This window comes from Balaenoptera ricei, chromosome 5, assembly GCF_028023285.1.
Source record: "Balaenoptera ricei isolate mBalRic1 chromosome 5, mBalRic1.hap2, whole genome shotgun sequence".
In the NCBI taxonomy this organism is placed as follows: Eukaryota; Metazoa; Chordata; class Mammalia; order Artiodactyla; family Balaenopteridae; genus Balaenoptera; species Balaenoptera ricei.
The window spans coordinates 138,074,769-138,218,947 of record NC_082643.1 but is presented as its reverse complement, the minus strand read 5'-3'; the positions used below and the strand labels follow the sequence as shown (position 1 = coordinate 138,218,947).

The following is a 144,179-nucleotide window of genomic DNA, read 5'->3' as shown; positions in this document are numbered from 1 at the left end:
CCTTGATTTAGGATTACTTAGGGCCAACAAACCTAGATGTTATAGATTTATAAGGCATGATTCCTGGAGAAGATCATGTTACCTATACAATTATCTGGGGATAAAATGGGGATGTTTCATAACCTAAAATCTCCTTGATGTGTGAGGTGACACATCAACCTCATCTAGAGACCCCCATATATTATTATTCTGTCCAGAGGGCATGTGTCTGATGTGGGAAGGAAGGACCGGGGCAGTCAATAGGACATCTCAGACATCACCCTGCTTTTGCCTATGCCTCCTGATTGCTTATATCCTTAAAATCACTAGTACAGCTTGATTTGGGGTAAAGTCTCAGATTTGTGTGAGTGTGATTTGACAACCTGATGCTTTAGGCTAGCTCACTGGGGTTGCTCACAAGAGATTATAGGCCATCCTAGCCTTCTGACCCAGTCACATGGTCCTGTGACCTCTAGCTCTGTATCTTTTTGTCGTGAGGTTGGTAGATGGAGTTTTTCGGGAATCCTACTGATGACTAGACACGGAGAGGACAAACAACTTCCCAGGTGGTACTGATATTGTTGTTCCGAGTTCCACATCTTGAGAACCACTAGTTTAAAACCACTGATTGGACCCTCTGGGTCCCAGTCCCATTTTGGGGTTTTGCTCTGATGACAGTCTGGGAGACTTTGAAACCTCACTTTCCAACTACTGCTTACGGTTGCTTCTGGGTCTTGCCTTTTAGTACTCAGGTATAAATCTATTAGATTCCACAGAACCACTGAATTACCAATTTTCTAGTCCCAGCCTCTCTCAATGTCTTTTAGCACAGTTTAAGCCAGAGACATTTAATTTCCAGGAGACCCACTTGGAACAAGCACTTGACAGACACTCAGCAAGCTTCTGCTGTTTAGAGACACTGATTATACCACAAGGCTGTTGAAGACACAGAGGACCCAAAAAATAGCACCTTTTTCCCTACAGCCCTGTTGTTCAGCACAGCATATTAGAGAATCTATAAGAAGAATTAATGATGCCAAGATCTAATAAAAAAAGGCCAACCACATAGAGATACCCCGAAGTGGATATAAAGTTTCTCCCATGATCAAATTCCTAGTAAGAAATTAAAATTCAGTAATCAAATCTTGAAATTTCAAGTCCAGATATGTTAAAAGTCCAAGGATATAAAATTAGAAATATATATTTTTTACCCTTGAGTTAAACATTCTGATGTTAAAGCCTCCAATTTCTTATTCTGCTGAGTCACTGGAACCTCCATCCCAACCCAGCACACATGTTAAGTACAATCCAGTTCAAGTAGCACCACATCTGCTGAGACCTCCTTCATGGGCCAGAGCCTCAGCTGAAGGCCAAGCGGACTAAACCTTTTGTAACTGAACAGGACTGTATGGGGCCTTCCCGTGGCAGACCCTTCCCCCATACCCTCTGCTGTAGCTCCTCTCAGAAGTACCTAGATAACAGTATCTGATGCCCATTTCCTGAGTTGTTTTACAGGTGCTAAAACCCTCACCAAATGGAAGAAATTAACTACTTGATGATCATGAGCCTGTAGCCCCCAGACCTACTGGCGCCTGAGGATTGATAATGTTAACCCCTGTGACGCCACCCTGTTACCTCACCATCAGCCAATCAGAGAACTGTGCACGAGCTGATCACATACCCTGGGACGCCCCTCCCTCACCTTGCCTTTAAAACTGCTTTGCTGAAACCGTTTGGGGAGTTTGGGGTTTTTGAGAACGAACCACAAGCCACCCTTTCTCCTCGTATTGGTGCCTTACAATAAACGCTGCACTTTCCTTTGCCACAGTAGATTGGCTTTACTGCACGCAGGTGAGTGGACCCAAGTTTGGTTTGGTAACACTTTTCCTAGTGGCTTATTTGCCTTGGCTAAAATCTGGGTGTCTTTGTGTAAGGTCAGAGTGGAGGAAACATTTGCTTGAAGCCATCATGCAGGCAGCCTTCCTTTCGTGGAAGCAGTCACTTGCCTAAGGATGAAGCCACCTTAACTGGCAGGAGGGGCAAAAAGCTTTCCCCATTAACACAGACCAGTGGGCTTTCATGTGGCTTCAGAGGCCCGCAGATCTAAGGTTCCATCTCTAGAGATTCCGATTGATTAAGGTTTGGGGCAGGGTCTAAGAACTGGTATTTCAACAAGCACCTCAGGTGATTCTGATGGAAGTTGTGTGTTGCATTTGGTTGCAAATTCCTGGAATGTATTCCCAGTTTATAGCGTAGCATCTGGAACTTATTAGGAGCTCAATGAATATTGTGTACTGAGTAAAACACTTTCTGAAAGGTGAGAAAGGATGGCAGGGGATCTGAGGAAGAATTTCATAAAACTGTACTGATCGTCCAGCTTTGTCAAGGCTAAGAGATTCTTCTTCTTAGAATGTATTTGTTAGTAGGTTCTTGGGTTTTAGGTTTTGACGGTGGTGGGACTGGGAAGGAGGGGAGGAGGGGACATTAGAAAGTCAATTCCTTCTAAAATTACTGGGACTGTATATGTATATCACATCATCATGTTGTACACTTAGAATATGCTACAATTTTATCTGTCAATTATGCCTCAATGAAACTGAAAAGAATTACTGGGACTGTAGGACCCAAGGGTATGTCAAGTTGTTTGTCAATGAATGTCACATTCTATACAGGCCAGTGCCATTAAATAGTCAGATAGAATCTGTCTTGGATGCAGAATGTCATTTATTGTCTCTATAATGCTTTATAATCCTAATGCTGTATAACTACTTCTGATTTTAATGCCACCTTGACTTCCAACTCTGTTCTGTTAGCTCTTATCACTTACACCCTGATTTTTAAAAACTCAGGTATTCTGCGCAAAATTCTTTTCTCCCTTGAAGTTCCTTCCTTCTTGTTATGCTTTACTTTTTCTCTCTGCATCTCTCCTGCACATCTCTAAACTAGACAGTTACATCTCTGCAGCCAATTTGATTCTCTGAGAAATCACTGAAAATCCTTTGGTTAAGGAATTTAGCCACCAGTAATCCATATAGAATGAATTTCCAACTTTTACGTGCTCATACTATATATTTTTCAGAAAGTCACAGATTTTGCTTAACTTGACCTAGCCAGGAGTCCTCAAACGTAGGCTAAGGCATGTTTTTCTACTGGTAGGAAAGCTGTCACCAGGCTTAACGAAGATAAGAAGTAGTTGTGCAGCAAAACGTGACCTGAGTTGCTTGGCCCTCGGGTGTCCTGGAGGTTGATAAGGTAATCCTATTGCCTGTGAGAGAGCGTGAGAGCATGTGGCCCCCCAGCTGCCATCTCAGGGGGATCAGGTGAGGCTCCCAAGCCCCCCAGCTTTGCATGCTTGGATACGTGCAGGTGAGGCTGGCTGCTTCCACGGTAGCGTGAGTCTCGGCGCGCTCAATCACTCTGTCCCTGCCTTTTATTTCGGAGTCTCCCATTGTGAAAAGAAAACTGGAATTCTAAGACGTTTTAGATACTGCATTCTTCGGAGGCATTCTAAATCTTTCAGACTAGCCTTCTTTCACCCGTGAAACAAAATCCCAGCACTAAAAATAACCCTGGGTGCTGACGGTGTCGTGTTAGGACACAATCCCTGTCTCCTTAGTTCCAGAGTAAACAGATGCATATCTTGTACCTTGGCCGATCACAGAAGTTGGGTCTCAGCCATTCTGCTATCTGCTCTCTCTGCTGGGCTCCTGCAAATCTGTGCAAACCCTAACCCAGGAATAGTTCATTTTCATCCAAAAATTTGTTTTCCGTCTTCCCTCTGTATTACCACTTTATTTGCCCAGAAACGATCTCACTCTGTCCCTTCACTAGTGGGTCTCAAACATTAGCCTACCTCAGAATCACCTGAAGTTCACTGAAACACAGCTGACTACACTCCACCCCCTGAGTTTCTGATTCAGTAGGTTTGGGTTGGGGGTCTGAGAATTTGCATTTCTAATAAGTCCCCAAGTGATCCTGATTCTCTTGCTGGTACAGGGACCACACTTTGAGAACCACTGCCCTAAACCAATTTTACTTATTCTGATTAACTACTGGACTGGGATAAATTTAAAATACCATCAGGTTAAGTTAAAGAGCATCAGGTGGAGATGATGTTTAATTAAATTCGATTAAATGAATAAATTAGATCAATTTTAAATGCCAGCAGATAAATTTAGATACCACTGGGTCAATTTAAAATACCATCACTCATCCCTGGTGGCACAGTGGTTCAGACTCCACGCTCCCAATGCAGGGGGCCCAGGTTCGATCCCTCATCGGGGAACTAGATCCCAAACGGATGCCACAACTAAGGAGCCCACATGCCGCAACTAAGGAGCTGGTGAGCCGCAACTAAGGAGCCCACCTGCTGCAACTAAGACCCGGTGCAACCAAATAAATAAATAAATATTAAAAAAAAAATACTATTAGTCAGAGATGATAGTTCACCCACAGGTCCTAAGAAAAGGGGCAAAAAAATCAAGAGTGAGTGAGCGTTTTGAGAACCTCTTGCTTCCATAAATTCTTCAAAAATATATGGGAAGAGATGGCAGTGAATTGTGCACCTTTGCATGTTGATACAAGTACACCAGAACATAAGGTTATGGTGCATTATTATATCAGCTCAGCTAAATTATGAGTTGGAACATAACCCTTACAGTGTGATATAGGGCCAAGATGCTGATGAGTCCTAGCTCTTAATTCAGAAAATGGTTATTGAGGTTCTATTATGTGCATGACACCAGATTAAACATAGGTGCAGAAGTTAGATGACAAGATACAGTTCTAAGAGCTTGCAATCCAGTAGGTAAGATTAGTCAGAACAATAGTACAAGGCATGGAAAGTGTCACGAGAGAAGTACCAATATATTATTTTGGATGTGCAGAGGAAGAAAGGATCACATGAAGCTGGGGTTGAGGAAGGGAGAATGAGAAAAAGTGTAAAAGAAGAGGGGGTCTTTTGAGGGGACAGTGGACATCTTAGGTCAGGGACTGGAGGCTCTTTGTGTATTTGAGGACACTACTATAGCACCTGGGCAGGTAGGTGGTCACGGCGTGTTTGTGGGTACACATCTTGAAGGATGAGTGTGACTTAGGTAGGTGGAAAAGGGTGAGAGTCTTCATCAAAAGAATGGGAATTTTTTTTTTTAATATTTATTTATTTGGTTGTGCCGGGTCTTAGTTGCGGTTCGAGGGCTCCTTAGTTGTGGCTTGCCGGCTCCTTAGTTGTGGCTTGCCAGCTCCTTAGTCGTGTCTTGCGAACCCCCAGCTGCAGCATGCATGTGGGATCCAGTTCCCTGACCAGGGACCAAACCCGGGCCCCCTGCATTGGGAACTTGGAGTGCCAACCACTGTGCCACCAAGGAAGTCCCAAGAATGGGAAATTTTGCGGGGGAAAAGTGAGAAAGCTGAAAGGTACAATTTCAGATGCGAAATGCCAGCTTGAGGAGTTTATTTCAAAGGCTTTGGGGGACTTGGGTGTTGTTTTTTGAACTGGGCAAACAATCTGGTAAATAAGAAGGATGAATTGTGGTTGGGTGGGTGTAACAGTTACATTCAATGAACGTTTGCTAATGTGCTAGGTTCTGTGCTAAGTACTTCAAGGGGACTACCTTTACTCCTCGTAACAACTGATGGATAAATACATCATTGTTCCCATTTTACAGATGAGGACATGGGGACATAGAAACCTAAAGGGAGTTGCCCAAGGTGTCATAACTAGTAAATGGTGGGGAAGTAATGAGAGCCTGAGGAAGGGTGACGGTGGCAGGAGTCCTCAGCAGGGGACGTGTTCTGGGGACATAACAGTAGGGCAGAGGTAATATCCACAGGGCTAGGCAATAACCATGGTGAGGGAGAGGGAGCAGGATAGGTCAAAGGTGATTCAAGTGTTGAGGCTGGACAGCTTGGGAAAAAAGCATTCCCATCCTGATAACATTAGCATTGTAAATGAAGCTTCGTTGTTTTTGAAAAGGAGAGTGGAAAACAACAAAGAAGAGAGATGCTTAGTTGAAAAGGCTGTGAGGAGAATGAGTGTTATTAGGTGAAGGGGGCCCCTGCTGTGTGTGTGAGGAACACAAATGTAGCGTGCACTTTGATCCCATTTACAGCCCCGGCAATGCTCCAGAATCTTCCCATTTCTCTGCCAGTATACCCTGTGGATTTACAACTGCAAGCGGTCACCAATTCTTTGCACCTTCTTCCTTAAAGATGTAGAGTCTATTTTCCCGTCCTTTGAAGTTGGGCTGTCCTTGACCATATTTAACGAGGTGTAAATGATGTGCAACTTCTAACCCTGCTCTTTGAGAGGGCTGCACACTTCCACTTGCTCTCTCTCTCTCTTTTTTTTTTTTTTTTGCAACTTTTAAAAAATTGGAGTATAGTTGCTTTACAATGTTGTGCTAGTTTCTGCTGTACAGCAAAGTGAATCAGCTATATGTATACATCTCTCCCCTCCTTTTTTGGATTTCCTTCCCATTTAGTTCATCACAGAGTGTTGAGTAGAGTTCCCTGAACTCTACCGCAGGTTCTCATGAGTTATCTATTTTATACATAGTAGTGTGTATATGTCAATCCCAATCCCCCCATGTCCACCTGTTCTCTTGACGTGAGCCAGGTCACAACAAAAATACCATCCAACCAAACTTCAGAATCGTGAGCAAATGAATGATTGTTGTTTCAAGCCACTGCATTTTGGGGTCATTCATTGAGAGGCAAAGTCTAACTGATTCACCATGTTACTTGATGGATCCCTTCAACAATATCCTCAACTGTGGATTTCCCCGCCATATACAGACCCAAAGGACTCAAGACTCAACGAGTTATTCTATCACCCCACTGTAAACGCTTGACTTTCCAGTCCTGGAGGGTTTAAATTCATTTCTTCATATGTTTAAAACAGAGCAGAAGAAGAGGTCTGACTTAGTTTGTCGACTCAATGATAGATCTGGGAAAAATTTCTCCTGGGTCCCATTTTTAAACAGCAACACCACTTTGACTTCTCTGGATAAGAAAATTCCCCATAAATGATAATTGTTGTTGTCTACATCGGCGATTTCCAATCTTGAATGAGCAGAATTATAACCTGAGTATTCTTGGGCTGCATTCTCAGCGATGTGATTCAGTAAGTCTGGGGAGGGGCTCAAGAGCCAATATTGATAATAAGGACCCAGGATGGTTATGAGGCGCAGGTACTTCGCTGGTCACACTTTGGAAATATTGGCCTAAACGTTGAAGACTGAATCTGAAATAGTCTATGTCTCCTCTCTGGCCTTGCTCTGTGATTTGCCCATAATTACAGGTAACTGGAAACAATTTCTGGAACAGGCCAACAGGTAAACAAGTATCAGGATACTGAGAATGCCAATCTCCCATACTTATGCCACGTAGATGCCAGATTTACTCATGTAATTCCCTCTGTTTTCTTTGACATTTTTCTTCTAAGTGAGGTATATTGAGGGAATTCATAGAATGAAGGTTCTGTTTTGTAGGCATCTTCTTTGACTTTCATTAATCATTGACATTCTTATTCCTACCTACCAAGGAGGCTTGAAAAGTTACGTACATAGCAAGCAGGGGGCAAAATTAATTGGTGTCTAGATCTCTTTAAGTCCGTCTCCCTTTTTCTAAGTGTCCTTCCTAAAAGTGTAGTTTGGATGAGAAGCTTCAAAATGTGTATAGAAGAGAGAGAAATACAGGGGTTAAGGGAGAAAATGAGGCGGAGGGAGAGAGAGATGGTTATGCTAGGTAAAAAAAAAAAGATAGGAGAGGGTTTGTAAAACTATGAAAAGGTAATGTTTACCACTATTAGTTTCTTTCAAATTTTCAAGTTTCAGGAAAATTCGTGCAGGGTAAGAAGAGGGAGTTAGCTGTTTCAGTCTAGTTTCTTACTTCCAGTATTCCTCATAAGTTTGAAAGTGAATTACGACTTGAGGAAGTGACCCTGTCCTTTGTCCAAGTTGACCTGGTGTCATTTTCCATGCTTCATGCCTGACCAATTTCACTGGATGACTCAATAGTCCCTGAAAGAAATAGCCATAGTAGAAGTGAGAAGAGAGTTAGGAATCTTTAGAAGAGCAACAAATTTTCCTCATGCCCAAGCAGGGCTATTTTAAATTCACCTTTTCACTTATTTCCCCACTTTGCTGGAATATAGAACTTTTTTTCCTTCCATTGATGACTTTTTAAGGTTTAACGGTCTCTGTTGTTTGAATGAAAAACACAAAAACAAGGAGTACATCTCATAGGGGAAATACCCTGATTTTTCTCTATGGTAGAGGGATCAAAATGTGTGGGTGAAAACAGGGAGGAACAACAGAGTAACTCACCTGAGTCCTGGGTTCTCCTACAATGTCAAATCACATTCGGACTGTTTCTAGAATAGTCTGGTTTCAGAATAACTTGTGACCTTCTTAATCCAAACATCCATTCAATTTAGTGAAACAAAAATCAATCCATCTGATTGTTTGATTGGGTTGGCCTGTCCATTTGACTGAAACCATGGTGTTTCAACCTGAGAAGTGGTGGGTTTGTGGGTTAGTAGGGAACTCCAAATCAGAATATACCAGGGAAATTGCTTTTTTTCTTTAAAATACACATGTTCAGGGCTTCCTTGGTGGCGCAGTGGTTAAGAATCCACCTGCCAATTCAGGGGACACAGGTTCGAGCCCTGGTCCAGGAAGATCCCACATGCTGCAGAGCAACTAAGCCCGCGAGCCACAACTACTGAGCCCGCGTGCCACAACTACTGAGCCCGCGTGCCTAGAGCCCGTGCTCCGCAACAAGAGAAGCCACCACAATGAGAAGCCACCGCAACGAAGAGTAGCCCCCGCTCGCCGCAACTAGAGAAAGCCTGCGCGCAGCAACGAAGACCCAACACAGCCAAAAATAAATAAATAAAATATATAAATTTATTAAAAAAAAATAAAATAAAATACACATGTTCAGGCTTCTTCCCTCAGTTTTGGATATGCCTTTGGGGTCCTCAAAAGTCACCGAGGTCATTCTGACAGGCCTCCCGACCCTTGTTGAGAGCCTTTGAGTTAAATAGCCATATTCTGGCAATTTGAAAGGCTTAAAAGATAGTTCCCTGCTCCAGGGGTTTTAATAAAAAAAGAGTGAACCGATGGTTGATTTTCTAAAAGAGAAAACATGGATAATCTTGCACTTATCCTAAATGACTGGAAGGCTAATTTCTTTTGGGGGGCTTAGGCGGCTGGTGCTTCAGCTCGCGTTTTAGGAAGGCATCGACGCTGACAGCACAAACATGAACCTTTGGTTCAACGGCATCCTCTACTTCTGCTCTGAACTTGGGCTGAAGCTGCTTTCAGGCCGGCTCTGACAGTGAGGGGCCTTCTCTTTTGAATGTTTGTTTTATGATCTAAAAACCAGCCTCACCCGCAGAACAGTAAGTCCCCTGTATGACAAGGCTGTGTGCCATCTGGGGATTTACGAACGGCTAAGCTGCATTATGAACAGAGATTTATGATCAACTTCCCAGTCAATTAAAATTCCAGATATGACTAAGGCAGACTTCAATTAAGGTTAATTGGGGCTTCTGAAAACTGCTTTTCCAAAGGGAAACCATGATGGGATTGTGATTCCTAGCGGGTTTCGATCAGTTTTAAATAACTTTACGTGCCTTTCTTTTCTTGGCAAAAGACGCCTCTTCTCCTTGCTGCCTCGCTCCTGCTATTATCATTCGATTTAGATGTTGATTTCTCTGTCATAAGTTATCAAGGTGACTTATTTGGTTTTGGCGTTGTCTTTTTCTTAAAAACAAAAAAACCTGGAAAAACAAAACAAAACTCCCAAGGCTTTCAGCAGACCAGAACCCTTCACAAAATCGCAACCTGCACTGGGGCGGAACCCACCGTGGTCTGACATGAAAGAAATATAGTCATTTGGAAGATTGTGACAACATTTCAGAAGTAATTCTCCAAACTGGAAAAATAACCCATTTCTTTTCCTTTGTCATTAAGGTGGATGAACAGCTTCTCAAACATTGTCAGCGATGAGGGGAAATGAAGCCGGGATGGGGTGGTGTGTGGAAAACAGGTGCGGGCTAGAATTACGATGCAAGTCAGGCTTTCCATTCTCCCCGAAATTTTATTTTCTTGTCGTCAAGGGCTATTGTGACAGTTCTTAGCACAGTTGATTGAGCTGGGAAAACACATGGGACGGGGCCTTAGTCACCGAATGCAGAACATGTATTCTGTAGCTCGCAGAGCCATGTGGAGCAAGGGGTGAATAGTAATTTCAGCAGTTTGTTTTCTCAGAGTTTCCAACCTATTGTTCATCACTGGAGATTAATAACACCGAGCTAAAGAGACATTTTCTTTCTGAAAAGAAGAAGTGGAAATGTGTGAGTGGGGGGGGGAGACATCGCAACCGCTCAGATGTTTCGTAGTTCGTGAATTCTTCCAACTAGCAGACCTGTGCATTTGCCACAGCAGCTAGGAGCCCGTCAGATGCCGCCTCCTTCTTGAACTAGCAACTCTTTCCAAGTTTCACACACCCATGCCTCCCCCTGTACAGCTGCTCGCCGGGGCACACATACTGGGGACAATTTTGTCTGGAGCGTGACTTTGGAAATGGCCTTGCTTAGGAGAGCAGAGGAAGGAGTTAGGTGAGGCCAGTAGTAAAGGCTGTTGATTTGTGTAATTTCCCTCTGTGCATTTCAGCTGATGGTCAAACAATGCTGTGGACAGGCTGTGACAGGTGGCAATGAACAGGTCTGTGTAGTGTCACCTGTTTTAAATGAGCTTCTTCCCAATGCCTCTTTTATTTGTATGTGAGGATAGTGTTCAGATTGCTTCTGCCCCCTTGCGGGAAGGACTCACATTGGAATTGTTTTCTAGGGATGGTCTCGTTGGCACAGTGTTCCAATGCACTGCTTTTCTCTACAGACGAAGCACAGCCTAGGAAGGAAGGTCCCTATTTACAACCTTATCTTTGCCAATTTCCTCTTCCCTTTCTTTTTCTTTTTTTAAAAACTAGTGTTATTGGAGTATACTTGCTTTACAGTGTTGTGTTAGTTTCTGCTTTATAACAAAGTGAATCAGCTATATGCATACGTATATCCCCATATCTCCTCCCTCTTGTGTCTTCCTCCCACCCTCCCTATCCCACCCCTCTAGGTGGTCTCAAAGCACCGAGCTGATCTCCCTGTGCTATGCGGCTGCTTCCCACTAACTATTTATTTTACTTTTGATAGTGTATATATGTCAATGCTACTCTCTCACTTCGTCCCAGCTTAACCTTCCCCCTCCCCGTGTCCTCAAGTCCATTCTCTACGTCTGTGTCTTTATTCCTGTCCTGCCCCTAGGTTCATCAGACCATTTTTTTTAGATTCCATATATATGTGTTAGCATACGGTATTTGTTTTTCTCTTTCTGACTTACTTCACTCTCTATGACAGTCTCTAGGTCCATCCGTGTCTCTACAAATGACCCAGTTTCGTTTCTTTTTATGGCTGAGTAATACTCCATTGTGTATATGTGCCACATCTTCTTTATCCATTCATCTGTCGATGGACACTTAGGTTGCTTCCATGTCCTGGCTATTGTAAATAGTGCTGCAATGAACGTTGTGGTACATGTATCTTTTTGAATTATGGTTTTCTCAGGGTATATGCCCAGTAGTGGGATTGCTGGGTCATATGGTAGTTCTATTTTTAGTTATTTAAGGAACCTCCATACTGTTCTCCATAGTGGCTGTATCAATTTACATTCCCACCAACAGTGCAAGAGGGTTCCCTTTTCTCCACATCCTCTCCAGCAGTTATTGTTTGTAGATTTTTTGATGATGGCCATTCTGACGGTGTGAGGTGATACCTCATTGTAGTTTTGATTTGCATTTCTCTAATGATTAGTGATGTTGAGCATCCTTTCATGTGTTTGTTGGTAATCTGTATACCTTCTTTGGAGAAATGTCTATTTAGGTCTTCTGCCCATTTTTGGATTGGGTTGTTTGTTTTTTTGATATTGAGCTGCATGAGCTGCTTGTATATTTTGGAGATTAATCCTTTGTCAGTTGCTTTGTTTGCAAATATTTTCTCCCATTCTGAGGGTCGTCTTTTTGTCTTTTTTATGGTTTCCTTTGCTGTGCAAAAGCTTTTAAGTTTCATTAGGTCCCATTTGTTTATTTTTGTTTTTATTTCCATTTCTCTAGGAGGTGGATCAAAAAGGATCTTGCTGTGATTTATGTCATAGAGTGTTCTGCCTATGTTTTCCTCTAAGAGTTTTATAGTGTCTGGCCTTACATTTAGGTCTTTAATCCATTTTGAGTTTATTTTGGTGTATGGTGTTAGGGAGTGTTCTAATTTCATTCTTTTACATGTAGCTGTCCAGTTTTCCCAGCACCACTTATTGAAGAGGGTGTCTTTTCTCCACTGTATACTCTTGCCCCCTTTATCAAAGATAAGGTGACCATACATGCAGTGGGTTTATCTCTGGGCTTTCTGTCCTGTTCCATTGATCTTCCCTTTCTTTTTAAAGGCAGACTGGAAAAACGAGAGGTTCTAAAATGGTAGAGAGGTTTAGGGGAAAAAGTTTCTGTAATCAGAAATCTGGGGTGTAATTATACAATCGCCAGAAGAAAGAAACATGAAACAAGTCTCCGGAGTAAGATTACTAATGAATTCTCTCTGTTCCTTATGGAAAAGAGCCACATTTGTAAAATTAAAAGTCAATGCCTCTTTGATGAGAGGATTTGCAGGCTCCGCTGTCCTGTTTTCAAATATCGTGTGCTTGGAAAGAGAGCGAGGCATCGAAACGTCTAGTCTAGGGCACTGGAGCAGAGCCGGCAGCTGCCCGCCCGCCCCCATCTCGGGGCTGTGGGAGCCTTTTTCACAAAGAACTTGATCGGTGCTACGTGCATGGATGTTTTGAGGAACGTGGCCTTGTCTAGACAACTTCAGAATCCCCAGTCAATTCAGAGGAGAAAAACACTTTTTTTTTTGAGTTTTATTTTTATTTATTAAAAAAACAATTTTTTTTATTGAAGTAGAGTTGATTTACAATGCTGTGCCAATGTCTGCTGTACAGCAAAGTGACTCAGTTATCCACATAGAGACAATCGTTTTTTCAAAATATTCTTTTCCATTATGGTTTATCACACTGTATTGAATATAGTTCCCTGTGCTCTATGTTAGGACCTTGTTGTTTATCTATTCTAAATGTAATAGTTTGCATCTACCAACCCCAAACTTCCACTCCATCCCTCTCCCTCCCCTCCTCCCCCTTGGCAACCACATGTCTGTTCTCTATGTCTGTGAGTCTGTTTCTGTTTCATAGATAGGTTCATTTGTGTCATATTTTAGGTTCCACATATAAGTGATATCATATGGTATTTGTCCTTCTCTTTCTGACATACTTTGCTTAGTAAGATAATCTCTAGGTCCATCCATGTTGCTGCAAATGGCAGTGTTTCATTCTTTTTCATGGCTGAGTAGTATTCCATTGTATATATGTACCACATCTTCTTTATCCGTTCCTCTGTTGATGGACATTTAGGTTGTTTCCATGTCTTGGCTATTGTGAACAGGGTTGCTATGAACATAGGGGTGCATGTATCTTTTTGAATTATAGTTTTGTCCGGGTATATTCCCAGGAGTGGGATTGCTGGATCATATGGTAGCTCTATTTTTAGTTTTCTGAGGAACCTCCATACTGTTCTCCATAGTGGCTGCACCAACTTACATTCCCACCAACAGTGTAGGAGGGTTCCCTCAGAGGAGAAAAGCATTTGAGCTATACTAGTCTTCTGACACGGTGCAGCCCAAACGAGTGGGTGACTGGATTTTTCAGTCACCCACTTTGGGGGCCACACTGGCTTTGTGGGTATTGTGAGTATGTGTTCCAGCTGACACGAAGTGCAGGGTCACCAGCCACCAAGTGTCACAGCGCAGGAGGCCGTTGTCCATCTGGCGGGAGGGTCTCCACTGAAAAACACTTAGAATTTGAGAGGAGGCCAAGAAACAGCTACTTCATAGACCTGCCAGGTTACCTGAAATTCATCCCTTCTAGCTCCTCTTTGGGGTCACATGATAAATGCCACCAATTAGCAGTCACCTTAGCAAAGCAGAAGGAGGGCGTGGGCGTGTTGGGGGGTTGGGGGCAGTTTGCTGCAGCCAGCGCCTACAGCCAGAGAGAGCCAGCTGTTCAGTTTTCTGGAAATTTGTGAGCTGGCTGTTAAACACAGGTGTCATTTATAAGAATTAAATTATATAAACGTATTTCAATAAATTATTATTAGAAACAAAGGTAATACTCAGTACTCACCCTTTCCTAGTTATTTTACTGCATTTAACAGTGGTCTGTGCCTCGAGGCTCTTTGCACCTGTTGCATCTGTGTGGTGGAGATGCCGGGTAACCATGTGCTGGTGTCCGTCTCTTTCAAACTAGCCCCCCCCCCCCCCCGCGCCGCCCCCGTTCAGTGACGTCATGTTGGTCGCTCAAAATGAGCCACGGTGGCAGAATTTACACCACTGAAAATGGCAAATCCGACAAATCAGGGTTTTTTTCTGTTTTAGAGAGTGGATTGATGAACAATTACTGGTACAGCACTCTGTGTGTGTGTGTGTGTGAGAGAGAGAGAGAGGGAGGGAGAGAGGGAGTTGGGGGCGGTGGTGGCATCAGGACTTGTGTGCTGGGTAAGCAAAATGTTCGTTTTTAAGTTGGGGGAGTGTGTTAGTCAGCTCTTGCTGCTGTAACAAGAATACCATAGGCAGAGTGGCTTAAACAACCTACTTATTTCTCATAGAAGTTCTGGGAAGTCCAAGATCATGGTGTCAGCATGGTCGGGTTCTGGGGAGGACTGTCTTCCTGGTTTCCTCACGTGGCAGGGGAGAGAATGAGAGAGAGAGAGAAAGAGAGAGAGAGAGAGAGAGAGGGAAAGAGAGAGGGAGAGGGAGGGAGGAGAGGGAAAGAGAGAGGGAGAGAGAGGAAAAGAGAGAGAGAGGGAAAGAGAGAGGGAGAGAGAGAGAGAGGGAGAGGGAGGGAGAAAGAGAGGGAGAGAGAGGGAAAGAGAGAGGGAGAGAGAGAGGGAGAGGGAGGGAGAGGGAAAGAGAGAGGGAGAGGGAGGGAGAAAGAGAGGGAGAGAGAGAGGGAAAGAGAGAGGGAGAGGGAGGGAGAGGGAGGGAGGGAGAGCACGCCCTCTAGTGTCTCTTCTTATAAGGGCACTGATGCCGTCACAAGGGCTCCACTTTCCTGACCTAATTCAAAGACCCCATCTCTAAATACCATCACACTGGGGGCTTGGGTTTCAATGTATAAATTTTGGGAGGACACAAATATTCAATCCATAACAGCAGGCAGGCAGGCTGAGATAGGCTTCCTGGAAGGAGAAGGAAAGCTATCCAGGAATAGTAGGCTTCCCGGAGAGAAATGGGAGGATCCAGGATGAACCCCCAGATTCTGCAGTTCTGTCTGGGGCAGGTGGGGTAAGAGGGGGCCTCCCAGACCTCTCCTCTGCTTTCTGCCCACCCCCCCACAAGCCCTCCGCCCCTCCCCAGGTCAGCGTCGGCCAGTGGTCTTTGCCCATACACAACTTCACTACTAGGGGAAACTTCTGATGGACCCTGGATCTGTGGTTCAGGTTATGTTACAGACTGAATGTTTATGTCCTCCCCAAACCCCAAACTCATATGTTGAAGCCCTAAAGCCCAATGTGTTGGCGTTGGGAGGTGGGACCTATGAGAGATTAGGTTTAAATGAGGTCATGAGGGTGGAGCCCCATGATGGGATTAGTGCCCTTAGAGGAAGTGGAAGAGGAGGGAGAGCTCCTTCCCCGAGGCTGCACTGAGGAAACAGCGCGTGAACTCACAGGGAAGAGGTGGCATCTCAAGCCGGGAAGCCAGCTCTCACCTGACACTGAATCTGCCAGCACCTTGATCTTGGATTTACCAGACTCCAGAACTAAGAGAAAGAAACATCTGTCATTTAAGCCATCCAGTCTGTGGTCTTTTGTTATAGCAGCCTGAGCTAAGACAGATGATAAGCTTAATTTAGTACAAATAGGTTGGGGTGATTTCAAGGTTATTTGTCCATACACAATGAAGGGAGCGTGTGAGGATTCTGGGGTGCTTTGCACACCCACTCGAGTTTCAGAAGGATAATGAGAGAGACGCTGTGCTGGGAACCAGGAGGCCCGGGCTTTAAAGGCAGGCGTTGCACTTCTAGCTGCGGAATGAATTTCGGGCAGGAAGAAAACAGCCTCTGTTCATTCCTATATGAAAAGGCATATGCTCATCACGGTGCTGTGAGGGTCAGAAGGAAGTTGGCTTGAAAATTTATAAACCTGTGCAAATGGAAGGTGTGAGTAGCCCAGGGGCAATTTTTAAATTCACAGGCCCAGTGCTAAAGGCGATTTTCTTAATCTTTGGAACCCACTTACCTCTTTCTCCTCGTAGCCTTCTCTTTCCCTAATATTTAATTTTCCTGCTTTAACTCTCTTATTTATTTTGACCTTCTCTCCGCCTTTCTTCCTCACTCTGTTTTTCTCTCCAAGCTTCTTCCCCTCTCTCTTATTTCTCTAAGAATATAATAGGATGACAGTATTTGAGGTTCATTCTCTTGTGTAAAAATATCCATACCGCCTTATATTTGCTCGCTGAAACCTCCCCCTCCTCCCGCAGTCAGGTGCGTGTTACTGTTGTGAGGCCCTGGGTGATTTTCTGACTTGAATGTCCCTCACCCTGGGAGTGGGGTGTGGAAATTGCTAGGGGATCTCCTCTGGGGACAGGCAGGCCGATGCCTGTAGCAGTGGCAGAGTCGAGGCTTAGAATCCTAGTTTTCCTTGAAGGAAGGATGGCAATTAACCTTGGCAGTGGAGCAGAACTTTCTTGAATTTGTACTTGTAAATCTGCTCCTCTCCTTAAGCAAATATGACGGGAAGAATCCAGATTTTCATCCAAAGTAAATTAAAAATGGAGTCTTCACCTTACGAAAGAATTCGCAGGGAGATTTCCTTAGCGAGCGGCCCTTCCTCCCCTGTATTTAAGGCGCGTTTTGATTCAGAGGAATTCATTACCGACAGGGCTTTTTCTAGCAGGAGAGCCCCTGAAAACGTGAGACACAACTGGCTTAAGCGACAGCCCGGCTCACAGCTTCACTTTTACCAGCCGTCATTGATCCTTACTTCTTTTAAGCCCAGGTGAACCTGTTGTTTTACTTCTGCCCACTGGGGCTTAAGACACTACCCGTTTATTTGGACTCGTGGCTCTGTTCTCTCTTCCCTTAGGCAGGGATTTTGGTTTCTGCGATGCGTGAGTGAGAAAGTAGGTCACTAATGAAATGCTTCATGCAACGGATAAATGCTCTGCCATCCGAACGGCACCCAAAGGATGTTTACCAAAGAGACAGTCCAGACGGAGAGCGAGAGGCACAGCCAGCCTAGGGTGCTTTCCAGGAATTGTCCAGAATGTCACTGCAGTGTGGACGTCGGATCTCTGAGCTGCAGGAACTCTGGCCTGGCGGCAAATTCACACAAAACGTCCCAAAGGCACCAGTGATGCTGGTGGATGCACCACCTCCTTTGGGGCAGAGTTTGCCAGAGGTTAGCTGGGTGCGAGTGGAGCCATTGAAGCTGTTTTTCCAACTTCGTGTTCATCTCTGGTACATCCTGCTACCCTCTGATGATCTGGAATGTTGGGCTCCAGGGAGGAGATGCAGATTGAAGTGAGTGATGGAGCCGGGTATGTCCTTTCTACGGAGACCATGATTCCCCTTGAAGATGTTCTCCGTTCATTGCAGTTCCCTTCCCCTCACTGTATTAGTCTGTATTAGTCTCCCACCGCTGCTCTAACAAATGACCGCAAACCAGGCAGCTTAAAACCGCAGAAATGTATTCTCTCACCATTCTGGAGGCCAGAAGTCTGCACTCGGTTTCACTGGACTGAGGTCAAGGTATCTGCAGGGCCTCGTTCCCTCCAGAGGCTCTGAGTGGGCATCTGTTAACTTGCCTCTAGCTTCTGATGGCTGCTCAAAGCGCCACACCGCCTGCTTTCTCTGCCTGTCTCTTATGAGGATACTGTGTTGGCATTTAGGGCCCACTGAGATAATCCGGGATAATCTCCCATCTCAAGACCCTGAACTTAATCACATCTGCAAAGTTTTTGCCAAGTAAGGTGACATTTACAAGTTCTAGGAATTAGGTCCTGACATCTTTGGGGCCATTCTTCAGCTTACTACACCACCTCTCAATTTTTCGGCAATTCTGTGCTTCAGTGTTAGCAGAACACCGATCGTCTGTAACTATTGAGTGGCATTGGAAAGCTCTTCCATGGACTTCCTGCCAACTAAGGACTCTCTGGCCTCATAGCACACAGGCACGTGTGTGTGAGTGTGTGTGTGCATGTGTGTGTGATTGTGTGATAAAATGCCCTGGCAAGGAGGGGCATTTTACCACAGACATTGCTTCCAATTGCCTTTGTGTGATGCTAATAACAAAACTGGGTCAGTTTTATTTTGGGTGGGCCCCTCCCCACCCCCACCGCTGCCACCTTGGTACATTACTGCTCTGTCAGCTTCCCAGTAAAGGAACCAGCTCCTACTTTATGGATCACGCTGGGCTCAGAGGGGTGAGAAGATCTGCCTACAGAGCCGAGACCAGCACTCATGGCTCCTCGCTCACAGCTCAGGGCCAAGTCCTTGCCCCCTTATGTCCCTCCTCAAGCCCCATGACTGGCTTCCACTTACTGAGCTCTGAAGGCTCCAGAGGTCCAGCTTGACCCTCATGCTCCTCTTCTGAGCTGTCATCTTCTGCTCTTTCTTGGGAGCTTTTCTCCTTCCCAATCTAAGTCTGGTTGCAGAGTGGGAGGTTCTTTCTCTACTTTGCTGTTTCCTGGGGCAGGTGGAACATCTGGTCCAAGGGCCTCCAGGCTGCTCACCAGGGGAAAAGAAACAGCCACAGAAACGTAGCAAAGATTCCAGGCATCTTATACCATTCTTACGGCCCTGAGTCACGATCCATAGTTCCATGTTGCTTCTCTTTAATTGTGTGGGAAGTCCCTCTGGGATGTTCTCACTTTACCTGGCCAGTTTTAGCTACCCAGGTCTGATTAGGCTGGAGGCTGCCTAAACCCTCAGACAGATGGGGCTGGCAGATCCTTCTAGCCTTCCTTCCTAATCTTTCTAGGTGTGGGACTCTTAGGCTGGCCCTCGGTTTCCTGGGATGGCTCCTGGGAACTTCTGTGCACAGTTGCTTTGCACAGGCTGTGTGTTCCTCTCGTGACCCCCCGAAATCATATGCACAGAGTCACGTAGAGGCCACTCTCCCTTGCTCTTTGGATTATACCCCAAGCCCCAAAGTAGTCGCTGACAAGCTGGGGTAAAATACTGACTCACTTTTCCCAGGCCAGAGACGGCCCCTGTGGCCTTTGACACCGAAGGAGGCCAGGTGGCCATCATGACTCATTTGCCCTTCTGTGTCCTCCTCTACCCCTAGCCTGGGCCATTCCTGGGGGGGGGACAGACCTCAGCAGGGAACACCCCCAGGCTGTCTTCACTCTAAGCTGTGCGCAAATCCAGAAAGAAACTACCCATATTTACTGCCCCTGACCCCGCTGAAAGCTCCAAGCTGTAGCCCCTGAGGCCCCATGAATATTTTAAACTTTGATTCATCCATGTGGACACTCCTCTTTGGAGAACATGGGGCGGAGCACACGCTACCTTGCAGCCCATCTTTCTGTACAGATGTCCAGGTACCTCTCCCCCTCCCTCCCTCCCTCCCTCGGTGACCTTGAGGGCTCTAGTCCTGATAACTCTCGCTTTCCTTTCTCCTCCGGAGAAGTGTGATATGTCCTAAATTGGCTCTTAAAACTCCTTTAAGATTTTATGTGGAATCTAGAAAAATGGTAGAGATGAACTTATCAGCCAAGCAGAAATGGAGACACACACATAGAGAACAATCTTATGGTTACCAAGGGGGAAGAGGGGGGTGGGAGGAATTGGGAGATTGGGATTGACATAGACACACTACTATGTATAAAAGAGATAACTAATGAGAACCTACCATTTAGCACAGGGAACCGAACTCAATGCTCTGTGTTGACCTAAATTGGAAGGAAATCCAAAGAAGAGTGGAAATATGTATACGTACGGCCGATTCACTTTACAGGAGAAACTAACACAACATTGTAAAGCAATTATACCCTAATAAAAATTTAATAAAGAAAAAAAAAAAGAGATTTTCTCGTTTAGCCTTCCAGAAAGACCCTGGCCCCTGGAAGGCCTCCTCTCTCCTGTTTTCTCCGCTCTCTTGTATTTGCCAGCTGTTCCTCACGGGCCAGTCCTTAAGGCTGATTTGACGTTGGTTGAATGCCAGCATCTTTTTCCGCTACTTTAAGCCCACGGTCCACCCTCTGACACAGCCCTGGGAGAACCCATCTTGCTTGACGGGAACCTGCATCCTTTAGGTCTTCTCCCTCCTTCCAGCTCCTGGGAGTTTCTCTTCACACCAATCTCCTGTGCTTCCCAGACGGGCCTCTGGTTCACAGCTCTGCGTGGAGCTGGGTGGAAGGATCCAGATCGCCCCAGCTCAGGTTATTGTGGGTCGGGGCCCCCTCTTGTGTTCCTTTCCCCTCCATTTTCTTCTCTCTCTGCTCCCCCCTTCCCCATGCCTTCAACGGAGCAGGCTTTTACAATCGCATCTTTAAAAAAGAAAATACTTCAAAATACGGAGACAATAAAAGACATAAAACCCACCGAGGGGCTAGGAGGTTATTTCCGCACATGCGTTTTCTGACAATTTTGGCAAAGCTTCCCAAACATCTGCATTAAACATTCCCCAACGCAGGTGTGTGCTTAATGACGTCTTGGAGTAAATGACACAGAATTGCAATCACCAGGCGGCTTGGGACTAGACAGGCCCTCTACCTGGGTTTACTTCTTGGGAATCCAGGGTGAAGGAGGTCCTGGGACCTGGGCCCCGGGACTGCACGGGGATAGACTTGCTTTTGCTCAGAAGCACTGAGGAGGCAGCCCGGCCTCAGGCCTTCGAAAGAGACAACACGAGCTTTTGAATAGCAGCGCAGCCCTGAATATCAACTCGCTCTTAATTTAGCCACTGTGCTGTCATTCTTCTCCACAGATGAGAAAAACGAGGCAGGGAGTAGTCAAAGTTTATCTCCTAAGCACCTCTGTCCCCTCGTCTTCGAGATGAAGAGGACGGACTCAAGTTTCTCCTTATTCTCAAATGGTCTGATTCTATGAAATCACTCCTTCCGAATGTATACACTCTTGCTGATGAGTGCGGCTGCCTCTCTAATTTCCGAGGGATGTGAAGGGTTCTCTAGCAATCTGCAGGCTGAACTGAATGCCTCTTTGTGCTTTCCATCACGGTCTAAAAGAAAATCTTTGGAATTGTAGCAGGAAAAAAACCCCCCACAAAACCATCTGAAAAAGTCTCAGTAAAAGAAAAGTGCCTTTACGGTAGCCTCTGTTGCACAAAAGGAAAAAGAGCTTGACGTTTTCCCAGGAGTGAATAAGCAGGTGCAGCGATTGTAAGGGTTAATGGAGAGGTTTCCCAAGAGCTCTGGGATAAGGGTGGGATCATGACTGAACTTCTCAATGAGCTTTTTAAGGGATGACGCACGGGCTGGAATCTAGGATGCCGTTGTGTTTCCCGGGTGAGGAACAAAAAGGCTGTTTTAATGCATCTCCTGTTCTACCCGCCTCTTCAGTAGCCTGTGGATCTACGTATGTACGTATCTCTCTCTGTCAATCCATATATGTACGTATATATCCATCCATCCATCGGTCTGTCCATCTATCCATCCATCTGCCTTTCTTTCCCTTGATCTCACCTGCTTGCTCTGACGGCCTCTTCTCATTTTTGTCTCGTCAGGCTGAAATTACTTGTCTTCCCAGGAAGGATGAATAATGAAGTAGTGTTTTCCCACCCGCAGTATGTCAGTCTTTCTCCTGAGTGGACTGTTCAGATAGTTTTCATCGAATTAAAATTCCAAGTCTGCCCTGAAAGTTGAAGCATCCATCTATAATGCTTCCTAAGGGTTTTCAGAAATTCCACTACAGCTAATCATAGCTGCTGATGGTGAGCTGCCTCGTCTCTGGAGGGTCCCCGAGGCCTTTTAGTATGATCATCAAGGAGGTGTCCCCAGGTCCCTGTTGGCAGGAAGGGTCCACATCTTCCCATTCAAATTCTCTTTGTCTCCCGAGGTGTGGATGGAATTTAGAGGCTGCAAAATCCCATGGAAGATGTGTTAATGCCGTCTCTTCCTTCAGGAGCTTGAGGTCTTGGAAAGAAGACACGCATTTCCTGAGAACAAACAGAGTCATGAAGTCTACAAAAAAGAATTTTCAAAGAGCAGATCACCTCTTCCAGGTCCTCGGCCCTGCTCATTTGACTTGCTGGAATGTAGTGACCATAGCTGGCATTGATTGAGAGCATAGACATTGTTACAAGTGTCGTACACGCATGAACACACTTAATTCCCACAATAACCCAACGGGGCAGATACTATTAATAGCCTTATTTTACAGGAAGGGGGTTAATGAGGTAACTGATATCTTTTGGATGGTGAGGCACACATTCTGTTTGGGGATTAAAGAGACAAGGGAATCCAAAAAGTGAATTTCTGTCCTACCCACATTTAAAATTCCCTACTGGCAGGCAAAAATAATTTTAAAATAATTTAAAAAATAGGGCAATAAGGATAAATAGGGCAGGGAAAAAATAGAGCAACTGCGGCTAGATTCCTGGTCTGCTGGGGTGGACGTGAGTAGGGATACAGGACATCATCTCGAGATCATCCTCGGCCCCTGGTCGGCTGTTGAGAACATCTGTAAGACAGGCGGGTCGCTTCAGCTCTGTGTCATGGCCATTCTGAGCCCCTCGGGGCTGACGATGCCTTTTCTCCATCTCTAGTCACGCTCTCCCCGCTGGGGGTGCAGACTCACCGGATGCAATAGAATCTGGGTTTCCATCTATGCCTGACTTGCGCTGCCCTTTACTCCGCAAGTTTCTTGGCTCCTGAGGGGTGGAGAGGGCAGAAGGAAAAGGGAGCTCTAAGGACCAGCTGCCCACGCCTCTGATCTGTTTGCCTCTGCGTCTGTTGGCAGGTGCAGGGTTGAGGAGGGGGCGGGGACCGAACCCAAGTCGCTCCTTCTGCAAGGCTGGTGGGGTCTCCGTCACATTCCATCAACACTGTAGGCGGCTAGTTGCCATCCTTCTGGACAGCACCATGAACTGCCTATGCTTTCCAAAAGGCTAAACTTGGCTTCTGTTTTTAAGCCTTTCTCCAGAGCGTGGAGAAAGCAGGTCTCTCCAGTGCAGGATATTGGCAGCTTGTATAAGTTTAGAGGCCATGCGGGGCGTGATTTTGCATATGTCCCTTCCTGATGCCAGTTGGCACCGCAGAACTCAGCACAAGCCCTGAGCATTTTCGTGCTGCTCCCTCGCTGTGCGCGCGCGTGTGCGCACACACACACACACACACACTCACACACACACTCTCACACACACACACACACACACACACACACACTCACACCCTGTGTGTTCCAGACAGGCTGCTTCAAGCAGGTGACTAAGAAGAGACAACAAAAGCATTGTACCAATTGCTTTGAAAATGGCTCCTTTCAAAATGCCCTTGAGATCTGGGTGCAACTCTCTCTCTGGAATCTATGGGGAAATGCCATGTACCCAGCACAGTGTTCTGAGGCACAACAGTTCCTGTGTCGGCCAACTCTGCCCTCTGCCAAGCCTGTTTAGAGTAAGAGCTTTGACTGCCAGAGCCTCTCACGCCTCTCAAATTCAGGACACAGCCACTAGATGGCGCTAAAGGTCTGTGAAACATTTTCTTGGTAGGCCCTTCAATCTGTAATTCCGCCCTTAGCTGAAGAATCCTTGTAGAAGAGAGAGACCTTGATCATAAATCCCACACGCAATAACAGGTTCATAATGCATCCTAGTGACTACGCGTTGTATTTCTTTTTCTTCCTGAGAAATAAAATTTCTCTTTCAATGGAGAAGGATGTTCCTTAACAACTAACATGTGCTAATGTTAAATCTCTTTCCTAGGAAGCCTGCAAACTAAGCCTTTAATGTGCGCTGACCAAGACATCTGGGCAATGTCTGCGGCAGGATGCCGATTGATAGCTTGAGGGACTGAGAACACATAAGCCACAGTCTTGGCAGCCTGGATAGAGAGAGTTATTTTTCCCCTAAAAAATGAACATTTGACTTGTCAGAAACGTTTTCTCATTGATCCACTGAGACAGAATCTGCAGGTTAGGGAGGCAAGTTTACGGAAAATCTCCTTCATCTTTTTTTTTTTTTTAATTTATTTATTTATTTATTTATTTTTGGGTGTGTTGGGTCTTTGTTTCTGTGCGAGGGCTTTCTCTAGTTGCGGCAAGTGGGGGCCACTCTTCATCGCGGTGCGCGGGCCTCTCACTATCGCGGCCTCTCTTGTTGCGGAGCACAGGCTCCAGACGCGCAGGCTCAGCAGTTGTGGCTCACGGGCCTAGTTGCTCCGCGGCATGTGGGATCTTCCCAGACCAGGGCTCGAACCCGTGTCCCCTGCATTGGCAGGCAGATTCTCAACCACTGCGCCACCAGGGAAACCCCAATCTCCTTCATCTTTGGAAGGGAAGTTAAGGGAAAAGAAGAGACTAATTTCTTCCGTTTAAAAAGTATTTACCTATTTGAGAGTGAGTTTAAGAATATAATATTGGTGGGACAGAAATACATTTCTTTTTTTTCCCTGACTCTTCCATCCCATGGCCTTCCACGTTACCTGGGTAAGAGGAATGACAGAACATTAAAAAAATGCCAAATGAGAGAATCAACAGCGGAATCTGTATGAAAACAGAGCACAATACATTCACCAACATCTCAGTTTATTCTTAATATTGGTCCTTTTGTTAGCAGTGCCATGCAGCGAAAAGGGCTGGAACTCCCTGATTATGATGCACCTTTTGGTAGCTTATTGGTGAAGCCTTTACGTGTCGATTGTTTGTCATGTGCACAATGTGAGATTAGGTAAAAACCAAAACCCAAACTGAAAAACCCACACACTTGAAACCAAATTTGGTGTTGCTTTGCAATTCCTTTGAAATCTCTACCTGTCATAGATTCCCAGTTAAGTCTCCAAATTGCTTTCTGGGGTCTGCACTAGACGGGCAGGTGCCTTGCGTCTCTCTTTCCTTCTTGCGTGCCCAGCACCTGGCCTCACATCTGGCACATGTGCGGGGTCTCAATCTACTTGCTCCGGGAAAGAAGGGCATGAAGGGCTGGCTGTGGGCCCAGCACGGAGAGAACATGTTAATTTCTATGTTTTGTATGTGTCCCATTCTGAAATCTGCCTATTTCAGACTGACCCTTCCAGAGGCAGAGACTTACCTAGAGACCTTGCAATCTTATGGTTGGAAAAAGTAAGATCAAAACTACCGCACTGGGACTTCCCTGGTGGCGCAGTGTTAAAGAATCCTCCTGCCGATGCACGGAACACAGGTTCGAGCCCTGGTCCCAGAAGATCCCACATGCCGCAGAGCAACTAAGCCCGTGTGCCACAACTACTGAGCCCACACCTGGAGCCCATGCTCTGCAACAAGAGAAGTCACTGCAATGAGAAGCCCGCGCACCGCAACGAAGAGTAGCCCCCGCTTGCCGCAACTAGAGAAAGCCCGCACGCGGCAACGAAGACCCAATGCAGCCAAAAATAAATAAATGGATAAATTATTAAAAAAAATAAAACCCACTGCACCTCCATGACAAAAATGGGGACAATCTGCTGCGTTTCAGAGAAATCAAACCAAGATTCTCACACTTGAATGTGGCACAGTTATTATTATTATTTTTACTGAAGTATAGTTGATTTACAATGTTGTGTTTCAGGTGTACATCAAAGTGATTCAGTTATATATATATATATATATATATATATATATATATATATATTCTTTTTCATATTCTTTTCCATTGTGGTTTATTATAGGATATTGAGTACAGTTCCCTGTGCTATACAATAGGACCTTGTTGTTTAAAAGTATGGAATGCTCCACGAATTTGCATGTCATCCTTGTGCAGGGACCGTGCTAATCTTGTCTGTATATGTGCTGCCGAAGCGAGCACTGGCATGATTATTTTTATCAGGTTTGTTTGTTTTTATTACTATGTGTCATAAATAAGAGGCATTTACTCTGTCAATGTTTTTCTTCTCCAGAGTTGGATGGTGTCTTCCTGGCTTCCACAATGCTAAATAGCCATCTAGCATTTAGTGCTGGCCCGTGTGGCCATTTGTAAAAGGGACGTCCACGGACAATAAGGCACATGTTCATTTAGACCCTGAGATAAACAAAACAGGAACTCTTCATGCGGTGAGTGAAGTGTTTCTTCTCCCGTTGACATGCTTTTTCGGTCAAACTTCATTTTCAGAAATAGAAAAATATGGGAAGCAGATGCATGTGTTCTAGGTTTTGAGTTTCTCTTCATGACTTCAGAAGACTTCTTGCCTCCCTCTCCACCTCTCCCCTCCCCTCCCCTCCTCCTCTCCCTTCTGTGCTCTCCTCCTCCAGACAAAGAGATAGGTCTCTTTCTTTCCCTTCAAGATGAGGTAAATCATGGTCTCTGATCTTCAAACGGGGAACAGTTGTGTCTCCTTGGGCTGCATCCCCCATTCAGTGATGGAGAATCACAGGTCAAGGCTGGGGGACATACCATCTACCTCCCAACAACTGGGCCCCAGAAGCTGGGATGTGACCACAGCAGGACCAGAAACTGCTACCTCTTCCCAGCTGCTGAGGCCACAGGCCCAGCAGTGAGGGGGCAGAACTGGCCCCCAGCTTTTCCCTTAGACAGACGGCTGGCTGTCACACTCAGGAGGCACACTGAATGCAGTGCAGATTGCATTTCAGCTGCTCCTCCCTCTGGGGGTTCCTTATTCTGCTCAGAATGTAAGGACGTAGCTTCAGGGAACGCTTTTCTTTGTGGTCCCTGAGGCCCCCTTCTGCTCTGGGGCAGCACCTCGCCTGTACCACAAGGGGTTTTGCTGGAGACTCAACGGCATAGCTCTCTCCAAAGTTATGGCCTTATAGATATCGTCATCCAAACCCCTCACAAAATTCTTGCTCCTTTTTGCCCTCTTTTCACATCCGTATCAGGATCCAGGGGCCAGGAGTTGTGAAAGGGGTTCTGGGATCATCTCCGTGAATTCTGCTGAGACAGGTCTGTCCCAATCATCTTGATATCAGATACCATTTTTTTTTTTTTTTTTTTTTTGGCACCTCAGTTGAAATGGAGGCAGAAAGAGTCTCTTTCTAATATCTCATTCCTTCAGGACTGAATGAGATCCCGTTAGTGAAAACCAAATGTGAAGAGATCTCTGTCAACTCTAACATTCTGTGCAAATGTCACTTCTGAGTATCGCCATTCTCTGCTAATCTGATAACGGAGTCTTCTTACAACCACTGCCAGGAAATAGGAAAAAACCCTTTCCGGCGTGACGGTGTACATTCTGGAAACAATGTTCAGCTTCCAGGGTAGTTAGTGAGTGATAATCTTTGGTAGGGGAGCCGTTAATTTCCAGTCCTGTATCCGAGGCAGTGGGCAGTGGCCATGTGCTGAGACTGCGGCGGATACTAACCGTCCCCAACAATTGCCCCGATTCAAGTGGGCTGAGGGCAAACAGTGGCACATCAAGCGATTGTAAAACAATGCTGTTCTTTTCAAGAGCCAAAGAGAGATTCAGTCAGCATTTAATATCTAAGGGAATGAAAGCGGGGGAGGGATGAGTATTCCAGGGAAGGGCATGCAAATGGAAAGGAGAGGGACTCCACGAGGCGTGTGTGTGTGTGTCTGTGTGTGTGTGTCGTGTGTGTGATTTGTGTGTGTGTGTAGTGTGTGGGTTGTGTGTGTATGTTTGTGTGTGTGATTTGTGTGTATGTGGTGTGTGTTGTGTATGTGGTGTGTGTGTGGCATGTGGGTTGTGTGTGTATATGTGTATGAGTGTGTGTTGTGTGAGTAGCGTGTGTGTTGTGATTTGTGTGTGTGTATGTGGTGTGTGTGTGGTGTGTGGGTTGTGTGTGTGATTTGTGTGTGTGTGTGGCGTGTTGGTTGTATGTGTATATGTGTATGACTGTGTGCTGTGTGGTGTGTGTGTGATTTGTGTGTGTGTATGTGGTGTGTGTGTGGCATGTGGGTTGTGTGTGTATATGTGTATGACTGTGTGCTGTGTGGTGTGTGTGTGATTTGTGTGTGTGTATGTGGTGTGTGTGTGGCGTGTGGGTTGTGTGTGTGATTTGTGTGTGGTGTGTGTGTAGCGTGTGTGTTGTGTGTGTGATTTGTGTGTGTGTGTGTGGCGTGTGGGTTGTGTGTGTATATGTGTATGAGTGTGTGCTGTGTATGTGTGTGTGTGGTGTGTGTATGTGCACACATGCTTGTGTACCTGTAGCTGGGGAAAGGTGCCTTCAGAGCATTAATTAGACACCTAATTGCCCTGTTAGAAAGTTGATGGAAGGAAGGTCTTAAGAGCTGATTTTGAGTTAAGGGTTGATAAATAGTGAATGTTGAGTCATGTTGAATTCTGGCATCATATAGATGCCAGGGGTTTTCCCCAGGAGGCGGTCGTGGGGCAGCGCTTGGTAGACTTGGGGGCGTGTCACCTCAAGGTGGACGCCACTGGGTGACAAACCACCCTTGGCCATGGGTAGACCTTACGGTGGGGCAAGGAGAAGAGAACTCAGCTATTGTCAGCCTCCTGAACTCCGGGGAACTTGCCAGACCGCCCCCCATGGGGCTGCAGCTTCTCCTTGTCACTGTCTGCATCTCTGGTCGTGTCTCTGCATCTTCCCCCTGGCCCCTGGAGCTTTTCCTCCCAGTCTCGCTCGGCCTTAAACCTTTGCTCTGTTAGCATGTGCCAGATCTTCCTGCCCTAAATCGATTACTTGCGACGTTCTTCTTGTTCTGTTGTGTGCGACTCACGCCAGGGTACCAGTGAAGGGTTTTGGTCAGTCTAGTTAGAGGGAGAAACATGCTGATTAATAACTTGAAATACCCTCACGTGGATAATTTAAGAGTGAAAGCCTTCACAATACCATGCCTTAGAGAAAACCCCTGTTTCCATCTGCCATGTATTCTTCCATATTATTCCAGGCACCTAAGGACATGGGCAAAGAAGACATGCAATCATGTCTGTGTTATTTACAAAAATGGGATCTTACTACATGGACTCTTCTGCGTCGTATTTTTTTCACTTAACACATCTTGGACATCTTTCCAAATTGTGAGCCGTAGATCAACCTCAGAATCTCTAGGGGGCGGACGAGGATGTTATTTTGGGAAAACTGCTGAGGCAGTCCTGGAGCTAAGCCTCCCCACCCCAGGCAGCTGCCCTGCGACCCCTCTGTGATGATGCCCTCACTCCTCTGCTTGGTGCCCACACAGGCTGCGCTTGGTGCCTTGTCAGCACTCTCATTGCCCCGTTTCTCATTTAAAAAGTGTCCTCTAACTTCTTTCAAAATCTCCCTTCCTTCCTCCCTCCCTCCCCCTTTCCTCCCTTCCTTCCCTCCCTCCCTCCATCCTTCCTCCCTCCCTCCCGCCCTCCCTCCTTCCTTCCTTCCTCCCTTCCTTCCTTCCCTCCCTCCCTCCTTCCTTCCTCCCTCCCTCCCTTCCTTCCTTCCCTCCTTCCCTCCTTCTTTCCTCCCTCCCTCCCTCCCTACTTTCCTTCCTTCGCTCCCTCCCTCCTTCCTTCCTCCCTCCCTCCCCCTTTCCTCCCTTCCTTCCCTCCCTCCCTCCTTCCTTCCTGCCTCCCTTCCTTCCCTCCCTCCCTCCCTCCTTCCTTCCTCCCTCCCTCCCTCCCTTCCTTCCCTCCCTCCCTCCTTCCTTCCTCCCTCCCTCCCCCTTTCTTCATTCCTTCCTCCCTCCCTCCCTCCTTCCTCCCTCCCTCCCCCTTTCCTTCATTCCTTCCTCCCTCCCTCCCTACTTTCCTTCCTTCCCTCCCTCCCTCCCTTTCTTTCTTTCCTTCTTTCTTTCCCCCCTCCCTCCCTACCTTCCTTCTTTCCTTCCCTCCCTCCCTCCTTCCTTCCTCCCTCCCTTCCTTCCTTCCCTCCCTCCCTCCTTCCTCCCTCCCTCCCTACTTTCCTTCCTTCCCTCTCTCCCTCCCTCCTTCCTCCCTCCCTCCCCCTTTCCTTCCTTCCTTCCTCCCTACTTTCCTTCCTTCCTTCCCTCCCTCCTCCCTCCCTTTCTTCCTTTCTTTCTTTCCTTCTCTCTTTACAATGAAAAAGCTAGTGAATATAACAGATATCATTAATGTGGAAAAGAACCACAGAAGGGCTGTTCTCTAGCTTTCCCTTCCTGCAGCTGGCACCCTAATGGGCTTTGCTCGCCCTGAGGGAGGAGGAGCCGTGTTAAAAATGCCCAGCGTCTGTGAATGCTGTTGTGCTGCCAGGCTGGGGGGAAGCCCGGGAGGGGGGCCACTGCAGGGCCCCTGGGGACGGAGCTGAGGCTCCTCTGATCCCTCGGAAAAGTAACATTTCTCTTCTGTCACTGCCATTAGCTTGCTCACAAGATGCACCCGTGCTTTTGTCGAAAAGCGTAGAAGGAGAGCAGACACACAGACCCGGAGCGCCTCCGCTTCGCCTGTGATTTCACCGCATCACGAATGCAGCTGGCGGGAGGGGAGCTAAGCTCCCACCTGGCTTCCCCGTCCTCCGCCAAGACCTGTTGCCTGACGGCTGGTAGTTTTGCCTTTAATCACCGGCCTTATAGTTCGAGGCTGGGGGTAGTGCCTCTAACTCCGCAACCTCCGTCCTCACGTGACATCTGTTACAATCCTCACGGTCAGGGGCGCCGTTAGAATTTCAGCTCTTCCCTGAAACGAGGGACCTAGTTCAGCAAATCGCTCTCTAACTTCAATATTATGTCTGTCTGATCAATAAGGAAACATTTTTGACAAGTTTGATGTTCAGTTTTGAGGAGGAAAATGACCTCCTTGAGCTGGGAGAGGAAAGATTTGTGTGCCAGGGCAAGAAGACCTTGGCTTTCACCCTGAGCTTGTGGAAGGAGATTTTAGGGTAATGCGCCCTTGGCTTCTTTTGTCTCTGACAACTTCTATCAGGACCTTTTTTTTTCCTTCTTAAGCTCAAGTATCAAAGCTAGTAGCAAACATTACAAACCATGACACCAGCAATCACAAAGAAGAAAAAAGAAGCTTCTTGGAAGGGTAAACGACATCCTTTGATTTTCTTAGGGACACGGTTAGATTATGAGGTTTCAGAAGGAGTTATTCTGACCCTTGAATGGGATTTCCATTCGGGAGAAGGTTAATTCCCTCTCTTACCTCCCTCTGTCCAGTATTTTACTCTGTGACTCTTTCTTCTCGTCTTACCCATGAGGAATTTGAGGTACCGATAGGCTTGGTAAGTCTCAAGGAGCAAGTGGCATTTGAAACCTTTGTTCAACTGCATATTAAGATAGAGTCTCTGTTAATCTCAATTTTCCTATTCCTACTGGGTTTGAGATCAGAAGATAGTGTAGATGCCCAGGAGAATTCCAGCACAGAGGCAGGAAACCCACCGAGGTTTGGGAGTGCTACCTTGCAGGGGCAGTGGGGCCTGGCCCTACCTTCACCTGGTAGTTCCTGGTACAGAGAACTCAGGTTTGATGCCCTGGATGGGCTGTCCTACTTTTTGCTCTTTTTTTTTTTTTTTTTTTTTCTTTTGGCCATGCTGCACGGCATGTGGGATCTTAGTTCCCCGACCAGGGATCGAACCCGGCCCGCTGCATTGGAAGGCGGAGTCTTAACCACTGGACCACCAGGGAAGTCCTCCTACTTCCTGCTCTCTAGGTGCTTGGGATGCAGAACAGCAAACCACGGTCAGATAGACTCTTAATTGTGGGCTTCCAATTAAATGGGATGCGCACAAAGCATTTTTTTCACTCCCAGAAGACATAGAAGGGAGTTTGGGAGGAATCCACATGTTGCTCAGAAGTCTACACTTCTGAGAGGTTTGGAGGAAGCGCCTTCTATCTTGGGGGCAGACCAATTCCAACTCTGAGGCAGATTTATTGAAATGATTGACCGGGAGAGTGGATACCTATTCAGGGTCTGAAAAAGAAAGACAGGGCTTAACAACTAAGAAACGAATTGAACCTTGTTAGAAATCAATGCATTAAATGGAATTGGTAGATGAAGCCCCAGCCAATCGGGGCCTGGGGTTTGGGCACCTTCGTTGATCAGCTCTGAGTTTAGCTTTGTTCAGTGATAGTCTGATAGCAGTTCTGCATGCTGATTGGCTGGGGGCGGTTCTCTTCTACAATGAGAAACTAATCAATCATGTTACAGGCTTTTGTCTTGGCGAAAGGTATTTAGATTTCAGCCAGCTGGTAAGCTGCCTCAAGGCCACCTGCTTGACTGAAAAATAAAGCATCAGTCTCTTTCCCCTTGCAAGGAGAGGGGAGGAAGTATTGACTTGTGTGATAATTTTAGGTGGATGATTAAATTTGGCCTCTTAGGCTCCAGCTGAAAATTCAATTCAGATGACTGGTTTTTCTTTTCATATACCGTTGAACAATCCTGTGTACTGCCATGGCTAATGTTCCTGGTGCTGTTGTCCTACAGAATCCCCGGCCACTCTCTATTTCACGTGGCTCCCGGCTACCAGAACACAATGAGGAAATGCGCTCTTACCACGTAAGTTAAGAATAAGACTCTCATGCAGGCATGCACAGAGAGGCTCTCCAAGTAACAAAATTGCTCTGTTGGAGGAAATCGGAACAGTGATGATTTCTCTGATGATAGTTTATAAAATATACCAGTTTCCTCTGGTGCATTTCAAATTTACAGGGCAATTGGTCATGCGTCTGGCGCCATTTGGCCAAAACATCACAATCTCAGATGCCAAAGGAGCGAACGGGTTCCACGTGTATGAGCTGGCCCCAAGTCGGAGGGACGTTCTTGACTCTCTCATTCCCCACATCAAATCCACCAGCAAATCCCGCCCTTCTATCTCCATAACATTTCTCCGAACTTGCTTCTCTGCATCTTCACAAAGTACCACCCAGTAAAAACCTCCATCATCTCTCACCTGGACTACCGCCATCACCTCCGAAGTGGTCCCCCTCCTTCCATTTTTGCCTTCCAAAATCCATTCCCCTCTCAACAGCTAGGGTACTCTTTTAAAAAAACAATTAGGTCATGAATCCCCCTTGACTAAAAACTTCTAATAGCTGCCCATCATACTTAGGTCAAAATGAAGCTCTCCAGTGGAGTCCTGAAGGCCTTAGGAGATCTGGCCTCTGCCCACCTGTCTGACCTCATCTCATACCTCTCTCTTCTCCCTTGCCCTGCTCTTGCTGTGTCTTGAAAACTTCAAGTTCCCTTCCATCTTAGGGCCTTTGCATTAGGTGTTTCCTGTGCCTGGAATGTTCTTCTCCTAGCCAAGATCTTCACGGAATGTCATCGTATTTATTCTGGCTTCAGCTTAGATGTCAACTCCTCAGAGTCTGTCTTGACTAATGCAAACTAAAGTAGTCTAGTCCTTTTGTATTACATTATCCTGTTTTATCTTTGAAATAGCACTAACCACTACCATACATGTTTTTCCTTGTGTATTTGTTTATTACCTGTGTAAGATCTATTACAATACTGACTGTTGTATTCAGTTTTGTAAATAGCAGGTGCCCAATAAATGGTTAGCTTGTAAATGAACGAGCAAAGCCTGGCAAAGAAGAAATTTTCCTAAGTGATACAGGAACAGGATGCTTTAGGTGTAGTCCTATCAAGAGTTAGGAGATGAGGCTCACTGGCTTTTTGCAGGTTTATTTTTGATCCATATTCTGAGCTTCCAAGTTATCAGATATTTTCTGAGACCCAATGTCTGTGATGCTGTTAAATGTACTCAAACAATGACAACCTCTTATCTTGAGGAGGTAAGAGATTGACCTCATTCTCAGCTGATCTGATCAACTGAAAAGCAAAATGTGCCATTAATTTTAGGATCCATTATACGTGACATTTTTGTCTTGCTAAAGGTTAGGGGCCAATAGGAGAATTGAAGAAGCTTGCTAACCAATGTATCTTTATTCACATTTGGAATTAGTCAGCCCTGGGGACAGTTTTGTACTCACCCTGAGTTGAGGTCTAGGTCTTATTTTTCCAGGAAGGGCTGGTGTCTATGCTGTGTCCTCAAGTGTCTAAAATATCTTATTCATGCGTAAACAAAGGGCAGGCATGATTCAGACAGGATGAATCCCTGAACCTCACAGACAGGAGAAAAATGTGGAGTCGTGATACTTAAAACATTTCTCAGCCTCTGTTGCCAGTGCTGGTACCCACTTCAGCACATTTCTGAAATGAACTCTGCTAAGGCTAGGTCAGTGACACCATAAAAAAGAATTTTGCAATTAAAAAGGCTTAGAGGGTTCACTGGCAAGATGGCTTTTTCTTTTCTTTTTTAAAAAACAAGTCACTTAAAGAAGTAAACTCCACAGAAGTATTTCCTTACATCAGTTTTACCATCAGTCAAAATGAAGGCATCCAGGCTGAGAAGAGCCACCATTTGAGAAACTCTAAAAGGAAGTTTTTTAGAACTCAGCCTTTGCTTGGGAAGCCATTTTTAATGTAATGAAGGCATCTGTATGGTGACTTCAGTGGTCCTTAAAGTTTGATAATCTATGGAGAAAGATAATAGGATTAGGAAATAAGATATAGATAAAACAGCTCATTGGAAAAGTCCTACCTTTTATGAACATCTATAAGCTTTACTATTTTAATTTACCAGATGGATGGAAGTGATTTAACATATTACAATAGAGGAAAATGATCACTTCCACCAAATCACATAATATTCAATGTACATTTACTACTTTTGACACATCTGGGTCTCAGGATTTAGATCTTACTAGCTGGTTTTTTTTTTTTTTTTTTTTAAAGGCAGGATTTCATTCATTTTTTTTTTTAACTTTTGGGTTTGTTTGTTTATTTATTTATTTATTTATTTATTTATTTATTTATGGCTGTGTTGGGTCTTCGTTTCTGTGCGTGGGCTTTCTCTAGTTGTGGCAAGCGGGGGCCACTCTTCATCGCGGTGCGCGGGCCTCTCACTATCGCGGCCTCTCTTGTTGCGGAGCACAGGCTCCAGATGCGCAGGCTCAGTAATTGTGGCTCACGGGCCTAGTCACTCCGCGGCATGTGGGATCTTCCCAGACCAGGGCTCGAACCCGTGTCCCCTGCATTGGCAGGCAGACTCTCAACCACTGTGCCACGAGGGAAGCCCCACTAGCTGTTTTTTTATTTTTTTATTTTTTTTTACTAGCTGTTTTTTTAAAAAAAATATTTATTTATTTGGCTTTGCTGGGTCTTACTTGCGGCATGTGAGGTCTTTAGTTGCAGCACGTGGGATCTTTAGTTGTGGCATGCGAACTCTTAGTTGTGGCTTGTGGGATCTAGTTCCCCAACCAGGGATCAAACCCGGGCCCCCTGCATTGGGAGTGCGGAGTCTTAGCCACTGGACCACCAAGGAAGTCCCACTAGCTGTTTAATAAATTAGCCAAAATACCCCAAATCAGCGACAATGAAATGAATGAAAAAGGAGCAAGAGGGTCATTCGTGTCTGGGGTCCTCTTGGTGCTCTAAGAGGAAGCAGCTATTTTCCTGAGCTACCCTGCGATGATAAGTGACCATAGGAGTTGACGTGAGTTCAGCCTCTCTCTTGAATGGAAAGCAATTAAGATCCGTGAGAGATTATCCCAAGGGAGGAGTTTTAAATCAGACAGTTGACGGGTTCTTTCTGATAGTTTGCCATTACCAGGACCACACACATACACACAGAGCAAAAATGACCACATAACTCTGTGAGGGGACAGAACGGGAAGTTTAGAGAGTATCTGAGCTGGAAGATCTCAGAGAGTGTCCAGCCTGAACTCCCTATTATGCCAACAAGGGAACTGGGACCTGAAAGGGTTAAACGATATGCAAAGTGCCACACAGATAATGACGAAGGGAGGGCTGGTACCTAAGTGTGGTGAACCATAGTCTTTCTAGACGGAATGGAAAATTAGAAAAAAGCCCCATTATTTCTAATGCTGATTATACTGTCTCTTCAATGTCCTTCTGCTACAAGGTGGCATATGTTTGAGCTATGACGTCTGCGTTTGAACACAGGATCTCTTACTCTTAGCTGTCTGAACTTAGGTAGATTACTTAACCACTCTGGGTTCCTGTTCCCTGATCTTTGGAAAGTACAAACATAGGCAGTGGTGAACTTTAAAAGCAGTATGTGCGAAAGCTAGTGTAGAGTAAGAAAGGTAGCTGTTCTTATTACATTAGAGGAAACGTTGTTTGCTAGTTGAGAGAGTGGGCACTGGGGTCAGGCTGACAGGCTTCGATTCTGCCTCCATTTCCTAGTTCTGGGACCTCCTTAGTTCTTTAAGCTTTGAGTCCTTTCACTTTTTTATTTTTATTTGGTTGTGCTGGGTCTTAGTTTCAGCAGGTGGGTCTTAGTTGCGGCAGGCGGGCTCCTTAGTTGCGGCACGTGGGATGTAGTTCCCTGACCAGGGATTGAACCCGGGCCCCCTGCGTTGGGAGCACGGAGACTTGACCCCTGCACCATCAGGGAAGTCCCAAGTCCTTCACTTTTATTTATTTATTTATTTATTTATTTTTTGGCTGTGTTGGGTCTTCGTTTCTGTGCGAGGGCTTCCTCTAGCTGCGGCGAGCGGAGGCCACTCTTCATCGCGGTGCGAGGGCCTCTCACTATCGCGGCCTCTCTTGTTGCGGAGCACAGGTTCCAGACGCGCAGGCTCAGTAGTTGTGGCTCACGGGCCCAGTTGCTCCGCGGCATGTGGGATCTTCCCAGACCAGGGCTCGAACCCATGTCCCCTGCATTGGCAGGCAGATTCTCAACCACTGCGCCACCAGGGAAGCCCCCTTCGCTTTTAAAATGGAGAAAACAAAATACTTACTTGATAGAACTGTTGTGGAGAATTAATAATATACTTCATGGTATGGTGTAACTGCATTGCACGTTGTAAAGTCTGATAAACATTGGCCATTATGATAATTATCTTAAATTTTGCCACACAGGATATAGGGCCAGAGTCAGTAGACTTTATAAAGGATCAAATAATTAATATTTTGGATTTTGCATGCCATTTAAGGACTCTGTTGCAAATACTCAACTCTGCCCTTTGTAGCAAGAAAGGAGCTGTAGACAACATGGAAATGAATATGCATGACTGTGTCCCAATAAAACTTTATTTACACAAACAGGCAGTGGGCTGGACTTGGCTTGTGGGCCATGCTTTGCTAACTCCTGATAAAGGGCAATTAAGAACTCCTGCTCTATGGCTTCCGGAAGAAGGCATCTGTTGATACAGGTAAAGGAGCAGATATAGTTTTTCATGGAAAGAAGAACTAAATAAGTCTCCTTTAGACACATGTTTCCTATCTTCAGACCCTGTTCGTGGCAGAATTTACAAATAGTAGGGCAAGAGTCTCTTTTTTTGCCCTCTGCCCGAAGCTTGCTTTCTCCCAGCAGACACGGGCAGTCAGGCTCATAAAGAGACAAAGAACCTAAGAATCACCTCACAGTCAGATCCACAATACACCCAGTTTTTATGCGGTCCTTAGATTTCATGTCATGATGTCAGCGTACAAGATGATGGATATTACTTGCAAATGCTGTGTGCTTCTGATATTGGCATGATTTGCACAGTTCACTAGGGGTTTTCAATTTTTCTTCCCCTGCTATTTGTGGAAGAGCAGGTGGTTTATGCTTTGCTTTGAGTCCTAGGACCCTTCATGAGAAGGTCTTCAGAGACAAGGTATTTTTGGCTTTGACACCATGCTGTGATCTTTCTCCTGTTGTTCCTGAACCCAGCAAGTGGAAGGTCAGTTGCTCCCTTTCTGGAGATGATTAAAGGTGGCACTTTGCTCCCGAGTGGAGGTGTAATCTTATTAATCTGGTACCAGAGAACATCTTTCAGGCAGAAAAAAGAGAAATTTAATCTTGGCTACTTTTATATGCAGTATCAAGACAATTTATTTCCTATCCACTGATCTAGGTTCTGGGACTGTAGGAAAGAAGCATCTTGGGCAGCTGCAAAAATTAGGGAATGAACTCTGCTAAATAAACATTCAGTGGCTTTATATAATACAAAGCACGGTGATTGTCAACAACAGTGTAAATAGTAGTGAGCTAATCATTAGAGTGAGGCTCCAAGACTTTCTCAATGATCCAGGGTTAAGTGTTCCCCACAGAGCATGTGTGCAAAGGAAGCTGTTTATAGGAAAAAGGATCAGGTCCTTGTGGTCTCAGCAGAAACCTGTGACCAATATTTCCTGGTTAGTGTTGGGGGAAGGCAGGTAAAAAAATACCACGACATTTAGGAGAAAAGGAAAGTTCTCTCATATTTCTTTTTTTTCTTTTCCATTATGGTTTATTACAGGATATTGAATGTAGTTCCCTGTGTTCTCTCATATTTCTTTAAAAAATTTTTTAAAAATAAATTTATTTATTTATTTTTGGCTGCATTGGGTCTTCGTTGCTGCGCACGGGCTTCCTCTAGTTGCGGCGAGCGGGGCTACTCTTCGTTGCGGTGCGTGGGCTTCTCATTGCGGTGGCTTCTCTTGTTGCGGAGCACAGGCTCTAGGCGCGGGCTTCAGTAGTTGTGGCACGCGGGCTCAGTAGTTGTGGCTTGCGGGCTCTAGAGTGCAGGCTCAGTAGTTGTGTCACACGGGATTAGTTGCTCCGCGGCATGTGGGATCTCCCCTGACCAGGGCTCGAACCTGTGTCTGCTGCATTGGTGGGCAGATTCTTTTTTTTTTAAAGGTAAAGCTGTTTTAATTTTTTTTTTTTATTTATTTGTTTATTTATTTATGGCTGTGTTGGGTCTTCGTTTCTGTACGAGGGCTTTCTCTAGTTGCGGCAAGCGGGGGCCACTCTTCATCGCGGTGCGCGGGCCTCTCACTATCGCGGCCTCTCTTGCTGCGGAGCACAGGCTCCAGACGTGCAGGCTCAGTAGTTGTGGCTCACGGGCCCAGTTGCTCCGTGGCATGTGGGATCTTCCCAGACCAGGGCTCGAACCCGTGTCTCCTGCATTGGCAGGCAGATTCTCAACCACTGCGCCACCAGGGAAGCCCCGGCGGGCAGATTCTTAACCACTGTGCCACCAGGGAAGCCCTCTCTCATATTTCTGACATTAAAACATATTATTTCAGGACCTTCATAGACAGATATTGATAATTAATTTTCCCAGAATCCTCCTTACTGTAGACCTTTGACTCTCTTGGGGGCGGGGCATCAAATTTGTCATCTGTAATCAGAGTTCTGGGGAGTTAGTAGGATATTACCTTGCCAGTTCTCAATTACGGAAATTTTTATATTGTTTTCATTATGTGACCAGTGTTTCTATAGGTAGTTTTTTAATTTTTAAATTTTTTATTTATTTGGTTGCGTCAGGTCTTACTTGTGGCAGGCAGGCTCCTTAGTTTTGGCTCACTGTTTCCTTAGTTGTGGCACACAGGCTCCTCAGTTGTGGCATGTGAACTCAGTTGTGACATGCACATGGGATCTAGTTCCCTGACCAGGGATTGAACCTGGGCCCCCTGCATTGGGAGCGTGGAGTCTTAACCACTGTGCCACCAGGGAAGTCCCTCTACAGGTATTAAAATATATTTTCTTGGACATGATTTTATTTTTTATTTTTTATTTTTAAAAAATTTTTATTTATTTATTTATTTATTCATTTATGGCTGTGTTGGGTCTTCGTTTCTGTGCGGGGGCTTTCTCCAGTTGCGGCAAGTGGGGGCCACTCTTCATCGCGGTACGCGGGCCTCTCACTATCGCAGCCTCTCTTGTTGCGGAGCACAGGCTCCAGACGCGCAGGCTCAGTAGTTGTGGCTCACGGGCCTAGTTGCTCCGCGGCCTGTGGGATCTTCCCAGACCAGGGCTCAAACCCGTGTCCCCTGCATTAGCAGGCAGATTCTCAACCACTGCGCCACCAAGGAAGCCCACATGATTTTATTTTTGTCTATCCAGACAACAGAGTTGTCATGCCTTCAAAATGGACTCATTTTATATTCTTCAATGTGCTTTCTGAATTCTGAGGGAATGTTTAATTATCTATTAAATTAATTTTGTATTAATGGTGATGAATTAATGTGCAATCTTTTCAAAAGACATTTACTCTTCAAACAGAGGATTCTGTGAGATATAGGTCTTTAACCCAGAGAGCTGACTCTTCAATCACATATTTGGTGTGGAGGAGATCTCTGTGTAGGGAGGTGCTGAGGACAGGGGTTGGAGAGCTCTCCCTCATCCTCTCTGAAGCCCTCAGGCATATTGCTGCTGCTCAGCCTTGAATAAAGCCAAGTGCAATGCAGACAGAGTTGAGGCAGAGGGGAACAGACAATGGTGGGGAGCTCAGAGAAAGGGTTTCCTCCATCACGTCAGACATATCCAGAAAGTCCAAAGGATTAGGAGTCCTTATAGACTATTAGACTTGGCGAAAAGGTTGGATTTGATGATCTTGAAGAGTCGTTTCAGTGGTGTGCTGGGTGGGAAAGCTGTCTTTTAGATGTTTGAAGCGAGAGTGTATGAAGGTAAGGGAGATTTGGCAGTTAAAGCCTGGATGAAAATAAGGCAATATTTACAGGCAGTAGCAAGACCAAGTCATGAAAACAGCATGAGGAGAAATGATGCTCCTGACAGCCGTGCTGGTGCCACCACAAGTTCATGGAAGAGCAGAGGCTGGAACCCACAGCACCTGATACCCAGCCTTGGGACGATTTTCCACAGAAGAGGAACATGAGCATGTTTGATGACAGAAGGAAAGGACCAGTGGAGGCTTGTTGAGGATGCTGGAGGGGCAGTGGTTTTTTTTTTTTTTTAAATAAATAAATAAATTTATTTATTTATTTATTTTTGGCTGTGTTGGGTCTTCGTTGCTGCGCACAAGCTTTCTTTAGTTGTGGTGAGCGGGGGCTACTCTTCGTTGTGGTGCGCAGGTTTCTCATTGTCATGGCTTCTCTTGTTGTGGAGCACAGGCTCTAGGCGCGTGGGCTTCAGTAGTTGTGGCACGTGGGCCCAGTAGTTGTGGCACGTGGGTTCAGTAGTTGTGGCACGTGGGCTCAGTAGTTGTGGCTGGCTGGCTGTAGAGCGCAGGCTCAGTAGTTGTGGCGCACGGGCTTAGTTGCTCCGCGGCATGTGGGATCTTCCTGGACCAGGGCTCGAACCCGTGTCCCCTGCATTGGCAGGTGGATTCTTAACCACTGAGCCACCAGGGAAGCCCCGGGGCAGTGGTTTTTGAGCAAAAGACACCTCTCCTCTCTGAAGGCTGAGAGGGAAGCCCAAAAGGTGGATAAAGAAACAAGGGAGGTGGATGGACGACCAATGCCAGGTGGTCATGCTCTTCAGAAGAATCCATATTAATGGTGAATGAAACCTCTCTCTCTTCACACACACACACACACACACACACACACACGCTAACAAATAGTGAACAATGGAAATTTAATGATTCTTACTTGGGCTGATTCTTCCCCTTTTCAAGGAGTAAATCTTCAAATGATTGCTATGACTCGCTATCGTGGATTTAGGTAGGGAGAGAAAATTGTTCCCATTTTCCTGTTTAAGTCTCTTTTAAATTAGGACTATTTTAATGCAATTCTTTGCCTACAGAATGTAGATTATGGTGGAGCTGGCTATAGTTCATGGAGACATGAGATCACCATCCTCCTTCCCTTCCTTTCTTTCTCTTACAAACTGATTTCTCAGTGTTGGCCACATGCCAAGACTAGGATCTATAAAATAGCCTTAACGATTTTACCAGACTAGTAACCATTGACAAGATACCTCTTGAAGGTAGGATAATACAAATAATAAAAAACCTACCAGCTCTATGCTAGAATCAAGCTTGGGGGCCCAGTGGACAGCATGTACACTTTGTAAATTTTCTTCCAATGCTATTTGGGTTTAGCTTGTTAGGAAATGCTAGGGGAAAAATAATGGGTGCTTTACAATCACCATAAAAAGACCCCGATTCCTTTAATTTCACATTTCTTGTGATGACAAGCCTTCATTCCTGCTCTACCTGCTGACTCCCATCTGCAGTTCAGGACCGAGAGCTAAGAGCTAAGATGATCCTCTCCCTGTATTTATAATCTCAGGATAAACCATAGATGCTAGAAATGAATGCGTCAGTTCATGTTTATCCAAAGCTCAAACATCCAGAGAGCTCATATTAGCAACGTGTATTTCTAAAAGTGCTGGGCAGTGATGAACAATTTTCATAATTGTCACCCAAGGCTTAGAATAATCCTGAGAGGCCGTCTGGATTATCAAAGAGAGGTGCCTTTTGGTTCAGTCTTAGCGTTCAATTTCTTTCATTTGATTTTCTAATTTGCTGAAAACAGAGGATGGTTTATTAAACCTCAGCCAGAATATTTGATTAGCGGGGGGGGGGGGGGGACACTGAACGTCTAGCCATTTTGTCTGAATGGGAACAAAGGGAAAGCAAATCCTGCCTTACTCTCTTCCCTGAAGAGGCCACAGGGATGGTGAGAAAGTCCCTTCTTTAAAGTAAAGCTGCTTGTGAAAAGAGAAAGGACTTGTCTCGCCTACCTTGCTAGCCACCTGTGTTCAATCACAAAAGGAGACATCACCCCACAAGGGTTAATTCCCAACACCTGACTGCTCCACGAGACACTGCCAGCGGGTCTAGCCAGCGAGTCTAGCCAGCTTCCCTGGTCTAATTACCCACTGAACGCTGGGGTGGGAGCCCGCTCGGCGGGAGGCCCTGCCCTACCTGCTTGAACGCTTAGGCTGGAACACGCCTGGTTTTTAATCCTATACACAGCTCAGTCCTCTGCTAGTTGTTATTTTCCTTCCTCACCTCTGGACACTTTGGCTCATTCACTGGCAGCGTCATCACAGGAGAACTCGGCTTTGACAGAAACCTCTTTGAAATGATTTTTTTCTCTTTTTCCTGTTCTGGCTTGCACTTGAATAATTCTCCATCAACAGCACGTCTGATTGACTTGGCATCTCAAACCCTTTTGTATGCTATTTTTTTTTTTTTTTCTTCAAGAAATATTAAAGTCTGAATACAATTGGAATAGCTGCCTGGTAATGATCTCATTATATATAAATACCAAAGTGCTCTCGGGGGACGTAAAGACTCCCAGGCTCAGGTAGGCGGCGAATACCTATTACCTTGCAGGTGTCCGCCCAGAGCAGCCCTCCTCCACACAGCCCCCCACGCATCCCTTTCAGCCTCAGGTTCAAGTTGCAGAGAACGAACGAATGGCTGATTGAAGATGGGAAGAGGGTTTTTTCCTTTTCCCCTTCGTGACATATGTTAGGAGATGAAAGGAACCCGGGCCGTGTGTTTACTTCTCATTTGGGAGTTTCACATGTTCTGATTGATCGGGAAGATGAAAAAGGGCAGAAGGAGAGACATTTGGTGCTGGCTGTGAAGCACATCCATTCTCAATGTGAAGTTGCCTCGTTTGGTGACGATAATTGTGATGAGGCAGGTACGGACGCTACTCAAAGATGGTTAATAAGCCCAGGCCTGCCACTCGTTTTGAGTTCTTATGTAGCAAAGAACACACACAGATGGCGGCAGTCGGAGTGGGGCGTGGGGTGGGAGAGACCCTCTTAATGTGGGAGTTTACTGGTGCTTAGCCCCAGTCCTGTTTTCTGGCTGCCAAGGCGTAAGCGCACGAGTTTAGCACATCACAGAGGGCCACGTGTAGGGGTCCGTGCCTGATATGGGCTGAGCAACCCTGGACAATTTTTACTCCCTGTGATTAGCAGCAAAAAAAGCAATTGGATAGGGGAGATGGTAGACCCCATTGCTCTCAACGTCCGTCTTAGGTTCTAAAGGGGCGTTCGTCCAAAGGAGGATTGCCACCTGCCATCTTAGATCAGAAAGAGAGGGGTGGTGGTAGAGGAGTACCAAGCTGTTTCCTCCGGCATGAGGTTATAAAGCTTATTTTTTCTTTCTGACGTCCATATTAGGAACTATCAAAAATGCAGAATAATACTATGAGCATAAGTCTTTGGCAAAAGGATGGCATGAATGGCAAAGATACTTTGCCCACAGTTAAAAGTCTTTCGTGCAACGTACATGGTATGTTGTAGAGCAGTGACAACAAATTCCTATTGACTGAGGGTTATGGCCATAAAATCTAAAGAAGGGAGTGTTAGGCAGATCAGACAGGGGCCTGTGTGGCCGGAGGGGAGCCCCTGGTATCGGGTGGGACCATTCTCACCGTACAGAGGATCGGGACAAACGTTCTCGGCCACAATTGGACCCATACTATACACATGCTGTTTGATACACTTCTAAGTTTTTCCCCAGTTCATTATGTGTTGACATTTGCAGTGTCTTAGCCTCAGGGAAAGAATCTTCCTTCTCTCCGTCCAGTGCCACAGCTACTGTTGGAATCTGAGAGAACGTTCCCCCACTTGTGCTCTGATTTCCTTGGGTGATGGCGATTGAGAGTGAATTCAATTGTTTGCAGAAGTTGAGCATTGGGACCCCAACTTCTCGTATTTTTCCTGTTACTTGTGGAAGGATCTAAGAGAAATAAATCCCCATTTCAGTAATTACATATCCCCTCCAATACCCAGGCATATCTCGGGATGCCTCCAGTTTGATGATGATGATGGTAAAGAAACGACCGTTCTTTGAGAGTTTAACACATGCCAAGCACGGTGCTGCCTGCTTTACACACTTTGTCTCATTTCTGGGAGGTGGATACTATTATGTCATTTGCAAGATGCTCTTACAGATAGTAGTTTGATGTGTAACGGGAGAAGGACTGGTTTGTGGCGACACATACTTGGAGGCTGTGGAGGCCTCCTGTGGAAGCAGGAGGGGAGATGGGTTACACAGAAGAGAAATCTCTCAAGGAATCCCTTGTTTTCTCAATCCCTTTGCATTTAGTTCACCAGTTTTCATGATGACTTCAGTATTCAGCCTCCATTGTTTGCGATACCACAGAAACACAAGGCCCAATCCCTGCCTACAGGGCACCTATAATCTAGTAGATGGATAAGAGGAGAATGTGAAAACACCACCACGTGGGACAGATTTGGGTTTGGCCTCTCATCTCCTATTAGCTAGCCTTTGTGGGCCTAAGCTGCTGCCGCTTCTTCCTTTTTTTTTTTTTTTTTTTGGTCATGCCATGCGGCTTGTGGTATTTTAGTTCCCTGACTCAGGATGGAACCCAGTCCCTGGCAAGTGAAAGAGCCAAGTCCTAACCACTGGACCGCCAGGGAATTCCTGACCTACGCTTCTTTTTAAAAACTAAATGATTGGACTAGATAAGAAGATTGCAAACTTTTTTTCTATAAAAGGCCAGATATAAATATTTTAGTCTCTTGGGGCCCTACAGTCTTTGTTTGACTACTGAACGCTGCCATCATAGCATGAAAGTGGCCGAGGACGGTATGTAACAAATAGGCATGACTGTATTCAAACAAAGTTTTATTTACAAGAACACCTGTAAATAAAAATCAGGTGGGCTGGATTTAGCCCACGGCCGACCCCTGGACCAGTTGATGGCTATCAGCCCTTTCTGGCTGGAAAATACAATCGTTTCTTCACCTTCCACATTGATTTCAGCCTTGGAGTGTGGAGACATTTCTTTGGCTTTTCTCTTCTTGAGGAAGAGTATATAAAAAATGGCAATAGAAGTGGTCCTGGAGAGGCACCAGGAGGGATTCCCAGCAATGTTTTGATTGAAATCGCAATGGGAGGAAGCCATTAAAAAAGGTGGGGAGAAAGGTCCCATTAATCAGAGATGGGCACTGCTATTTTATTTATTTATTTATTTATTTTTTTCACTGCTATTTTAGTTGGAGATCTGGCTATCAGCTCAGCAGGAAGACAAGGAAGACAAGGTGGGGTAGGCTGGAAAATTGGCTTTTCCAGAGGCAGAATGCTAAAGAATTCTTTTCAGAACAAAATTTTCATGCAATTCCTTATATAAGGCTTAGAATCCAAGGCATAGTCAATAATGAAATTTTGCTTGTGCTGGGAAACACAATCTATCATAGCGATGTAACCATCTTAACAAAGGTCTCTAACAATCCTCACAGTCTAACACAGTCTAAACGCAGATTTCATTTTTGTTGCAAATACCTGTGTATCTCCATTTGAAAACGCTCTCAGGTAGTTTTGCCATATATTTGAATAACTGGGGTTTCCAAGACATTTAAACAGATGCACAGTCATAGGACACTTCCTGTTGCAAGTGACGGAAACACCTTGTTCAATCTGACCTGAAAAATGGGATACGTGGTCTCAGAATACAGTGCAGTCCAGAGGGATGCTGGCTTCCTCTGGGGGAAGTGTCTGATCCAGAATGTGACACGAGGTCATTCATTTCTTGTCTCTTTCATTTCTTCTTTCCTTGTGTATCAGCCTCATCTTCAGGTGGACTCCTTTCTGGGTAATAGGATGCTATCCCAAGACTCACTTTCTTCTATGACCAAATACAGCAAAGGAACAAGAGCTTCTTTTTTGTCGAAAGCTATAGCACAGTCTCCTTGGCCCTGATTGGGCCATGTGCCCATTTCTAAACCAACTCCTGTGGCCTTAGCCAATTAGGGCCCACTACACAGTAAAGGGGAGGTTCCCCAAAGGAGAGTTGGATTACATCTATTGACAGAGGTGGATGATTTTGGGTAACCACCAGCAGATGTCCAGTGTAGTGATACATTATAACTTTCAAAACACTTTCATGGAAACTGTCTCATTTGATTTTACAACAGTTTCATGGGAATATGGTTGTCAGGTATTATTATTTCCATTTTCAGATAAGAACACTAGGGCTTAAATCACATGACTTGTTCAAAGTCACATAGGTGGTGAAAGATGTTGTATTACATTTTTTCCCTCATGTTGTGATGTTTGACCACTGAACAACAGAACTGTTACCTCTCTTGTTTTGGACTAGATACCTATTAACATCATCTAAAATAGAATTAGCATTTTGGGGCAGCCGTATCACACTGGCTTATACTGATTCTATAGCAAAGTAAGAATCTCACTGGTTTTTCCACATGATTGCTGGTAAAATGTACCTAAAATGGCTTTTTGAACCTGAGTGCAGGGTTACCTTTATTCCTGTGATATCTTATATTAAATTTCCCCCATTGCCAGCCTGGCAAGGATTTTTGAGTCATGTGGAATCCGAAATATTAACTGTCTCTTCCAGCTTTGTGCCATCTTCAAGTTTAACAAATAGCCACTTCTATTTCATCTTTTAAGTAATTGCTAAAAAGGTTGAACAAAAGGATATATGTAACGTTGACTAATGACTGACTTTAATCTGGAATGAAATCTCCAGGTGACACGTCACAGGACTCTACCTTTGGATTTGTTCAATATTTTTATAACTGATATGGCTGGAGGCTCAACTGATATGTTAAAAAGGTCAGTCATCTCACAAATGGAATGTATCTTCTCATTTGACCTCTTGTCCCATATTTCTATGAGTGACATTTTGATTGAGGACATCACCATTTGAAATGAAAAGACAAATGATTGACATGCAGTCAGTGGTAACTATGATTGCATGAAACCCCCGTATCATTCATTGTGGATAGAGTCAGGAAAATTGTGGCCAATCAGTTAATGTTACAATCCAGAAATGAAAATAAGAAGGTAATCGCAGTGGTGATCAAGCATCACCATCTGAGAAAATGTGGGAAGAAACAGACAGTACGTATTCCCCTAGTGACCTAATTTTCTTTTTTTCAGATTAGAAAATTGAAATTCTAGAACTCACATGGAAGTGATACCAAGAATTCGGCCAGAAATACTCTCTAGGACTCAGCTTCTCAAGCAGGCATGTGGCAGGTGGGTTGTAGGCTCATCTGGTGGTAGGAATGGCAGTGAGGCTTTTACCCAAACGTGCTCCCATCTTATAGCTTTGACTGGGGGTTAGTTCGAAGCACTTTGAAGGAGGATGAGAGATTTTTATGAATACTAGAAATAATTGTATCCATTATTATCATCATTTAAGCAAGTCTGAGATACATCACCGTGCAGCTTAATTTCTCTAAAAAGACCCCCTTTAGGATTGGTCTCAGCCCTGGAGCGGGAGGCGTGCTTCTTGATCCCCCCTCGGAAGGTTGGGGGGAGGTGCCCTCATCACTTTCGCCCTGGTCACTTTCTCCCCGAGGACCGATTCCACCGCCAAAAGCTTTGCAGCCCCTGTGTCCCAGCTGATGACCATCTTCTCCCAGACAGTGACTGGAACACAGCTGTTCCTGCTCTGCCTTACTTGTCCCATCTCTGCTCCCTCTTCCCCAACCCTGAGAGCTTGTAGAAACACCACCCTCACGTAGGTATTTCCTGGAGAAATTTTGCTTTCAAACTAACGGATGGGTTTCACGGAAGATGAACAAAAGCGATTCTCTTCTCTTCTTTCCCATTAAGTGATTAGCCTTGAGATCTGGAAAATACCGTTTCTGTTTAAAAGGAGAAATATTTAGAGAGCAAGCTTCACCTTTTCCCAGCGGCTCTCAGAAAACGAGAAAACAGTCTCTTGTTCAGGGCTCTGACCCGCCCTCTCCCCTCCCAGCGGCACCCCCTTCCCCATCACACACCTTCCTCAGCTACAAGCACAGGATATCGAGGTGCTAATAAGCTCGAAAATGTTCCAGCCTTGCGTTAAGCCTCAGCCACATTGCACTGCTTAAAAGAGGTTAAACGCTTGTGTGAACCTGTGTTTTCCACCCCCGGCCAGGCAGCCCTAAGCCGGGCTGATCGGGCCTCGCCTGGGCCTCTCTCCACAAGAGACTCGGGGCGCGGCGGGATGATTGAGGTGGCCCCAGCCTTCCCAGCAGCTGCTGACTTGCACTTGGAAGTTCAATCCCCTCAAGGTAATTCCTCAGCTTAGGAGAAACTGCCAGCAATGAATTCTGACTCTGATGCAGGGCGAAGGCAGGCTCCCTGGCTTCCACAGACGCCAGGCCTGGGATGGGCGAGGAGCGTTGTGTTATCAAAGCAGTTTCACAAGTAGGACTTTTGTGGTCTCATTAGGAGGTTTCTAGCAATTTCTAGAACACCATTCTGAATCTTCTTTCCCTTCGGAGGTTTTCTACGTCCCAAATGACTCGGGCCCGTCTGGCCACCCTATAGGCTATAAGGTGGCCTGGGTTCGAATGTCAGAGTAAAACTTATGCTTCTGTCTCTTCTCGGCTGGAGCATCTCTCACTGCTTAGAGTGGCACTAAGAGGAGGCCGAACTAACTGTAGAAGGAGATATGGGGGAACCATTTGCTATGGTACCTCGGTCACCTCCTGCAAGCTGGTGGACGTGGACATCTTGGCAAAAACAGATGGGGTACCAGGTTGGGAGAAATTCTCAATGCAGGGAAGTGGCCCAGAGATTCTGAAATAACCATCTGCTTTTAAGATTTTGGGGATCATTTTTCTCAGGCGGTAACAACTTCCCTTTCTTTTTCTTCCTCACTCCCCAAAGCTGCTCCTGTCCCCAAGAGCAGGAAGTCCCCAGTGACAGTCCTCTGCCTCCTCACGGGGACGGCTTTGTTGTGGGAAGATCTGAATGTCCTTGTTGTCCCCTAAAGCTTCAGCTCCGAGTTTCAGGATGTGATTTGGCAAGTGCCAAATCCAATCGTCACGTGCCAAATCCAATCGTCACTGAACCCTTGATCATCTTTTATGCCCCGTAGAAGTATGTTTTTATTCATCCATTTCTTCAGGAGGTAAGAAATGAAGCTGTTCCATTCTAGGCATGAATTAGCATTTATAACAATGCAGTGCAAAAAATGTAATTTAAATAGAACTGATTAGAATTTTGATAGGGCACCTAGGAACCTCTAAACAAATGCTGATCAGGTAATGAGCGGAACAAGTCATTTATTTCAGTGGTTCAGTTCTCCGTTCGATGATTGGGTCACAGTTTCCCAAACATCTACGGCCACTGTTCATTAATTATTCACTTCTCGCTCAGTAATTGTCCAATTTAACTACAAACCGTGAGCTTATAGGCAAAGCCACAGAAGACAGCAGAGGGAAAAAGGAACAACCTAGATAAAAGTATATTTTCTTTTTGTAATAACATTCGTTAATTCAAGGACTCAGAGAGAGGGTTAGCTATTGTTAGACTTTGGCCTTTGTCTCATCTACATGCAATGGACTAAATTGCTCACCATTTGTTAAGCGGGGACGTTTAAGCTCTAGAGTGCCGAGCTTTGCAAATGAGGCTGTACAAGTTGGCATTCAGCCTGTCTTTGTGGGTAGAGCCTCACCTTTGGGTCAGCGAGCAACGTGCCATAAGTGGGACAGAGAAGTTTCAGGATGCTATCATCCTGAATCACGTGTTTTTCTTCAGGTGCCTCATCTTGGAAAATGTTCTGAATCAATCTGAAAGGTTCATTTGCAGGGGTTTTTCTCCTTTGATATTTTGGAGGTTTTTCTTTTATTAAGAAGATGAAAATGTTTCCCTCTTATTTCATGAGTTCGACTCACATTCAGGAAATTCTGGGTTCGGTGGCTTCCCCAGTATATCATTACATTCCATGTTCTGCTTTACTTATTATCTTCACTGGTAGTTAAAATTAGTTTATCAGCCCTCTTGTCTTGATATAATCTTGGTATTAGTAGGATGTCATTTGCTAGAATGCAGGTTAGAAATGAAATCCCAAGAAAGGCAATAAGTTAAACAATTGTTTCCCCCCCCAAGTCAGAACAAAGCGTTGTTTTAAAGGAAGAATCATCAGTTTATTATAGTTTAAAAAAAAAAGTTTATTTATTATTTGGCTGTATAGGGTCTTAGCTGCAGCACGCGGGATCTTCATTGCAGCATGCAGGCTACTCTGTAGTTGTGGCGCGCGGGCTCTCGAGCGTGTGGGCTCAGTAGTTGCGGCACGCGGGCTCTAGAGTGTGCAGGCTTAGCTGCCCCGTGGCATGCGGGATCTCAGTTCCACGACCAGGGATCGAACCGGCGTCCCCTACATTGGAAGGCGGATTCTTAACCGCTGGACCACCAGGGAAGTCCCTTTATTATAGTTTTAATGTTGCCCTCCTTGTCCTGGGTGTCTCGTGGGTGAAGAACCTCCAGGCATGAGGCTCTACAAAGTGGAGCGTGCTTTGAATGAGCACCTGATAACTGGGGCAGGTGGGAGATCAGGGCTAGCGTGGTCCTATGGTCTGGCGGGTTAATGGTTGGCATTGCGATTTGTGTGAGTGGCACTTGTCTTTCTTCCTGCTGCAGCCTGAAAAGAGAATGTCTTCCTTCCTTTGGGTCATGACCGGGTACAAAGCAAGCATCTAAGGTGGTAGCCAGTGGAGAAGGCATCTACACTGTTCACGTTACAGAGTTAATAAAGCTGGGGTCTAGGTGAAACCCACATGCTGGCCGTGGAGTGACAAGCATGTGTAGAGAATTTCTGTTGATGAAAACAACAGTAAATATCTCAGGGACAGAGTCTTTGTTGCCCAAACTTACTGTATCCTTGGGGAAGAAAAAGTAAAAGTTTGTTATTGCCGGAAGAATTTGTAGCAGCCTGGCTCTATGTTTGCAGAATTCAACCATCCTCTGAATACCTGTTTCTTCGAATAGGCGTCGGGCATTTTACAGCCGAGTAAACTAAGGCAAAGAGAGGTGAAGAGATTTGCCATACTCACAAAATAATTCTGAGGCCTAGGAGAAATGAGAACCAATGGTCCACCACAAAGCGATTTAAAACCACCTAGGCCTATGTGTATCCCTGTGCTTTTCCTTTAAAATAAAGTAAAAAGGAATTAGGTGTACTGTTAGAGATGGCTGGTACTGTTTTCGGCAGTGATGATTTTGGTTCTCATGAACTTTGCTATTTAGAGATATGCTAAGAGAACTTACTACCTTGGAACAAGCAAATGGCAAACAGATAAAATATTGTGTTTGGGGTAATTTATTTTCTCTGGCTTTGTTAACTGAGCAATTAACTAGATTATTTCCCTAATGTGAACAAGGACTCTATTCATATTAAAACAATTAATTAGACAATTGTTGTCGGGTGAACATTTACTCTCTTATTTTTTTCTCCTCCTCCTGTCACCTCTCCCTCCCCACATGTCTGGCTCTCTCAGAGAGAGCAGTTTCAACCGCATAATATCTATGTGAAGATTGGAAGCTCTCAAAAATCATAGCAAGGAACTATAGCCACACATTTATTCTCAGCAGATCTTTGCATATCTTTGGATTTTTATGTTTTGCTTACTTTCCAATGACTGAGTTCCATGCTATAACATCTCCGTCACTTTGGTGGGTGGATTAGAGCTTATTGTCTCTCACAGCAGCCTTCGGCCGCCCTGGGTGAGACCTCCACAGCTTGCTTACCTTATCATAATATTGGAAAGCAATTTCTCTTGACTGCTGTGAACCGACACTAGAATTCCGAAATGCTGCCACAGTCATTAAGTGATTTCCAATTAGTTAATTGGTTTCACTGCTGCTGCTTTCTAAACCGTACCTTAAATGAAAAGCAGAACCATCTATTTTTGAAAGGGAAAATAATCCTGGGGCCTTTGGCTTTTAAGATCCTAAAACGAAGCATACTTTGGAAGAAACGTCACTGAAAACACCAGTCCTGCAGAACAGAAAATATTATTATTACAGAAAAGAACGGACCGTCTCTCCTGGCTTTGCCAAATGGTCGAGGGTTTATTTTGCCCACTTTCACTTTGAATCAAACGAAGTGAGGTAGATTATCAGAGAGCAGCACAGAACATGGAGAGTTTCGAGATCAACATGGATTCTTCTCTAGGGAAGCTTCCTGGGCCTCTGTGTTGGGTCTTCAGGGCGATATTGGCCCGGCTGCTCTGGGTTGCTACGAACCCTCACTGAGCGGTAGGGCAAAGTCCTTGCAAATGGTTCATCAAGAAGCTGCTTTTTGGAAAGGGAACTGTATATGGTTAGGTATGTGGACTGACAAAAGGAATGGAGTGAAAGAAGGTGAGAGGTTTACGTAGAATCTCTCTAGTCAACACGTGTTGTTAACGGTGGGGGCCATAAACAGGATTTTTGAGCAATAACTGATTTGCACAGTAGAATAAATATTTATTCAATAGGGTAAATACGGTAATAATTACCCACTAGGGTAAATCACTCATCTATTTTCCCTGATAGAGAAAACTTGGCTTTAATAGTAGATAGAATGCATAAAATATGAATGCAAAATTTCCTCTCTGTTAATTAGACAAAAACGCAGTCAATCAAATAAGAAGCATCAGAGTCTAGCGGTTAAAAGCATGGACTCTGGAGACAGACTATCTGGGTGGAAATCCTGGTAGTCACTTTCTAGTTGTGTGACTTGGGGCAAGTTGCCTGACCTCTCTCTGCTTGTCTCCTGGGAAATGGAGGAGAGGTGTAATACCATCCTCACGGCGTTGTTATGAAGGGTGAACATAAAGGGTTAAAATTCATCAATCCCTTAGAATCGGGTTTGAAACATAGTTCGTTAAAGAAACCAAATGTTATCGTACGCCGTGTTTTGAAAGTTCCATCTTTTGATTTCTCCATTGAAAAAACCCTCTCTTCTTCTGGATAATCACCCATGAGAACCAGTACGCAAAGGAGGGCAAGAGCTGAGATGCTGGCGGTCCCTTGGGTTGGTCAGTCCATCTGTCGGTCAGCTATGTTCCCTGCCATTAGCTCTTTAAGACAATTTCTCTCCCCGAGATCAGTCAGCCTGAGCTTTTTGTTAAAGAAGAATGTTTATGTTAGAGAAGTAGATTAAATTGGAATAGCAAAGGGGTCAGTGACTGCAATACCGGGTCAGAAAGAGACAAAGAACTTCCGTGTGTGAAAGTGTATATGTGTGTGTGTGCGCGCGTGTGTGTCTGTGTGAAAGACAGAGACAGAGAGACATGGTGTCAGAGAAAGACAGAGAGGGACACACAGACACATTCACACAGACAGACAGACACAGAGACACAGACAGAGACAGAGAGAACGTGCGGAGAGCAACAGAAAATCTTGGGTGAGTGGGAGACCATGCACAGGGAAAGTCAGCACTTTGCTGAGAAGGAATTGAGAGACGTGAGGAATACTGAAGGCCAAGAAGGGAGCTGAGGACAGAAAGCCCTGACTGGTGATCGTGCCTTTCTGTCTGCTTTAGAAGCAGTTGGTTCATCATTTCAGCAGCCTGGAGTCCTTTAGTAATGACTTTATGGATTAAAATTTAAAACCAAATTAGACCTGTTTACAAAACAGCACTCACACTGAATTGATAGCAAGCTGCTGAAGGTGGGCTCACAATTATCCCAGAGCCTGGGGTGTGCTGTTCTGGTAGACGGTCCTGGTGCTTGTTGAAGTGGGTAAGACCACAGCCCCCCTTTCTTCTGTGTCACTTCCCGCCCTGCCTAAAGATAGCACTTTCAGGTGATATGCTGGCAGGCACGAGTAACACACTTACAGGCACATGTTGCCTGGCCTTGATAGTAACCCTGGTAGAAACTTGTCTGCTTTTTTAAAAATTTATTTTTAAGCTTCCTCGTGCAGCCTGTTCATTCCAGTCGAAACGATGGTTTGAGAAATACTAAGTCCAGAATCTCATAATAATACAGGAGTTTTGAGACCGTGTGTTTTTTTTTTTTTAATTTAATTTTATTTATTTTTTTATACAGCAGGTTCTTATTAGTCATCCATTTAATACACATCAGTGTATACATGTCAATCCCAATCGCCCAATTCATCCCACCACCATCCCCACCCCCCCACAGCTTCCCCCCCTTGGTGTCCATACGTTTGTTCTCTACATCTGTGTCTCTATTTCTGCCCTGCAAACTGGTTCATCTGTACCATTTTTCTAGGTTCGACATGTATGCGTTAACATATGATATTTGTTTTTCTCTTTCAGACTTACTTCACTCTGTATGACAGTCTCTAGATCCATCCACGTCTTGACAAATGACCCAATTTCGTTCCTTTTTATGGCTGAGTAATATTCCATTGTATATATGTGCCACATCTTCTTTATCCATTTGTCTGTCGATGGGCATTTAGGTTGCTTCCATGACCTGGCTATTGTAAATAGTGCTGCAATGAACATTGGGGTGCATGTATCTTTTTGAATTATGGTTTTCTCTGGGTATATGCCCAGTAGTGGGATTGCTGGATCATATGGTAATTCTATTTTTAGTTTTTTAAGGAACCTCCATACTGTTCTCCATAGTGGTTGTGTCAATTTACATTCCCACCAACAGTGCAAGAGGGTTCCCTTTTCTCCACACCCTCTCCAGCATTCATTGTTTGTAGATTTTCTGATGATGCCCATTCTAACTGGTGTGAGGTGATACCTCATTGTAGTTTTGATTTGCATTTCTCTAATAACTAGTGATGTTGAGCAGCTTTTCATGGACTTCTTGGCCATCTGTATGTTTTCTTTGGAGAAATGTCTATTTAGGTCTTCTGCCCATTTTTGGATTGGGTTGTTTGTTTTTTTAATATTGAGCTGCATGAGCTGTTTATATATTCTGGAGATTAATCCTTTGTCTGTTGGTTTGTTTGCAAATATTTTCTCCCATTCTAAGGGTTGTCTTTTCGCCCTGTTTATGGTTTCCTTTGCCGTGCAAAAGCTTTGAAGTTTCATTAGGTCCCATTTATTTATTTTTGTTTTTATTTCCATTGCTCTAGGAGGTGGATCAAAAAAGATCTTGCTGTGATTTATGTCATAGAATGTTCTTCCTATGTTCTCCTCTAAGAGTTTTATAGTGTCCAGTCTTACATTTAGGTCTTTAATCCATTTTGAGTTTATTTTTGTGTATGGTGTTAGCAAGTGTTCTAATTTCATTCTTTTACATGTAGCTGTCCAGTTTTCCCAGCACCACTTATTGAAGAGACTGTCTTTTCTCCATTGTATATCTTTGCCTCCTTTGTCATAGATTAGCTGACCATAGGTGTGTGGGTTTATCTCTGGGCTTTCTATCTTGTTCCATTGATCTATATTTCTGTTTTTGTGCCAGTACCATATTGTCTTGACTACTGTAGCTTTGTAGTATAGTGTGAAGTTAGGGCGTCTGATTCCTCCAGCTCTGCTTTTTCCCCTCAAGACTGCTTTGGCTTTTCAGGGTCTTTTGTGTCTCCATAGAAATTTTAAGATTTTTTGTTCTAGTTCCGTAAAAAATGCCATTGGTAATTTGATAGGGATTGCATTGAATCAGTAGATTGTTTTGGGTAGTATAGTCATTTTCACAATACTGATTCTTCCAATCCAAGAACATGGGATATCTCTCCATCTGTTGGTATCATCTTTAATTTCTTTCATCAGTGTCTTATAGTTTTCTGCATACAGGTCTTTTGTCTCCCTAGGTAGGTTTATTCCTAGGTATTTTATTCTTTTTGTTGCAATGGTAAATGGGAGTGTTTCCTTAATTTCTCTTTCAGATTTTTCATCATTAGTATATAGGAATGCAAGAGATTTCTGTGCATTAATTTTGAATCCTGCAACTTTACCAAATTCATTGATTAGCTCTACTAATTTTCTGGTGGCATCTTTAGGATTCTCTATGTATAGTATCATGTCATCTGCAAACAGTGACAGTTTTACTTCTTCTATTCCAATTTGTATTCCTTTTATTTCTTTTTCTTCTCTGATTGCTGTGGCTAGAACTCCCAAAACTATGTTGAATAATAGTGGTGAGAGTGGACATCCTTGTCTTGTTCCTGATCTTAGAGGAAATGCTTTCAGTTTTTCACCATTGAGAATGATGTTTGCTGTGGGTTTGTCGTATATGGCCTTTATTATGTTGAGGTAGGTTCCCTCTATGCCCACTTTCTGGAGAGTTTTTATCATAAATGGGTGTTGAATTTTGTCAAAAGCTTTTTCTGCATCTATTGAGATGATCATATGGTTTTCCTTCTTCAATTTGTTAATATGGTGTATCACATTGATTGATTTGCATATATTGAAGAATCCTTGCATCCCTGGGATAAATCCCACTTGATCATGGTGTATGATTCCTTTAATGTGTTGTTGGATTCTGTTTGCTAGTATTTTGTTGAGGATTTTTGCATCTATATTCATCAGTGATATTGGCCTGTAAATTTCTTTTTTCGTAGTATCTTTGTCTGGTTTTGGTATCAGGGTGATGGTGGCCTCATAGAATGAGTTTGGGGAGTGTTCCTTCCTCCGCAATTTTTTGGAAGAGTTTGAGAAGGATGGGTGTTAGCTCTTCTCTAAATGTTTGATAGAATTTACCCGTGAAGCCATCTGGTCCTGGACTTTTGTTTGTTGAAAGATTTTTAATCACAGTTTCAATTTCATTACTTGTGATTGGTCTGTTCATATTTTCTATTTCTTCCTGGTTCAGTCTTGGAAGGTTATACCTCTCTAAGAATTTGTCCATTTCTTCCAGGTTGTCCATTTTATTTGCATAGAGTTGCTTGCAGTAGTCTCTTAGGATGCTTTGTGTTTCTGCGGTGTCTGTTGTAACTTCTCCTTTTTTATTTTTAATTTTATTGATTTGAGTCCTCTCCTTCTTTTTCTTGATGAGTCTGGCTAATGGTTTATCAATTTTGTTTATCTTCTCAAAGAACCAGCTTTTAGTTTTATTGATCTTTGCTATTGTTTTCTTTGTTTCTATTTCATTTATTTCTGCTCTGATCTTTATGATTTCTTTCCTTCTACTAACTTTGGGTTTTGTGTTTTTTCTTTCTCTAGTTCCTTTAGGTGTAAGGTTAGATTGTTTATTTGACATTTTTCTTGTTTCTTTTTTTTTTTTTTTTTGATTTTTAGAAATTTCATGTAATGTCTGAAACATTTGTATTAACATATTTCCATACATATTTCCATACAAATACAAATATGATTTTTAGAAATTTCATGTAATGTCTGAAACATTTATATTAACATATTTCCATACATATTTCCATACAAATACAAATATAAGATTTTTAGAAATTTCATGTAATGTCTGAAACATTTATATTAACATGTTTCCATACAAATAACCCAATGAAAGTTTAGTATTAGTTGTTTGTTTTTTTATACTGCAGGTTCTTATTAGGCATCAGTTTTATACACATCAGTGTATACATGTCAATCCCAATCGCCCAATTCAGCACACCACCATCCCCACCCCACCGCAGTTTTCCCCCCTTGGTGTCCATATGTCCATTCTCTACATCTGTGTCTCAACTTCTGCCCTGCAAACTGGCTCATCTGTACCATTTTTCTAGGTTCCGCATACATGCATTAATATACGATATTTGTTTTTCTCTTTCTGACTTACTTCACTCTGTATGACAGTCTCTAGATCCATCCACGTCTCAACAAATGACTCAATTTCGTTCCTTTTTATGGCTGAGTAATATTCCATTGTATATATGTACCACATCTTCTTTAGCCATTCGTCTGTTGATGGGCATTTAGGTTGCTTCCATGACCTGGCTATTGTAAATAGTGCTGCAATGAACATTCGGGTGCATGTGTCTTTTTGAATTACGGTTTTCTCTGGGTATATGCCCAGTAGTGGGATTGCTGGGTCATATGGTAATTCTATTTTTAGTTTTTTAAGGAACCTCCATATTGTTCTCCATAGTGGCTGTATCAATTTACATTCCCACCAACAGTGCAAGAGGGTTCCCTTTTCACCACACCCTCTCCAGCATTTGTTGTTTGCAGATTTTCTGATGATGCCCATTCTAACAGGAGTGAGGTGATACCTCATTGTAGTTTTGATTTGCATTTCTCTAATAATTAGTGATGTTGAGCATCTTTTCATGTGCTTCGTGGCCATCTGTATGTCTTCTTTGGAGAAATGTCTATTTAGGTCTTCTGCCCATTTTTGGATTGGGGTGTTTGTTTCTTTGATATTGAGCTGAATGAGCTGTTTATATATTTTGGAGATTAATCCTTTGTCCGTTGATTCATTTGCAAATATTTTCTCCCAATCTGAGGGTTGTCTTTTCGTCTTGTTTATGGTTTCCTTTGCTGTGCAAAAGCTTTGAAGTTTCATTAGGTCCCATTTGTTTATTTTTGTTTTTATTTCCATTACTCTAGGAGGTGGATCAAAAAAGATCTTGCTGTGATTTATGTCAAAGAGTGTTCTTCCTATGTTTTCCTCTAAGAGTTTTATAGTGTCCAGTCTTATATTTAGGTCTCTAATCCATTTTGAGTTTATTTTTGTGTATGGTGTTAGGGAGTATTCTAATTTCATTCTTTTACATGTAGCTGTCCAGTTTTCCCAGCACCACTTATTGAAGAGACTGTCTTTTCTCCATTGTATATCTTTGCCTCCTTTGTCATAGATTAGTTGACCATAGGTGCGTGGGTTAATCTCTGGGCTTTCTATCTTGTTCCATTGATCTATGTTTCTGTTTTTGTGCCAGTACCATATTGTCTTGATTACTGTAGCTTTGTAGTATAGTCTGAAGTCAGGGAGTCTGATTCCTCCAGCTCCATTTTTTTGCCTCAAGACTGCTTTGGCTATTCGGGGTCTTTTGTGTCTCCATACAAATTTTAAGATGATTTGTTCTAGCTCTGTAAAAAATGCCATTGGTAATTTGATAGGGATTGCATTGAATCTGTAGATTGCTTTGGGTAGTATACTCATTTTCACAATGTTGATTCTTCCAATCCAAGAACATGGTATATCTCTCCATCTGTTGGTATCATCTTTAATTTCTTTCATCAGTGTCTTATAGTTTTCTGCATACAGGTCTTTTGTCTCCCTAGGTAGGTTTATTCCTAGGTATTTTATTCTTTTTGTTGCAATGGTAAATGGGAGTGTTTCCATAATTTCTCTTTCAGATTTTTCATCATTAGTGTATAGGAATGCAAGAGATTTCTGTGCATTAATTTTGTATCCTGCAACTTTACCATATTCATTAATTAGCTCTAGCAGTTTTCTGGTGGCAGTTTTAGGATTCTCTATGTATAGTATCATGTCATCCGCAAACAGTGACAGTTTTACTTCTTCTTTTCCAATTTGTATTCCTTTTATTTCTTTTTCTTCTCTGATTGCCGTGGCTAGGACTTCCAAAACTATGTTGAATAATAGTGGTGAGAGTGGACATCCTTGTCTCGTTCCTGATCTTAGAGGAAATGCTTTCAGTTTTTCACCATTGAGAATGATGTTTGCTGTGGGTTTGTCATATATGGCCTTTATTATGTTGAGGTAGGTTCCCTCTATGCCCACTTTCTGGAGAGTTTTTATCAGAAATGGGTGTTGAATTTTGTCAAAAGCTTTTTCTGCATCTATTGAGATGATCATATGGTTTTTATTCTTCAATTTGTTAATATGGTGTATCACATTGATTGATTTGCGTATATTGAAGAATCCTTGCATCCCTGGGATAAATCCCACTTGATCGTGGTGTATGATCCTTTTAATGTGTTGTTGGATTCTGTTTGCTAGTATTTTGTTGAGGATTTTTGCATCTATATTCATCAGTGATATTGGTCTGTAATTTTCTTTTTTTGTAGTGTCTTTGTCTGGTTTTGGTATCAGGGTGATGGTGGCCTCATAGAATGAGTTTGGGAGTGTTCCTTCCTCTGCAATTTTTTGGAAGAGTTTGAGAAGGATGGGTGTTAGCTCTTCTCTAAATGTTTGATAGAATTCACCTGTGAAGCCATCTGGTCCTGGACTTTTGTTTGTTGGAAGATTTTTAATCACAGTTTCAATTTCATTACTTGTGATTGGTCTGTTCATATTTTCTATTTCTTCCTGGTTCAGTCTTGGAAGGTTATACCTTTCTAAGAATTTGTCCATTTCTTCCAGGTTGTCCATTTTATTGGCATAAAGTTGCTTGTAGTAGTCTCTTAGGATGCTTTGTATTTCTGCAGTGTCTGTTGTAACTTCTCCTTTTTCATTTCTGATTTTATTGATTTGAGTCCTCTCCCTCTTTTTCTTGATGAGTCTGGCTAATGGCTTATCAATTTTGTTTATCTTCTCAAAGAACCAACTTTTAGTTTTATTGATCTTTGCTATTGTTTTCTTTGTTTCTATTTCATTTATTTCTGCTCTGATCTTTATGATTTCTTTCCTTCTGCTAACTTTGGGTTTTGTTTGTTCTTCTTTCTCTAGTTTCTTTAAGTGTAAGGTTAGATTGTTTACTTGAGCTTTTTCTTGTTTCTTTAGGTAGGCTTGTATAGCTATAAACTTCCCTCTTAGAACTGCTTTTGCTGCATCCCATAGGTTTTGGGTCGTCGTGTTTTCATTGTCATTTGTCTCTAGGTATTTTTTGATTTCCTCTTTGATTTCTTCAGTGATCTCTTGGTTATTTAGTAACGTATTGTTTAGCCTCCATGTGTTTGTCCTTTTTACGTTTTTTTCCCTGTAATTCATTTCTAATCTCATAGCGTTGTGGTCAGAAAAGATGCTTGATATGATTTCAATTTTCTTAAATTTACTGAGGCTTGATTTGTGACCCAAGATGTGATCTATCTTGGAGAATGTTCCGTGCGCACTTGAGAAGAACGTGTAATCTGCTGTTTTTGGATGGAATGTCCGATATATATCAATTAAATCTATCTGGTCTATTGTGTCATTTAAAGCTTCTGTTTCCTTATTTATTTTCATTTTGGATGATCTGTCCATTGGTGTAAGTGAGGTGTTAAAGTCCCCCACTATTATTGTGTTACTGTCGATTTCCTCTTTTATAGCTGTTAGCAGTTGCCTTATGTATTGAGGTGCTCCTATGTTGGGTGCATATATATTTATAATTGTTATATGTTCTTCTTGGATTGATCCCTGGATCATTATGTAGTGTCCTTCCTTGTCTCTTGTAACATTCTTTAATTTAAAGTCTATTTTATCTGATATGAGTATAGCTACTCCAGCTTTCTTTTGATTTCCATTTGCATGGAATATCTTTTTCCATCCCATCACTTTCAGTCTGTATGTGTCCCTAGGTCTAAAGTGGGTCTCTTGTAGACAGCATATATATGGGTCTTGTTTTTGTATCCATTCAGCCAGTCTATGTCTTTTGGTTTGGGCATTTAATCCATTCACGTTTAAGGTAATTATCGATATGTATGTTCCTATGACCATTTTCTTAATTGTTTTGGGTTTGTTTTTGTAGGTCCTTTTCTTCTCTTGTGTTTCCCACTTAGAGAAGTTCCTTTAGCATTTGTTGTAGAGCTGGTTTGGTGGTGCTGAATTCTCTTAGCTTTTGCTTGTCTGTAAAGCTTTTGATTTCTCCATCAAATCTAAATGAGATCCTTGCCGGGTAGAGTAATCTTGGTTGTAGGTTCTTCCCTTTCATCACTTTAAGTATATCATGCCACTCCCTTCTGGCTTGCAGAGTTTCTGCTGAGAAATCAGCTGTTAACCTTATGGGAGTTCCCTTGTATGTTATTTGTCGTTTTTCCCTTGCTGCTTTCAATAATTTTTCTTTGTCTTTAATTTTTGCCACTTTGATTACTATGTGTCTCGGCGTGTTTCTCCTTGGGTTTATCCTGTATGGGACTCTCTGCGCTTCCTGGACTTGGGTGGCTATTTCCTTTCCCATGTTAGGGAAGTTTTCGACTATAATCTCTTCAAATATTTTCTCTGGTCCTTTCTCTCTCTCTTCTCCTTCTGGGACCCCTATAATGCGAATGTTGTTGCGTTTAATGTTGTCCCAGAAGTCTCTTAGGCTGTCTTCATTTCTTTTCATTCTTTTTTCTTTAGTCTGTTCCGCAGCAGTGAATTCCATCATTCTGTCTTCCAGGTCACTTATCCGTTCTTCTGCCTCAGTTATTCTGCTATTGATTCCTTCTAGTGTAGTTTTCATTTCAGTTATTGTATTGGTCATCTCTGTTTGTTCTTTAATTCTTCTAGGTCTTTGTTAATCATTTCTTGCATCTTCTCAATCTTTGCCTCCATTCTTATTCCAAGGTCCTGGATCATCTTCACTATCATTATTCTGAATTCTTTTTCTGGAAGGTTGCCTATCTCCACTTCATTTAGTTGTTTTTCTGGGGTTTTTTCTTGTTCCTTCATCTGGTACATAGCCCTCTGCCTTTTCATCTTCTCTATCTTTCTGTAACTGTGGTTTTTGGTCCACAGGCTGCAGGATTATAGTTTTTCTTGCTTCTGTTGTCTGCCCTCTGGTGGTTGAGGCTATCTAAGAGGCTTGATGGGAGGCTCTGGTGGTGGGTAGAGCTGACTGTTGCTGTGGCGGTCAGAGCTCAGTAAAACCTTAATCCACTTGACTGTTGATGGGTGGGGCTGGGTTCCCTCCCTGTTGCTGTGGCGGTCAGAGCTCAGTAAAACCTTAATCCACTTGACTGTTGATGGGTGGGGCTGGGTTCCCTCCCTGTTGGCTGTTTTGCCTGAGGCAACCCAACACTGGAGCCTACCCGTGCTCTTTGGTGGGGTTAATGGCAGACTCTGGGAGGGCTCACGCCAAGGAGAACTTCCCAGAACCTCTGCTGCCAGTGTCCTTATCCCCACGGTGAAACAGAGCCACCACTCGCCTCTGCAGGAGACCCCCCAACGCCAGCAGGTAGGTCTGGTTCAGTCTCCCCCAGGCTCACTGCTCCTTCCCCTGGGTCCTGATGCACACATTACTTTGTGTGTGCCCTCCAAGAGTGGGGTCTCTGTTTCCCCCAGTCCCATCAAAGTCCTGCAATCCAATTCCCACTAGGCTTCAAAGTCTGATTCTCTAGGAATTCCTCCTCCCGTTGCCTGACCCCCAGGTTGGGAAGCCTGACGTGGGGCTCAGAACCTTTACTCCAGTGGGTGGACTTCTGTGGTATAAGTGTTCGCCAGTCTGTGAGTCACCCACCCAGCAGTTACGGGGTTTGATTTTACTCTGCTTGCGCCCCTCCTACCGTCTCACTGTGGCTTCTCCTCTGTCCTTGGACGTGGGGTATCCTCCTTGGTGAAGTCCAGGGTCTTCCTGTCAATGATGGTCCAGCAGTCAGTTGTGATTCTGGTGCTCTCGCAAGAGGGAGTGACAGCACGTCCTTCTACTCCGCCATCTTGGTTAATCTCCATTTTTCTTGTTTCTTGAGGTAGGCTTGTATAGGTATAAACTTCCCTCTTAGAACTGCTTTTGCTGCATCCCATAGGTTTTGGATCATCGTGTTTTCAGTGTCGTTTGTCTCTAGGTGTTTTTTGATTTCCTCTTTGATTTCTTCAGTGATCTCTTGGTTATTTAGTAAGGTATTGTTTAGCCTCCATGTGTTTGTGTTTTTTACGTTTTTCTCCCTGTAATTGATTTCTAATCTCATAGCATTGTGGTCAGAAAAGATGCTTGATATGATTTCAATTTTCTTAAATTTACTGAGGCTTGATTTGTGACCCAAGATGTGATCTATCCTGGAGAATGTTCCATGTGCACTTGAAAACAATGTGTAATCTGCTGTTTTTGGATGGAATGTCCTAAAAATATCGATTAAATCTATCTGGTCTATTGTGTCATTTAAAGTTTCTGTTTCCTTATTTATTTTCATTTTGGATGATCTGTCCATTGGTGTAAGTAAGGTGTTAAAGTCCCCCACTATTATTGTGTTACTGTCGATTTCCTCTTTTATAGCTGTTAGCAGTTGCCTTATGTATTGAGGTGCTCCTATGTTGGGTGCATATATATTTATAATTGTTATATCTTCTTCTTGGATTGATCCCTTGATCATTATGTAGTGTCCTTCCTTGTCTCTTGTAACATTCTTTATTTTAAAGTCTATTTTATCTGATATGAGTATTGCTACTCCAGCTTTCTTTTGATTTCCATTTGCATGGAATATCTTTTTCCATCCCCTCACTTTCAGTCTGTATGTGTCCCTACATCTGAAGTGGGTCCCTTGTAGACAGCATATATATGGGTCTTGTTTTTGGATTCATTCAGCAAACCTGTGTGTTTTGGTTGGAGCATTTAATCCATTCACGTTTAAGATAGTTATCGATATGTATGTTCCTATGACCATTTTCTTAATTGTTTTGGGTTTGTTTTTGTAGGTCCTTTTCTTCTCTTGTGTTTCCCACTTAGAGAAGTTCCTTTAGCATTTGTTGTAGAGCTGGTTTGGTGGTGCTGAATTCTCTTAGCTTTTGCTTGTCTGTAAAGCTTTTGATTTCTCCATCGAATCTAAATGAGATCCTTGCCGGGTAGAGTAATCTTGGTTGTACGTTCTTCCCTTTCATCACTTTAAGTATATCATGCCACTCCCTTCTGGCTTGTAGAGTTTCTGCTGAGAAATCAGCTGTTAACCCTGTGGGAGTTCCCTTGTATGTTACTTGTCATTTTTCTATTGCTGCTTTCAATAATTTTTCTTTGTCTTTAATTTTTGCCAATTTGATTATTATGTGTCTTGGCATGTTTCTCCTTGAGTTTTTCCTGTATGGAACTCTCTGCACCTCCTGGGCTTCGGTGACTATTTCCTTTCCCATGTTAGGGAAATTTTCGACTATAATCTCTTCAAATATTTTCTCAGGTCCTTTCTCTCCCTGTTCACCTTCTGGGACCCTTATAATGCGAATGTTGTTGTGTTTAATGTTGTCCCAGAGGTCTCTTAGGCTGTCTTCATTTCTTTTCATTCTTTTTTCTTTATTCTGTTCCACAGCAGTGAATTCCACCATTCTGTCTTCCAGGTCACTTATCCATCCTTCTGCCTCAGTTATTCTGCTATTGATTCCTTCTAGTGTATTTTTCATTTCAGTTATTGTATTGTTCATCTCTGTTTGTTTGTTCTTTAATTCTTCTAGATCTTTGTTAAACATTTCTTGCATCTTCTTGATCTTTGCCTGCATTCTTTTTCCGAGGTCCTGGATCATCTTCACTATCATTATTCTGAATTCTTTTTCTGGAAGGTTGCCTATCTCCACTTCATTTAGTTGTTTTTCTGGCATTTTATCTTGTTCCTTCATCTGGTACATAGCCCTCTGCCTTTTCATCTTGATATCTTTCTGTGAATGTGGTTTTTGTTCCACAGGCTGCAGGATTGTAGTTCTTCTTGCTTCTGCTGTCTGCCCTCTGGTGGATGAGGCTATCTCGAGACCGTGTGTTTTGAAAGCGAAGTGTTTTCAGGAACGACGAGTTCCTCTGCTACCTTCTCCAGCAGCAAACCCTGTTTCCTACCGCGTAGTTGTTCCAGAGAGAGGGAGAATCTTTTATTTCAGTTTTCTGCAATAGAATGCAGTATTTTCTCCTCATATACTTTTTAGAACAGGAACTGCTCTTTCAAGTTTGCTAATCATTATAAAGGCAAGAAGACATCAAAGGGAATGCTTCTTGGTTTGAAGACACAGCAAGGCTTTTTCTTGTAATGAAGTGCATTGATAGATTTATTTCTGTGGTCCATGAACCTAGTTATGACTCAATAAATATTAAATCAATCAATCAGCCACATAACCTCTCCCTGCCCTCAAGGAACTTATGATCTGTTGAAACACGATGAGTATCATGTACCTGTATCTTTTAATATTTTTTGACTTTCACTTATGGGGAATAAAATCTCACGAATTCCCAACCAGGGAGACTGAAGAGGTTTGGGCTCCTAATTCATTTATAAGCCAATGAGAAGATTTGGTTGGAGTTGTTACCTGAGCCTGAATAATGCTTGTGAAATGGCTCCTTTATGAAAGAGAGTTAAGTGCTAAAATAACATGGGGGCTGAAGAAAGTGTGGCTGCTTGTGATGGTCCAGAGGGGTGTGTGTTGTGTCTCCAAGGGTAAGGAGAGCGGGGCAAGCACACTGGGACAAGACTGTGCCATCTGTTAATCACAGGATTTAAAACCACAGTTCACTTACGTGGGATTCCATGCTAATATGAGTGGCTTTTCCATTTCAGAAGGCAGCAGGAGCCCGCAGCAGAGTCAGTGGGCATATGAAAACCTGATTAAATGTGGTGAGGGTACGCATGGAATATTTTAGTCTCTGGATGTTATTTAGATTGAGACAGGAGCGTCTTGGGGGAACAGAGATGCATTAAAGCCACACATGTAAAGGATCATCTTTTACTTCCAGAGAGGCTGCATGTTGTTGTGTGGGCTCCAGCGGCCCCTGGTAAAGCTCTTGGCTTCTTCCTGACCCGCGCTAAACCTGCTCTCTGGGCTCAAGACGCATTAGAAATAAACGAAATGTACTTGTTTGAATCGATGCCGGGCATTAAGCGGCTCCTGGGCTTTACATCAGGGTCTCTGGTAGGCGTGGTTATCCTCTGGCTGCGTGCGCTGGGGTTTGGGTGACAGGATATTTATTTATTTATATTGGAGGATAGTTGCTGTACAATGTTGTGTTAGTTTCTGCTGTACAGAAAAGTGAATCAGTTATACGTATACATATAGCCACTCTTTTTTAGATTTCCTTCTCATTTAGGTCAACACAGAGCATTGCATGAAGTTCCCTGTGCTATACAATAGGTTCTCATTAGTTATCTATTTTATGCATAATAGTGTGTATGTGTGAATCCCAAGCTCTCAATTCATCCCATCCCCCCATCCCCCCTTGGTAACTGTAAGTTTGTTCTCTACATCTGTGACTCTATTTCTGCTTTGCAAATAAGTTCATCTGTACCATTTTTCTAGATTCCACATATAAGCGATATTACACGATATTTGTCTTTCTCTGTGTGACTTCACTCTGTATGGCAGTCTCTAGGTTCGTCCGCATCTCTGCAAATGGCACTATTTTGTTCCTTTTTATGGCTGAGTAATATTCCATTGTATATATGTACCACATCTTTATCCATTCCTCTGTAGGTGACAGGAAATTTAAAACTAAATGGGCCAGACGTTTAACACCTGGAAGCACTTGGTCTTGTGACTGTTCCTAGGTTCTCGAGCCTTTAGGAAGCTCCAGATCGAATAGGAGGGAGGGTGCCATCCTCCCTCAATGTTTTATGCCTTCTCACTGCTCTGCCTCTTACCTTGTCCCTTACTTAACTCATTCTTCAAGAGCAGCTAAAATGTCACGTTGGTCTTCCTTGGTGCCTGCCTTTACTAATGCTTATCCCCTTTCCCACCCCATCCCCATAAAACACTTAAGAAGCATAGTATCATAGAAAAGCATGGATTTTGTTCCAGATAAGTCTGAGTTTATGTTCCAGGTCTCACAGTTACTAGGTGTGTTTACCTGGTAAGGCTTCTCGTCCTTTTTTAGCCTTATTTTCCCTTAACTGTAAAGTGGGGATAATGCCACTTACCTTAGGGTTTGTAGGCACATTAAATGATGCCACCAAGTACAAGGCCAGGTAGAAAATGTTCCATTGATCTTAGTTCCTTCATCCTTCATAGTTTGTCCGGCCAACTGTAATTCTTAATCTTTTGGTCATGGATCTGTTGGAGAATCTGAGGAAAGTGATGGTCTCTACTCCCAGGGAAAAAAAAAATACATGCACAAATTTTCATACAATTTAAGGAAATTCAGGGATCCCTAGAGTCCAAACAAGAGCCCCTTAAGGATGGTGATCCCGGGACTTCCCTGGTGGTCCAGTGGTTAGGACTCCGTGCTTCCATTGCAGGGGGCACGGGTTTGATCCCTGGTCAGGGAACAAAGATCCTGCAAGCCACGAGGCATGGCCAAAAAAAAAAAAAAAAAAAGGGTGGTGATCCCTTGGTTAAACTCCTCCTCTACCAAATAGCCACATTTGTAAGACATTTGCGAGGCTGAAAAGAGACCTGGCACTTAGGAGGGGCTGAACAAACACTGGCTAACCTCATCTCTGCCTAAATTGCAATCACAGTATACGCCATGCCTGGTGGAAATGTAGCTGTAATTTTTCCTTCTGTTTAGTTTTGAGAAGCTGTCACGGACAAGTGACAGAAATACCTCTGAGCGGAGAGTCTGGTCCTTGACTGACATGTCTTCCAGCTGGCCTGCCGTGCCTGTTTTCAACAAATTTGACCTTTTCAAAGACCTTCCCTTTCTCGTCCCACTCCACCCTGCAGTCCTGTGTGTGCGGCTACCCAGCCAGGCGATGTGTGTTGCTGACATCTCTGTCTTCGCTCTCTTCTCGGAATGTAGAGCAATTATCCTTTGGTTGGTCCCCGTGTCTGTACTTTGGCAGGCTGCCCTGCCTTCCATATGATAAGTGTTTTGCAGACGGTGCAGCCCGACCTCTGCCAAGCCTAATGTCACCCTCATCAGATGCCGCCTGGGTCCAGGGGTTACCTCCACCTGCCCCTTCCCTTCTGAGTCTGCTGGTGCAGCTTCCCCTGGCACTACGTTTAAAAGCACAAAACGATGTGCAAGTCTGACTGTGATCCAGTGCCTTGGAACAATGTTAGCAGTGAAAGTGAACCTGGGTAATTCCGGCACCTCCAAATGTTTTTTTTTACAACCCGCAGTACCTAGATTGGTTTGTTTGGCTGTGTGCAGCCAGTAAATGAACTGGGTAATCGCCATATTTCTATTCCACTTTGTGCTGTGTAGCCTGTGCCTCTGGAAACAAAAGTTTTCTCTACAACAAAGCCAATCCTCAAGAACAACGATGGTCCCCGGGGGGATGAATCAGTGTGTGCCAAGGTATGACTAATCAAATTGACTCAGAAAGCACCTTTCTCCCATTTGATTTTCACTGAATATTGTCACTGAAGAGCCAGCAACAGGGAGAACAGCAACAAAAAACTATAAAAACAACCAAACAAACACAACCCAAGCCAACATCACCTCCCTCCCAACCATCTCTCATTGATGTGCCCCATTCCAACTGTGCAGGTCAGGCTTTATTTATTGTCTGGCTGTATTGCAAAGGTCCGCACTGGAATGCTCAGGGATTCTGTGGGTCACGGTTTCTCAAGCTTTAATGGGCATTCAGATCACCTGGAGGTCTTGGTACAATGCAGATTCCGATTCAGTGGGTCTGGGGAGGGATCAGAGATTCTGCATGTCTAACAAGCGCCCGGGGATGCTGGCGCCCCTGGTCCACGGGTGAACCTTGGAGAATCGAGACAGCAGCCTTATCCTGTGAGGCACGTGCACACAAAAGTCAAGCCCATCCCAACACGTGCCAACCTACGTGGCCCGTTAGGCCCTCGGCTTGGCCTGCTTTTCATCACAGCCTGCTTCTATTTCTTACAGCAAATGCAAGTAGAAAGGCTCTGGTCTTGAGAGAAGAGCAAACAAATTTTCATGAAATCAAGGCAGAATCCACCTAAATATAACACATGGCCCTCACAGACACCTCCTTGCCTGTAAGTCCTCATTGGCTTCTCGCTAGTTATTTAAAGTTCTCGGTAGGAAATTGTTCATCACTCAAAATTTAGGACAGCTTAGAAAAGTGCAATGAATGTAAATTTTCAGAGTCTGGAGTACTTGTCACAGCAAAGAGCAAATTCTTGGAGTTTGAGTTTAAGACAAGGAAAACTCTAATCACAGCCACTCATTTTTTTTTTTTTTTCACTCCTATTAAATACCATTCTTTTTTGGTTTTATGTCTCTTAGAAAACTACCTGAACTCTTTGCTGGAAGGAATCGGATACATTATGTAAACATTTGTTCTTTAAACACGGAATGTCTCCTATGTGTGAAAAAATTGTGGTAGTGACTTTGCTTCTGAGTTAATAAAACAAGCCATTAACCTCTGTGAGTTTCCATTTTCACGTCTGAATAATGAAGGGCTGGCCTGCGTGATCCCGGTTGTCTGGGATCGTGCATTCTAAGCACTGAGATGCACTGAAGCAGAACATTCTGCCTGTTTGTGGCTTTTTACTGTCCAACATGAAGGCTTTTCTTCGCTCTTTCTCTTTCATGGCAGAGTGGGGAAGGCACACGTCCTTCTGTGTGTGTCTTTCATGGTTTATAGGGTGATAAGTGAGGAAAGGAATACGGTTCCTTGTAGGCGTGTTGCTTTTTCTTTTTCTCTTTTGCGTGGAAGAGTATTCCTATCAAAGAAAAATCCCACATAGAATTCCTATATACAAAAGTGAGAAAGGTGAAGGGGTCCGAAGTCCATCTGGGGGCCGACGCTTTGGCCCTTGAAGTTCCAGAGATACCCCAGGTCCCTGCAGGAGATGGATGGAAAATCGTTGCTCTAAACTGAGTTCTCTAGGGTCCAAATTCCAAACCACTCAGCTGTTCCTATGTAAATAAAGCTGGTGATGGGAAACCTAATTTAGGAAAAAAATGTGTAAGGAAGAGTGTGGAAATCTGAGTAGGCCTAGGTAAATAGAAATAAGGAGGATAGAGAGGCTGTGTCCTTCTTTTTTTTTTTTAAAAATATTTATTTATTTATTTGGCTGCGCTGGGTCTTAGTTGCAGCACTCAGGATCTTCGTTGCTGCCTGTGGGATCCTCGTTGCGGCATGTGGGCTCTTGGTTGCGGCATGTGGGATCTAGTTCCCTGACCAGGGATCGAACCCAGGCCCCCTGCATTGGGAGCGTGGAGTCTTAGCCACTGGCCCACCAGGGAAGTCCCTAGGCTGTGTCCTTCTGAGGATGGTGAGGGAAAGAGGTGCGACCTGGCCACTGTGTGTAAAGCTGACCAGAGTCGGTCTTAACACCTCATGGTTCTTCCCATGCAAGGGGTGGATGTGAGTTTTGTAATGGAGAGGCTGGCTTTTGGACTTGTTCTTGAAACAGGAATGAGGGGTCGGCAGGGACTGAGAGAGAGAGAGAGAGAGAATCTGAATGAGAGAGAGAATGAATGAGAGAGAGAGAGAAACGTAGCCAGCCTGCACTCCCTGGGTCTGGTGGGCAGAAAATGAAGCAGAGCCGCTGGGAGCCCATGATGGATGGCGTGGAGGGAAATTTCCTGTCCTTGCAGTCTGCCCGTTTACATTGAGTTGGTTTGAAAGTCCCAATCTGCAAACCACAGGGGCTGAGTTTAGACTCTCAGTCAAGTCTCTGCCTTCATTGCCTCTGGTGTCTGCGAAACGCTTAACCCCTGAGTGAGAAGAGGAATCCTAGTTTTGACTTAGGCCCGTGGAGCACAAGTCCTGCTATAGCCTTCGGGCAAATGGCTTTTTATTTCATCTGTATATAAGGTAAAAAACCTCATATATGTGTGTGTGTGTGTGTGTGTGTGTGTGTGTGTGTGTGTGTATATGTATGTGTGTATGTATGTATTTTTTTTTTCCTTTTCTTACAGGATGACCAGAAGTGAAGTGTTCCTTTCCTGTTGTTGCGAAGGCTGCTGTCTAGTTGAGTTGCTTCTCTAGCAAGAACAGTCGGTGTCATTAACTTTTGCTCCGTACTGTGTGAGCTGTGGAACACGAAACTGACTTGATAGATCACGTTGCCACTTCAAAACGGAGGCAGGGAGGTGAGTGGGTTGAGGAACCACTTCGGAGAGTTAGTGCCTTTGCGTAGGTATCACAACATCGCCCCTCGGTGGATGGATTACATTTTGGATCGGCCTGTGTGTGAGGGGCTGGGTTAAATCAGGATGGAAGGAGAGAGACGGGGCGAAACTAAAGGGAGAAGGTGACCCTGCCTCAGCCACGTGGCAGCCATAATTGCGAGATGGGCTATGTTTGGGTGCTTGTCTGAAGGTGGGGCATGACATGTGCCTGGGGGCAGAACCAGGATGGAAAAGGGATTGAAAATCCTGTTACATAAGGAAGAAATCAAAGACCGAGTGTATTTAATGGCAAAAGAGAAATTCTACTTTTGGGTGTGTCCTGTTTTTTGTCTTCAGTTCTTAAAAGGCTGTCGAAGGGAGGGGTATGGAATCTCCTGTATGGCTTCCGAGGAAAAATTGGAGCCTCTTTGGCTCCATTTGAGGGTGAAATGTTTAAATGGAATGGGTAGCTGCTAATGGAAGTGGGTTTCTCCTCAGGTCGCCATTCAAGCCAGTGCCTTAAGGGAAGGGCGTGATCTGGGACGTAGTTGGCTTGGTTGACCTCTAGAGGTGCTTAGAAGGCTGTCAGACAAAGATTCCATCACATTTCATAATTTTCTCCCCATAACCAATAACAACTCATGAACAATTTCTGGCCTTGCTGAAACTAGATACCCTACCATGGACAGAATCTAGTTTCCTGTGGAAGTGAAATCGTACAGAATTGGCTTTTATTCCCTTTAAGAAATAAGAAGATTAAAAATCTCAGTTTCTGGGGGCTTCCCTGGTGGCGCAGTGGTTAAGAATCCACCTGCCAATGCAGAGGACATGGGTTTGAGCCCCAGTCTGGGAAGATCCCACATGCTGCAGAGCAACTAAGCCTGTGCGCCACAACTACTGAGCCTGCGCTCTAGAGCCCGTGCTCTGCAACAAGAGAAGCCACTGCAATGAGAAGCCCGCGCACTGCAACAAAGAGCAGCTCCCCCTCGCCGCAACTAGAGAAAGCCCGCGCACAGCAACGAAGACCCAACTCAGCCAAAAAAAAAGAATCTCAGTTTCTGTGTCCTTGTGGTGCAGGAGAAAGAACAGAACTTGGAATCTAGAGCGGGATCCTAACTTAAACATTTTCTTGTTGTGTGATCTTGGGCAAAGTTTCAGATTTTTAATTTGTAAATTGGAGCTAATGCTATTACCTTTGCATGGTTGTTAGAAGCATTAAGTGAGATGATATTGGTACAGTGCCCAAGACAGGGCTTGGTACACAGTAGTCACTCAATAAATGGATTTATTTCCATTTATTTCCTTTAGTCTCCCAGACAACTAAAATAGAACAGTTGGACTGTAAGAAAAGTAAACTACAGGCCAATATCCCTGATGAATATGGATGCAAAAATTCTCAACCAAACTGCATTCAACAGCACATTAAAAGGATTATACACCATGGTCAAGTGGGGTTCGCCCTTGAGATGCAGAGATGGTTCCACACATGCAAATCAGTAAATGTGATTCATCACATTAATAGGATGAAAGATGAAAGTCATATGATCATCTTTCTGAGATAACTGGCCATGAGGCTGCTCAGAGTCACTTAGGGTGAATGCAGGTCATGAATCCAAGACCCATGGGAGGGACGGATGAATGGTGGGGTGGAGGGATGGGATGGCAGAGCGCTGGATGCCAGTGTGTGGGTAGTTCAGACTAGAGCAGGGATCTCCTTTTGCGGTCCCATTTGCCTGAGAGCAGCGTGTGTGTGTGTGTGCGTGTGTGTGCGTGTGTGCGCGCGCATATGTTTTTCTTCCGCTTCTCCTAGGCTCAAGCTGTCTATTGCATAATTCCTCTAGTCCAGTGTTTCTCAAACTCCAATGTGCATACAAATCTCCTGGGGATCTTGAGAAAATGCAGATGCCAATTCAAAGTATTGGTGGAGGGGCGTGAGATTTTGCATTTCTTTTTTTTTTTTTTTTTTTTTTGAGATTTTGCATTTCTAACAAGCTCCCAGGCAGTGCTGAGGCTGCTGGTGTGTGGACTGCACTGTGGGTGGAAAGGTTTTAGTGCGTGACAGTGCGGCCTGTAGGAAGCCTCTGAAGCCACCTCTAGTCGGGTGATGACGTTGGAGCCTGCCTCTCCGATCCTGCTGGGATTCCTGGAGAACGCTTCCTTAGCATTGTCTTTTTTTTCCTGCTAAGACCTATTATTTATGAGTACTATCCAGGTATCTCTTTTTCTCCAAAGATGAGGTCTACCCGCAATCTATAAAGCCCATATTTGGGCTTCTTATAGCGACACATCTTTTTCTCAGTGTGGTGCTAACACTGCTGGTGGTGAAGCCCTGGGTACAAACCTGTTTTAGGAAAGAAATTCATCTTGTTAGAGGGAGCTGAGTACTTACAAGGCAGATAACGTTCTGCAGCTTGCTGAATTGATGAAGAGAAGCACCGGAATTCAGACTTAACCTATTTTTCATTCTTTGAATGAAGTCTATCTTCTGAATTACATGAGCCGTGTGAAGCAGGGAAAGACAGCAATGGTTCTAGAAACAAAAACAGAGTTCTTATCTTTTAATACAGGAGAGAATGCCTCGGGATATTATTATTTGTGATTTATGGGGTGCATAGCAATATGACCAGTGTCTCAACACAGCTGACAGAGGACTCTGAACCTCTGCCTTTGATGAACTCTTGTAGCTTCCCGGGGGCAATTTCCCACTGTAGAATAGCTGCTGCATCACAAAATTTTGGCTTAAAAAAATCATACTGAATGAGCTGCTAGGAAACTTGGTTTCTGTTTTCAGTCTTACTACTGACTTATTCTGACTTTGTCCAAACTCCTTCAATCTTCTGACCTGTTAGTAAATATTGCTATCAAATATTTGCTTTTGACATACCTTGGGATGTTTATTAGCTAAATTAGTCTCAAGTATTTGTGAAAACTTGCTTTTCCTTCTGAAGATATATCAGATTTCCCTGACAAGGGCAAACTATGTAAATGAATAAAACCAACTAAACAAACAAAACAGAGAAGACAACCAGATCACCCTTTGTAAGAAAGGAGTAGAAGAGAAAACAAATTTCCTCCCCCCCTCCTTTCTTCCTTTCTTCTGACTTTTTAAAATTTTATTTTGAAATAATTTCAGATTTATAGAAAAGTTGCAAGAATAGTATAAAGATTGTGCAAATGTTAACATTTTTACCACATTTGCTCTCATTCTCTCTCTCTTTCTATCTATATCTATATATCTGTGTTTTTTTCTGACCCAATTGAGAATAAGTAGAAGACAAAGTAGATGCCCCTTTATGCTTAAATACTGCAGTGAGTATACTGAGGATGTACTTACTCACAGTATAGTTATGACAATCAAGAATTAAACTGACAACACTATTAAATCAATGGACTTTATTCAGATTTTGTCAATTGCCTTAATATGTCCTTTATAGTAAGATAAAAAAATAATCTTTGGTCCAGATCCAAACCAGGCTCCTGTGTTATATATAGTTGTCCTGTTTCTTGTCTCATTAACCTAGAGCATCAACTCAATTTTTCTTTCTTTCATAGTGAAGCTAAATTCTTTTTTGAAATTGAAATATAGTTGAAATACAATATTGTGTTAGTTTCAGGTGTGTACTACATAATGATTTGGCAGTTGCATACATTATGAAATGATCCCCAAGATAAGTCTAATCTGTCCCCATATAAAATTATTATAATGTTATTGACCATGTTTCTTGTGCTGTATATTATATTCCTGTGGCTTATTTATTATATACCTGGAGTTTGTACCTCTTAATCCCCTTCACCTATTTCACCCACCCCCAGACTTCCCTCCTTTCTGGCAACCACCTGCTTGTTCTCTGTATTTATGACTCTGTTTTCATTTTGCTTTGTTTGTTTTGCTTTTTAGATTCCACACTTAAGTGAGATCATGCAGTATTTGTACTTCCCTGTGTGACTTATTTCGCTTAGCCTAATACTCTTTTGATCCATGCTTACTATTGCAAATGGCTAGATTTCTTTTTTTAATGGCTGAGTAATATTCCATTGTATATATATGTATATACATATGTATGTGTGTGTGTGTATGTGTATATATATGTATGTATACATATATATATACACATACACACATATATGCACATCTTCCTTATCCATTTGTCTGTTGATGGACACTTAAGTTGCTTCTATATCTTGGATATTATAAATAATGCTGCAATGAACATTGGAGTGCACATATCTTTTCAAATTAGAGTTTTTGTTTTCTTTGTGTAAATACCCAGAAGTGAACTTGCTGGATCATATGGAAGTTCTATTTTTAAGTTTTTGAGGAACCTCCATTCTGTTTTCTATAATGGCTACACCAATTTACAATCCCACCAACAGTGCAAGGGTTCCCTTTTCTCCACATCCTTGCCAACACTTGTTATTTATTGTCCTTTTGAAGAAAGCCATTCTGACAGGTGTGAGGTGGTATCTCGTGTTTTTTTAAAAAATTATTTTATTTTATTTTTGGCTGTGTTGGGTCTTTCTTGCTGCACGCGGGCTTTCTCTAGTTGTGGTGAGCGGGGGCTACTCTTCCTTGCGGTGCACAGGCTTCTCATTACGGTGGCTTCTCTTGCTGCAGAGCACAGGCTCTAGACGAGCAGTCTTCAGTAGTTGTGGTACGTGGGCTCTAGAGCACAGGCTTAGCAGTTGTGACTCACGGGCTTAGTTGCTCCGTGGCATGTGGGATCCTTCTGGACCAAGGCTCGAACCTGTGTCCCCTGCATAGGCAGGTGGATTCCCAACCACTGCACCACCAGGGAAGCCCTATCTTGTGGTTTTGATTTGCATTTCCCTGACATTTAGTGATGTTGAGCATCTTTTCATGTGCCTGTTGGCCATCTGTACATCTTCTATTCAGTAGGTGGCCTTCTTGTTTTGTTGATAGTTTCCTTAGTTGTGCAAAAGCTTTTTAGTTCGACATAGTCATATTTGTTTATTTTTGCTTTTGTTTTCCTTGCCTGAGGAGACAGATCCAAAAAAATATTACTAAGGCCAATGTCAGAGAGTATACTGCCTATGTTTTTTTCTAGGAGTTTTGTGGTTTTAGGTCTTACATTTAAGTCTTTAATCCATTTTGAGTTTATTTTTGTATATGGAGCAAGAAAATAGTCCAATGTGATTCTTTTGCATGGCAGCTGTTCAATTTTCCCAACACCACTTACTGAAGAAGCTGTCTTTTTCCTGTTGTATATTCTTGTCTCCTTTGTCATAGATCAATTGACCATATAAGTGTGGGTTTATTTCTGGGCTCTGTATTCCGTTCCATTGATCTATGTGTCTGTTTTTGTGCCAGTACCATATTGTTTTGATTACTGTAACTTTGTAGTATAGTTTGAAATCAGGGAACATGATCCCTCCATCTTTGCTCTTCTTTTTGAAGATTGTTTTGGCTATTTGAGGTCTTTTGTGTTTCCATACAAATTTTAGGATTATTTGTTCTAGTTCTATGAAAAATGTCATTGGTATTTTGGTAGAGATTGCATTGAATCTTTAGTTTTCTTGAGGTAGTGTAGTCATTTTAATAATATTAATTCTTCTAATCCATGTACATGGTATATCTTTCCATTTTTTTGTGTTGTCTTCAATTTCTTTCATCAGTGTCTTATAGTTTTTCTGAGTACAAGTCTTTTACCTCCTTGGTTAGGTTTATTCCTAGGTATTTTATTCTTTTTGATGCAATTATGAATGTGATTGTTTTCTTAATTTCTCTTTTTGATAGTTCATTGTTAGTATATAGAAATGCAACAGATTTCTGTATATTAATTTTGTATCCTGCAACTTTACTGCATTCATTTATTAGTTCTAATGGTTTTTTTGGGGGTGTGTGTGTCATATTTAGGATTTTCTGTATGAAGTACCATGTCATCTGCAAACAGTGACAGTTTTACTTCTTCCTCTCCAATTTGGATTCCTTTTATTTCTTTTTCTTGTCTGATTGCTGTGGGTAGGACTTCCAGTACTATGTTAAATAAAAATAGTGAGAGTGGATATCCTTGTCTTGTTCCTGATCTCAGAGGAAATGCTTTCACCTTTTCACTCTTGAGTATGATGTCGGGTGTAAGTTTGTCATATATGGCCTTTCTTATGTTGAGGTATCTTGCCTTTATACCCACTTTGTTGAGAGTTTTTATCATAAATGGATGTTGAATTTTTTTTTTTGGCTGCGTTGGGTCTTCGTTGCTGTGTGCGGGCTTTCTCTAGCTGTGGCGAGTGGGGGCTACTTTTTGTTGTGGTGCATGGGCTTCTCACTGCGGTGGCTTCTCTTGTTGTGGAGCACAGGCTCTAGGTGCTCAGGCTTCAGTAGTTGTGGCATGTGGGCTCAGTAGTTGTGGCTCACGGGCTCTAGAGCGCAGGCTCAGTAGTTGTGGCACATGAGCTTAGTTGCTCTGCGGCATGTGGGATCTTCCTGGACCAGAGCTCGAACCCATGTCCCCTGCATTGGCAGGTGGATTCTTAACCACTGTGCCACCAGGGAAGCCCTTGTTGTCAGTTTTTTAAATTACTAATTCAATTTCATTACCGTTAATTGATCTGTTAATATTTTCTATTTCTTCTTGATTAAGTCTTGGCAGATTGTACGTTTCTAGGAGTTTATCCATTTCCTTTAGACTATCCGTTTTATCAGCATATAATTATTCATAGTGGCCTTCTATGATTTTTTGTATTTCTGTGCTGTCCATTGTAACTTCTTTTTCATTTCTGATTTTATTTATTTGGGCTCTCTCTCTCTCTCTTTTTTTTTCCTTGATGAGTCTGGCTCAAGGTTTCCAATTTTATTTATCATTTCAAAGAACCAGCTCTTAGTTTCATTGATCTTTTCTATTGTTTTTTAAGTCTCTATTTCATGTATTTCTGCTCTGATCTTTATGATTTCTTTCCTTCTACTAACTTTGGGTTTTGTTGGTTCTTTTTCTCGTTCCTTTAGGTTTAAGTGTTAGATTGTTTATTTGAGATTTCTCTTGTTTCCTGAGGTAGTCTTGTATTGCTATAAACTTCCCTCTTAGAACTGCTTTTGCTGTGTGTCATAGATTTTGGATTGTTGTGTTTCCATTTGTCTCTAGTAGTTTTTGATTTCCTCTTTGATTTCTTCAATGACCCACTGGTTGTTTAGTAGCAATTTGTTTAGCCTCCATGTTCTTGTGTTTTTTGCAGTTTTTTCCCCTTATAGTTGATTTCTAGTCTTATGCCGGTGTAGTCAGAAAAGATGCTTGATATGGTTTCAATCTTCTTAAAATTATACTGAGACTTGTTTTGTGGCCCAGCATGTGATCTGTCCTAGAGAATGTTCCATGTGCTCTTGAAAAGAATGTGTATTCCACTGCTTTTGGATGGAATGTTTTAGATGAAATGTGTCTATTAAATCCATCTGGTCTAATTTGTTGTTTAAGACTAGTGTTTCTTTATTAATTTTTTTTGGTCTGGCTGATCTGTCCATTGATGTAAGTGGGGTGTTAAAGTCCTCTACTATTATTGTGTTACTGTCAATTTCTCCCTTTATGTTTGTTAATATTTGCTTTATATATTTAGGTGCTCATATGTTGGGAGCATATATATTTATAATTGTTATCTTCTTGTTTGATTGATCCCTTTACCTTATGTAATATCCTTCATTGTCTCTTGTTACACTCTTTGTTTTAAAGCCTCTTTTGTCTGATATAAGTATTGCTATTCTAGCTTTCTTTTTGTTTCCATTTGCATGGAATACCTTTTTCCACCCTCTCACTTTCAGTATGTGTGTGTCTTTAGATCTGAAGTGAGTCTCTTGTAGGTAGCATATATACGTCTTGTTTTTTTAAATCTGTTCAACCTATATCTTTTTATTGGAGTATTTAGTCCATGTACATTTAAAGTAATTATTGATAGGTATGTACTTATTGCCATTTTGTTAATTGTTTTCTGGTTGTTTTTGTAGTTTGATTTTCTTCCTTTCTTCTTTTCTCTCTTACCTTGTGATATGATGATTATTTTTAGTGTTATGTTTGGATTCCTTTCTCTTTTTTTTGTGCATGTATCTATTATAAGTTTTTGGTTAGCCATTACTATGAGGTTCATAATAACAACGTATATCTATATCTAATTATTTTAAGTTGATGATATCTTAAGTTCAAACACATTCTAACCACCCTACATTTTTATTCTCCACCCCCATGTTTACTATTTTTGACATCATATTTTATGTATTTTTGTTCTGTGTATTCCTCAGCTAGTTATTACGGATATAGGTGGTTCGACTACTTTTGTCTTTTAAGAAAAGGTCAATTCTTGACCTTAAGAGATTTCATAGAATTTGGATGGACAAGTATTATTTTATTTAGCAAGCAACCATAGAAGGCAGCTAGGAAGTCTCAAGGTTGATTTCTGAGAATATTAAAGTTGGTTTTCAAAGTTATAAAAATAAGACACAATTATTATAAAAATTAAAATAGTACAAAAATGAATTGTCAAAATAAGAGTCAGCCCTTCACTCTCATGTCTGCTTAAGAGTAAACACCATTAGAGATTTTTGTATATTTTTTCAGATCTTTTACTATGCTCATAAAATATGTACATTAATAACTTGTGTTTGTGTTTTAATAAAATGAGATTATACCATGTGTATTGTTCCATAACTTTCTTTTTAAAAAAATTAGTATGTCATTGGTACCTTTCCCTGTCAGGCTATGCAGATCTGTGAGGGTAGACTTTTGGCATCCTTACTGGGAAAGCCTGAACCCCAAAGTTTTTCGTCTTGCTCAGAGTCTTCCATCTCGCTTTTGGTGGTAGCTTTGGTTTACTGTTAAGTTCATAAACGGCCTTGTGCACTGGGAGAGAACATTCTTTTTTGAAGCACACAAGCAGAGTTTGGGGAGCAAACTCCTTCTTTGTATTCTTGGCCCTTTCTGCTCTTCTCTTTCATGGTGGCCTCAGATTCTTATTTACTGGCTCCTCACGGAGGATGTCATCAGGGTGGTTGTAGCCTGGGAAGACTTTAGCACAACTTGGGTAATATCGCTTTATATTATATACGTGTAATGGTGACCCATTTCAAAGGTCAACATGAAACATGAAAAAAAGGTTTAAAATGACACTTTCAATTCATTGAAATCTGTCTCTTTTGCAATGAAACTAGAATTCATGATTACATGATGTGATATATAAATACACACACACACACACACACACACACACACATATATCTTAATATCCACGCGTGCATGCACACATTTTGTACAAGTTTTTGTGATCACATATCTGGGCATCATCCCCTGTGGGTGTTAATTTCTAACTGTTTAGATACTCTTTTATCTGTATCCCAGATTAGAAGCGCAGCTGTTCTCCAGTCTTAGACATACTTGCTTGATCTTGGAATGACATTAGGGGGTTTCTTGCGACTGTTTTGCTGAGATCATTAAGAAAATCAGTCTTAAAGATTGGTTTAGGCTGGTTTTCCTTTGGTTCTTGAGTGGACTTTCTCTGGACCTTTCTGACCTTTAACTCTATTCATTCTTTGCTTATCCTGATCTTATGGTGCCTTTAAACCCCAGAGGGCAACTAGACAGTGATGATCCAAAGTTATTTATGAGCTTGATGGCTGTATTAGTGGTTTTCCCATTTTGCCTTTCTCCCTGCAGCTTTTAACCTGAAAGCATTTTGGAACAGGGTCTGTTTTCCTATAACTGCCTTCTTGTACTGGTTGCGCAAAATCAGAGCAGTGACTGAGTCCTCAGCACTGTTATGGCACTACAGAGTAATAACATTTATCACACGTCTTTTTCAGCCCTTTAGAGAGTGACATTTCACAGTGTAATTTTGCTTCACAGATTTTTCCCTTGTGAGTTTTAACTTTCAGGGTAGAATTCTCTCTTATGGCTTCACCTTTTCCCTCTTTTGCGTATCTGTAAGAAGTTGCACAAATCAGCCTCCTCTCAGCATAGCAAATGGAATCAGGTCGTGCTCCCAAGTGCCCTTCACCTCGAGATTCCTGACGGTTTCTTCCATATTTGTCATGAACAGGCCCAAATTGCCTCACCTCTAGTTGGCCTTTCCACTTTATGAAACAAGCAACTAATAGCAACACAGCTCTAAAAATTCCCGGATGACCTGCATTTTGCTCTTTTTATTATCCCTTAAGAAATGTCTCAGTAATTGAAATCTAGAGTAGCAGAGTTTTGTGATCTTGTCATTTAGCGTTTTACTTATGTTTGGTTTATTTATACTGTGCCTTTAAACCCCAGTGGGCAACATCTGCCTAAGGGACCTAAAGAAATGAAACCAAGAATATTGTCATTAATTCAAAGGCAAGAAGTTAAGCAGAGGTCTTAGTGCCCGTGGTGGTCTGAGAGTCAGAAAGAGGAAAAGGAAGAGGAGAATGCTGGAACATTTTAGTAGGCAACAGCAGAGATGCGAGATATCTATGCCCAAGATTTATACTGCATGCTACATTTTATTTATTTATGGGGACATGGGTGTCTGTTTTTGTCCCTCTACAGTAATTTATCAGTGAGTTCATCTTGATTTAGTAGTGCACTGAGGACCCCCACTGCTAATTCCCCTTGATTTCATATATTTCTTTTACCTTAACTCATAAAGCTTCAGCGTTGCTACTTCCTCTATCATCCATCTGTGTTTCTTTGCAAGTCCAACTTGTTTTGATCTAAAGCATGAGCCCTCTTTCCCCACTTCTTTGTCCTGTCTTCACAGATTGCTTTCCTCAGTATGACATTTCAGTCATTTGATTTTCCCCAACAGGTTCCCTGGTGCCAACCAGGTCATAATTCCCTAACATCACTTCAAGACCTTCCTGGTTATTTCCCTTGCCTCCTAGTATTTGTGGATCGGTACCTAAGAGATTTACTGATGATTTGTCTCCTCTTTTAGGTTTTTGTTTGCTTAGATCCAAACCACAGGTGGTAACTTAGACGGCCTGAGGATATCTGGAATTGTGTGAAATGGGAGCTTTGTTCTGCTTGGTAGGGAGTGCTGGAATGTTCTATCACAAGCGTTGTCACAGAGGGCCATGTCTGGAATTGCTTTATAGAGAAGAATTCTGCTAGCCTTTGTAAATCAAATACCATCTACCTAATTTCCCTGAGAGCTTCTAGATGGGGAGAGTTGGATTATCAATTTTCAAAGTGGTTTATCTTTTAAAAAGAGGAACACACCTGTAAGAAACTCATATTAATTTCGGTTGGAAGGGGATAGAAGACTTTTTGTCTTGTGTCATTTATTTTTCATTGGTACTATATTTGTGGGATCTGAGCCACACACACATATGCAGACGGACACCTACGTATATATAACGGAGAGACAGAGAGAAAGAGAAAAAAATTCCCTTTTGTTGATTCTCATGATATTGGCATTAAAACACTGAATGCTGCATTATCACGAGAACTTCAGCTGTCCCGATTTACATTAGTGACATCTGTTTCTGGTGTCAGACAAGAGAAAGCTGTACAGAATTATTTTTTTCTGGTCTTTTTAGCTTTCTTTAAACAGTTTCTATGATTCCACATGGAGAGAGGTTTTGTGGCTGTGTATGACATTAGAAAAGTAGCCTTGTTAGGAAAAGTAACCTTGTCCTTAAATTGAGTATAATTCAGGAATTTCCCCATTATTTAAAATTACAGTGCCGTGAAGGGCACTCATAATTCTCTATTCTGTTGCTTTACTCTGTAAAGCGTGTGTGGCTGGGTTCTTTCAGGGCTGTTCTAGTTGAGGTCTGTGAAGTTGATCCCACCTCATATCGTGATGGTGGATGAAAGACTTTCTGCCTGTGGGTAGGGAATGCTTGTTAATGCCACCGCCCCATGCCCCCCCCCCCCCCACCGTGCTGTTACCCCCTCCCCCCCATTCACTGCTGAGGGTGCATTGACCATAAGACACTGCGGTGTCTACTTTTCCATTGTTCCCTCACCTGTAAAATAAAGGAGTTCAATGAGTCACCCAGTCCTAAAATCGAATTTAAAATGGGCTTCTATTGCAGTTGGAGGGCTTTGGGTAGCTATAAGGAAGAACTTCCTGATGCTGAGGATATCAAATTGCTTGAATGGTTGTATAATCACATTCTCAACAGACCTTAAGAAATATTTTAATCTCTGTCAGATACCTGAAGGCAGAGGAAAGAACCATTTGACATCAGGTCCATAACTCAGTTCTGTAGTAAGGGAAACCACAACAGGTAATACCACTTTGTAATTTCTGATAATGGTACATGGATTTCTGCCCAATATTAATGTTCTATTGATTCAAAAATGTTCCTGGAATCCAGTGAAATGAATCCAAGCTGATAGACAGGATGACTAAGTAAATAATGGCGAAGCAGTAACCAAAAATGTCAAGAGAAAAAATTATGGGGAAAAAATCCTTAATGAAGAACGTATGTTTAATATCAGAGGTAAATAATAAAAAGTCAAATTAACTTACTTAAAAAATCCATTTTTGAAAAGGAACAAAAATTACGAAAAAAGGAGAAAAAGTAGAATTAAAACCTGATCTTTGAACAAGAGACACCATGGGGTCAGATTTGAGGGCACAAAGGGAAAAAATAGTATTAACATTATTTCTTTCAAGACATTAGTAAGTGAAGTCATAGGCAAATGTGATCTGTATGTCCAAAAGGTCCACATGACTTATCTGGCACCAGGGTTAAAAATAATACATATATGCCTGTTGGAATTACCAACAAGTAGAGTGCAGTAGCAGAAACAACGTTTGTCACTCATCTCCAGCATTTTATATATTCCACCAATCCTTACCAATGGGATTTATGAAGTATTATAAAGAATTTAATTATCCTATTATAATAGTATATACACTCTGAAATTAGGAATATGCTTCAGGCGTTGACTGAAAATGCATAGGCTGATGGCTTTTAACAAGCATGGAAGACAAGATTCAAAAGCAAAACAGACTCCTAAGTGTTGAGCTATGGCTTCTTCTCAAAACGCCTGCTCACAGATTTTTTTTTTTTAAAGCTGAGAGAAAAGTACTGATTTACCATTTCTGTAAGGGGCATAATTTATCTGCACTGATTAAAATGATCAAGTATGCAGTGACAGCTCCTTACATTCCAGGTAAATGCTTCCTTTGTGCTTTTCAGACAAGAATTTCTGACACGATGTGGGAAAAGCTGAAGAAGTCAGTCTTTGGGGTGTGTTTTTATCCAGGAGGTGGCTTGAGATGGATTAATGGCAAATCACAGTAAATTATTTATCAGATAATAGGTGTGATAATTGTTCTTATTTATCATCAGTATAACTTGCCTTGTTCTCCTGTCATGCTTTCAATCAAACCCTCCCCAAAGATTTGCAGGTTAAAGTAGACAGCCGAAAGGTCATTCCAACAGTTTTTACTCATAATGGCACACTGATTATCTCCTAATTGAAAAATGTAAACTAGGGGCTCTGTAAGAAATGCGAGTGACCCTTGCATTTCTAGCTCAATGAGGAGAGTCATTCTGTATCTCATTCCTCCTGCCACAAGGAACAGCACAATTTTCAGTACTTTTGATGGTCTCCTGAATTAATTGGAAATAACTTCTTTGTTTTCCATGGAGAAGGGGAGAAACCCACATACCCAAATTTGCCGAAAAAGTATGGATGTAGAATACCACTGTCTACTGTCCTGATGGCAGCTAATCCGTCGAAGTTTAATTGTAGTTATCCACCAGGTCTGGAGTTGGAGAGGAATACTGATTATTGCTACGTGCATTTCCATAGGCAAGACTGTGTCTTGAGCCTGTTGCAAAGTTTCAAGGAAATTTATTTCTACCGGCAGCTGTAATGGATCTTTGGTCATGGACTATTTCTGGACTTGGTGCAGTGGGAGAAAATAATTCCAACTTACCCATGCAGAATTTCTCAAAAGGTTGCCAGGGTTTGCAAAAGGGGACTGACACACTCTCAAGCACCCCACACTCATTTTATCGGAGGCACCTGTGGTCCAGATGGCCCTGGGTTATTTTACTATGGTTTACCTCTTCACCCAGAAACCCATACGCAGCTAGGCAACCCAGTAAGCGTTTCCCAACTTCCTTAACAAGAGCAGTGACTGCTACAAGCAAAGAAGTCTACACACTTCTCTGTGTCTCACCCCTCCCCCCCTTCACTCCCCTCTCCTCCTTTCTTCTCCCCTCACTTGTTTTGGGTGTGACCCCAAGGTCGTAGCTCAGATAGGACCCTCTCCTAATGCTCCATTTCCCTCTGGCGTGCATCCTGTCACACAGCTCACAGCCTCTTTCGGGCGTGTTGCTTCGTTGTGACCCTACCAACCTTGTCTAATTCACGTGTCTATTCCTTCCTGGTCAGTCTGCTTCTCCTGTACAATCTGGGGATTTTCACGTACATTTGGGTTGGATCACGGCCTTTCCGAAGTTGCTCAGCAACCTTCACAGCTCCCATCTACAGACCTCCTGCTGATACCCTAAGCCCCGCCCTTCTACACCCACTTGCTCTGTTCTTGTTATCTGGGCTCCAGCTCCCCTTGCCTCTTACCGTGTTTTCACATCTTTGCACAACTCTCTTCAGATCGTTTGTATTGTTTTTCTTACTCCCAATCTCGCCCTCATCCTTGGAAACTATTTATTCCTTCTTTTCTAATGTTCCACAGGGGTGAGCTGGATTTACCTCTACTTCCTCAACTAAGTTAGTGTAAGAGCCTTGATCCTTCTGCTTTACCTCTTGTGGAATTTAGACACTATTAGTGTCAAGTCCCATGGTAGAGGCCACTTTCTGACTCTCAGTAAACTGGCCAGGGAGCCTATTTTCCAAAAGGGTCTTGATAGTTATCTCTGTGATTTTATCAGTTCATTGAGAAATTGCCCTGCCCCATCTAGGAAATAGAAGTTTTTTTGTGCACTGGGTAGTGATGAAATATCCCTAGGGTGCCTTACGGAGCTCTTCTAGTCCTGGGACTGATGGAGATTCAGTGACTCTGACCTTGTGTACAAGGCAAGCAGTTGTTTTGGTGATCAAATTCTTTGAACCCCCAACTCAGGACACGTGGATGAACAATAGAACAGAATATCTGAAATCTTGAAAAATCTAGGATGTCGTATTAGTTATTTATTGCTGTGTAACAAACTACTCCAAAACTTAGTGGCTTAAAACAACAAACATTTATTATCTCATACAGTTTTTGTGGGTCAGGAATTTGGGTGCAGTTTAGCTGGGTGGCACTGGCTCAGGGTCTTTCAAGGGGATGAAGTCAAGATGCTGGCTGAGGTTACAGTTATCTGGAGGCCTGACTTGGCGCTTCTAAGAGGACTCGCTGACATGGCGGTAGGCAGAAGGACTCTTTTCTTCACCACATAGGTTTCTCCACAGGGCTGCTTGAGTGTTCTCACAATATGGCAGCTGGCTTCCCCCAGGGCAAGTGATCCCAAAACAGCAAGTTAGAAGCTGTAATGTCTTGTGACCTAGCCTTGGAAGTTGCACTTCATTATTTCCATAGTATCCCACTGGTTACACAAATCACCCTTATTTATTGTGGGAGGGGACCACCCAAGGGCAGGATACCAGGAGGCAGGGATTATTGGGGACCATCTTGGAAGCTGGCTACCACAAATATGTAGAATCGTTTTTTGTGTCTTATTCTGCCCTTGTTATCCTTCCAACCATGTTTAGAAGATTATGAAGAGCACTGTACCTGGCTCAGCTCAGCTAGAAGACAGACACTGGGGCATATTATGTCCTTTGAGCGCGTGAATCAGAAAACAAAGGACTCCAACAACCATCATGGTTAAAACAAAGTGTTTTAATTCCTTCTCTCTTTTGTTCTCTCTTCCACCAAACTTGGTGCTTCCCAGTGTATACGTCCCGGAGTACTAGTCCTGTGAAGTACTCTACCAAAAATTATTTTGCAATCAAAGTCATAGATTCACAATTTTCATAAAGACTCTGAGAATTCTTGCAGTAGAGATACTTATTTCACTGTTTAACCCAGCATTTCTTAAGTTTATTTGTCCATAGGTTTTGAAATTTTGTCATACCTGAAAACATCTGCTAAACCTAGTGTTCTTTAAAATATACATTTTGAAACACTGGTCTGCAGAGTTAGATGCCCATAACCAATATTATTCCAGAAAAGATTTAAGATGCTTGTAATACAAAAGCAGTATGTTGAACCTACCTGGAATTGTATAGTTGAGTAGTCCCATTAGATTGAGCCCTTGAAGGGCAATCTTATATCCACAACACCTAACTCAATACCTGAAACTGTTGGTTTGCTGGGGAATCCTCCTTTGACTATCCCCTTTACTGTGCTGTAAGAGCGTGCGCTTTGATGTTTCTTTACCCCTGTATGAAATCTCTATTGAAAACTGGCCCTCAAAGTCTTTCAAAGAGTGTTAACCTCCTTCCCCCAGGAGGAGAAAATTTTCTCCACCTACATATAAACTCCAAGAAGCATTGCACTGCTGAGATTAAGGATCTCTTAGCTGGTGTATTTTATGGCTGAATTGTTTGTCTTGGTATGTAAGCCTCTGGGGCATAACCATTTCTCCTATGAGTCTGGTATTAACACTCCGCACACTTTCAGTGCTCAACCCAAAGTAAATCGTCATCATAATAGTCACAAACATAAATCAAGGGAGCATAGTTCAACTTATTTATAGCCTTACAGGAGAAGAACAATAGAGAAAATGCAGTTATTTTCCATCATATTATCCTATATCATTTCCAAGCAAAATGTCGTATTGTCCACTAGTGTGTAACCAGGTAATGAAGGATTCTGGCGTAACCTGCAAATTCCATCAGGCCAGAGTTAAATGATGTGAGGCTAGAAGCTCATGTTTTCTAAGTTTCTATAATTAAAATCTGAATTTCTAGGGCTTATTAAGGTAATATTTAACATATAATTATCTTGACATTTTAAAAGGGAAAAGTGTTTAAGACAAATTATGTAGTAATATTTAATCACAAAAATCTACTGGTTCTGTTCATTTCTTCAAAGGTCTGTTCTCTGATTTCTAAGGTGAAAGCTTAAAACTTAATAAAGATTTTAATGTAATGTTTAATCTAATGGATAATAGTGGATTAGTTAGTGGGTTATCCCTCCCATATAATATACAGGGTGCTTTTACCGCACTGAAATCCGGGCCAGCCTTACAGTTGGGCTTGTTATTCCCTATGACTGAATATCAAACTATAGTAGCCACGTTTTCCACTTTTTTTTTAACTTGAGAGATTTGGAAAACACACCTACATTCACATGCACACCCTGTCCCCCATACTCACCCCCCTCATAAATGTGAAAATAACAATCCCAAATGTATCCACCATCAAGCAAGGTACTTGAACATTTTGATAGACTTCTTTTCAGGCTTTATCCTAAGCATCCACTTTAAAAAATATCTGAGTAACACATGACTGTATTTTCCTTTTCTGTTTTTTATGAAGGCATTTTATTTTATTTTATTTTTTTTAGATGGTGAGTTCCATATATTTTTTAAATTAATTAATTAATTAATTAATTAATTAATTAATTTTTGGCTGTGTTGGGTCTTCGTTTCTGTGAGGGCTTTCGCTAGTTGTGGCAAGCGGGGGCCACTCTTCACCGCGGTGCGCGGGCCTCTCACTATCGTGGCCTCTCTTGTTGCGAAGCACGGGCTCCAGACGCGCAGGCTCAGTAGTTGTGGCTCACGGGCCCAGCTGCTCCGCGGCATGTGGGATCTTCCCAGACCAGGGCTCGAACCCGTGTCCCCTGCATTAGCAGGCAGATTCTCAACCACTGCGCCACCAAGGAAGCCCCCTATGAAGACATTTTAGATAAAGCTGAAGTCCTCTTCAATGACCATCTAAATCTTGCCCTCTCTCTTGTTAGTGGCACTCCCTTTTTGGTGGTATTCGTAATCATGAGTTTGTATTCTTCCAGATGATTGTTTTTTGTGCTAACATACGTATCTATGTATTTCTATGAAATATGTAGTATTGTTTTGTAACATGAAAAGCATTATATTTACATTATATTTTATGTATTTTTATGTGAGTTACTTTAAAACAAAACCATCAATGGTGATGTACACACACATTCATACCCTAGTTTATTCATTTTATCTACTATATAATATTCCACCTCATTAAAAATACATTTTATTTAACAGTTCCATGATTTCTATTGCAGTGAACACCTTTGCATATACTAGAGTGTTTTTTTAGCATTTAAAATATTTATTTATTTATTTTTTAATTTATTTTTGGCTGTGTTGGGTCTTTGTTGCTGCTCCTGTGCTTTCTCTAGTTGCGGCGAGCGGGGGCTACTCTTTGTTGTGGTGCATGGGCTTCTCATTGCGGTGGCTTCTCTTGTTGTGGAGCACAGGCTCTAGGCGCATGGGCTTCAGTAGTTGTGGCTCACGGGCTCTAGAGCGCAGGCTCAGTAGTTGTGGTGCACAGGCTTAGTTGCTCTGTGGCATGTGGGATCTTCCCGGACCAGGGCTCAAACCCATGTTGCCTGCATTGGCAGGTGGATTCTTAACCACTGCGACACCAGGGAAATCTGCCCCCCCCAACTTTTTTTTTTTTAATTAGTAGATATCTAGAAGTTTAACATCTGGGTCATGGGTATGAACATTTTAAATTTTAACAGGTGGTGCAAAGTGAATGTTCTAATTGACCAGGTCACCACTGGTAAATAGATCCCTCTGTCTATAAAACCTTGCCAATGCATGGTATTCTCAAATGTTAACATTTCTTCTTATCTGATCACTGTAAGATATCACTAGTGATTTAATTTGTATTTCCCTGGTTGTTAGTGAGGGCAAATTTATTGTCCTATGTTTCTTGGCCATTTGTATTTCCTCTTCAATGAATTGCCTAGTATATTCTTTATTTTCCTACTGGATCATCTTTTTCTTATTAACTTTTAGCAGTTATTTTTATATTCTGGATATAAATATTTTGTCTTTCATATTTGTTTTGAATATCTTTCACAATCTGGTTCTTGTCTTTGAACTTTGTTTAGGCGTCTTTTGTTTAAAAGTAGTTTAAAATTTTCAGGTAATCGACTTTATTTATATGTTCTTTTATGGTTTTTACTTTTTTTAATTCTAGGAAGACAGGTTTAGTTCCTTTTTTGTTCTCTAGTACAATGGGTATGCAGTAATTCTGGATCTTAGCTGGATCAGATGTGAAATCAATGTAGAGTTGAAACTCAGTTGATACTGGTCCTAATGGACTTAATCAACGGAGAATCTCAGAAATATCTAATACGTGTACCTCATTTTAACAAAGTGAAGGTACCATTTTCTTTTCTCATCAGTGATTTTATGCCTGAGCTTATTATATTTAGCAGTTGGATTCTCCTCCTTTGATTTTCAACATTGTCTAATTAGACATTTGGCAGTCTCCACTGAATGGCTTTCTCATTCTGTCACAAAAATTTTAACAGCAGTTATTAAGTGAAACAAGAGAAAGCTGTGTTCACCAAGATATACTCCAAATTCAAGGGAAAATGGGTGTCAGAACTGGAATTAACATGGTTATGTCACATGAGAAAAATCTCTCTTGGACTTTCCTGCTTTATGTACACCTGGCCCCCTCTGTTCACACATTAAATTTCCTGTGTCCCAAACACCTTACAGCACATTTATCCTTGTCTGTTCATTGGCTTATGTTCAGAGTAAGGTATCAAGTAGTGAGACTTTTAGAAGTTTGACAAGGTCTAAATTGACTGCTGCCCCAAATTTTAGCAGTGGAGATAGAATACAGAATCTTAGTGAGATGGACAGGCTCCTGGCATACCACTGTACCCTGGGGCCAGCCTTCAGGTTTGTTATACATGCTAATTTAAGAACATGTGGTGGATAGTGACCGCTTTGATAGTTTTAAGCTTATTTTAGATATTGTTGGATTGACAAGGTGGCATCAAAAACATCTTTTTCAAATGGTCATGAAGAACCTAGGGGCAAGACGGGACTAAAGATGCAGACCTACTAGAGAATGGAGTTGAGGACATGGGGAGGGGGAAGGGTAAGCTGGGACAAAGTGAGAGAGTGGTAGTGTATATATGGACATATATACACTACCAAATGTAAAATAGAAAGCAGTCGCATAGCACAGGGAGATCAGCTCGGTGCTTTGTGACCAGCTAGAAGGGTGGGATAGGGAGGGTGGGAGGGAGGGAGACGCAAGAGGGAAGAGATATGGGGATATATGTATATGTATAACTGATTCACTTTGTTATAAAGCAGAAACTAACACACCATTGTAAAACAATTATACTCCAATAAAAATGTTAAAAAAACAAAACAAAACAAAAAACCCCCAACTTTTTCTAAAAAAATTATTTATTTATTTTATTTTTGGCTTTGTTGGGTCTTTGCTGCTGCGCGCGGGCTTTCTCTAGTTGTGGCAAGCGGGAGCTACTCTTTGTTGCAGCACGTGGGCTTCTCATTGCGGTGGCTTCTCTTGTTGCAGAGCACGGGCTCTAGGCATGCGGGCTTCAGTAGCTGTGGCACACGGGCTCAGTAATTGTGGCTCACGGGCTCTAGAGCGCAGGCTCAGTAGTTGTGGTGCACGGGCTTAGTTGCTCCGCGGCATGTGGGATCTTCCCAGACCAGGGCTCGAACCCGTGTTCCCTGCATTGGCAGGCGGATTCTTAACCACTGCACCACCAGGGAAGCCCAAAAACATCTTTTTCAAGGAAAGTTTAAATGTAGTTATATGGCTAATATTATATAGGATGTTCTTAATGAAGAGCTTTCGTATGTCTTACATTGTTTAATCCTTACAACAAACCTGATAGGTATTATTTTTAGGTTTTATTTTTTAATAACAGATTTTTCAAGAGTAATTCAAATAACATTCAATTACCTTTTGAAGTGTTCAGTTCAGTGGTTTTTAGTATGCTCATGGAGTGGGGAAACTGTCATGACAATCAATTTTAGAATATTTTCGTTACCCCTCCCCAAATTCCCATACCCATTAGCGGTCACTTCGTCATGTCTCTACCCTCCAACTCTAGACAACCATTAATCTACTTTCTGCCTCTATAGATTTGCCTTTTATGGACATTTCATATATATGGAACCATTAATACATAGCCTTTTGTGACTGGCTTCTTTCACTTAGTAATATAATCTTTTCAAGGTTCATCCATATTGTAACGTGTATTAATACTTTATTCTTTATTAATGCTGAATAATATTCCATTGTATGGATATACCACATATTTTTGTGGGAGATTTTAAAAATTGAAGTACAGTTGCTGTACAATATTATATAAGTTATAGGTGTACAATATAGTGATTCACAATTTTTAAAGGTTATATTCCATTTGTAGTTATTATAAAATATTGGCTATGTTCCTGTGCTGTATAATATATCCTTGTAGCTTATTTATTTTATACATAGTAGCTTGTGCCTTTTAATCCCCTACCCTGATTTTGTGCCTCCCCCCTTCCTCTCCCCACTGGTAACCACTAATTTGTTGCCTATGTCTGTGAGTCTGTTTCTGTTTTGTTATATTCACTAGTTTGTTTTATTTTTAAAATTCCACATATAAGTGATAACATACAGTATTTGTCTTTCTCTGACTTATTTCACTTAGCATAATACCCTCCAGGTCCAGCCATGTTGTTACAAATGGCAAAACTCATTCTTTTTTTTTTTTTTTTTAATGAATTTATTTATTTTATTTATTTATTTTTGGCTGTGTTGGGTCTTCATTGCTCTGCGGGGGCTTTCTCTAGTTGTGGCAAGTGGGGGCTACTCTTTGTTGTGGTATGCAGCTTCTCAGTGCGGTGGCTTCTCTTGTTGTGGAGCATGGGCTCTAGGCGCACAGGCTTCAGTAGTTGTGGCTCGTGGGCTCTAGAGCCCAGGCTCAGTAGTCGTGCCGCATGGGCTTAGTTGCACCATGGCATGTGGGATCTTCCTGGACCAGGACTCGAACCCTTGTCCCCTGCATTGGCAGGCAGATTCTTAACCACTGCACTACCAGGGAAGTCTGGTAGTTCTATTTTTGGTCTTTTGAGAAACCTCCATGCTGTTTTCCATAATGGTTGCTCCAATTTACACTCCCATCAACAGTGTGTAAGGTTCCCTTTTCTCCACATCTTTGCCAACATTTGTTATTTGTAGATTTTTTGATGATAGCCATTCTGACAGGTGTGAGGTGGTATCTTGTTGTGGTTGTGGTTTTGATTTGCATTTCCCTGATGACTAGTGATGTTGAACATCTTTTCATGTGCCTGTGGTCATCTGTATATCTTCTTTGGAGAAATGTCTATTCAGGTCTTCTGCCCATTTTTTAATCAAGTTGTTTGCGTTTTTGATATTGAGTTGTATGAGCTGTTTATATATTTTGGCTATCACCCCCTTATTAGTTATATCATTTGCAAATATTTTCTTCCATTCAGTAGGTTGTCTTTTCATTTTGTTGATAGTTTCCTTTGCTGTTCAAAAACTTTTAAGTTTAATTAGGTCCAGTTTCTTTATTTTTGCTTTTGTTTCCTTTGCCTTAGGAGACAGATCCTAAAAAATGTTGCTATAATTTATGTCAAAGAGTGTTCTGCTTATGTTTTCTTCTAGGAGCTTTATGATGTCATGTCTTATATTTAGGTCTTTAATACATTTTGAGTTTATTTTTGTATATGGTGTGAGAAAATGTTATAATTTTATTCTTTTACATGTAGCTGTCCAGTTTTCCCAGCACCACTTATTGAAGAGACTTTTTCTCCATTGTATATTCTTGCCTCCTTTGTTAAGAATTAACTGACTATAAGTGCATGGATTTATTTCTGAGCTCTCTATTCTGTTCCATTGATCTGTGTATCTGTTTTTGTGCCAGTACTGTGTATCTGTTTTTGTGCCAATATTGTTTTGATTACTGTAGTTTGTAGTATAGTCTGAAGCCAGGGAGCATAATACCTCCAGCTTTGTTCTTTTTTCTCAAGATTCTTTTGGCTATTTGAGGTCTTTTGTGGTTCTGCATAAACTTTAGGATGTTTTTTTCTAGTTATGTGAAAAATGGCATGGATATTTTGATAGGGATTACATTAAATATGTAGATTTCTTTAGGTAGTATGGACATTTTAACAATATTAATTCTTCTAATTCATGAGTACTGATATTTTTCCATTTCTTTGTATCAGCTTCAATTTCCTTCATTAGTGTTTTATAATTTTCAGAGTATAAGTCTTTTACCTCCTTGGTTAAGTTCATTCCTAGGTATTTTATTTTTTATTTATTTATTTATTTTTAAATTAATTAATTAATTTATTTATGGCTGTGTTGGGTCTTTGTTTCTGTGCGAGGGCTTTCTCTAGTTGCGGTGAGCGGGGGCCACTCTTCATCGCGGTGCGCGGGCCTCTCACTATCGCGGCCTCTCTTGTTGCGGGGCACAGGCTCCAGACGCTCAGGCTCAGTAGTTGTGGCTCACGGGCTTAGTTGCTCCGCGGCATGTGGGATCTTCCCAGACCAGGGCTCGAACCCCTGTCCCCTGCATTGGCAGGCGGATTCTCAACCACTGCACCACTAGGGAAGCCCTATTTTATTCTTTTGATGTAATTATAAATCTGTATTTATGTATGTATGTATGTATTTCGGCTGCACTGCACAGCATGCAGGATCTTAGTTCCCTGACCAGGGATCGAACCCGTGCCCCCTACAGTGGAAGCATGGAGTCTTAACCACTGGACCACCAGGGAAGTCCTGATACAATTTTAAACAGTATTGTTTTCTTGCTTTCTATTTCCAATAGTCCATTATCAGTGTATAGAAAAGCAGCAGATTTCTGTATATTAATCTTATATCCAGCAAATTTACTGAATCATTTATTAGTTCTAATAGTTTTTGGGTGGAGACTTTAGGATTTTCTATATAGTGCATGAGGTCACCTGAAAATTCAGTTTTACTTCTTCCCTTCCAATTTGGATACCTTTTATTTCTTTTTCTTGTCTGATTGCTGTGGCTAGGACCTCCAATACTATGTTGAATAAAAGTGGTGAGAGTGGACATCCTTGTCTTGTTCTTGATCTTACAGGAAATATTTTCAGCTTTTCACCATTGAGTATGATGTTAGCTCTTGGTTTGTCATAAATGGACTTTATTATGTTATGTTCCCTGTATACCAACTTTGATGAGAGTTTTTATCATGAATGGTTGTTGAATTTTGTCAAATGCTTTCTCAGCATCTATTTAGATGATCATGTGATTTTTTTTTATCCTTCATCTTGTTAATGTGGTGTACTACATTGATTGATTTGCAGATATTGAACCATCCTTGCATCCCTGGAATAAATCCCACTAGATCATGGTATATGATCCTTTTTATATATTATTGAGTTTGATTTGCTAATGTTTTGTTGAGGATTTTTGCATCTATATTCATTAGAGATATTGGCCTGTGATTTTCTTTTTTTGTGTTGTCTTCTTCTAGTTTTGGTATCAGGGTAACTGTGGCCTCACTGAAGGAATTTGGGTGTTCCCTCCGCTTCAATATTTTTGGCATAGTTTGAGAAGGATAGGTATTATCTCTTTTTTGTATGTTTGGTAGAATTCCCCTGTGAAGCTGTTCAGTCCTGGACTTCTTTTTGCTGTGAGTTTTTTAAATTACAAATTCAATTTCACTAGTAGTGGTTTGTCTGTTCAGATTGTCTGTTTCTTCCTTATTAGGTCTTGGAAGATTGTGTGTTTCTAGAAATTTATCCATTTCTTTTAGTTTGTTCAACTTTTGCATATAACTGTTCGTAATATTGTCTTATAATCTTTTGTGTCTCTGTGATATCAGTTGTTATTTCTCCTCTTTCATTTATTATTTTGTTTATTGATATGCCACATTTTGTTTATCCATTAATCAGTTGATGAAAATTTGGGTTTTACCCACTCCGATAGGTGTTATTACCCTCATTTGGTAAATGAGGAAACAGCCTCAAAATGCTCAAGTGATTTATTCATGGTCATATAGCCAGTCATTGCCAGAACTATAAATTAAATCCATTGCACACTTCACAATATAAGAATATCTCTTTTCATATTCTTTCACTTTCTCCTTGTTTTCTCTTAAAATTAAGGACAACCTGATATTTATGTTTAGAGGTATTGCTATTAATTTGATTTCTTTGCTGTTAAGTCATTTTCATCAATCTCCCTGGGTAGGGACTAAGTTCTTGGGCACCATGAGTGTAACAAACTTTATACACATCTACAGACTCAACACAGACATTCCCCAAAGAGTTAATACTTTGGAATCCCACTCGTAATTGTCATGCCAACCTGTTAACTTTTGATAGTTTAGTAGTTGATGACAGTTAAAAAATTCCTGGCTGACACGTTAGTTATCATTTGAAAGTATGGAGGAGTAAAATGTCTTGAAATTTTTCCTAGTTCCAAATTTAACAGATTTAGAGAGCCCTGCTTCCTTGTTCAATATGTTACATGTGAAAGAATGTCTTAAATGTAAAAACAAACTTGATGCTAATGGTGAACAATAAAGTTTGTAATTCCATACTTACTTTAAGATGACTTCATAACTGGTATTGAGCATAGTTATAATGGAATTATTGAAATTGAATCTGGACAATGCAATAAAAATCTCTCATATATGGAAGAAAACATCAATTAATTTAAATGACTCTCCTTGGGACGACTCTCATCATGCTGTGCCATATACATTATTAATGTTCAGATGAATTGGCCAAAACATTTGATGTTCAGCAATATTCCTTGAAACTAATGATTTCTGTTATCTGGTTGTAGGGCAAGTAGGAGAAGGTGGATACATAGTCTTAAATGTTGTAGGGACTTTACATCAGCTAATTTTCAAGCCTCTCTATTTATGGTTGGAGAAACGAAGTCCTAAAGAGATGAAGGTCTTATTTAATTAATTATTTATTTATTTATGTCTGTGTTGGGTCTTCGTTTCTGTGCGAGGGCTTTCTCTAGTTGTGGCAAGCGGGGGCCACTCTTCATCGCGGTGCGCGGGCCTCTCATTATCGCTGCCTCTCTTGTTGCGGAGCACAGGCTCCAGACGCGCAGGCTCAGTAATTGTGGCTCACGGGCCCAGTTGCTCCGCGGCATGTGGGACCTTCCTGGACCAGGGCTCGAACCCGCGTCCCCTGCATTAGCAGGCGGATTCTCAACCACTGTGCCACCAGGGAAGCCCCGAAGGTCTTATTTAAAATCACAAAGTGAACGTCAGTCTTCTTATGCTTTGCCTGACTAACAACTATCCTTAAAACTCAGCAGATTGGAAAATAGTAAGCAGGTTCCTTAAAAAATTAAAAATAGAACTGTAACATGATCCAGCAATTTTACTTCTGGGTATTTACCTGAAGAAAACAAAACTACTAATTCAAAAAGATGTATGCACCCAATGTTGTAGCATTATTTACAATAGCCAAGATATGGAAGCAACCTAAGTGTCCATCAGATGAGTGGATAAAGCAGATGTGGTTTACGCATACAATGGAACGTTACTCAGCCAAAAAAGAATGGCATCTTGCTGTTTGCAACAGTATGAATGGATCTAGAGGGTATTATGCTAAGTGAAATAAGTCAGACAGAGAAGGACAAATATAATTTCACTTATATGTAGAATCTAAAAAACAAAACAAACAAAACAAAAACATACCATCAATACAGAGAACAAATGGGTGGTAGCCAGAGGTGAGATGAGGGAGTGTGGGTATAACAGGTGAAAGGGATTAAGAAGTACAAACCTCAGGTTATAAAATAAGTCATGGGGATGTAATATACAGCATAAGGAACACGGTCAATTATATTGTAATTGCTTTATATGGAGACAGATAATTATTAGACTTATTGTGGTTATTTCACAAGGTATGCAAATGTCAAATCACTATGTAGTACTCTTGAAACTAACACAGTATTGTATTTCAACTATATTTCAATTAAAAGAAGACTAGCAGATGCCTTTGGCAGGGCACATCCCTGGCATCCTTCCTCAGTGCTCCTTTGATTTTCCAAAATTTCCGAGAATATTGTAATTATTTGTTATGTGAACTTGGTTAAATGTGAGTTTGGCTATCTTGTCTATGTATTCCCAATGTCCAGATCACACCTGAGAACACAATAGATGCTCTATAAATATTCATGTTTCTGTGATACTCTATCCAATGTCCTTTCATGTTTTTCTATCTCGTGGTCCAGGCTAGAGTTTTTCTATGTTTTTAGTGATGGGACAGTTTCCTCCCTGCTAACATCTTACAGAAAACGCCAATGTGTAGGACAGATAACAGAAGAGCTGGCTTCGCTGAAGCAGGAGCCAGGGAACCAGATGCCTGGCTTTTTGGTCTTCCCTCTCATGGCTCTGCAACAGGGGTTGGGGGTGAAGAAGACATGTCTCAGAGGGGTGCCAAAGCTCCAGGAATCACAGCTGAAAACCTGCCATTCCAGATGCTCAAAGAGAACTAGAATTAAGATCATAACTAGGAATAGCTATTGCATATTCATTAGTTCATGTCCTGTCTGAGAAAGGTAATCATCTGTTAGCTTACACAAAACGCTAAGACTCTAAATTTTGCAGGAAGCTATATGTTCATTCACTTCACTCACCAGTCGTGTAATGAGCACCTACTATCTACTGGGCTCTATTTTAATAGCTATGGATCCAAAAGAGTGAACAAACAGACCAAAATATTTTCTTTCTTGGAGCTGACATTCTGATAGAGGAAGATAGACAATTAAAAAAGACATAGGGCTTCCCTGGTGGCACAGTGGTTAAGAATCCTCCTGACAGTGCAGGAGGTTCGAGCCCTGGTCCGGGAATATCCCACATGCCGTGGAGCAACTAAGCCCGTGTGCCACAACTACTGAGCCTGTGCTCTGGAGCCTGTGAGCCACAGCTACTGAACCCATGCGCCTGGAGCCTGTGCTCCACAACAAGAGAAGCCACCGCAATGAGAAGCCTGCGCGCCGCAATGAAGAGTAGCCCCTGCTTGCCGCAACTGGAGAGAGCCTGAACGCAACAAGGAAGACCCAGCACAGAAAAAAGTAAAATAAATAAAAATAAATAAATTAAAAAAAAGACATAATTACACAGTATGTTGGATGGTGATGGTGATAGGTTTATAGAGAAACAGTGTTGAAGGGATATAGGGTGCGTGTGTGTGTGTGTCAGTGTGTTTGTTGGGGTGTTGCAGTTAATGGGGTAGTAATGGGAGGTCTAAGTGACCTTTGCCTACACACTTGAAGGAGGTGAGGGAAGGAGCCATAGGCTTTTTGGGAACAGTACGTGTAAAGCCCTAAGTGAAAGTATGCCTGGCAATCTGTATATCTTCTTTGGAGAAATGTCTATTTAGGTCTTCTGCCCATTTTTGGATTGGGTTGTTTGTTTTTTTTGATATTGAACTGCATGAGTTGCTTGTATGTTTTGGAGATTAATCCTTTGTCAGTTGCTTCATTTGCAAATATTTTCTCCCATTCTGAGGGTTGTCTTTTCGTCTTGTTTATGGTTTCCTTTGCTGTGCAAAAGCTTTTAAGTTTCATTAGGTCCCATTTGTTTATTTTTGTTTTTATTTCCATTTCTCTAGGAGATGGATCAAAAAGGATCTTGCTGTGATTTATGTCATAGTGTTCTGCCTATGTTTTCCTCTAAGAGTTTGATGGTGTCTCACCTTACATTTAGGTCCTTAATCCATTTTGAGTTTATTTTTGTGTATGGTGTTAGGGAGAAGATATACAGATTGCCAACAAACACAGGAAAGAATGCTCAACATCATTAATCATTAGAGAAATGCAAATCAAAACTACAATGAGATATCATCTCACACCGGTCAGAATAGCCATCATCAAAAAATCTAGAAACAATAAATGCTGGAGAGGGTGTGGAGAAAAGGGAACCCTCTTGCACTGTTGGTGGGAATGTAAATTGATACAGCCACTATGGAGAACAGTATGGAGGTTCCTTAAAAAACTAAAAATAGATCTACCATACGACCCAGCAATCCCAGTACTGGGCATATACCCTGAGAAAACCATATTCAAAAAGATACATGTACCACAATGTTCATTGCAACTCTATTTACAATAGCCAGGACATGGAAGCAACCTAACTGTCCATCAACAGATGAATGGATAAAGAAGATGTGGCATATATATACAATGGAATATTACTCAGCCATAAAAAGCAACGAAACTGAGTTATTTGTAGTGAGGTGGATGGACCTAGAGACTGTCATACAGAGTGAAGTAAGTCAGAAAGAGAAAAACAAATACAGTATGCTAACACATATATATGGAGTCTAATAAGAAAAAAGAAAAAGAAAAGAAAATGGTCAGAAGAACCTAGGGGCAAGACGGGAATAAAGATGCAGACCTACTAGAGAATGGACTTGAGGATACGGGGAGGGGGAAGGGTAAGCTGGGACAAAGTGAGAGAGTGGCATGGACATATATACGCTACCAAACGTAAAATAGATAGCTAGTGGGAAGCAGCTGCATAGCACAGGGAGATCAGCTCGGTGCTTTGTGACCACCTAGAGGCGTGGGATAGGGAGGGTGGGAGGGAGGGAGATGCAAGAGGGAAGAGATATGGGGATATATGTATATGTATAACTGATTCACTTTGTTATAAAGCAGAAACTGACATAACATTGTAAAGCAATTATACTCTAATAAAGATGTTAAAAAAACAAACAAAAAAAAGAAAGTATGCCTGGTATGTGTAAAGGGGGTTTCTTTCTTCCATCTCCTTTACGTGAGAGTCCTTAGATTACAAAGAGCCATAGAAGAATTTTGATCAAGGAAATGATTTGGTTGAATTTCTTTAGTTCAGTTCCTATAATTAGGCAATAGATAGGAAAGTACTTTCATGATGAATGATCTAAGAATAACTTGCCTGCTATCATGGAATTAAATTGTCTTTGGCCAATTATGTTGACTCACATATAAACTGATTTGAGATGTAAATGAATTCCCTTCCCATTTGTCTCCCTATTCCTGTGCAGATGGGAAGAGTTAAGAACCTTCTTTCTTAGGGGGTCTTTAAAATAGGCCAGAGTCTCCTGAAGGCAGATCAAACTCCCAAGTCTCATTACTACCCAAAGAATCTTTACAATAGACTGCGCTTCTCCAGGGGATCTCAAATTCTATTAACCAGGAGGAAGTTCTTTGGTGCTGTCATCCCTTCAGTTTTCCCTGGATCAGATGCAGAGAAGATACCGGGGCGTCATAGACCTTAGGGGGTGTGGGAGACCTGTGCTGCATCATTTAGACCGTAAGCAGCATCATTAGGGCGATGACGAAGGAAACGAGTCCTGAGAGGTTGCTGTGTGATTCCATGACCACCTTTGCTACAGACCGTATTTTCTAAAATACCTCACTAGTTTCTTTCAAGGGAGGTTGTTATCTGCTACTCTAAACAACTTGCTTTGTAGCCAAGTTGCTTGTGGAGAGGACAGGTTATGAGGCTTCTGGAACAGGCTGGTGATGGTGGTGACAGAATCGCAACCAAGGGCCTTTAAGAGCTGTTCACACTTTAGATTTTGTTTGAAGCCCAATCCTGGCCCCATGGAGTATAGTGTTTATGTTTTATTTAATGATAGCCCGGTACTGAAAAATGGATGCTGTGTAACTTTCTAGTGGGGGACTGGGGGAGGGAGACAAAATGATAGTGCAGAAGGGAGTTTGACGTGGGGGAGATCTACCCTGCCCTATCATCACCAAGTTCCTACTCTTCAATTGTTGTCACCTGTTTAAATGCCTGTCCTGTGGCTCCCCTGAGGACCAACCTTCAGTACATACTTGTTACTACTGGGGAGCTGTTGCTAGTGGTGTTTTTGGGGGGCGGGATAAGGAGATAGATGGGAGAGGAAACGTGATGTGTCATAAAAAATGACCCCATGTTTTTACAAATACACCATCCCTTATGCAAGAGATGAATTCTTTTTATTTAAGATATTCCACATGAGCTTTTTTTTTTTTTAACATCTTTATTGGAGTATAATTGCTTTACAATGGTGTGTTAGTTTCTGCTGTATAACAGAGTGAATCAGTTATGCATATACATATATCCCCATGTATCTTGCCTCTTGCATCTCCCTCTCACCCTCCCTATCCCGCCCCTCTAGGTGGTCACAAAGCACAGAGCTGATCTCCCTGTGCTATGTGGCTGCTTCCCACTAGCTAGCTATTTTACATTTGGTAGTGTATATATGTCCATGCCACTCTCTCACTTCGTCCCAGCTTACCCTTCCCACTCCCCGTGTCCTCTAGTCCATTCTCTACGTCTGCGTCTTTATTCCTGTCCTGCCCCTAGGTTCTTCAGAACCATTTTTTTTTTAGATTCCATATATATGTGTTAGCGTATGGTATTTGTTTTTCTCTTTCTGACTTACTTCACTCTGTATGACAGACTCTAGGTCCATCCACCTCACTACAAATAACTCAATTTCGTTCCTTTTTATGGCTGAGTAATATTCCATTTTATACATGTGCCACATCTTCTTTATCCATTCATCTGTTGATGGACACTTAGGTTGCTTTCATGTCCTGGCTATTGTAAATAGAGCTGCAATGAACATTGTGGTACATGACTCTTTTTGAATTATGGTTTTCTCAGGGTATATGCCCAGTAGTGGGATTGCTGGGTCGTATGGTAGTTCTATTTTTAGTTTTTTAAGGAACCTCCATACTGTTCTCCATAGTGGCTGTATCAATTTACATTCCCACCAACAGTGTATGAGGGTTCCCTTTTCTCCACACCCTCTCCAGCATTTATCGTTTGTAGATTTTTTGATGATGGCCATTCTGACTGGTGTGAGGTGATACCTCATTGTAGTTTTGATTTGCATTTCTGTAGTAATTCCACATAAGCTTTTTATTGAAGGAACTCTATGGTAAATTATTTTTTAAATAGAGTTTTTTTTCTAATTAAAGTATTTTGTAAAACTGGATTTTCATAGTGCAGCTTTCGTGAAAGTGGGAAGCAACTGTAAGACACCTTGTTAGATATCACTTGAACTCGGCTTAGGGATGTGAAAAGTTCCTAGCTGTAGATACCAGAGAGATCAGATTTGAATCTTGGATCCACCATTTGCAAGCTCTGTGACTGGATAAATCACTTCACTTCTGAGTCTTCAGTTGATTCATGTGCAGAAATGGAGGTAATGATTCTTCTCATGCTGGGTTGTTGTGATGTAAAGTCTCTGACACACGATAGAGGCTCAACAAATGTTACTTATCCTGCTCTTTCTCCGTTGGCGCGTGAGTACACCCATTTAGGCCAAACTGAAAGCATCATCTTCGTTTATCAGAGAAATTGGCCAGTGATGGTACAGAAACCATTTCTTCCTCACACTAATTTTTAGTGCTTTCCTTGGATTTTGGTGATTTATCCTCAAGTCGGAAATCACCTGTGTTAATTTTCTTTTTTTAAAAAAAATTATTTATTTTTGGCTGCATTGGGTCTTTGTTGCTGCGTGCTGGCTTTCTCTAGTTGCAGTAAGCGGGGGCTACTCTTCATTGTGGTGTGCGGGCTTCTCATTGCGGTGGCTTCTCTTGTTGCGGAGCACGGGCTCTAGGCACACGGGCTTCAGTAGTTGTGGCACGTGGGCTCAGTAGTTGTGGCGCACGGGCTTAGTTGCTCTGTGGCATGTGGGATCTTCCCGGACCAGGGCTCGAACCCGTGTTTCCTGCATTGGCAGGCGGATTCTTAATGACTGCGCCACCAGGGAAGTCCCCACCTTGGCCTTTAGTGTTGGGTTTTTGGCTCTCCATGGAACATATCTGTATGCTAAACATCTGAGAATACTCTGTGTTTGTATTTTTTATCAGGGCAAATGACAACATAGTGATTTCATTTTGCTGCAGGAGCTATAATGATCGAATAGGTGGATTCTCTGCTGAACTTGCTTCCATATTTTCTAGCATGGTTTCTTCATTGGTCAGTAGAATGAGGTTGCTATATTTCTCACTATCTGTGGAAAGGGCTGTAGAAGAGAACTAATTCCTCCTGCTCTAGTAATTCTCTAATATCATTTTGTGACCAGTGGCCTGATTTCTGTACTATTGTTCTCGAACTTGTATCCCTAAATTAGAATTGTCTTTCCAAAGAGTTACCTGGGAAGGCTTACCGTTAACTCCAGTGATTCCATGAATGCTGATGTGTGATTGTTCGAACCGTTTCTGGGCCTTCCCTTTGGAAACTGCCTTCAGAGGCAAAACCCTAGTCACAAAGAAAAGAGTTTGCTCATATCAGGGACTTTAAAATCTAAGAACAACAGTATTGATCCCTTTGAAAATCAACACTGAATGTATAAACTGTGATTTGTTTGCTAAAAAAATCAGTCTCATTACTTTATGGTCACAGCTGACAAGGATAGAAAAGAATATTTATAGGGAGTTCCCTGGCGGTCCAGTGGTTAAGACTCTCTGCTTCCACTGCAGGGGGCACGGGTTCCATCCCTGGTCAGGGAACTAAGATCCCACAGGCCGTGCAGCGCAGCCAAAAAATAAAATAAAACAGGCCTATTTGTTCTCTCATAGTAAAAAAGCAATATAAAGTAAAAAAAAAAAAAAAAATTTAAAAAAAGATTATTTGTAATAACATCTTAGCACAGCTACAGTCAACAGGTCATGCTAGAAATCCAGAGTGTCAGCTTTCCCCTGATCATCAGCAGTGTGTCCTTTTCTAGTCATTATGTCATTCATTGGTACTTGTTTTGCTTCCTCCTTGATTTAAAAAAAAAATTTTTTTCCTGTTAAGTCTTTCTCCCATGATCCCTGAACTTGCAGTCTCACTTGTTTCGGGGAAGCTTTTATATCCCCAGTTCCAGGCATATTCTTTGATGGTTCAAAGCCCTCTGTTTGCTTTTCTCTTTTTCTAGCCAAGACCATCTTTACTTCGCACTCCTGAAGCCATACTTGCCCAGCCATGATTCTTCTATCAGGGGAAACTGCTAATCACTTTTGCCTTCCTGTGATATGCCCTGGGTTTGTTCCCACGCTCCTGCAGTTTTGTGTTTGAAATCTGAACTCATAGTAAGAAAGGACGTGTGTAACGGGGTTAAGATTGTCTAGTAGCCTTTTACATGTTATATTGGGGTGTGTGTGTGTGTGTGTGTGTCTTCTCTTTTCTGGGTTCTTTTTACATATGTATCGCTGGTCAAGTTTCTACTAATTACGAAGGCTAAATAAAGCCTCCTTTTCAGAGGGAGATTATTTTGGTAGGGCAGGATTTAAGAGTTTGGTAGCATGCAGCATTTGCAAGAAAAAGGAAACTCAAAGTCCAGAAGATTGATAAGTGACCCAGTCAACCCGAGCCCCTGGACACCACACTTACTTTTTTGCTTCAATAAAGTCTGCTTCAAAGCAATCTCAATCCTTCATCAAAGAGATTTCCAGAGCACTCCCAATGGGTTAACATAAATCTTACTGTTGTCAATTTTTTTTTTTTTTCCCTTCCAAGTTGCTTTTCAAAAAAAAAATCAGTCCCGTGTCTCCATTTCTTTACATCTTTTATCCTCGGGCTGCTACCACTGGCTGTATGATTACATATTAGCAGTTAAGAATATTCCACAAAGTCCCGGCTTGTTCTCACTCTGCCATGGTTACAGTCACCGATGGCGATGAAAGGAATTTGAAAGGCATGGCCAGGCAATCCTGCACGGGCTCAGCACAGACCCTCTCTGTGGCTTATCACGCCGAGGGTGTTCTTTGGACCAGCCATCAATCGTGTTTGAAACTTACCCCTGATTCCTGAGATATGAACCCCTTTGATAGAAGTTAACAATACAGCGCATGCAGCATGGGCTAAGGAAAATATTTTTACTTCGAGTTAAAGAAATGCTTTGCTCCAGCTCCGATTTTTACACTTTCTTAGGGTCTCCCTTCTCTTGGGCAGCCTCCGTGGCCCCCTGCCAGCTAAGTCAAGTTCAAGCACCCACGGATGCTTCAGTGGCTGCCATAACAGGCAAAAAGAGGCTCCTGGAAGGAGACGGACAGGAATAAAGAAGAACAGAGAAAGAGATGGAGGGGAGAGAGGAGAGCGAAGATGAGAAAAGAAGAGCATATGGAGTTGAAGGCAGAAGTGATTGGGAAAGAGCCAAGTCCTGAGGGAGCTGGAGGTGTAGACAGAGCGCTCAGTGTCAAGGTCAGGGGCATCTAGAGAGAGGAAGAAATGCCGTGCGCCCAGATGTCTGTGTGCTTTACAATGCACAAGTATAAAGGAGCCATTCTGGGAAATGTTCTTGGGAGCTGGAGGTTCACTTGTTACTCAGACCCCACCCTGTGTGATTCCCCTGTTGTTTTTAAAACCTAGGCTTTGCTTTAAAATATTTGAATTTTTATCCCTGATTCAGGGTAACAGGGCAGATCACTCCTCTTTGCTGATGGGGGTTTAGCTCTGAGCCCTGGGGCTAATATTTTAACATCAAAGAAGCCAAAGGAGCCCTCGCAGCAATCAGGCAGATTTCATTTTCAGTTACTTCTAGCAGAAAGAGAAGAGAGGAGTCGTCTGCAAAATTATTGGGCCCAGGACCCCCATCCCATTGAGCATTATTTTGAATGGACAGGACACTGATTGCTCAGTGCTGTGGGAAAGATGTTCATCAACTGAACAACGTCCAAAGCAAGTGCCACCTGCATCCCTGTGTTGAGGGTTGAAGATTGGAATTAAAATGTCGCCCTTTCTTTTATCTTCAGCAGCACTTTGGAGGTACTTCCCTGGAGGGTTGATTTGTTCCTTCTTTCAGTGGGTTGGAATAATTCCATTAAAAGTCTTTGGCTAACTCAAGTAAAACACTCTACCAAGTGAGTGGTATTTGGCAAACTTGTTCCCTTTTCTTGATTATTCTGGTCTATTGATCTGTGTCTCTGGAGAAATTCTGGAAACTTCCAAGATGTTTTTTGGAGTTTAAAATATTATCTCCCTGGTGATAAACTTGAATCAGAGACTAATAAGATGAATTCCTTCCTTGCCTTGGTCATCCCAGCTCTTTCCTCACACCCATCAATCCTCCCGCTCTTAGAGAACTCAGAAACGAAGGAGTATATTTGTCACCAGTGGGTAACAAGGCAACAGAAAAATTCAGATTGGTCAGACAGAAATAAATGCCTTTGCAGGAAAAGTAAAGGCACACAGTTGGTTGTAGGAAATTGGAAAGAAAGAATTTTACATGAAATGGTGGAAGGAGAAAACTCATGCTGTTAAAAACCACAGAATTATTGTTATCCTATGGTAAATGGTAAATTCCATGAGGTCTGGATCCAAATAATCTGCCACTGGTAACAAGGAAAAAAATAGAAGTGTTTTTCTTTGTATTTTACTTAGAAAACATCCTGATTGGCATTTGAATTCCTAGAGTACATGAGGAAAGAATGCAGTAAGCTTTTTCAGAGAGTCCACTTTCTTCTGGAGAGAAGATAGCAGAAAAATGAATGATGGGTCACTTCTAATTTATAATGATGGTTTCATCTCTCCCAGGTATTACTTTAGTTCTTGGATGATCGGTTCTCCCCACCTGAATCCTGATTGCTTTTTGAAGATGAGAAAGGTCACAGAGGCTATACAGTCCATTTCTAGTCTTTTGCAACTTACACACTGCTTTTAATACTAGTTTAAAATTCTTTGGATAATGGAGATTCCAGTTTGTTTTAAATTTTACCTTTACTCCATGGCTTGATTAACAAACACTCATAAACAAAACTGATTAATTCCTATTGCTTTTTAAGTTGTTGTTTGTGTTGAAACCCACACTTAAGCTAAGTTATTTTGAACATAACTAGAGGCTAACTTTATTGGAATAAACCAAACAGCCAACATGAGAAATACTGCCAATGTGTATATGTCTTACATAACGAGAAACATGGTGCTTAACAAGAAACACATAATATGTCTTATAGTATTGAAGTGAATTATCTCTTTGTGTTTGCTCTCAGATTTGGCACTGTTTTGTTTTTTAACTTATGCTGTAGTTTTAGGTATTCTGGAGCTCTGACCACTTTCATTCATACTTATATAAAAATTGGAATGCTCCCCAAAAGAAATGGTAATGTCTGTGCTACTGTTTTTAGAAAGACAATTTGATCTTTATTAAAAAGCAAGGATAAAACCCATGTATTAATCATCCGCATTGCCTTTGTTCCAAATTTAAGATTATTGTCTTCCTCTTTGCTTCGGCATCTTCTTTGACCCACACTGCTCTCTCTCTCTCTCTTTTTTTTTTTTTTAATAAATTTATTTATTTTTGGCTGTGTTGGGTCTTCGTTGCTGCGTGCAGGCTTTCTCTAGTTGCGGCGAGCGGGGGCTACTCTTCCTTGTGGTGCGCGGACTTCTCATTGTGGTGGCTTCTCTCGTTGTGGAGCATGGGCTCTAGGCACACGGGCTTCAGTAGTTGCAGCACGCAGGCTCAGTATTTGTGGCTCACAGGCTCTAGAGCTCAGGCTCAGTAGTTGTGGTGCACGGGCTTAGTTGCTCTGCGGCATGTGGGATCTTCCCGGCCCAGGGATCAAACCCGTGTCCCCTGCCTTGGCAGGTGGATTCCTAACCACTGCGCCACCAGGGAAACCCCCATGCTACTCTCTTTTAGACAGGGAAGATAAGGACAAAGGGCACGATCTACGAGGGCAGGATATAGGGCAAGATACATGTGTTCTTTGGGGCAGGAACCATATCTTCTTCAGCATTTATTCCACCCACAGACTGCCTCTCTCTGCCAAACACTTAGAGCCTAGCTTGAAAATCATTTGATTTTGTTGATGGGATAAATGAGTAGGAAGATGGAGTTTGTGGCCAAGTCTAGACCAAGAGTTCCCAAAGTGTGGTTCTGGGTAACATTAGTCTAGATATATAGCCCATACAAATATTCTAAGAAAAAATAGATTGAGATTATATTTTCTTTAGGAGAGTCAAAATGTTCATTAGTATATTAAAGAGTCTGAAAAACATCCAATAGGAAAGAAATCTGTAGTAAAGCAATGAACCCAGGGTTTCTCCAATCTATTTGACCATGAAACTTTTTTCCCCCTCTTTTAAAAACCTTCCTTCTTAATGTCCCACAGAACCAGTGCTCTGATGACACCCTAGATGAAGATGGATTAAGATGGAAAAATCTTGCCTTCTTTGAGCATTAAATTTAAGATGTATTTACTGAATATATAACCATGCCTTTAGGTATCACAAGAAGTCCCATAATAAGAAAAAGGAGACCATGAAGTAAGTAAAAGCCTTCATTTCCCATCAGGTCAGAAAACAAACAAAAACCAGTTGAAACAAAAATCTTGATGAAATATTGCTTAGAGAGGAACCAGGTACCAATTAAAGATATCTTAAAGATTATAAATGTCTATTATGGGAAGCAATGGTAGGCCTGCCTAAAATATTTGGTATTGCCGAGTCACAGCCTTCATATAATCGTGCAGAGAGAAACTGTGTACTCTCCTGGAATGAATAACAATTTAGCCTGGGCAAGCAGTAGAGATTGATGATTTTATGTATCTTTGATTTTTTTATGTTTTTCCAGAGTACGAGCAGACTGAAAAAAAAAATCAGGCCCTCTAAATGTTTCTTCTTATGTTTGTAAGGCTTGTGAAGAGCTTTACCACCAAGAGGCCAGCGTACATTTTCCTGGTCAAGCTTTGTCGTGACTTGCTCTGTTCTGAGTTGCATTAGAGCTCTTGTTTGAGACAAATGGGCTCCATCATTTCTTCACCACTCAGACATGTGGCAGGAAGAAGGCACTGACGTGAGCGAAGCTTTGACACGGCAGTCACCGTCCCTTTATTTCTGCTCTCCTTTCTTTTTGGGTAATGAATCGGGGTGTCGTTAGCTGCCTGCCTTGTGTTCATCACTGTCAGAGCTGGCAGGGTAACAGATAACAGCAGAGATTCAAGGCCACCCAGGGAATGAAGCCTGACAGGACCTCATCTATCACTCCCATTTTAGGGGGTCTCTGTGGTAGAGCTAGCGTCAAAGCTGTAATCGAAGCTCACCAGGTCTTCAGGGGCCGGGCAGGATTGTTCCGCCAAAAAAGCAACTTGAGCTGTCAAATCTGCTTTGTAAATGAAGTGCTTTTCTAGAGACAGTGTGTTTATAATTGTCATCCTGTATGTAGTTCCTCAACATCCAAGAGCTTCTCTCCACGTGCTCCCTCTGGTTATTTTCAGACAAATGAAACTTACACCATGGGGAGGAAAGGTGTGCCAGAAGATGGATGTCTTTGACCTTGGGCATACCTAAGCGTACTCTGCTTCTGAGGTTTTTGTCATCTCCTCAAGCAGCTCAGTTATTAAGGCTGGGTAGAAATGGCCTGACTAGGGGGCTACCTCTTCTCTTGTCCTTTTCTCTGTGTGAGTCTATCCTCATGGCTACTTCCTTCCTTCCATCCATCCATCCATCCATCCATCCATCCATCCATCCATGTCAGCGACCTCCAGATTTCCATGAACAGCCAGCTCAGTTCTCCAGTCTCCATTCCAGAACAGTATGTCCAAATCTCTACTTGCATGTTCCACAGGCACCTCAAATGCATCATGTCCCAGACAGGATATATCATCTCTACTCCAAACCTGCTTCCATCTGCATTCTCAATCTCAAGAAATGCATCACCTTCTAGCAAGAAAAGGAAGAGAAGCATCCTAGATCCCTTGTTCAGCTTTACCCTCCTCCAAAATCCAATTAAAATTAATTCTGTTGGAACCAACTCCTAAGCAGTCGTCCCATCGTCTCCATCTCCTTGTTTCACCCGGACTTTTCAATAGGCTTCTTAATGTTCTCCCTGCCCGTCTCCGTCCACACCACAGAGAGGTTCCCAAAATGCAGAGCTGATCACGTCAGTTTCCTACTCAATAATGCCTCCCCAGTGCCTATGGGATGGGCTCCACCCCTTCCTGTGACATTCCAGGCTCTTCATAATTAGACTCCCGTCTATCTGACCACTTTCGTCTCCTGGACTCTGCCTTGAGCTTATGATCTAGAAATACTGAATTAGCTGCACGTCTTAGAAGATGCCAGTTACTTTAATGTCTCTGTACCTTTTCACATGCTGTTTTCTCTTCCAGGAAGGTCCTCCCAATACATGCCCGCTCAGCAAATACTATTCATTTTTAAGTCTCAGTACAGAGAATTTGTCATCTGTGAAAACTTCTCTAACTCCTTTCCACTCACTGTTACGATTTTTCATGCCTGCCTTTCCACTGTAAAACAAGTATCATTTATCGAGTGCCTCTGATTGTCAGGCACTATATTACTTTCTTTACATATTTGTATTTAATTCTCAAGTCTGTCTATAAGGTAGATGCTATTTGACCAATTATACACGTGATAAAATTGAGGCTTAGACTAATGAAATAGTTTCCCCCGATTCATAAACCTAGTAGATGGTGGATATGAGCTTTAACTCCAAGTTTATGTGACTTTGAGAGGCTGCTCTTTCTATTGTTTTAAACTGGATCTGTTCATGTCTTGAGAATAAGCACCATATGTTTCCATTTTTATTTTCCTAGTGCTGAACACAGTGTTTGGTACAGACTAGACACTCAACAGTTACTGAACGAATAAAACTCATAAAGGATTCCATATATTTGTACTCCCAAGGTACCTTATACACATTATCTCTATTTTTCAAAACAACCCTGGGATAAGCAATGATATTACCATTTTTACAGTTGTGGAAACTAAAGCTTGAGGAGTTAAATGACTTTACTAAGGTCATACAGGGGGCAGAAGCTGTGTTTTGTCGTTCCATAGCCCACGTTCTTCTCAACACGTTCAAGCACTGATGAATTATGTCTGTTCATTTTGGTCAGTCATGGCATGAGAAGTTCTTCAAGCCTTCACTATTTCTGCTTGATTTCCTAGAAAGCCTCACACTTATTACTGAAGATTTTTCGGGAAAAGAAAGTTATGCTGTATTCCTTGTAGAATGCCAAACTTCCATGCTGGCTGCCAATGAATGCATTCTCTGATGACAATGAAAGAATCAACATCAAGGAAGGGATAGAGAGAGATGAAGAGCGTACGGTTCAAGTCCAAACTCATTACCATTACCGTGCCCTTCATGGCATTCTGTGGTTTCATTGTATTCTTTCCATGGAGCTTTTTCTAACACAACTCAGCAACTTCCGTCCCCTTCTCTCTAGTGAGCCTGGCCTCTCAAATCCCCTCTTACACATCCAGCCTGTCGTTCCTGCTCTCTGATTTTACTTACACCCTCTGTACTGCCTGAAGTGCCCTTCTCTGCTGCTGTGTGCAGCTGAACCCATACATCTCCCAAGGACAAGCTCCAGTTCCATCTCCTCTATGAATAATTTCCCATAGCTCCATCCTGCCTGCCCCGACCAAGCATAATGTTGTCTGTACCTTATATTTTAGTCTTGGTTACATAATTTGATTGCATTGCTCTATTTTGTTTGGCATCCTGTAATTACTTCAGCATCCAAGTTTTATTCCCAGGAATATTGCAAACTCCTTGACAGGAGGCACCGTGCTATATATTTCTTTTATATTTCACACAGCGCATAGCACAATTCTAGACAGGCCCTCCATAAATATTTATTGAATTAAATTGGCTATGGCACAGACTACATGTAAACCTGTACAGAATTCCTTTTCATAAATGATAGGGGCCTAGACAAGAGGATTATTGGAGGGAACCACTGAATGTATTCAGTCTGGGCAAGGACACAGGAGAATGCGGGGCTACGATGCAGGTTCCAGAACAAAGAGTAGTAGGTAAGCTGGGATTTGGAGCCAAGGGTGGGAAGAGGAAGGCTCTGCAGAGTAGGAGGAAGGGGAGTAGTAGCCGCGGTGAGAGCAGTGAAGAGAGCTCCGAAACAAGAGAGAGGCCTCCTTAGCAAAGAGGCTGCTGAGAACTTCTGTTTTTAGAAGTTATTAACAAGTTAAATAATTTGACAATGTGTTCTTAGGTAGTCAAGAGATTTGCTAACCAAATATCTTGCTGGGTCAGCAAAATACCACTGCTCTCCATAATTTCTGCACAGGTGGAATGAAGTGTTTTCAGAGTTTTATTCATTAAAAACACCTCTATTTCTTTCTAATGCTCCTGTCTCTCGATTCTCTCTCTCTCTCTCTCTCTCTCTCTCTCCCCCCACATCCCACCCCTGAAAAACACACACACTCACACACATACATATCCTCTCTTTCAATTGGATAGAATATCCAATTGAAAGAGAGGATATTTGGGATGATAATATTCTCTCTTAAGTGACTAGATTCTTGAAAGATTTCGTGATTTTCTTTTCTTTTCTTTTCTTACTTCTATCTCGGATTTACGTGTTTGGGGCTATGTAGGAAGCTCATGTGTGGAATTTGACTTATTACAGATGATATTGATCCTAAAATTACTGTTCAAACACAAAATGACATATCAAACCATTCACAACATTGATGTTTCCTGGGAATATTTCAATATAAAAAAAAAATCTGCCAGTTTTTTTTCTATTGGCCTCATTTCTGTACTTGGAGCTTATGGTTTATTGCCAGGAACACTTTCCTGAACAGTTCTGAGAAGATAGAAAACGAATATGCCATAAACACAGATTGGGATTAAATGGCAACTCAGGGGGCTATTTTGTCAGTTTCCTTGCTTTCTGGTAGGAGAGAAATTATAAAACATTTCCATTCACTTTTGATTGCAATTGAAATCCTTAAATATCTCCAGGGAAACACGTGCCACCAGCCCACTAGGAAACAGTTTCTGATGCCTCATAAATACTATCCAATATCAAGAAATTGTTCTCCAGGAGGAAATGCTTTTCCACCTCTGTCTCTCTTTCCTCCCGCTTCTTTTCCTTGTTTTTGGTGCGTTATTGTGAAGCAATGATTTGTTTCCATTTGAAAGCTTTCTATTTCTGCTGAGGAGATAGTTTTATGGGATATCACAGATATTGCTGGCTGGCCGACCCATCTCAGAGCCACACCTTCATCTCCCAGTTGAGTGTGACCACATGACAAGGTTCTGGCCAGTGAGAGTAAACAGAGGATGCTGTTTACAGACTCCCAGAACCATAAGGTAATAAATTGGTGTTATTCAAGCCACTAAAGTTTGTGATACTTTGTTACATCAGTGCAGCCACGGAGCAAAACAGTGTAGATGTTTCTCAAAAAACTAAAAATAGAACTACTGTATGACCCAGCAATTCCACTCCTGGATATAGATCCAAAAAAACCAAAAACACTAATTTGAAAAGATACACGCGCCCCAATGTTCACAGCAGCATTATTTACAATTGCCAAGATATGGAAGCAACCTAAGTGTCCATTAACAGACGAATGGATAAAGAAGACATGGCATACACACACACGCGCGCACACACACACACACACACACACACACACACACAAAATGGAATACTACTCAGCCATAAAAAGAATGACATTTTGCCATTTGTAGCAACATGGATGAACTTGGAGGGCATTTTGCTAGGTGAAACAAGTCAGACAGAGAAAGACAAATACTGTATGATATCACTTATATGTCAAGCCTAAAAAATACAACAAACCAGCGAGTATAACAAAAAAGAAGGAGACTCACAGATATAGAGAACAAGCTAGTGGTTACCAGTGAGGGGCAGCGGGGGAGGGGAAACAGAGGTGGGAGAGTGGGAGCTACAAACTACTGTAAGATAAGTGTAAGATAAGTTCAGAGATAATATTGTACAACACAGGGAATCTAGCCAATATTTTGTATTAACTGTAAATGGAGTGTAACCTTTAAAAATTGTATTAAAAAGATATATGGAGGAAAAACAAATAAAAATTTTTAAAAATACAAAAAAAAAATTGTTACACCAGTAATAGGAAACGAATACACTAGGTTTGCCTGTTTCCCTACCCCATCTCTTTATTCCGAATAACTCCCCACCATCTCCCTCTTCTCCCCACTCCACCTTGTGTTATGAGGCCTGTTAGTCTGGTAAATCCATTGGAATTTTAGACAAAAAAATAGAAATAGGCACTTACTTAAACTCCTGTTCCTTTGTGTAACTACTCTCAGGTGCTCAGTAAAGACAGCCACTTTCACACGTGAAGATGGCACTACTGAGCCCCTGTGGTCACAGCCCTCATCACTTTGAACTTGTGTTACTGTAGCAACCTTCTCTGTGTTCTCCATACTATGTTTTATCTCTCTAACTGGATAAAACTGACCTTTCTAATACACCACGTTTATCATGGAAGTCTCTGATCAAGAACCTACACTGGCTCTCTTTTTCCCTAATAAACTGAGACAGTCTTCTTTTTAGCTTTCAAAATCTGATCTTACTCTGGATTTCTAACCTGAGCTTGAACTTTCTGTTTGATTGGGTTACTCTCTTCCTATCTGCCATATCCCAAACCATAGCAAACCCTTGTCTAGCTTGGAATTATCTTCCCTTGGTTTTTTTCTTTTCTTTTAAAGTCCCCTCCCTCCCTCCCTCCCTCCTTCTTTCCTTTTTTCCTTTCTTTCCACTGACACTCTGTACATTCTTGAAAGTTTCACTTCAGTTACCAAACATCCTGACTCTTCTAATTACTGGTGACTTTCTGTTACCTGATCATTGAACTGTACTTGGTACCACCTATGTGATTTTATTTGTGAGTTAAAGGTTATATTTCTGTAGTTCCTTTTGCCTGTGATTCAGGACAGAGCACATGGTAATAATGCACATGGATTCATACTTAGTTGATCCCATTCTCTCTTGCCTTCTGGACTCCTCCCTCGTTACTGTGTAACCAATGCCAAAGATTCTCCATAGCGCTAACTGTGGACAGGGAGAGTGGGTTCAGAGGCTGTTAATGGGACCAGATCTGAAACCTGCTGCAATCAGGATTGTGATCTATCCCCCTGAGCAAACTGTCTGTGGAAATGCTTGGCAAATACTGGTTACTTGATCGACTGAACAGACGTTTTAGAACATGCTCATAGTCTTATTCATCACATTTACCTTTAAGTATGTAAGCATCACCATCACCACCACCATCAGCATCACCATCATCATCACCATCATTGTCATCATCACCACCATCATCATCATCACCATCACCATCATCGTCACCATCAGCATCACCATCATCATCATCACCATCACCATCATAATCACCATCATCATCATCACCATCATCATCACCATCATCATCATCATCACCATCATCATCATCATCACCATCATCATCATCGTCACCATCACCATTAGCATCACCATCATCATCACCATCATCATCATCATCACCACCATCATCATCACCATCATCATCATCATCACCATCACCACCATCATCATCATCATCACCATCACCATTAGCATCACCATCATCATCACCATCATCACCATCATCATCATCATCACCAACACCACCATCATAATCACCATCATCATCACCATCATCACCACCATCACCATCATCACCATCACCATTAGCATCACCATCATCATCATCACCATCACCACCATCATCATCATAATCACCATCGTCATCACCATCATCGTCACCATCACCACCATCATCGTCACCATCATCATCACCATCATCGTCACCACCATCATCATCATCATCATCATCATCATCTAAAGCTTCCAGTATTTTCTTGAAAATGTAACCCAGGTATCAGGTCTGAAACTTCTACCTTACTGGGGGTCATCTGTCCTTGATATTTAAATAAAATTTGGTTTATGTCTCCATTCCAGTGGAATACTCAATGTTTCTTCCATTATCTGTAGGCTTCCAGGGAAGTGACATTTTTCATAATCACTTCTGGATGTGAGTTCCTACTTTGGTTCCAGGTTTGATTTCCAGTCTGCATTCTGCCCTCTTGGATGTTGTTTCTTTTCCTGTCTGATATTAGCCTGCTGCATATTGCCCTTATCCAATGTCTTTTCTCCTCAAAGTCCCACCAACTTAAGCTGCTGAGTATTGCAGATTTTATGAAGATTTAGGGGTTGATGGTGGTTGATCTGGAGGGTTAGAGGGTCTGTGTTCATTGATTCTATGAAAAGCATATTAGACATTCCTGTTCTACCCTTTAGATAGACCTGCCTTAAAAATTACTGATCATCTCTTCTGCCATGCCAGGGGAGCCCCTGTCATCTTTAATTCCTCCTCTCTCCTTGTAGATTTTGATTCTTATCCATTTCTGGGGAAAAACCATTTAGATAATCTTTTGTCCTGCCTCAGAAGATTCAAGCCAAGCCTTGTGGGCTTCAATTTTGTAATCAAACACGTCTATATAGATGTGTTCCTAAACAAAGATTGTTTCCTCCTTGAGAAAATTTCTGCTAGTACTGCACTAATTGTTTTTTCTCTTGTACTATTAATGGAAAATGTAAATCAGAATTAATTGTGAAAATCATAAAATGTTACCATTCCATATTTTTGGGTATTTAGATTGTGGGTGATCATTACTTTCTTTTTTTTTTTTAGAACTTTTATTTTCAACATTTTTGTAATGAATATGTATTTATTCGCAACTAGAAAAATGTGAGCAAACTATTTTTATCCAAAATGAATACAAATAAAAGAAAAAATATTAAAACTGATGAATATATAGGTACATATTATTTATATTTTGAAATATTTATCTGTCCTTTAGTTTTAGAATCGACACTTCTAAAAGAGGATAATTTTTAAGCAAGTTCTTTCTAAGGAGTTAATGCACTGTGGGTCTCCGATAAATGTGAAATGATATCTACTTGATTCACTTCCTCAGCTGATATACTGGCACTGCTTCAAGACATTAAACCATTTTATGAGGAAACTTGATGGGTACAAGTTATTGCCCCATTACCAGTGTAAGACACAGAATAAAATACCCTTCAGTTGGGCCAATGGGAATAACGCCTGTAAAGCAAGAATAACTTTGAAGAGAAGGAACTAAAGTGATCAAAATGGACACCAAAAATATTGAAGGAACACAAATATTAGAGAAAAATACGATGAGACAGAGCAAGATAATGACTATGAAACATGGGCCTTTTTGACGAAATTTTTTTTTTTTCTGTTTTGTCCCTGCTGCTATCACTTTGTTAAATCAACAATTCAGTTTGGGCCAGATGCTCTAGTGATTAAGCTTTAAATAAGGATATTGAAATAATCGAGACAAATGATGGAGTCATCCATTATCATAATATATTTTCATAATGCCAAACAATCCCGCATTTAATCAAGAGATTGTCTGGACAGGGAAGAAGTTGATAATTTGCAGTTGTAATGTAATAAAAATGTTATAATTCATGGATGAGACACCCAGACTACATCATGTATTATGAGTTTAACTTGACTTATAACTCTTTCTGGAATTTAAACTGTCAAATCCGACCATATGCGTTGACTTTTATAGTGATTTAACGAGTTGTTTGGTGAAAATAGATGTTGACAAAGTTACAAAATTTTCTTTTTTCTTTCTTTTTTTTTTTTAAAGATTGTTATTCTCTTTTTGGATACTAGAGCTGGTTGTTTTGCAATAATCTAAGAGTTTCTCTTTCCCCATAATCCATGGATAGGATCTTGACCTTGGCCTTGGATGGATTGTGGTCATTTTGCATGTTTGATCTTGGTGGATGGATCAAGGCAAAAAGAGCCTAACAGAACATGGTGATTAACCTCTGGTGGCAGCAAGATAATAGTGTTAAGTTTGGAAATAGGGGACCCAAAGCCCTAATATCTCAAGTATCACCTGATTCCCCAGGGAAGTGCCTCGTCTTCTGGATGTGGTTTGGCTTCAGCTTAGTGCTGCTGTTGCAGCTATTCAGAGTGCTGGTCACGATGCTGGACTTGAAGGGTGAGTGATTATCTTGTAAGGACAAGCTCAATTCCTATGGAATCTCACAGGAGGATCTCAGCTACTGCATGATGCTGTTGATACTGAAAAAATGAAATAATGCCGAATTGTAGTAGTAGCGTAGTAAAGCGTCTTCTCAAATGAGCTGTAATTTGAGCAGGCACACATTATCCACTCGTAGAGAAAAGTAAGGAATTACTAACTGGCTTATTATGTACTCTTTAATTGGTTCTGCTAACTTTTAGTTACAGCATAAGGGAATAAACAGGGAATCCTGTTTTGGGCTTCGGCTAGGCTGGAGAGACATCATGAAATTTCCCTACATGATAAAAATGATTAGATGTACCACCATTTAGCAAACATAATAAGGCAATAACCCGTAATCTATTAAGAGCTGCATAACATTCCTGACTGCGTGGTCAATGAGCCAGTATGAACGTAAAACTCCCTGGGAATAAAGAGATCTGATGTGTGGGAGGGAATGACCTCCTTTAGGGCACCGAGTACCCTGAAGAGTGATTTACTCTCTTGTCCTACAAAAAGCCATTTGCCTCACAGGGGTGACGTTTTTCTTACCCGTGAGTTTCAACTCAGCTGCTACTGTTACCTGCTTATGTAAAGGGAAATGAACATTTGAGGTAACAACCTAAATCCTATGGACCAGTAAAATGCTTTTTCTTCAGTTGCCTTGATATTTCAGTCTAATGTTTTTTGGCCTCAGTGCTGATTGCCTTAATTTTGCATTTTGCTTTGGATGCGCAGACTAGACTGTGTCATAGGAGGGAAAAATAGTAAAGCTGTAGAAGGAAAAGTTTTCCAAAGTGTTTGAGATAACCCATAATGCTGTTAAAAGAAAATTTGCTTGTGATACGCAGCCCAATGATAATTGATGCATTTTTATCTTTTAATATTTACTGTTTAAGCCAAGGTTTTAATATTTAGATCAATAAGCATGGCTTATTATCCAAAGGCTACAACAATGGAGTTTGATGTTTTTAGCATCAGAACCACTTCTCACCACCTCCTCTGCTGACACCTTGTCTGAGGTACCACCACGTCACACCTGGATGGTTGTAAAAGTCTCAAAGCTGGTCTCCCGCTTCCATCCCAATGCTGTGCTCCATTTGTCACACAGCAGCCAGAGTTTTCCTATAAGATGCAAGTCAATTTTTGCCATTTCCCCACTAGAAACTCTTCATGGCTTCTCATTTTCACTCAGAGCAAAGACCATGGTCCTCACCATGGCCAAAGGCTCTGCAAGATTGGTCCCCAGTCACCTCTCTGCCCACTTCTTGAGTCCTTGCCACTGTTCCAACCACACTGTCTTCCTGGTCATTCTCTGACTGCTGGAAGCACCGTCTCCCCTTGTGATATTTGCACTTGCCATTTCTTCCACCTGGAATGCATGGCTCAATTGTTCAGTTGCTCCAGACTCTCTGCTTAAATGGCCTCCTTATCAGAGAAGCCTTTTGCGACCACTCTCCATAAAGGAGATGATACTCTCAATACCCCTTTCTTTCCCTTATTCTTCTTCATAGAATTATCATCATCTGATATTTCCTGTATTTATCTCTGGATTTGTTTATTGCCAGGCTCCTCCCATCCCTAAGCATATGTATGAGGGCAGAGACTTTATATTTTTGTTTACTTTGCATGGCAGATTGAATTTTCCAAGATGGCCACAAGATCTCCTGTCTTCTTAGAATGTGATATTGACACTCCTCCAGCAAGAGATGTCGGGGCGGGGGGAATGGGCTATGCTCTTCCACTTGAATCTTGGCAGGCCTGTGGCTACTGGCAGAAGCGATGCTATGTGATTTCCAAGGCTAACTCATAAAAGTGATACAGCTTCCTCCTGGTCCTCTAGGGATTCTTAGTCTTGGAACCCAGCCACCATGCTGTGAGGAAACCCTGGCTACAAGAATAGGCTGTGTTTCTTCGATGCAGTGATATCAATTGATGAGGTCCAGGATCGACTACCAGACATGTGACTAAGGAAGCTTTTGTGATGACTCCAGGCCCCAGTCACCATCTGACTGCAACTATATCAGTGACCCCAAGAGACACCTGCCTCGTCAACCTCCAGAATTATGTGGCATAATAATAAAATGATTGCCATTTATTTAGATTTTGGGATCTCTCATTTAGCAGCAATAGACAACCAGAACATTATGTCCCCCAGAGCCTGAAATAGTGCTTAAAACATACTTCCTCAATAAATATTTTCTGATTAGACAAATGGGGAAGAACTCTAGAGGTGAAAAGTATCCTGGTTTCTGGTTAGAAACTTCCTTTAGCTTTCTCCATTCTAATGGCAACTTTTGATTAATTAATTTACATGTTGTACATCCCCTTGTATATTTAGAAATTTCAGGCTAGCAATTCTGTTTGAATTTTTGAGAATAGATAGCTCACAAGATCTGAAAGAAGGAAGGTTAAGCTTAAGCTTAAGAGGCTTAAACATATGGTCTTTTTTTTTTTTAGCATTTTCTTTTTTTGAGTATTTAGTTACATGTACATATCTTTGACAGAGAGAATGTTAGTAAGTCTAGAAAAAGACATTCATGAGGAAGAGGCTAAGGTCTTGGTATTATCTGTTGATTGCCTTTATCAGGTATTCCCCACTTTTCGAAAGTTCACTTTACACCACTTTGCTTTTATGAAAGACTTACATTGATACCTATTTTCACTAACCTAGATAAATCTGAAAAGGATTTGCATGTTTCTGAAAAGAAGTAAGAAGCAAAAATAGCGTTCAGTGTTTGTTTCGCAGGGGCTGTTGTAGAAGCAGTGGAAACCCTGAGTGGCAAGAGTGGCGCCACCAAGCTCCTTCCCCGGGAATCTCAATTTATTTTGTGCATCGTTAGCAAGATGTGTCCTAAGGTACTTGCTTCTTTGCTTTACGCCTTTTTGGCTTACAAGAAAGGTTTTTGTAGGAGCAGCTCTACTTTCAGATAGCAGGGCAAACCTGTACTTCTTCCCAGTTGTAATTGCTCGCATAGGGAATAGAAAAGCTTTAGCCTAGTTTACATTTTATACTGTTACTATAGTAGAATTTCAGACAAAAGCAAGAAAGCAAAGCAAAGCCAAAAAAAAAAAAAAAAGAAACCATTTTCAAAGTCACCATAACTCACATGAAGTAGAATTGTTTTAAAATGGGCTCTTTTCTTACTAAGAAAGACCTGTTACACCTGAGCTGTACTGTTTTCCTGTTCAGTACCCAGTGTCAAAGCAATGGGGAGTTCTCAGACTCAACCCTTACAAATGCCACCTGTGTTCAAGCGTAAAAGTCACCCGGCTAGATTCAGGCACTTTAGATACGAAGGAGTCAAGCTTCTATCTTGGGACATTTCAAAGAGGTCCCGGAATGGCATTTCTTTCTTCATTCTTTGACTGACATTTGCTCGCTCTTCGTAGGCCTTTGCATCACGACCAACAGCTTTTCCATCACCCATCTGGCTGTTGAAGCATGAAACGGGGGTCCTGCAGAGATGTGAGGTAGGAGGCCAGGGTTGGCTGTGGTTTTTTTTTCTCCGAAAACATGCAGGAGCTACGTAGGAAAGGGCCGCCTCATTTGCAGTATCATTCCGTTCTGTGTAAATCGCCCATCTCTGTGGCTCAGAGGGGAAACCTTAACAAGGAAGGGTACCTCAGGGTAGGGGAACCACCTCATAACTAATGCTTTCAACTCTCCCACCACTTTCTAGACCTCATCTCTGGGGAGAGCGGAGCCCTTCAGGCAGAGATCCTCATGTGTCCCATGGCCCTTCGTCTCTCTATAATCTCGGTGATTTTCTCTCGTATTCCTGGGGGCTGACAGCAAGTTTGCAAAACAGCGTGAATGAAGAAAGTCACGTTAGAAATTTAGTGTGGGCTTAAGGCAGGGCTCAAGGAGTCGGAATTTAAGACCAGCCATTCAGAGACTGTGTAGCTATGGCACAGGATTTGGGATGAGCATTGCTTATGCCCCAGGTGAGCTACCCCAGCTGCCTCTGCGTGGAGCAGAGACAAATCTTTCCTACCAAGTGCCAACTAAAGGATGTCGCTTGTCACGCGGCTCTACATGGATTAGCCATTAGCCACTGCACTCGATGACCTCCAACACATCCTGAAAGGAATTCAGGGTGGAGATCCGAAATGAGGCAGTCTGTGCTCTGGGAAAAACTGGCAGAACAGGCCTTCGGATAGTTGGATATCTTGGAAGGCTCAGGGTCTCTTATAACCTAATCTCAGAAGTGACCGATTGTTACTTCTGCCATCTTCTTTTGGTCACACAGACCAATCCTTTTCCAACAGGGGAGGGGACTGTACAGGGTGTGAATATCAGGAGGAGGGGCTCATTTGGGTCCATCTCGAAGACTGGCTACCATATCTTCTATCCTGGATTCCAAGATTTTTCTCCTTGGTTGCCTGCTTCGTTTTGGTGGATTACATTTTTCTAGTGGCATCCTGAAAAAGGTTGCCTGGGCAGTAATCTTTTTCATATGTGGCATTTGTGAACATGTCTTTTTTTTTTTTAAATTATTTATTTATTTATGGCTGTGCTGGGTCTTCGTTTCAGTGCGAGGGCTTTCTCTAGTTGTGGCAAGCGGAGGCCACTCTTCATCGCGGTGCGCGGGCCTCTCACTATCGCGGCCTCTCTTGTTGCGGAGCACAGGCTCCAGACGCGCAGGCTCAGTAATTGTGGCTCACGGGCCCAGTTGCTCCGCGGCATGTGGGATCTTCCCAGACCGGGGTTCGAACCCGTGTTCCCTGCATTGGCGGGCAGACTCTCAACCACTGCGCCACCAGGGAAGCCCTGTGAACATGTCTTTATCCTCATCCCTGAATAATGGTTTGGGTTTAGAATTCTAGGTTGATAACATTTTTCTTCAGAATTTTGAAGGCTTTATCCATTATCATGTAGTTTCCAGACTTCTTATTGTCAAGTCTGATGCCGTTGTGAATCTTCACTTTCACGTGCTCCCTGTCTTTGTGTTCTTGAAACTTTTAGGCTTTTCTCTTTATCCCCTTTACTCTGGAGTTTCATATTGTGTATGGGTTTTTTTCTTCTTCATACATTTGTGTATTGTCCTGGGTATGTGATGGGCTCTTTTAATTTGGAAACTCAAGCTCTTCAATTCTGTGAAGTTTTCGTTTTTATTTATTTGGTAACTTTCTCAGTTATCTCTTTCTGGGGTCATATTTATTGCATGCTTAACCTGTATTGATTCTCTGCTTTTCTTAGTATTATTTTTTCTATTTTCTACCAATTTTTCTTTGATCTACTTTCTGAAAGATTTTCTCAACTTTATCTTCCAAAACTTTTATTAATTTTTAAATTTCTGCTTTTTATTTTTAACTTCCAAGAAGTCCTTTGTTGTTTGATGAATGTTTCTTTCCTTTTTTTTTTTTTTTTTTAACACTTTGTCCTTCCATTCTACTTTTATCATCTTGTCTAATTTTTTCCCCCGTTGGATGCTTTCTGAGAATGTTTGACTTAATAATCCTAGACTGTCTACTAGTGCTGAAGAGTGATGCATGACAGTTGATTGGAACAGTATGTGCAGAGGCAAGGCTTGTCAAGATGTGGGCTTTTATTGGGGGTAATTTGTTGGTGTTCTTTCCTTGATGGATATCTCACCTCTCAGTATTTATAGGTCTTTTTTTTCTCTTGTATTGTTTAGTTTCCTCAGTGAAAAATTACCCAGTCTCTTGCTTACAGTGTGTTTGTTGGGGGATGGATAACAAACTAGGCTGCTGGATTCTAAGAGCAGAGCAGGGTAAGGAGGATGGGAGATCTCATCACACCTTAGGCATGATTTCACCCTGTTTTCCTCAGCTCTGGCTGGCATCCCTGAGTCTGGAGCTTGTCTGCGTTTAGGCTTTCAGTAAATTGGCAACATGGAGGGAGACAGGCAGTTACCTCATTGTAGCAGCTAAGGGAGGGGACTCAGGGCAAGGGGTTTAGCTGCTTCATAGACAGACTTTCAACCAGTACGGCTCTGGTTCAGACTCAGCCTCCCCCCAGCCTTCACAAGCACTTCCGGTCTCCCGTCTGGGGAACATGCACCTTGCTGTTACTGCACATGGAGGGGCATTTATTAGAGCATCGGTTCTCAGAGTGTGGTCTGGGGGTCTGAAAAGTCAAAAGAATTTTTATAATAATACTAAGATGAGATTTGCCCTTTTCACTCACATACTCCCGTGAGCGTACAGGGGAATTTTCCAGAGGCAACATGATGTGTGATAATGCAACAGATTAAATGCAGAAGCAGATATGAGAATCTGGCTGTCTTCTGCTAAGCCAAACATTACTGAGATTTATAAAAATGTGCAACAAAGCCGCTCTTCTCACTATGTTTTCTTGGTTTGAAATATAAACTTATCTTTCATAAAATACGTTATTCACATTAACATGTACTGGATTTATTAATATTGTTAAGTGAATTTATAAATAAATACTAAAAGTTTCAGCTTTGGGGAAATATATGTAAATTTTTTATGTATATATATACACAATACCTTTATATATAAAATATATATGTATATATTTCCCAAAAGCGGATACTTTTAGTATATAACCAACATGAACAAAAGCTCTTTGAGGTCTTCAGTACTTTTTAATAGTATGAAAGGGTCTTGAGACCAAAACGTCTGAGGTCACTGTATTAGAATAATACTCTTGGATTCTTTCTTCTCATGCCTTCACTCCTCCCCAGGTGACAAGAGTGACTTAATCGGAGAGTTTGGGAGAAGAACTGGGCAGGCACGGCTCAGCCCTTTCCTCTCACTTTTCTTTTACGTGATCCTAACTTCTTACACTTAAGATTTACCTGTCTGTAACAGAGCATGTGTTCTTATCAGTTTTTGGCCGGGGGTCAGCTTAGGGCCCGTGGCACTGTCCTGTGATGAGACATGAGTCGTCCCATCATGGCTTGTGATTCTGATTGGGTAAATCTGTCTAATTCAGGGGTGGAGCTGGCAAATCTATCTAATTCGAGCAGAATAAGCTATGTTTTCTCAGAAGAGCTTTATTTGTGATAAAGGAGGCATTTAACTTTTAAAGAAGTTTTGATTTTTGAGAGATTTTAGACTTACAGGCAAGTTGCAAAAAATAGTACAGAGAGTTCCTAGATACCCTTTGTCCAGCTTCCCCTAATGTTAATGTTTTATGTAACCACAGGACAGAGATAGAAAGCAGGAGATCACAGTACATTACAATAAACTAACCCACAGACCTTTTTTGAATTTCATCAGTTTTTCCAACAATCTTTTTCTGGTCCAGGATCCAGTCCAGGATTTCACATTAAAAGTGACATTTTGATCTCCTGCTGCCAGGTTCCTGCATCTATGTCTTAACCGGTTGTATATTCAACTGAGAAAAAGCTGGGGGATGGGAGTTATTTATCAGTCAGCCTTGTCTCCCAGCACCTCCCAAAGTTGAATCTTTCTAGAATTCTATGGTGTGAAGAGATGAGTTCTTGTCTTCTTCCGCATGTTCTCCACTATGGTACTTTCTACCTTCTCCCTTTGACTCACTCAGTTGCCTCAAGTCCACATCTTTTCCAGCTTCCAGAACTTTGTTGCTAACTCTCTTCTGCTCTTGTCTGCCCTTGTGTTTCCTGTGGTTTGCTTTTTGGGTGACTTACACTCTTGCCCTCAGTCTAGGGTCAGTTGCCAAGCCCCACCCATGCTCTGAGAACTTGGGAGTTAATAAATTCTTATTCCTTTAATATTATTATTGGTTGGGTTTTAGAAAGAAGCAGCGATAAATAATAGTTTTTTTAAAATTATTTATTTATTTATTTATTTATTTATTTATTTATTTATTTATTTCTGGCTGTGTTGGGTCTTCGTTTCTGTGCGAGGGCTTTCTCTAGTTGCGGCGAGCGGGGGCCACTCTTCATCGCGGTGCGCGGGTCTCTCACTGTCGCGGCCTCTCTTGTTGCGGAGCAGAGGCTCCAGACACGCAGGCTCAGTAGTTGTGGCTCACGGGCCCAGCCGCTCCGCGGCACGTGGGACCCTCCCAGACCAGGGCTCGAACCCGTGTCCCCTGCATTGGCAGGCAGATTCTCAACCCCTGCGCCACCAGGGAAGCCCCAATAATAGTTTTAATCTCCTTGTTTAATTAGAATCTGACCCTTGATATATAATCCCCAATTTGTACATTATTTTTGCTTTTCAATGGAAAACCTCATTTAAATACTTTTAATGACTCTTGTACTTAAATGAAGCCCTATAGTCACTTTTAAAGCAAAACCATGGCAAGATTAGGGGAAAATTGGGTAACTTTAAAACTAATTTTAGGTATATCTATTGTTTGTAATCAAACACATGTAGGCCCCGATTAGAATGCCTTTTGTAGCTTACCTTGAATTTCTTAGCTTGGAATCAAAAGACCCATGCCCAGGGATGGGTCTTATCCTTTAGGCTTGGCTGGCATCACGGTGCCTGCAGCTACTCACTGCTCAGAGATCAACTGTAGGTCTCTCCTAGTCACCTCTTCCTTCAGTTTCTAAAAAGGAAGAATTGCTGGAAGGAACAAACACTATCTTATCTCTGGTTCCCAGTTCCCAACTTTCTCCTATCATTTTCTCACACTCAACTGAAAAGGAAGAGTAAGATTATGGCTATGTTATACTTCTCAGTAAAGTATTTGGCTATCCTTAATTACTTTTCCTTAAAAGTAATCAGGTTCTCTACGTTTACAGTATTTATAAGAAGAGTAAAACATTCTCTTCTTATCTCTTATATTAAAAATTTACCTTGATACAGCGATTCCTTGTCTTTATACTTTTGCTTTTTATTTTAGTTTACTATTTATTTATTTATTTATTATTGAGGTATAGTTTATTTACAACATTATATAAGTTTCAGGTGTACAACATAGTGATTCAAAATTTTTAAAGATTATATGCCATTTATAATTATTATAAAATATTGGCTATCCCTGGGCTGTACAATATATCCTTGCAGCTTATTTATTTTATACATAGTGGTTTCTACCTCTTAATCCCATACACTTATCTTGACCCTCTCCTCTTCTTCCCTCTCCCCACTGGTAACTACTAGTTTGTTCTCTGTATCTGTGAGTTTGCTTCTTTTTTGTTATATCCACTAGTTTGTTGTATTTTTAGATTCCACATGTAAGTGGTATCATACAGTATTTGTCTGTCTTTGTCTGACTTATTTCACCAGGCATAATACCCTCCAAGTTCATCCGTGTTTTTGCAAATGGTAAAATTTCAGTCTTTTTTATGGTTGAGTAGTATTCCATTGTGTATATATACTACATCTTCTTTATCCATTTGTCTGTTGATGGACACTTAGGGTGCTTCCATGTCTTGGCTATTGTAAATAATGCTGCTATGAACATTGGGGTGCATGTATTTTTATATTTATAAATAATGTGCTATATTATTTGTCATATATTTAAAAGTTGCATCCATGACTTTCTCATAGGGTAGAAGGTGAGGGATGGGAATGGGGGTGGAGAAGGGAATGTAGGGGACAGTTTCCTTGACTGTGATGCTTTAGTTCTTAAAAGATTAAGATCTGGAGCACATATGACAAAATATTAACGTTAATTTTGAGGGGTGGAAATGGGTGTTTATGACATCATTGTTACTCTTTGGCATTTTAAAAATAATTTTTTCAAATTTATAACCATTTTTATTTTTAAAGCTGGATGTAGCTTGATTTTACTGGGAATCACAGTGACTACCTGGTCTTCTGTCATCTGAGAATGAATCATCTTCCATAAGTGAAAGGATTGTATCCAACTGAAACTTAACTTTTAGGTGTAAATGTTATTTCCTAGGCCACACCTACCTTGGTAAACCTTTGGACGGTAGAAACAATAATTACAAAGTAGTACTTCTGTGTATCTGTTCTCACTTGGTCTGCAGAAATTTCAGCCCTCTCAAATTTGGTAAAATGGTCTAGAGATCTCTAGGAAATATCTGTGTCATAAAAACTTCAAAACCATCTCCTGTCCTGGCTAGCTACAATAATGACTCCAGGTATGGCAGATGTCTTACTCAGCAGTGTCACCAGTGTCCACCCAAGGCACCAGAGCTGTCAGTGTTCGAGTTGCTTGGTGATTCTGGCAATGAGGGCACTGCCCTCTGCGCCCTTGAAATCTAGGTCATTGAATCGATCACCACCCCTGGTGACAAGGTGTACAGAGCTGCTGCTACCAACACCTCGCCATCACCGGCTCTAGTGTGGCTGATGTTTCACAGTCTGAAGGTCCCATGGAGGCTTCAGAGAAGGAATTATTTTGGCTCTTATTGGTGCAACCTGCAGTGGGTGTGGGCTGGAGGACAGTCTGAGCGACAGTCACCTGCTATGCTCTCATTCACTTCTCTCTTCCAAGCTTGGGCCATTGACTCTGTTATTAGAATGAGTTTTTTCCTGGGAAGAACCTTGATCATCATTTAAGTAGACTCCTGGTGAGCCTGTCCCACTAGCCACTGTGCAATGTCAGGATAGTAGAATAGATTCGAGGTGAACACACCTTAGACTCAAACTGGGACTCTGTTACAGGTTCTAAAGCGTGTATATTTTTAAAAACATGGTTAAAAAGGGACTTTACCTAATATGGAATATTTACCATCCTGACTTTAGAAATTATTTTTATTATTCTAATGCAGGCAACAGCAAAATAAATGTCCTGGGTCTCTGAGAGTCATCTGTAAAATCAAAGCATAATAATGACTTTAGAATACATGCAAAACAGGACTCAAATATAAATACTGCTCAGGTCCAGAAGCAGGAAGTACAATACAAAACTGGCTCTATTAGCATGTCAGAAAGCTATTATGGGTTAAATTTAGTTAATATGTTATAAGAAAAAACATGTCAATCAGCAAAGGAGGTAGATGATCAGTGGTGGAAGTCCACAAAGTCACGGAGGGAGATTTGCCATTACATCCTAGCTCTGCCCAAGAGAAGTTCTCCTGGCCAGTGGACTTCATCTGTCTGGGGACTGGAACAGCTTTTTTGAAGTGATACAGCTGGCAAGTCCACACATAGAACAATCAATCCCATTAAACGTCAGAACTTAAAGCCAAGTACTGTTTATCTGATTCCATGGTCACTAAGTTAAGAGGGTAGAACTCAAGGTCCCTTTGGCAGTTAAATTTCTTGTTTTAAAGACATAATTTGCATTTAGATTTATGTACTAGTCTTTTGCAGTCAAGGTTAATTTGAGTACATCCATTGAAGAACGATCTACTTACTTTCAGGTTGTGAAAAAAATCAACTAGTTGAGCTTGCAAAGTTGAGAAAAAGATTCTGGAGAACTACAAATTCACTGAAGTGCCAACATGAGGATTCTTGGTAGTAAACTCCCACCTTGGTAGCACCCTACCATGGCAGATAGCCCGCAACAAAAGTAATGCAATTACATTAGAATACTTAGAATACAGAAAAGAATCAGTCACAATTTCACCGATATTACAGTTTTGATGTTACTGTTAATTTTGAGTGTATTTACATGTAATCATTGTGTGTGTGTGTGTGTGTGTGTGTATGCATAAGTGTGTGTTGTATATATAATTTAGGTCCTGGCTTTTTTTTTTTTTATTAAAATGGTAAATTTTATTTTATTTAAATTCTTTTTTTAATTTATTTTTTTGGAACTTTATTGTATTTATTTTTTATACAGCACATTCTTATTAGTTATCTATTTTATACATATTAGTGTATACATGTCAATCCCAATCTCCCAGTTCATCACACCACCACCAACACCACCCCGCCACCTTCCCCCCTTGGTGTCCATATGTTTGTTCTCTACATCTGTGTCTCTATTTCTGCCCTGCAAACCGGTTCATCTGTACCATTTTTCTAGGTTCCGCATGTATGTGTTAATATACGATATTTGTTTTTCTCTTTCTGACTTACTTCACTCTGTATGACAGTCTCTGGATTCATCCATGTCTCTACAAATGACCCAATTTCTTTCCTTTTTATGGCTGAGTAATATTCTAAAAAATGGTATATTTTATTTTATTTTAGTTTTTTATTGAAGTATAGTTGATTTACAATGTTGTGCTAAATTCTGCTGTACAGCAAAGTGATTCAGTTATATATATATATACATTCTTTTTTTAATATTCTTTTCCATTATGGCTTATCATAGGATACTGAATACATTTCTCCATGCTATACAGTAGGACCTTGTTTATTATCCATCCTCTATATAATAGCTTACATCTGCTGACCCCAACCTCCCACTCCATCCCTCCCCCAACCCACTCCCCCTTGGCAACCACAAGTTTGTTCCATATGTCCGTGAGTCTGTTTCTGTTTCATAGGTAGGTTCATTTGTGTGCAGTTTTAGGTTCACAACAAGGTTGAGAGGAAGATACAGAGAGTTCCCATATTCTCCTGCCCTCACACATGCTTAGCCTCCCCCATCATCCCCCACCAGAGTTATACATTTGTGACAATTGATGAACCTGCATTGACCCATCATAATCACCCAAAGTCTATAGTTCACATTATGGTTCACTCTTTTTTTTTTTTTAACATCTTTATTGGAGTATAATTGCTTTCCAATGGAGTGTTAGTTTCTGCTTTATAACAAAGTGAATCAGCTCTTAGTGTTCTACATTCTGTGGGTTTAGACAAATGTCTAATGACATGTTTCCACCATTAGAGTATAATGCAGAGTAGTTTCTCTGCCCTAAAATCCTCTGTGCTCTGTCTATTTACCCTATCCTCCCCCTCCCCCACCCCTGGCAACCACTGATTCTTTCACTGTCTCCATAGTTTTGCCTTTTTCAGATGTCATATAGATGGAATCATACAATATGGAGTCTTTTCAGATTGGCTTCTTTCCCTTAGTAATATGCATTTAAGGTTCCTCCATGTCTTTTCAAGGCTTGATAGCTCATTTCTGTTTTTTAAATTTTTATTGGAGTATAGTTGCTTTCCAATATTGTGTTAGTTTCTACTGTACAGCAAAGTGAATCAGCTATTTATGTCAGAGAATGTTTTGCTTATGATCTCTTCTATAGGTCCTGACTTTCTAATTAAGCGTTTCTTTATGTGTTTCACAAATTTTTATTGAATTGCTGTTATTTTCTAGGTGTTGCTTAGGTGCTGGGTGGATAAAAGCTTTTGCCTTCAAGGAATGTACCTTCCTAAGTGAGGGACAGAAAAGAAACAAAGGAAAGATCAAACAGGTGGCATATCTGGTGGCAATCAATGACAGGAAGAGTAAGTAAAGCAATGGAAGGAGGGAGAGAGTGATGGATGTGCTCCAGGACGGGGTGGATCAGGGAAGACTTCTCAGAGGAGGTGACAGTGAATAAAGGTCTCACTCAACTCTCAAGAGGATGCAGTAGTAAATGAAAAGAGGGAAGATCTAGATTGAATAAGACTTGGGATTACTGATGTCTGTTACTAAAAGCCAATTTATTTCTTCGGACTTAGGAGTGAGTTAGATATATTATGGCTATTAAATCTTTATTACCACTGGCATTTAGAATATTGGACATATTTATTATCTCAAAATGCAGGCGTGTATATTTGTATGCACGTTCATTGGAATAAAAGGGGAAGAGTAATGTGTAAGTGTGAGTGCTTCCATGTAAGAAAGATTCATCTGGCCCTCCTGAAAGATTCCAGATCTTTCAAGAATCTTACACTCTCGCTGTATATTAAACACTAAAATAAAGGAACTGACTTTAGTGCCGTGACATACTAGGTATAGTCCCACTCCTCCAAAGACTTTCCTATCACTTATAAGATTTTCACTTTGTATTCCCCAAATTCGAGTCTAGGTTCATGTCCTTGATAAGGTTTTCACAGTCAGTCAACAAACAGCTGAATCAAATTTATTATGAGGTGATTTTTGACTCTGCTATTTCCTGCTACTCTCTTTTACCTAATCAACACTTATCATGCTCATATTATGTGCCAGCTATTAAAGAATTGAGGCCAGAGAGAGAAAACAAAATCCCTATCCTGACAGAGGATCGTTTCCTCTAGCAGGGGAAACGATCAACGTGGCAGGACAGATGCTGTGGTGGTGACAGTGCGGGGCGTGGAGAACAGGGGCCTGGGAAGGCGGCCTGTGCGGCCTCTAGGGTCCTCATTTTAAAAGGAGACAGGATATCAAGGACATGTGCCATAATTTAGTTAGCAATTTCCTTATTTGTTGTATATGATGTTTGCTTCTAATTTTTCATTGATACAAAATAGAAGCAATTTCACTTCTAGGTGTATACCCCAAAGTATTGAAAGCAGGGACTCAAACAGATATTTGTACACTAGCACTATTCACAATAGCCAAAAGGTAGAAACAGTAAAAATGCCCAATAATGAACAAATGGATTAACAAAATGCCATATATATATATATGAATATTATTCAGCCTTAAAAAGGGAATGAAATTCTGATGCATGCTACAATATGAATGAACCTTGAAATATTATGCTAAGTAAAATAAGCCAGACACTGAAAGACAAATATTACATGGTTCCACTTATGTGAAGTACCTAGATTAGTCAAATTTAGAGACAGAAAATAGAATAGTGGTTACCAGTAGCTGAGGAGAGGGGGGAATGGGGAGTTATTGTTTAATGGGTACAGAGTTTATGTTGAGAATGATGAAAGAGTCCTGGAGATGGATAGTGGTGATGGTTGCTCGACAATGAGAACGTACTTAATGCCACTGACTGTGCAACTAAAATTGGTTAAAATGGTAAATTTTTATGCATGTATATTTGATCACAGCTTTTTTTTTAAAAAAAAGATAAGCTGAGATGACATTCCAATGTATATAGGAAATGCATATATCTTAATATGTAATACAGATTTCCCAGAATTTGGATTATTTCCTTATTCTAGAACCCCGAAGAAATCTTACTGGATCAGAGTTTATGGCATTTAATAAATATCATCACATTATTTTGTGAGAACAACTGCACAAGTTTACAGTTCTCCCAGGTACATATACAAGTACTGATCTCATTATTCCTATGCCGATCCCTATCCCTGACTAAAGGAAAGAAAATAGTTTTGAAAATTCACAGTACCACTGAAGAACTAAGCCTTGGGCTTAGGATCCACATTAAATTATAAGTAAAAAAATGGTGCCTTGTTTTAATATGCACTTCTTTATTAGTGAGGTTTATATTCTCTTGGTATCTTTTTTTTTAAATTTATTTTTATTTTTTTAAACATCTTTATTGGAGTATAATTGCTTTACAATGGTGTGTTAGTTTCTGCTGTATAACAAAGTGAATCAGCTATACATATACATATGTCCCCATATCTCTTCCCTCTTGCGTCTCCCTCCCACCCTCCCTACCCCACCCCTCTAGGTGGTCACAAAGCACCGAGCTGATCTCCCTGTGCTATGCGGCTGCTTCCCACTAGCTAGCTATTTTACGTTTGGTAGTGTATATATGTCAATGCCACTCTCTTTTTTTTTTACTGGATATATTTCTTATTGTGTGGGTTCTCTGGTTTCTTAGAGTATTTAAAAATTCATTTCTCGCTTTGTTTAAGACAGCTTAGCAAAACACATATACAACAACAGGGTGTTTTAAAAGTGAAGAAAATTGGAGCAGAGGGAAACTAATGGTAGGAAAATAAAATGAAGACAAGGTAAATTATTGAATATGAAGTTTGCCAAGGGATCTGGCTGGAGGAAGGCAACACATTTGCCAATGAGTTTTCTGGAAGCCAATGGAAAAGAAGAGAAACAAGATCCATAGTTTCATGAGCTCAGCCAACATTTTCTTGGTTAACACCACACTCATTCCCAGTATAGACTCTGAAACACATTCTTCCCGTGGGTTCATATGCTAGACTGCATCAAAAATCACAGGAGCAATATTTTCCATCCCCTGTGATTTTTGCAAAACATTTTCACTCCCACACAAGAGGTGGAGTCTATTTTCCCCTCCCCTTCAACCTGGGCTGGCCTTGGGATGGCCGCCCTTGATTAACAGAACGTGGCAGAGGTAAGGCTACGTGGCTTCTGAAGCAAGGCCGTCCGTGAAGGGCAACACAGCTCCCCCCTGGCTCTCTCTCCTGGGACAGATGCCTGGGAAGCCTCGAGCCCACCTGTGAAAAATCTGGCCACCTTGAAGCTGCCATGCAGTAGAGACCACGTGTTGGAGATAAAGAGGCATATCCAATCAGATGGAGCTGAGCCGGGTGGAGAAGAGCCGTCCCTGCTGAGCACTGCCGGGGTTGCAGATTCATGAGCAAAAATAAGTTTTGTTTGTTGCTTTAAGCCCCTGTGTTTTAGGGTGATTTGTTATGCAGCAATAAGTAACTGTGACAGTTTATTTAAAGAGAATAGAGAAACTTCAGCAGAGCTCTTCCTCGGCGTTGCCTAAGGAGTTGGCAGCCATCTCCTACTTGGCATCGTGGCCGCCCTCAGACCCCTCTTGAAGCCCAAGATCATCCAAAAAAAAAAAAAGGACCAAGAAGTTCATCCAGCACCAGTCAGACCGATATGCCAAAAGTAAGCAGAACTGGTGGAAACCCAGAGCCATTGACAACAGGGTGCATAGGAGATTCAAGGGCCAGATCTTGATGCCCGACATCGGTTACCGGAGCAACAAGAAAACAAAGCACATGCTGCCCGGCGGCTTCCGCAAGTTCCTGGTCCACGAGGTCAAGGAGCCTGAACTGCTGCTGATGTGCGACAAATCTTACTGTGCTGAGGTTGCTCGCAATGTCTCCCCCGAGAACTGCAAAGCCACTGTGGAAAGAGCAGCCCAGCAGGCCATCGGAGTCACTGGTCCCAACACCAGTCTGCGCAGCAAGAAAATGAATAGGCAGCTCGTGTGTACATTTTGTTTGTGTTAATAAAACCATAAAACTCAGCCAAACAAAACAAAACAAAACAAAACAAAACCAAAAAACCTTCAGTAACAATCTTTTATAGCATCAGTGTGCCAGACACACATGGGCTCAAGAGCTGTTTTGTCAAGGGCTCTGTAAACGCTGCAGTCAGAAGCCACAGTGCCTATCAGTGGGCTTTGGAAACAAAGCAGTTTGAATGCCTTTGAAGTTTCCTGCACATTTTTGGAAACACGTGTGTCACTTTTCTTATCGGTATTCTTACAGTGTGCTCATAAGTAATCTTGAGTACAGACAAATATTGAGAGTTTCTTCTTAAAGACCATTTAACTTTCATAGACAACATCTTATATAAAACAGTTTCCTGGTAGAGGCTTATATTTATTTAATGGCAAACTATAGGATATTCTAGACTCTTTTTCTGATGAAGGATTCAGGTAAACCAGAAATAGATTCCAGATACCTGCTAAGTGCTCAAACCAAATGTGCATAATTCAAATCTATTATTCGAAAGGTAGAGGAGTGTTTGGGAGGTTTGATTCTCTCTCGTCCCTCTGATTAATGCCATGGTTAAGCTCCCATGATTGGCAAGCTTTCCATGGATGGGACCCAAAGGAGGGCGAGAAAATCTGGGTCTACCCAGGAAAATTGTGACTGACTGAAGTTTTACATGGGACCTTCGCCTCCATGGTGCTATTTACTGCTCTACCAAAACTTCCACTGGATGGCAAATTCCTTTAGGAAAAGGAGGCAGGTCTTACTACAGCTGTGGAAGCTGGCAGAGAGCCAGAACGTACCTAGCAGGCTGTTATCATTGTTAAAAATGTGAGCATGGACTCGGGGTCCAGAGAGCCTGGGTCTAAATCCCGCTGGTACCACTCACTAGCGGAATAACTTCAGGCAAACTATTTAACCTCTCTGTGCTTCAGTTTCTTCCTCTATAAAAATAGGAATGCTCACAAGGGTTAAATGATTTAAAAGTCCCTAGAACAATGTGTGGCATAGGAGAAGTGGTAAGTGTCAGCTATTGCTGCTACTACTGCTACTTCTACTATTACTACTACATATTAGTAATGGGCACCAGTGAAGTTTGCTGAGTGAATAAATGAGTGAATGAATGCCACTCTACTGTGTCCTAGATTTTCCCCTTTATGTTTCTGTAATTTAAAAAAAAAAAATTTATTTATTTATTCGGCTGTGCCGGGTCTTAGTTGCAGCACGCGGGATCTTTGTTGCTGCGTGTGGAATCTTTAGTTGCGGCGTGTGGGATCTAGTTCCCTGACCAAGGATCGAACCCAGTCCCCCTGCATTGGGAGTGCAGAGTCTTAACCACTGGACCACCAAGGAAGTCCCCTATGTTTCTATAATTTTTCTACCTTCTAGCTCCATTTACCATAGTTTTTGAAGACCTCATCCTACCCAGGGCTACTGGACTCTTACATAGCCACAAGCTGAAGATTTGTCCATATAAATATTTGGTTTGTTCACTGTTTGGCCTTCCAGAGCTCCAGGGCTCAGGTCCTCTTGTCCCTTCTGAACTTGATCCTTTCAGTGAAACTTCTTATTGTTCAGTGTTCATGCACAGTAAGAATGTATTTAAGAGTGCACGGAACACCCCCTTTTCTGCCAGTTGTTCAGACTTCCCTCTTACTCACATGTCGTTCCTTGTTCTCATTCTTCCCGGATCCCTGATCATTTGCCTCCATCAGTGGGTCATTGATATCCATTTCTCCAGTTTACATGCTTTGATCTGCTCTGTTCAACTTTCAGCTTGTACCCCTTGGGTCTTTCCTGCTCATCCCCACCTGCAGGCTGCAGATGCTGTGCCTGATTCCTCACCCTCGGTGACCAGGTCAGCCAGTATGCCCCGACAGTTACACCACAAAGAGGTCTTAATCACACACCTCCAGGCCACCCTCCCAACTTCCAATTCCATCAGGTCTGCAGACCTACCCCATCCCATCTAGAGAGCATTTATCTGAACCCCGCCTATCGTTTAGAGATACACACTGGAAAACACATTGCATTTCTATCTCCTATTAATAGTGCATTGTGTTTATTTAGCTGTCTGTCTGTTTCCTCTACTTATATTAAAAGCATTCTGATGGAAAGGATTGTATGTTGTGTTGTATGTGGTGGAAGTTGTGTCTGTTGTAGATTTGTGTTCTAGGGTCTTGACATAAATCTCCCTCTTTTGTGGATTCAGGATCTGTTGGTGGAGATGAGCAGAGTAAAAAGTTAACTTGTGGTTGAGTTTTTGTCATGTTTTGTCCAGCTTTGTATCAGTCTGCTTAACACTTACTTGGTTTGCTCGTAGGTTTCCATTGTGTACTAAAGAGAGCATTGGCTTGGGGGTCAGAAGACCTTGATTCATGCTTTAATTCCTTGGACAATTCGTTTCAGTTGAGTCTCAGTTTTCTAATTTGTAAGAGTAGGGCCATAATATCTCTCAGAATTGTTTGAGGGTTTAATGCAATAATTCTAATCAGGCTCACTGCTAGTCTATAGGAGGGCTTTGTGAAAATGAGAAAAAGGTGTTCCCACATCCAGGCAGACACAGTTTTGTCCCAGGATGTGCCCTTTGTGAGTGGAATGTGATCTATGTTCCCCACACATCCTCTTAGCTGGGGGGGTGCCCTGGTACAGAGCTGTGTGCAGAGACTCCACGACTTTTAAAAGTGTAGTTTGTAATGATAAAATGTCATACATGTATTGGGAATTATTATTTATTATTAGTTCTGTTTCTCAGACCCTATCCTATCTATCTGCCTACCTATCTATCTACCTACCTACCTACCTATCCATCCATCCATCCATCCATCGTTCTTTCTATATATCTATGTATCTCTGTATCTACATATGGATGTGTGGATGTATAGATGTATCTATCTCTCTGTCTGCATCCATTGAATCATTCCACCTCTTTTCACAAAGGATTTGAGGTGGCATTGATTAAATTACAGAATCACAGCTAATATTTGCATAGTGCTCTTTCATTGATCTAAATTACTTTATGTCATCCTTATAATGGTCTTATGGGGGGAGTATCCGGTCTCTCACTTTACAGATGGGCTGGCTGGGTCTCAGACACACATAAGAAATGTCGGACTCAGGATGGAAGCCCAGATTTCTGGTTTATACCCATGTTCTTTTACCAGTATCATGCCATCCAATCTGCTTGTCACTATGATAAAGTACGATATGACAGAACTATTTTTTATTTTCTGTACTATATCTCAAAAATTGGAACTGCTCTTCAGTAACTGAAACTGAAGAAAAATCAACGTCTATTATTATAAACACAATGGAGACCTACAGAATTGGTTTTCTCTTGGTTTCTGTACTGTGTCTAGATGTTAGGGAATTTAATTTAATTTCTACGTGAGAGAAGCAGCACATTCAACCAAAGGGTTGTGGATTACATAGAAATGAGCTAGGCTTAAAAGGGACTCAGATAGCCAGAGGAAAGGCAGAAGAGGACAACATTAATACCTGCAGCTTAAGTAATCACTCACATCATTTATTGTGGCTACTGTATGTTGCTGTATAAATATATCACATATGATCTTGTACAAGGGGGATTTCTATAAGAAGTATTATGATTAAACACAATTGGATTTCAGATAAATCTCATGCATCCGTTTCATATCTCCCTTTGTTACGGGATTTCAAAATGCTTGTGAAACACTAAGGAAATGAAACCATATCTAGCCTCTTATCAAACGAGCAAGAGTATTGTATTGATGGTTATGAGACATAGGAGCAAAGAGGTATTTCAAAATTGCATGTATGCCACTCAGAACCACAACCCTGGGCTTCAGAAATCACCCATTGTTAGATATTTTCTTAGAAAAGATGGTTTCCATGATTCCTTTGACTGTAATTACTCATATAGTTTCAACCTCATTATTATTGTTCAGAGTAAGAATTGTATTTTTTATTTCAGTGATATCAGATTTGGGGAAACGTCACAAAGTAAAACTGATCTATTTCCATAATTCTAGGCCTTGGGTATTTTTTTCCCCCCCAGAGGATGAAGGTAATGGTTACCACCTCATCCCTGGAAAAATACCAAGTCGAGTGGCTTTCAGAACAAAGAGAGCCTGGGCTTCTTGTGACTGCTGTTGAAGTACAGGAAGAAAGAGATTGGCCCCTTCTTGTAGCTCTTTTTGGGGGACAGGACAAACACCCACACTCTAGTCTAAATTTGTCATTGGTGTCTCAGGAGACATGATTTGATTTGTGGCAACGCTGAGTCCAGATTACAGAGAGCAAGAGAGCCCATATGGTGCTTGGCATTTCAGCAAGAACCGTGAGTTAGATAGGAACTTATTGATTTTTTTTTTCTTTTTTACAGCAAATTTAGAAAGTATATTGAAATAAATAACAATGTAAATACCACATAGTAAAACTTTTGGGATACAAAAAGTTGCTTGCAGAAAGCAGCTAAAACAATCCGTTGAGGCACATTGAAAGCCTTAAGATCTCATATTAGAAAAAGAAACACTGAAAAATTATTAACCTACACTTTTTTTCTAATACTTTTTTCTTTTTTTTTTCCCAATCTCCCAATTCATCACACCACAACCCCCATCTCCCACTGCTTTCCCCCCTTGGTGTCCATATGTTTGTGGAACTTATTGATTTTAGTCTCAAATAGTTCTCATGGAATTCTTTTGAGGATATAAGCGAGCTTTAGGGTAGTTTAATCCAACATTTTTGTTTTCTATGAAGAAATTGGCTCCAGAGTGGTAAGATGAATTACCTGGTGGTGACGCCAAAACCAAGGCCTTTAGGACAACCGCCAGGAGGTCCCTCACCGCACCATTCAACCACTTTCTTCCTTCTTCAAGGTGAAGACAAATATATTTATTAAAAATCAGTATAAATAAGATTTATTTAGTTTTTTTTCTATTTTGGGCACTGTGCTTTCTTTATTATTTCATTGAATCTTTCTGTAACCCTACGACTCTAAGTCCTATGCTATTGTTACTATTGTTCACCTGCCTTACAGATGAGGAAACTGAGGCTTACAGAGGTGATGAAGGACCTTGATCTGAATCACACACCTGTGAGAGCCAGGATTTGAACCCAGTCTTATCTGAGAGACCACACTCTCAACCGCCACCTGAAACTAAGCCCCTTTGGTGTAGTCTCTTTACTCTGGGTCTCCTTGGGAAGGAGTTTCTGTTGTGTATTAGCTGAAGTGATGGAGCCCAGGGGGAGAGACAGCACTTCACTCTCTAAGTGGTCATTCGCTGTCTCCTTTCTCTTTTTTATACTCTTCTTTGTCCTTCTTTCTATAACCATCTTTCCTTTTACATTCTCAAAGCCAGAGACAGTGCACGTGCTGACTGAAGCATTCCAACTCGAATTCCCATTTCCACCTCTGGGTTTCATCTGAAGTTTTCCTTCTTCTTTTATTTATGCATTTGATTGTAAAGGTCCTTAGGCTGTGTATACTTTTGGCACACACATAAATATTAAAATAATAATATTACTCACTTAGATTGTAGGAGATTTATACGTAGTCATTCTTGACAAAGAGCAGGCAGTTTGATTGTTTTTGTGAGAGAGGTTAGAAGTGGGTTCCTCAGCTTTTCTCAAACTTACGTGCATTCTTTCTATTGAGGGCAAAGGAAATATATTTTCCCTCTGACTTTATTGAAGTTTGGTAGCGTGGAGAATACTTGTTGCATTAAGAGCATTTCCCTATTTAGTTGAATGGTTTGCTGCCTTTGGCTCTGTGTTTAAAAAAATGCACTGTTTGTGGGTGAGGAATGTAACAATGAGATACTTTGTGCCTGAAAGCATTTCTACAAAGTGCTAGAGCTTGATTTATGGTGCGAACATTGCTTGGAGGATGGTAAATATGCAATATGGATTCAACGTGGGTCCCAGCAATCCAAACCGTGCAGTTTCTTTGCATCCAGGGTCACTTAGTCAGTGACATTTGTCTCTCTGTAGCTGGGATACTGGTTTGCTTCTAAGCATGGTTCAGGCATGTCCAACATAGCTAATGAACCAGGGGCTGGACGAATTGAAATTTTCAATTTATTTTCTTGGGGGCTGTGTAGCTTCCCAAGAAAGTACACAAGCGGGGTTCCCTGCTGGTGTGCAGACGTGTCTGGGCTTATCTGCTGACCCGGAGGGGATGCCCGCTGAAGTCTATTTGCGGGGGCACCGAGGAGACTTCTGGGAAAGCACCCATCTTAGGTGAGGGAGAGCCGGGAGATTGACTCAGGAGCAGGTTGAGGTGTTTTGAGGACTGTATCCTACATGTGGCTTGGATTTGTCTCCTTGTCACAGCTCTTCTGCCCACATGGCTGTGCGCCCAGAGTTGTTTGTTCAAGGCTACCAAACAATGGGACACAAATCATGCTGCTTAGGGGCCTGGGAGGGACTGCCCACAGAGGGGAGTGGTCTATTCTCCCTTCCTCCTCACTGTGGACCACCGCCCACTTGGCTCTATTAGGCCCCTTGATTGTCTCATTCCAGAGGATTTGGTTCATTGACCATTGCAGCTGTCTACCCTGCTCTGCAGAGAGCTCTGTGAGAGCCGGCTGACTTCTGTCTTGTTCAGTATGGTATCCCCAGCACTTAGCCTCTTAGAGGAGCTCAATCAACATGTTGTTGGATGGATGAAGTTTGGGTGGAGGAAGGTAGGGGTGCTCAAGGCTGCATTGGGGTACCTGGCAGAGCTGGGGGTGAACTGCCGGGCCTTGTATGGGAATGGGAAGGGCTAGGGAGTAGAGCTGCCCTGGGCGGTGGACCGACCATTAATCAATCGACCTTTCCAAGTCAGAGAGGAGAAGTAAACTGATACTCGTTTTTTTCTGGGTTGTTGGAGTTTTTTGTTTGTTTGTTTGTTTTTTTAATTAATTAATTAACTAATTAATTTTTGGCTGTGTTGGGTCTTCGTTTCTGTGCGAGGGCTTTCTCTAGTTGCGGCGAGCGGGGGCCACTCTTCATCGCGGTGCACGGGCCTCTCACCATCGCGGCCTCTCTTGTTGCGGAGCACAGGCTCCAGATGCGCGGGCTCAGTAGTTGTGGCTCACGGGCCTAGTTGCTCCGTGGCATGTGGGATCTTCCCAGACCAGGGCTCGAACCCGTGTCCCCTGCATTGGCAGGCAAATTCTTAACCACTGCGCCACCGGGGAAGCCCTTTTGTTTGTTTTGGGTTTTGTTTTGGTATGAATTTCACATTTGGATTCTGTCTTAGTTTCTGCCGTATGACTTCAAGTTTACAGCAGCCTCTTAGTTTACAAGAGCAGAGCCTTTGATTGACTTCACTGGGTGAAGCCAGTGCCAGTCACCGGCCTTGGTGACTGACGTCACTACTGTATCTGCCATTTATTCCTCCTCCATGTCCCAAGTTTCAGGAATGTCTCTGGTTGTCCATGCTGCTCACCTTCTGGACCCAGGATCGGAAGACTTTAACATCCTTGTGCCAGCCGTTCCCAGGTTACCAGGTGTCATTCTGGTGCCACCTGCTAAGTCCTGCCCTTCTCTTGTTTATTTTCTTTTTTCTCTACTCTTTTTAAATTCGTGGATCACGTGTCTC

General features: G+C 42.0%; 2 pseudogenes; one reads left to right on the top strand and one right to left on the bottom strand.

The window, feature by feature from the left end:
- Nucleotides 1–25,986: 25,986 nt before the first annotated feature.
- Nucleotides 25,987–26,076, bottom strand: LOC132366849 (U6 spliceosomal RNA; annotated as a pseudogene).
- Nucleotides 26,077–43,296: 17,220 nt separating this feature from the next.
- On the top strand, nucleotides 43,297–136,621 carry LOC132366298 (uncharacterized; annotated as a pseudogene).
- The last annotated feature ends 7,558 nt before the right edge of the window (nucleotides 136,622–144,179 follow it).